This window comes from Myxocyprinus asiaticus, chromosome 3 (assembly GCF_019703515.2).
Source record: "Myxocyprinus asiaticus isolate MX2 ecotype Aquarium Trade chromosome 3, UBuf_Myxa_2, whole genome shotgun sequence".
Lineage (NCBI taxonomy): Eukaryota > Metazoa > Chordata > Actinopteri > Cypriniformes > Catostomidae > Myxocyprinus > Myxocyprinus asiaticus.
The window spans coordinates 31,686,850-31,831,028 of NC_059346.1; the positions used below are offsets into that span (position 1 = coordinate 31,686,850).

The window sequence follows — 144,179 nt, forward strand, 5'->3', positions numbered from 1 at the left end:
AATATAATTGTGCCACCATATTAATTTATTTCATTATAAAACTAAAATCTAATTAAAAAAAAAAAGTTTTTGAAATTGATGATTGGACGAAATAATAAAGAAAAGCAGCCACTAAGTGCCCAACATAGATGGGAACTCCTTCAATACTGTTTAAAAAGCATCCCAGGGTGATACCTCAAGAAGTTGGTTGAGAAAATGTCAAGAACACATTTCTGCAAATTCTAAGCAAAGGGTGACTACTTTGAAGATGCTAAAATATAACACAGTTTTGATTTATTTTGGATTTTTAGTCACAACATAATTCCCATAGTTCCATTTATGATATTCCATAGTTTTGATGACTTTACTATTATTCTAAATGTGAAAAAAATTATAATAAAGAATGAGTAAGTGTTTCAAAACTTTTGACTTTTGAGTGTATATGAAATAATCATTAAAAAAAAAAAATCATTAATGGAAGTGCAAAAAAATAAATAATAATAAATATCCCTGACACTATTAAATACCTAGGGTCTCTAATGATCCTATACACTTTTGTTACTTAAACCATTCTAAAATTTAAATATATATATATATTATTTTTTGCAATTTTGTCTTTTTTATTTTATTTTTTTACACTATTTATAAGAGATATATTGAGGAATTATTGGTGTGAGCACAACTCCAAAAATTAAATGATGTACAGAGGATGAAATGAGGTCCCGGGTCTCTAAAGACCAAAGGTATGCATTTAAGGGTTAAAGAAAAGGAGGGGCAAATCAAAATACATTTTTGTGGTAATCAATATTATTCCACAAATGCTGTCGATTGAGCTTAACTTGTATTAAATATTACTTTAACAGAATAGAAAACAGAAACCTGCTATATCAGAGGAGAAGGCAGACCTTTTTGTGACCGTTTCGTATATAAGCAGCTAGCATGCTAAAAGGCATTTGTTTCAGTCCACATCATGTGCACTGTAGTAGCCAACCGTGTAAAATCCTAAGTACAATATGTCCTATTTACATTAGCAAAATAACAGAGTCTTCTCTCTGACAAACTCAAAGGGCGACACCTCAGTCCAAACATCATTATTAGGCCATAAAAGAGCACGTCATGACAGAAAAAGGCCTTATTATGAACCAGCATCAATTCAGCACCTAGAAACAGCCATAATCTTTCCGTTTTTATTAAACTGAGAGAAAATGAATAACTATGCCCTAAATATTATTATTTTTTAATTATTATTATTATTATTATTATTATTATTATTATTATTATTATTATTATTATAAATATATTACTATTTTAGTTCTTGCATTAAAATTTCGAATCTACTTGGCTACAATAGTTTGGTTGGGGGGAAAAATACCCTTAAAGGCATAATTCACCCAAAAATGAAAATGTTATCATCATTTACTCACCCTCATGTTGAAGAAATGTAAGGCTGAATGACACCATTTAATATAACTGAAATTGTGTGACTGAGACTAACTTGCTGTCTAACATCTCCTTTTGTTTTCCACTGGAGAAAGAAAGTCATTTGGGTTTGGAACAACATAATGGTGAGTAAATAAAAACAGAATTTTCATTTTTGGAATGGAAACTATTTTTTAAGCTACATTGCTTAGCCCTAGTAGGAAGGGAAGGTAATGTCAGGTGCTAGTACCCTCTTAAACAGTTTATTTCTGAAACACGGATAATGCCACACCTTAAAACAAAACATATATGACTTACATGCTCTCTCTCTCCTCTCTCTTTCTGTTTCTGTTTCACTATTTTGCTCTTGTTTTCTCCAAATGGCAGTCCAAACATCAGCTAAAGCCCTCTGTGGTACTTATATAAAGAACCATTGGAAAATGTTCTCTTAGGATTTAATTATGTAATATAAGTGTCTGTTGTGATTAAAATAATAATAATAAGTCTGTTATGATTATATTAAGAAAATGATGATTTGTGTGATATGAATATTGTGAGTTAAGTTAAAATGCCATGTGCTGCCTTTAGCATCACTGTAGGACTGAACAGAGCTACAGCATGAGTACTCTGTTCTGTTTGAGGGCATGGTAAAGATTATACGTAAATGGTCAGATCAAAGTGGGAGAGCTGTGGTGGAGCATGTACAGAGTCTAAATGACATGAAACAAAAGGATAAAAGGATCAGTGGAGGATTTCTAAAGAGATGCTTGTAACATGTGAGCAGCATTAAGAGGCTGACAGCATCCTCATCTTTCTCATAAGCAGTGCTTGTTTTAAATTCTAGCGTTCAGAGCTCATGCACAAGAGCTGTCATGTCTCCTCACAACAGAGGGGAGGCACAGTCAACAGTTACAAACCCACTGTGAAAAAACTCACAATCTGAATGACGCAGAGCTGCCTCGGCAGACTGAATTCCCATTTAAACACATCCAGAACCTATCCACAATATTGAATGAGTGAAGTGAAAGATTAAAACTATCTTAAAACATTTCTGAGTAGAGGAACTTTTACTCACAGTATGCATTTGGTGTGATGGTACTTAAAATAATTTAGGAACATTTAAATGATAATTACTGTATATGTAAATGTTGAATAATTGTACATGATAGACTTTCCTTAAAGACACATTTTGAACAGCCCAATGATGTGGAGAGCTGAATAGATGTTGTCTTATCTGTGAGCAGGGTATAAAATTAGCACCCGCCACATGCAGGTACTTTTTGTGCAGAGGCGGGTAATTTTGGTCATCTGCTCAGAAGGTGCTCTGAGTTTATTTAGCTTTATTTCCATGGAGCAGTTTGTGTTTCACATGCATTGTGAATGCTACTTACTGTATTTTGACATTAAAATTCCTAATATTTGATGATGTATATGTTACCATACAAAGCAAAGGACAGCATTGGGACTTCAGGTGAAGTTTCATGTGTCGTCATAATAATTCAGTACAGCCTCAGAAATGGCGCTTGAACAAGAAATTTATCTTCTGTGCACTTCTGCTTTTTAGCCTCTGTGTGTTTCAAATTTACCATTATGAGAATATATACTGTATGCTCTATATATGTTCATTTATACTATATATAGTAAATATAGTAGAAATTACAGTCTATACAGGATATGAAAAATAAATGTGGCTTGTAAAATTGGGCATTCAACAGCCACTGTGGATGGTGGGCTAAAACAATTGTCTCTGAGACAACGTAACCTCAGGCAGGTTTAGGAAATAAAATACACAAGCCGAGAAGAGTCTGACTGTATTCTCTATTTGATCTGAACACTTGGTACAAAAAACAGTCAACAAAATGATATTTGAGTAGAAAAAGTCCAGACGTCACCAAACAAGATAATAAATGTGACAACAATAGCAACAGTGTAAATAAAATGGCAAACAGTGAAACTATAAATATTTTAACTATTAATACTATTTCGAAACATGCCGGGAACACCAGCATTGTAAAGTTAAGTACATTTTACTTAATCTTATACTTTATTGAAATTTACTTTCAAAGTTTTTCTAGATCCATATTTGAGGACTCATTGTAAATATAACAAACAATCCTGAGTAAAATTTACAGATAAGTAGAATTTCAAATATTTTCGTATTCAATGTGGAAAATATTTATTGAATAAATTCCCACTGTTTTACTTAAAATGATCCACAAAATAAAAAAAAATAATTCCCATCTTTTCACTAAAATATAACAAATATTTTACATATTAACATCTTGGAATGGAACAATGGAAGTAAAATAATAGTGTGATAGCATGATATAGGAATATATTACAGTATTACGGTAACAATAGTGGTATAAGTAAGCAAATAATAATAAAATCGCCTACCATTTCTTCTTATTCCACTTGTTTTTTGCTGCTAAAGCTATCATTTTATTGATTTATTGTTTCCTTGTCCTCAGGAATGAACAATATCTTCAGCTCAACCATCTTTTTAATTGCCAGTTTCAGACACATGACCCAAAAGCTAATATTTTATTGGTTGGTAAGTTTTTTTAGTCAAGCAAACAAGAACATTTGCATATCCTTTGAAAAACAAAAATTGGATCATTGAACGTTTTCAGACTCTGTGTGAAGGAATTCAAACTTGGACTTGATGTAAATAGTCTTTTACTCATCATAGTTTACAGTGGAGCAACAGAAAGTTGGGAACCTCATCTCATTTGTTCCTATAGCCGTATGTTAACAGGTGACAATATGAGGAACATAACATGTAACTCCTCACCCAATGTGGCCTGTTGGTGATACCTAAAAGTTACTGGCCAAAAAACCTTTAGAGTTACTGTCCTCACACCTTGACCTCTTATTACTGTTTCAAAGTTTATTAGCAGCCGTTGCATGCCACAACTTCTTAAGACCTCCCATAACATTCATGAGTGTTCAGGATGAATCTCCAACATCATCTGCAGGACAGATGATTTGCACCTGAATCAGACACGGCAGCATTGGTTTACAATTTTTGTTATCACACCAACCCCTTTCAACTTTTGAAACCCTCCCCACCATCCCCTCACAACCATATTCAGAACATCGACCAGTACTGATGCCGTAGTATTGATTTATGTTGATGCTTAATAATGTTTAAAAATTAAATAAAAAAATAAAAAACATTTCTCAAAAGCAACTTAAAAATTAGGAAAAAACAAAAAATTTAACATAAAGGAGCCAACAATAGTAGGTTTTTTATATTGCATTGCATTGTATTTCTTTCAGTTTGATGTCAGATTTTTCTGTTGAATAACTAAGCAGCTTTAGAACATGGAGACGAAGCAAATGCTCAAAAACTCCATTAATCCTTGAGTATCGTCAGTGCAACAGATGATTGCGAGGAAGAGCACGATAACTGAGATTGGAGAGGCATCCCACAATTTGAAAAATTCTTACCAGCTGCTAAACACCTTGCTGCCATTGGTCCACTTCATTAGTAGGTGTGACCTGAAGCTCCACCTACTTTGAGGCTGACTTTTCAGTCAGTCAAGATCAGTCAACATGAACACACCAGCATCCAGAGTTGTTAGCAAGCTGTTGTAAATTTACCTACATCTGTACGATCATACGCTTAGAGACATAATCCAAGACCATGTCATGCAATTTTTTGTTTTGTTTGTTTGTTTAATTAGTCTACAAAAGGAATCAAATCTACTCAAATACTCTCAAGTGCCCATTCACTCATGTGGCATCTGCAGCGAAAGCCATTCACACATCTGCCCAAAGTAAGCCTATCATCATTGTTTTGTCTTTATTCTGCACATCAAAACATTTATACACTCATCTTTGCAATAGTATCAGTGTCATCATAAATGCCTGTCAGGATTTAAATATTCTTCTACATAAACATGCACTGCTTTGACCATTATCATACATCTCGCCCCACTTTTAAAAGATGATGTCATGTTATAACTCTAAAAAAGATCCCCATTGTGTTTCATCCAGCTGTGCTGTCTTGCTGTTGTGCTGTTTTGAAGGACTGTTTTTTGAACCATCTGTGCTATTTTTAAGTGTTGATCTTTGTAATCATGGATGTCTTTGATCGTTTTGATGCATTTCAGACTATGTGCACCACGTTTTAAGAGCAGTATAAGCGCAATTTTTAAAACACGTCTCATTCTGCTGCTGCCACTGACTAGGAGAAACATGTGCAGTCCTGTGTGTAAACAAACACTAAAGATGTGAGACCAGTGTCTCTACTTTGGCCTGTTGAAGCACCCAACATCACTGTGTATTGTATTACCTTTGGTATTCAGAACATTTCAGCATGGATTCTTGCTTGTGAAACAGTCAAAATATGATTCAAGCTTTGCAAAGGAACTGTTATTAAAAGATGGTACAGTTAAAATTGGACAATTGGACGAAAAGCCGTCAGTTACCAATTTCATTCATGAATATTTCATATGTCATGACAGTTTGATAGTTTATGGTGCTGCTTGAGAGAAAAGGTGGATGCATTCAGATGAAATGTGTTGGAGTTATAGTGTTATAATGTTGTTTGAAGATAATTTTCTTCAGATTGCATTTCTAATATGGCTGTATTGGAAGGGCTGCACAATGTTAGCCAATCACAACAGCGGGCATTTACACTGAAGTCTTAAAGGGCCAGACAGAGACAGGCGTTTCAGACAGAGGGACAGAGACAGGGTGGAAAATTATTATATATGATTAAATTATGTCTGTTTGGTGCAACAACAACAACAAAAAAATGTTACTAACATTATAAGTGGACCTCAGGGAAGATAATACAATTATTTAAAAAGAGAGTATTAAATGTAGCGTCCTCGTATTTAAATGTACTTCTAAATGCCTCATACAGCGGTGTGGCGGAATGTTCATGAGCAGTATACCGTTACCCAGCTGTTTAGAACTTCTTTGAACCCCTGAACGAAGAATGAAAAAGAACTTCTCCATAAGTATATCAGGGCCTTTAGACTACTGAAACAATTAATTATAGGCATATGCAAATTAATTGACAACATCTCTTACAAGTACAGTGTTCTGATAGGTGAACAGTACAGATAATTCTAGAAACGTCCAAACATGTTGTTCTGTTCAATTACGTTAATGTAATCATTCCAAGATTATATTTTTTAAGACACTAAGTTGGTCTGAAGATATGGGTCAGAGATGAGTCATAGTTCAAGAGGGCTCTTCTCCTTTTAGATACCCTCTGACTTAGTCAACTGACTCTCAAAACTCCAAACAATCCCTGTGATGACATCATTAGACAGACAAATCAGAGGGATATCTTTCCTTTAAGGTTAAGGCAGACCAGCTGGAACAAACATGAGAGAGAACAATACGTCCAAACGCAACAGAGCAAAGTTAGAAATATACTATTAGTTATGTATGTTAAGAATGCATTTGTGTCTGTAAATGCATATGGTACATTAGTGACCTAAAACTTAAACACAATTGTAAATCTATTGCATAATTTGATCAATAATCAATTAATTAATTACAACTGACATGGGTCAGACCCTCAGTCAACCCTCAGAGGTAAAATACACAAATGGCCTGCAACATCCATGATGATAACATAACCTGAATAAATGCACATGATTAGGAAGACGGTGATTACCTTTTGGTGATAACAATTGTTAGTGAATGTATTCAACTCATCAATAGGCCAAAGAGACTGGGGCAAACCTGCCCATTTAACCTTATCCTGCGGCACAACTTTAATATGCTTGGCGCATTCTAATGCCATTTATCTCCGCAGGTAGGGCTAGAACACATGCACCATTCATCATCTTAATTATGATTAATATTAGTGCTAAATGAGCTCTTTGGTGCAGAGATTCCTCTTTAAATAAATTTCACTAGTTTGCCAATTAATATAATGCATAGGAGGAGAATTGGGTAAGAGGAAATGAGTGTGGTTTATAGTCTGCAAGAAACTAAAGCCAGATCCTGGTTTTTTATTGCAAAGTGGGTGATTTTTGATATTAAGTGCCTGTGCTGTACATATCATGTACAGCAAACATTACCAAAGGCGAGAAGCTTTGGCAAAGGTTTTCTTTAATGCTTGTTTAAGTACTTTTTTGTGTGTATAGCTTCAGGCATATAAACAGGTTTGTGATGGTTTAAACATGTTAGCAGGTGACATGAGTTGTGTGCAAATGTGCGTGTGAACAATGTTCTCTTGTTCGTGTATTGTATACAGGGAAAACCATATTGACAGTGGTTGTTTGGCGGGGTCTAAAACAAATTAAATTTCATGTATCATAATCATATGCATACATCTTGGCAGATGCTTTCAAGAAAGGCCAAATGTTGTATTGTGATGATTTCATCAGACAGTAGAAAAATAAAAAAATTAAACCATGATAGGAACCAGATGATCTTTGTGCTAAGTGTCGGATTTTGCTTTGTCAACTCTTTGAATTGTCTTTTGTTGACCAAGAAATCTGTTTTTTCATCACTCGAGTGACTTGTGTGCCTACAGATGAACAGGAAAAGACTTTTATTTGCATTGTTTTTAAAATACAATCCAAATGGCTTCATTGATATCATTCCATATTAGTTTAGGTTGAACTTAATGATTATTTTTTTGTAATTCAAGAATATGCACATAATGATAGATGATTAAAGTAATATTTCGGGTTCATTATTTTGTTAAAAATAAAAAATAAAATAAAAATCTGGGTTACAGTGAGGCACTTACAATGGAAGTGAAAGGAGGCCAGTACATAAACATTAAAATACACAATGTTTTAAAAGTATAGCCACAAGACATAAACATTATACATGTTATACATTCAGTGGCGATTTTAGGGGGTGGCCAGTGGTGGCCTGGGCCACCCCTGAAATCTCATTGGCCACCCTGTGGCCACCCCAGAACTGATTGGTAGTTCATCGTGTTCATCAACACAAGAACGAAGAACCAATAGAAACACCTGTCAATCAAAGATGACATCTCAGGTCATTTGTTGATTTAGAGCCAGGGTCAGTTTTATATTTCTGAACATTATAGTAGTGGTGGGACTGAAGCTGTGTGAGCTGATCTTTGATCAGTGGGGGGAGGGGCAGGCCACGGGTGGCCAAGCAGGTGCCGCAGGTCGCGGGCAGTGGGCGCCAGGTCTGGAGTATAATGGTCGGTCAGAAGCATGAAGCTGACACGAGCTAGCATCTACCTCCAATTTCTAATGAGTTGACGACGTCGATTTGTGGTCAAAAAGAAAGCTGTTATTTGAGAGGTATGTTCATTTAATCTAACCTTTAATTTATCCCGAATTTCCATGTGAATGTGAAAATATTTTTTCATTGTTACAGTGGCTAGGTTAAAGAGTAAGCTAGACCCTACACCACATTCAACATGTTATCTTTATATTGACATGAAATATGAAATGCCATGTTTTCTGATTTAATGACGGAGGTGTGTAAAGCGTTTTACAGATGTATATGTTCAATAGCTAAAGTTATATATATGGCTAACCTGTGTGTGAAATGGAAGGGTTTGTGCTGTGACTGTACTTTAAATCTTTACATGAGTTATTTATGAGCTCTTTATGTGTATTATTGGTCAGTCAGACCAATAAAATCTTCAAAGTTTTTATACCTTATTTGACATTTTAAATATGCAGAGGCAGGGCAAATTGCACTTAAATGCTGCAAATGATTTGACTAACTATTTTATTTGGTAATATTCAAAGTAATTGAAGCTATCAGAACATGTGGAAAATAAAGCTGAGTAGACACTGTAAATAGAGTTTTGTTTTTTACTGTATTCAGAGCTCATTCTGCAATTTTGGGGTTTCCAGACAGACACCTATAAGCCCTCATAGCCAATTTCACACACTGATTTGTACCCAATTTAACAATATTTCTGCTGGACAGTGCAGTTATAGCTAATAAATGAATGAATAATTGATTGAATGATTGATTGAATTGCGCCTCAATCAGTTATCACCTGTACTTGTATCTTTTTATGATTATACACTATACCTGATGTTATACGCAGATTAATTATCTACAATGAGAATAGCTCTTAAAAATGTGTAACTGACTTTTCCTAAACAATAACTGATTTAAAAATGGATGTTATGTTAAAAAACCAAAGATTCCAAGAAACTGTAACAGGTTGAAATAGAACAGGAATAGAAAACTGTCAAATGTCAAAACAACAGTCTGATATTGAATACAAACAATTCAGTGAATGCTGAATTCATTTATTCTACATGTGTAGATGTTGAAGCAAAGCAATGCGATATTTACACATTTTGATCATGTGCCATTCATAAAGGTTCTCCCGGTATCGCCACCCCACACTAGGTCTGTGCCACATCTTGGCCACCCCAGTAAAAATGTCCTGGATACGCCACTGTATACATTGTACATGTTAACATGATTTTAGTGTGATATAATCGCTTATTAATCTTTTCTGTGTAAAGTTATTTCCTATATAACAACTTATAACAATATAACATCTTGTCTTATGGCTAAACTGTACTTTTGAAACTCTGTGTATTTTAAGGACCAGTCCTATTCACTTCCATCGTAAGTGCCTTGCTGTAACTGCAATTTTTTTTGTTTTGTTTTTTTAAATAAATGAGGGACGAGTCCAAATAAGTTTATTTTTTATTTTTTGTAATGTTATTTTTTGGTAATCAACAATATGCCACAAATGCTGTTGCTTGAGCTTACCTGGAACATTAATTTAAGCCTAAGTGTCTTATACTTACCCTATGGTCAGAAAAGCTATTTTTTGAGTTCACCTACAAAGGAATGGTGTAACTGATTGTAAATTTGTTATTTAAGCTACTGAATAAATAATCAAATATTTATTTATTTTATTTTTTTCTGTTTCGTGTTATCTTTTGATGGGTGCAATGAGAGAGAGAGAGAGAGAGAGAGCGAGAGAGAGAGAGAGAGAGAGAGAGAGAGAGAGAAAATACAGCAGTTTAGTCACATTAGATTTGTGTGACAGTTTTAAACTATTCCAGGAAAACCAAGAAATGTGATCATGTACACACACACACACACACACACACATACTCAAACACACAAAAATCAGAGAATGGCACATGACGCATATTTTAAGAATATAATATCAGGTTTTTATAAACATGATCACCCATTGTCCAAATAAAGTCCAAATAAAGACCCCAGTCTGCTGAAACAGTGGTTCCACAGTGCTGCGTTCAGTTTGACACGCCTAGTTTGGCAGTCTGTCTTGGTGTCCACAGAGAATGTGTGTGTGTGTGTGTGTGTGTGTGTGTCTGTGTGACACATGGACATAACTGTGGGTTGGTTTATACAGCCATATAAATGATCTTATCTAACTTCATACACACACCTCATCAAAACTCTAAACACACACAGTCTCCCAAGATGACCTTATAAGCTATACCATGATGAGCTTATAAGTCTGTCTGTCAGCAGTGCCGCCGAGTCTCCAGAAACCCTGGTTTCAAAGTAGCAGCATTAACATAAATTGGCTGATGATTGGTGAATTTCAGGGTGTGTTTTGCTTAGAATTTGGGCCTTTGGTGCAGCTTTGTCAAAAGGTTTTCCCAGAAAACGGGATGCTTTCACAGTTCATGAACTCATCTGTTTAAGGGCACTATTTCAGAAATGAAATAGAAATGACATCAGTTCATTGGCTTTTACAAATTTGAAGAAGTTCACTTTACAACATGGCAATCACAATAAAAACCTGACCCTTAAAGCACTTCTCTGGGAGAGAGAGTGAAGAAAAAAGATTCATATGGGTTGAGATTCATTTGGAACAGGATTTGGTTGCATTTTACATTCTGAGGGTTTGGCAGATGCTCTGGTTTTCCCAATAAGTTGCACAAATCATGTTGATTTATAAGAAATGTTCTTATATCAGGACATTTCAAACCCATATGACTTTCTTTCTTATGTTTATTGTGTTGTTTTTAGCACTTAAACACGTGGACCACTGTGAACAAATTTCTCTCAAAGCATTTATGGACACTACATTTTTTTCCTGAAAAATGTATTACATTTTTGGTGATTTTTGTCACCAAAACCTTTTGCATGCCTTCCAAACTTGGAATATGATGCATGAGTTGCATGGACTACTTTTAGCTCCTTTTTTTAAGCTTTAATGTGAGTCACTATCAACTGCTGAAATATTGAATAGACAGACCAGAATATTTAATACAAAATATATATTTTGTGTTCCGCCTAAGAAAGAAAGTCATGCAGGTTGGAACAACATGATTATAAATTATGACAGAATTGTAATTTTTGGATTGAACTATTTCTTTAAGGCCTCTTACACCATCAGAGCATACGTTTTTATCATAGGTCAACAGTTGTAACTTTGAAACCTAAAAAATACAGAGTAACTAAATCTTTAGTCCAAATAAAGGCCTAAATTATATTTTTAATGTGATGTAAAATCCTGATTTAGAGTTTTAGTGGGTAATTCCTGAATTACAGTTTCAGGTTTGTTTGCCGCCATTATAAAATGCAGTCAGCAGACCGTCAATGCCAAGACTTTAGCCAGCCAGACTCCAAGTAAATTATAAGTCATGCCGTTTTGGTCTTTTATTTTTGGATTAGAATTGACAATATTTATGTATACTTATGTGTATGTGCATTTAAAGTTGATAACAAGGATAAACACTCCGATTATCAGGCCAGAAAGAATCTGCAGGCACACCTTTTTTTTTCAATTTCACGAAAAAAAAAATAAACTTTTGGAAGATACGCAAAAAATGCAAATGATTGATGTATATAAACATTACAACTTCAACGGCATCAATTTGAGGAACCCTGCAACAAATAAATACACAAACAGACACAAACCCCGCTCATCAAAGAGATGTACAGAATGTGTTTGCTGAGGGAAGAGCAGGCAATACGTACACACTGTGGGACTGTGTGTGTGTGACTGTGTGAGCATGTGGTGTGGTATTTAGGTCACATTTCCAGCAAGCTGGTTTTCCAACGTCAGACAGAATTTAAGAGCGCGGTTCTGCGAGTTCTGGACGAGTGTTTCAGTCTCAAGCAGGTCTTTGCTATCACATCCACGCGGCTTCATCATAAATACATTAACATTTAATGGGCAGAAGAACTGGCAGAAGAACTGGCTACAGTCCCACTTTTCTAAAACTCTGAGAATATGGTTCACACAAACGTACACAGAGTCACACAAAAATTTGAGAAAAAAAAAAATATTTTTTGTGCATAATGTTTGTCTTTCACACACACACACACACACACACACACACAGATGTTGGTGCGGCTATCCTCATGAGGACTCTCCATAGACATAATGATTTTTATACTGTATGAACTAAAGATTCTATCCCCTAACCCTAAACCTAACCCTCACAAAAAACTTTCTGCATTTTTACATTTTCAAAATAATAAAGTTTAGTATGATTTTTTTAAGTGATTTGAATTATGGGGACACTAGAAATGTCCTCATAAACCACATTTATAGCATAATACCCTTGTAATAACCAGTTTGTAACCTAAAAAAATGTCCTCATATAACACCCAAACCCCCCCCCCCCACCACACACACACACACACACACACACTCACACACTTACTCCCTTTAGGCAATTACAGGGATTTGCAATTTGGGAATTCAATTTGGCAAGATACCAATAAAAATCTATGAGTGACATAGTTATGCATTTTTGTTTATGTGAGAAAGAGAGAGGATTATTCTTTAAGATAGAGTTTTCTGTAGCTTGGTACTAAAGTGGAAAAAATGCCACATTTTACATCACACATAAATGTTCCAAAATTCCACAACTCTTTTTTTTTTTTTTAGTTTTTCTAAATCATTCCTGCATCTATAAACTTACACACAACATACAGAGCAAACCCTGTCAAAAAGATCAACTAAAATTTTCATGCTCATTCTCCTATTTAATCTCTTTTCAATCTTTTTTCACACAAGCAGAATACTAACTTTATTCAAATTATAAATTATACCTAAAATACAGATTTGGTTATGCAGTAGAGTTACAAGTGCAGTCCACAAAAAATTACATTATAAACCCTCGAAAAAGCCATTTTCAGACGTTCAGGTAAAAAAAAAAAAAAATATATATATATATATATATAGTGACAGCCAGTGAAAGCTGCCGCTGTACTGACATAGACAAATGAGAGGACATGAATGAAACCACCCAGAAACTCCCCCCCTACATATCACAGGGAATTAGAGTGAGTTAAGGGGCAGAAAGAGCAGAGAGACGGAGAGAAAGAGAGTTCTCCTGCTGGGTTCAGTGTTAAAAGTGTCCTACACAGAGAAAGAAGAGAGAGTAAATGAAACAGTGATTTAGAGGGGGAAAGAGATGTTTCCACAGAACCAATTAAAAAACAATTAACAATTAAACAGAAAAAAAGAGCAAAAGCAAATAAAGGAAGAGAATGGAATAACTGTGTAATCCGTGCACCTCCATCTTTGTCTCTCTCTCACTCTCTGTGCACCCGTCTCGCCTTATGTCCTTTACAAGGTAGCAAATGTTATAGTTTAATATTTATGAAGTGTTATTCCCCGACTGCAGCTCTCTTAGCTCTTACACTGACACATATGAACCTTTTTCTGGGTCCTGGATCTACACAAATTCACTGAGAGAGACCAACACCATGTTAAAAAAATACAATTTGGCTAATTCTTTATATGTAAATATAGTAAATATTAGTAAATATAAAGTAGTATATATATATATATATATACTACCGGTCAAAAGTGTTGAAACACTTGACTGAAATGTTTCTCATGATCTTAAAAGTCTTTTGATCTGAAGGCGTATGCTTAAATGTTTGAAATTAGTTTTGTAGACAAAAATATAATTGTGCCACCATATAAATTTATTTCATTATAAAACTAAAATCATATAAAAAAAAATTAAATAAAATAAAAAAAAAAGTTTTTGAAATTGAAGACTTGGATCAAATAATAAAGAAAAGCAGCCACTAAGTGCCCAACATAGATGGGAACTCCTTCAATACTGTTTAAAAAGCATCCCAGGGTGATACCTCAAGAAGTTGGTTGAGAAAATGTCAAGAGTACATGTCTGCAAAAGGGTGACTACTTTGAAGATGCTAAAATATAACACAGTTTTGATTTATTTTGGATTTTGTTTAGTCACAACATAATTCCCATAGTTCCATTTATGTTATTCTGTAGTTTTGATGACTTTACTATTATTCTAAATGTGAAAAAAATTATAATAAAGAATGAGTAAGTGTTTCAAAACTTTTGACCGGTAGAGTGTGTATATGTGTGTGTGTGTGTGTGCGTGTGTGTATAGATAGATAGATAGATAGATAGATAGATTGATTTAATATAATATATTTTATCATAAAAATATATATATCTATATATATATATTTTTTTTTACTTTTGGAATTTTCCTAAACATAACTTGACCCCACCCATTAGTCAGTATAGCCATATGGATCATTTTGTATTGCAGTTATTAGCTCAGAGTAGCATAATTACATATTACACATACCCGTCTGCACATTTAAACTCCTTTTAAACATTTTCAACCAACCAAAGCAACCTTTTTAGAAAAGTCATTGAACATTTTAACCCTGGTCACTAATGACCCAGCAACTTTTTTTTTTAGATGTAATTTTCACAAGAAGTGGTCATCTGACACTCCAGGGCTTCCTTAATTAAGGTATCTTTGATCATGTGAATTTTTTTACATTTAGTTGAATAGGTTTCTATATTATAAGAGAGTTTGCATCACTACCTGTATAATGAATATGTGTGTCGTATATGACCCAAATTTGTTTACTATGGTATTCAATGCATTTAACACTGGTAGTAGACTTGAAACATATTGGTTATAAATATATGTCACATACCATGTTCATGTTTATATTTATGTGTTTTATACAAGTATACAAAGTTGTTATTCAGACAATTTTTTTATCCAAAGTGCATTACATTATTCATACAGTCATCATGGAGCAACCTGAGGTTAGATGCCTAGTTCACGGCAAGGGCACCATGGTTTTAGCACCTGGACCACTTAGAGTAAAAAGCAATATAGAGTAAGTTTTATACATTTTTATAAAATATAAAGTTTTTGTAAAAAAATAAAATAAAATAAAGAAATAAACATTTTATCCTAGTCCATTATACTTACACAGTATGTGTTTGTGTGGGTAGAGTTATTAAAACATTTAATATTTTATCACCAAACATGAAAATTTGCCATATTACTGTTATTAAACAGCCTTTTTTTCACCTAAAACTCCTACTCAATTTTTAGTGTGTGTGAAACTCTTCAGAATTAAAAAAATATATACCTAGGAATTAAAAATGTAAATTATTAATAAAATTATCATAAGTTAATTAAAGTAGTTTTACAAAGAATAAGCATCTAGATTTCACCTGGGTGTTTTTTGACCCACATATACATTTTAGGGGGTGAAGTTGCATATGCATTCTAGGGTTAAAATGTGAAAATATAAGGATAGAGAACTTTCCTTTTGTGGAAATAGTAGGACACCATTTCTTGTGATAATAATCAAGTGTGATCTGATGGCAGCTGCTGGGAGCAGTTCAGTATTTGAGTCTGATTGGATTAGTGATGAGAGGAGATGAGGAGAGATTTCAGTGCCCTCAGTCGGATCTTTCCAGCTAACACTGAATCATCAAATACACACTAAAATAAAATCAATCTTTCACACATTTGCGTATCTTCACTTTTCTTTCCATCGCTGTTTTCAGGTATTTCAACTTATCTCTAACTTTACCCATTTAACCCCCTCCTTTGGTTCTCTCTGTAGATTCTCTCTATCTCCCTCTGGGCTCTGTAATAGTAGCAGATAGAAGCTTGCAGAGCCCACGGCATTTACCCAGAATGCACTAGGGGTGAGTGGGCAGTAAATCTAATATCAGTCCTGTGCAGATTGATCACCCGTCACATGACTTGCTTAATACTCTCTAAGTCTTTCCTATTTTCTCTTTCACACACACATACACACACACAAGTTTACGCATTCTTAAGTAATAGTGAATATAGTAAATTGTGTGTCATTCCTAAATACAATTATACCTCTGTTGTTGACCCAATTTGTCATAATCATCATTATATCTGTAAGACTTGAACACTACTCAACCCCACCCCAGTGGTCAAAATAGTTGTATGGAGCATTTGTATTGCAGTCATTAGCATAGGGCTTAAATTTTTTGATGATATCATAAACATAAATATACATCCAATTGCTATTTTCCAATACATTACAGCCTAAATAATAAAACTCTTTAAAATAATATTTTTATTTTCTATTTTTCAGCTTGTAAATCTCATGAATGCAAAAGATAATAAACCAGCTTCACCAAAAAATGCTGACATGTTACTTTTAGATAAAGATTCTGAATAGATGCCAGTTTTTATGCCAAGTCACCTGACATGAGTATTTGCAAGGACCCCCTTTTTAATCATTTTCTCAGAAATTTGGCCCACTCACTCACTGCTCCTTGCACATTCAAATGTTTGAATCCCCCAGGAGAACATTTGTATTTTTGGGTCAACCATACTATACACATCAGAAATATGGTTAAACATATTTTTCACAGCAAAATGCTGGTCACAACAAGATTGCAGTAAAAGACGACATATCTTCCACATACTTCATGGAAGTATGGATTTTTTTTTCTTCTCCGCATTCCAGCCACCATCTGACTGCAGACTCACTAAAACTTTAATGTGCGGGCACAAACAAAGTGTTTGTGTGCGAGTGTTGAATGGCCAGGGACAAATACCCTGTGGCATAATGAAATATTTTTGACAGAGAGAGTCACTTGCCGAGGCAGCTTGTTGTGTTTGAAATGTGTGTGCTGTGTATTTGTGTGTATTCAAGATAGAAAATATGACATCGGACAGAAACCAACTGCTGCAATCATCTGTCTACACACACACATCTTAAGTTCTCATTCTCTCACACAGACAGCAGGCAGGAAGGAAAGAGAACAGCATCTTCCATAGGAAAAAACTTTATTTATCCTTTTAAAATGCTTTCTGAGGGCTGAGACTTGGCTTTAGTGTCATATATCAGGGAACTCTGAGGACACTGAATTCTACAAAAAAAAAACGCTGTTGCCAGGGGCGGCATCAGTTCTGCCAACACATACATCAAAAATGAACTCAATTATACTGAAATCTGCAACAGAATTTTAGTAAAAGAAAATTATAACAATAATAATGTAGTTGCACTGAATAATGATAATAATTAAAAAACAAAAAACAGCAACGGCAGGAGGAAACAATGTGCTGCAAAACCTTTTTCTGTGAAAATGTTTTGTGGAAGTTGCGGTTGCCCTTAGGCCTCCACTGCACTGACCCCCTCTAAGAACAAGTACATTTTGCTAAAGAGCGGATGAACTGTATGTGATGTGGATGGATCTAGGCCAGGGAAAGGTTTTCTCATTAGATTTGTCTCTCTCATAATATTATGATAATCCTTAGAGGGTCAGAAGTCGCCACCAATCTGCCACTATGCCTGAGGGGGGGAGAATGTGTGTGTTTGTGTGAAAGCTTGGGTTTTAAATACATTCTCCTCAAATAAGTCACCCTTAGTGAAACTCACCAGGAAAAATGTAATTAACAGATGTCAAAAAGCTCAATTTTCTCAGTTCTGCTGTCGAATGGCTGCAAGAACTGTGCACACAACATCACAGGTGTCTAAACACAGAATTAGACTGGAATAGAGAGGACTTACTACCTTACAGCTGTTAAGTGTGCTACAAAGCACTGCTGCCTCCAACTTGAGTTAGTTACTGAATAAGATCCCACTACTGCGGCGCCGTGCAGTAAAACTACAGGAACAGCAATTCACAGATGATGCTGTTAATTAGGTTTTGAGGAAAACTGCTGTTTATGTCAGAACTGGGGTAAACATTGTAGCTATATTGTATTTTGGTTACATAGTATTCCAAATGGTACATTAACGGATAAGGGCTAATTTGTGAGGCCATTCCTACTTTGCATTTCTATGGGTAAAAACAAAGGCATGAATTTCTGCCAAGTGCTCCTTCAATTTAATTAAATAAAGAGCCAATCTACTGTGAGAACCTGCTCAGGCGAACACACAACATGAAATATTCAGTTTAGATACACTAGCTGTTGCTGGTTTAGTTATGTTCATGTAGGCTGGTGCTTGTATTGTATATGATTGTGTTTTTTGTGTAGGTATGTTGTGTGGCTGCTCAGTCTGTGTGTGTGTGTGTGTGTGTGTGTGTGTGTGTGTGTGTGTGTGTGTGTGTGTGTGTGCGCGTGTTCAGGCATCTCTTGAGTAATAACTCTTCTCTTTACCTTCTCCATGAACCATGGCATAAAATAGTTGACCTGGTTGACCTCTATTGCAGCATTTGTAAAAATAAAACAAAACAAAAAGACCAGTATCTCCTTGTGTAATTGTGAGGATAAAGTGTGTGTGTACATGTGTGTATATGAAGGGACTTGAATGCTCTTTTTGCTGCTTTAGGCTGACCTTTTAAAACCTGTTCTACAGGGACTTCTGTCTCCTTAATCAAAATCCAACAAAAGGGGGGAAAAAAGGAGAAAAGCATGAAACGGGAAACATTTTACATACAAAATGTCTTTTTCCAAAAAAGACTCCTATTTACAAAAGTTTTTGCATTTTCAAAAATCCTAATTATATTTCCATAAACAGGGACTCTAATAAAATGGAACTTTATATTCAAAAAAAATTTCCCAACATACATTATATTTACAGAATCTCGGGCCTTAGAAACTAAAATAAGAAAGGAAACAAAAACAACAGCACCAAACCCTAAACGGAATAATAATGTTAAAAAAATCTATTACACCAGAAAGAAACATTGGCTTTCTCTGATTGGCTGCGCTGGAGGACAGATGCAAATGCTGCTAATTTTAGATTAGCAAAGGCGTAAAAACACCTGCCACCACTCTTTCTTGTTTACTGTTTCACGTGCCGTCCATATAAAAATAGATTTAGCACTAGCTTTTCTATGACGATATGGTGGACTTGTTTTCACTCGCTGATTCGTGGAATATATATGAAAAATATATGAATAAGTGTGTTTATATGCTAAAAGGGATAACTTATGTGCATATCTGAGAGCAACAGGAAGGAGAGGTAAAGGCATAATATCATGTTTTGTATGTTTATGGATTTTTGGCTTTTGTGTGGTACTCTACATACACACAATCATACAATCCATGTCTACATGCAGACCGTGGGGCATGAATTATAAAAAAAATAATAAAAAAAATGTTAGTGGACTAAATTATGCAAAGATATGCATTACAATGTTCTGTGACTGAAAAGAGGTCATAGGCTTGTGGTGTAGAGGCAAATAAAATAAAAAAAAATAAAAAATTGACATTTACAAAACACAAAAAAAAGGAAAAAATAATGACAAAATACAAATATTATTCCGCACTTCACACGCATCACTGACTACGGACAGCAAATATCTACTTGTATTCTGCTGCTAGAATTGCAACTGAAATAATTCTTAAATGAACAAAATCCATCTACTAAAGCAGAACCTATGTTGGAAGGTCTCATGTAGATTTGTCACTGTTTTGGGTTTTAAATTCTCCATTTCAATCACACTTTTTTCCACTGAGAGGCTGCTCGTACTGACCCGTGAACACCGATGTGTGTGCGCGTATGTGTTTTATTCAACTGCTTCTGCGGTTGTGTAAATGGCTGGGTATCTGGAGAGACTTAAGGAAACGAGATGAGAGGATATATTGAGTGCGTGAAGAGAAGAGCGGAGGTTATAGCAGTGTTTAAGACATAATTGTTTTGAGAGAGACACTGTGTGAAAGCTGCTAGGATTGGGTTGATACAGAAAAACACTGTGAACAAGAGGCAAAAAATAAGAGTTATTAGGTAGAAAACAACACACAAATGAGACAAATGAGAGCATCCTGCTTTGTGATGTCAATCTAGCATCCCTCTGTGATTGGTTAAAGGCTGTTCTTCTGCAGTGAAGTCCGTGCCTGAGTGCCACACACACTGTGGGGGGTTTTCTTTGCCATTTCATACAAACAGAGAGAGACCAGCACAGACACATACACACAGTGTAGTGTTCAGAAAGGGACAGAGGGAAGGAAATTTGAGAGGCTTATCATCCACAGTCTTTTTCCATTCCTCTTTTCCACTTTTCCTTCTCCATCCTCTCTCTAACATGGGGTTAGGTAGTGAAATAAAAGATTTAGGATACCTTACAAAAACATGTTCTTATTGCGGTTGCTTCTCTCTCTTTCTCTCAGACTTTGTAGTAGATATTGGCAGGGCTCTGGGGGGGCATTTCCTGCACTATGTAGACTGGATGTCCGTAGTCTCCGCTCACTTTTTCATAGTGTGGACAGTAGTTATTCTCTGTTGTCCTCAGGGGGATGATGATGTCACTCGGTTCAGAGCCAGCCTGGGTGGCTCCCTTGGGCGTGGCCAGAGTGCTGAGAGACAGGGCAGGCCCGGCCCTGGGCTGCGAGTGCTTGCGGGTTCTTTTGCGAAGCTTGAGGAGTAAGACGATGAGGATGATGATGATGAGGAGGAAGATGACGCAGCCTGCTCCGATGGCAGCGAAGAGAGCAGGTTTAGAGCCAAAAATCCCTTCCACTGAACCTGCATTGTTATCCTGGTTCCTCGTATCTGTGAGAGAGAGAATGAAAAAGGCATATTGTGAAAATCATAATTCCGAATCCCATTCCTTGTCACATATCAGAAAGAACAAAATGTTAGTGACACACTTAAAGGTATAGTTCACCCAAAAATGAAAATTCTGTCACCATTTGCTCTCTCTCATTTTGTTCTAAACCTGTATGACTTTCTTTTTCCCGTGGAAGATAAAAGGAGACATAACAGTCAAAATTTACTTTCATTGTAAGGAAAAAAGAGCAGAGTAAAAAAAGTTACTCATCTTCTGTTCCATGGAAGAAAGACAGACATAGGCTTGGAACAACATGAGGGTGAATAAATGATGATATAATTTTTAATTAGAGTCACTCTCTGTTGCTTGAGGCAAAGATAACTGACAATCGCCAACTGGATAGGAACAAACCTCTGTTTGTTACCATTGGCACTGAGCTAGTATTGAAGTAAATAAAACTGCTACTATTGGTAAAATAAGTTTATTGTTGCGCTGCCAGCTGAAACGGCTACCGAAGATTCTGTTTTAGTCCTGCAGCTAAATACACATTAAAAAATAGACAGGAACATTTGTCCTTGACAATAAAATCCATGTTGTCAAAGTATATTTAACAGTGGTACGATGCTAAACAACATACACCCACATTTGAATTATCCTGCCAAACTTTAGTCCAGCAATGAACGCTCCTTTATGGAGAACTTTAGCATGCTCTGCGCTGCTGGCATTGCACAATAGCCAAACGAGTAACCAACGGTAAAAAAAAAAACAACAACAAAAAAAAAAAGTTGGTTTAAAGGAATAGTTTACTCTAAAATGAAAGTTTTGTCATTATTTACTCACCCACTGTGAACACAAAAGTTTCTTAATGCTCCTCTTTTTCATAAAACAACAGTACATAGTGAACACATCTGTCAAGTTTAAAAAAAGACAACAAAACGCCATAAAAGTTGTCCATGTGACTCGTGCGATATATTTCAAGTCTTCTGAAGCTAAATGATAACTCTGTGAGGAACAAGTCATTATTCGCTGATAATCTTCCCCTCCAGTGAGCTGTTAACTCAACAACTGGATCATTGAATCAGTGAGTTGAACTTGAAAACCAAATTTGTCTGATTTTTAAAAAAAAATTTTTTTAGACTGTTCACCAATCAAACTTAACAATTCGCTCACAAAACTGACTGACTTTTTTTTTTTTTTGAGCTTGAGAGACATGGTCACTATGAACTGTCATTAAATGGAAAAGAGATGCGTTCTGATTCTTCAAAATACCTCAATTTGGGGCAGATTCCCTAAACAGTTGCGCCACTTTTGCACCTGGTATTATAGCACAAAAAACCTGCATCTTATTCACCAACTATCTGCAATCTCTTTTTGCAGCTGCAATCAGCACTGAAATTGTGCTTTGTTTTGAGTATTTAAATGAGGTCATTGTCATTCCATTCCATGCAAACATGCCTCCATTCCATGAAAATTAGGCTCACTGTAGATTGCGCTTCATTCACAAAAATTACATTTACATCGTGCAGTTACCGCCAAGTGAAACCAGTCTGTAAAGCAAATTTAGTTTAAAAGAGATTTTTGTGTACATATTCTATCAATTGTATAAGCAGTAATTAATCAAATAATGATCAAATGATGGAGAAGAACGATATAATCCGTCATATATCCAGATATGCAATGTAGTCAAGCGTACTTTCGGCGAAGAGATGATTCAGGTGTCTGGATCAGTAGTGCAAGTGATGGTGTACAGTCCCAGCAAGATGTGTCAAATAACGGTGGTCTGTGGCATCCTCCGCTATATAGCACTTACAATCAGCTTGCAATATCAGAACTGCGTGCGCAAATTGCGTTCAGCAGCGATTTTGTGGCTGTATTCGCGCCGTTACCTGATCTGCATTATTCCTTGCGCATGCAAAACAAATTCGCTTTTAATGGCCGCAATTCATTCCTGGTGAATTCCCCCCTTTCTGTTCTACAGAAAAAGAGCATACAGTTTGGAACGACATGAGGGTAAATAAACAATGACAGAATTTTCATTTTTGAGGTGAGCTATTCCTTCAACAGTAGTCAATGGCTGGGTCTAATGTTTCATTCTCAGAGCAGAACTATCTGACCTCCAGTACTAGAGTGATCATCGGCGAGACGCAGCGTGTCTCTCTGTTTTCCCTAAAGATTGGAGAAAGCATCTCTTTTTTGGTTTCTCTCTCTTGCTCTATTCCCTAATGAAGTTAGACCTCCCGTAGGTTAATGGCTGCTAGGACGTGATAAAGATATGCTACATTAACTCCTGTCTCTCTTTCTCTCTCTTGCACACACGCAGCTGCCTGAGGGAGGCAGTAGCTCTGCATTGCTGTATTTCGTCTGATGAGTTTCTAGGTGAAATGCAGTAGTTTCATGCTGTGGTAAATCTTCTCTGATCCACTGCTGAACTTAGTGGATCAGACTGTCCTCGGCCCTCAATATAGATATAGTCTGCAAAGCATTATATACTGGGGCCAAGTTTTAGCGTAGGGGGAAAACAAATCCTGATTACCATAGTTATCTATTTATTTGTCTGGGGGAAATAAAGAGACACATCATAAGTTAATTAAAATAAAGAGAAAAAGGATTTTGCCTTTATTTTTTTTTAAGGAAAAAAGTGTGTGTTGTTTTTTTGCACTTCAAATAAAGCAAAAAAAAATACAATAAAAAAAAAAAAAAACGTATTTATTTTTTGCCACCCTGCCGCAGACTTTACTTTGCATTTTCTATTACATAAAATATATTTCCTTTCCTTCCATGTTTTCTTCAGTTACCAAACTGAAGGAAAAATTGAATATAATCAGTTTTAGCAGATCATTTTTGTCTCCTTACCTCTGCCGGGCATTATGGATCCGTTTCCCTCTGTGTCTCTGTCTCGCTCTCTGTCTCTGTCTCTTTTGCGGGAAGGGCTTGTCGTGGGGTCCTTGATCTCATTGTCCTGGTCCCGCTCTGGGAGGTCCGTTAAATCTGGATCTGGCGCATTTGGATCTGCAACATGTAAATTACTGGCACTCACAAATTAAGAACAAAAAACTTCTAGAAAATCAATTACAGTGATTTCTAAAAACTTGAAGAGAAACAGCACATGCTTGCTGTATTAATTGGGTTTTGGTGTTGGGATATTTTTTCCTTTCATGTCTTTTACAGATTACTCTTTCTTGATGAAAAGCTTTAGGGGCCATTCACACAGGACACAATCTTGCGTTTCTAAACAGCTAGACGGAGTGCAATGGAATGGAACAGAATGCAGGTATCTCAAGACACTTTTTAAAAAGTTTAACTGCAAGATGTTGAAAAAATCAAAACAGAGAGTTTATTGTCAAAGACGTCTGCCTAGTGCATGTTTACTATAAAAACAATAAAAAAATAGCGTAGATGAACACAAGAATGTGTCCTGTGTGAACGGCCCCTTAAAGTCACACACTTAGAGTTACACACAAATAAGGTGTGTGTATTCTTGTATGTATATGTGTTCTGTGTATACATTGAAAAGAAAGAGAATGTACATACAAGTGTGTGGGCGAGATGAGGTCAGGCTAACTTGGATAATGTTTAACTGCAATGTAATTTGCTGTTAATGAGTCAGCTGATTTAATCATCTACCAAATTGGGCTTAAATGACTTTACCTTTGGACATGCTGGAGATAAAGAATGGTTTTTGTGTGTGTGTGACTCACCTTGGCCCACTTTCATGATGATCTTCATGGATCTCGTGCTACAAACCCCACCTTCTCTGTTTTCCAAGCCTTCCTGTGTTCCATTAGAAGTCGCTGGAAAGAGAAGGAGAGAAAAAGAGAGAGGGGTTTTGTGATTGTCAGGGTGAATTAGGTTTAGATTTATAGGACTTTTGATTGGAGTTCTTGCTGCACAACCAAAGCAGGAAAAGGAAACCCTAATTTACTTCAATAAATCACACACAAAAGCACAAAAACACACACAAAAACAAAAGCTTATGCATGTACACACACACAGTTATTGGAAATACTGATGTTGCCCCTAAATCAGGTGTACTTATATTGCAACCTAATATTACCTTAGCAACGTCCAAAAACAAACCCCTTTGCATCAGTGTGTGTGAGTCTCAGGATATGGACAAGATGAAAAAAGCTCCAGTGTATTCTCCTGTTACTAGTCCCTATGATAGTAATCTGATCCCATGGGAATGCATACACACACACACACACACACACACACACACCTATGCGGTAAGACAAGCCATGTGTATGCATTTTCTCTTCTACTTGTGTAAACCCTGAAGCCTGGACTTTTCCAACAGAATGATTCCCAGTGTGAGTTAGTGGTTTTGGGCCCAGTACAGGCCTAAAATACAGCACACTATACTAAGAGCCATGTCATTTCTCTGCTGTGTCTCTAAGAAAGAGATAAGTGTGAGAAAGTGAACTTGCTCTGAATAGGACACACACTCACACTACACACCACTCCCATTATCTAGTTAAATAAACCGATATTGTCACAGCGGGTGATCCACCTTCATTTAATTTAACCCCCAATTACACTCACACAAGTTCCCTCTCTCTCTCTCCCTCACATACACTCACATTATAAGTTCCCTTCTGTTTTGTGATCATTAAGAAGTATGAGTGAGAAGTGCTGAGAATGCACAAGTGTGTGTGTAATACACAACAAATTAGGTCTTCTTTATGAGTAGAGAAAAAGGTATTAGGGGTGCACCGATCGATCTGACCGATATTCATCTTAAATCCGTGATCAGCGATCGGCCGATCATGCCTAGAATCAGGGCCAATTTTTTTTGCAGCACGCGGGGATTCACACATTCACTGCTCCTCTAATGATTGAGCGCTTTCTCAGCCCTTGAAGCATGACAGAGTTGTTGGCAATTCTAAGCATTCACGATTTTAAACTTTCATACATGATGTAATTCACATGAATCTGCAGTTGTTGTTTTTTTTATGTGTAAGAATTACACGTGTATGAATATTAGGTTTCCCATTTTCTAGTGTCATTACAGTAGTAATTCTGACTCATTGCACAGTGAGCAGGAAGAGGATAAAGAGGCTGCAAATGGGTATAAAAACAAATTAAACAACAAATAAACATGCAAATACAATTCTGAATACACGTGATGTAACGCGAGTCATGACAATCGGACGTCGTGTGGAGCGATAGAGACTGTTTGAGCTTCTCCCTTCAACATGAGCGCTGTCCAGGTGCTCTAAATAGCTCATCATCAGTCACTTATCCCAGCGCTATTCTGTGAGGATCCCAATTTAAATCAGATTAATGTTGGTCACAAAACCACTAATAAAAGATGTAACTGTTTAACCTTCAATAACGGCACCGCATCTTCAAGCATTTGCTTTATAATTAATGATTTGTGTTACAACAAGATGCCAAAGACAGTAAACAAATCATAGATATTAATGATTTCACACTGGAGCAGTTTTAGCGCTTGTAATGGATATGTCTTTCTTATTTTTGAAAGTATCTCTTCTGTGTGTGATGTTCTTATGGTTTTTGGTTGCTAGTATGTCACAATGACCTTTTGATATTGACAAAAGAACAATTCATCCTGTTTTCAATACAAATAAATGTTAGCAATTCACAATTAATGTAATTTTAATGTAGTTTTGGTAATACTTTATAAAAAAGTTTCATTTCTTTACCATTAGTTAATGCTAGTGCCCGACCGATATATCGGTCGATATTAGCCTTTCACCAATATATCGGTATCTGCGTATATTTTACCGATATGCGCCAATATGAAAACTTTTTTTCAGAAAATATAATGCAGAAAACAATGCTTTAGAATTGGTGTCATTACATAGTTTGTCCAGCAGTGCACGCTCCAACTCCACTATTTACAGAGCTGAACTGACGGTGGCTCTGCAGACAGGGTGGAGTAAGTTGTTAACTAGTTTGTGAAATACATACTGGAAACTTAATAAACAATGACCCCATCATTTTCCCTTTTCAATATAACTAATATAACATTAACCCTGTCCCTGACAACCATGTCACTCATGTTTATCACATCTGTTTGCTATGTTAGCCAGCTATATTTTGTCAGTGCAGTCAGTAATGTAGCAGATTGAAAGGTAAACATCAGAGCATCTTTTTGCAGCTCAGCAGACAACGGTGCGGTGGTGGATTGTGTCTGTTGAGTGTTGATTTCACGCTATGTTGTTACCTAGTTGGTGAGACGCAATGCTGGAAAGTAAAATAAACAACGTCCGTCTTTTACTCTCCGGGACAACGAGCTTATAGCTAACTAGCTAATCACGTAGCTACTTTCATTGTTGTCAGCTGAGTGGAAGCTAATGTGTAAACATGTATTCACCAAACTGTTTTGTACCCCCTTCAACCGAACAATTCCAGTTGTTGCATTTATAAAATGTAATATTTAGGTTTTCCACCACTGAAAGTTTCCCCTGAACTTGTACAGCAGAATACGGTGTAACATGGCTGCCGCTATTTATCTCTTTATTTGGCAGTATTAATATAGTCAGCATTTGACTGATACTAAACCATACTGATGTTTATTTAGCTATTTATTTTATTTTTTATTTATTCTTTATTTAAATGGCCAGCATTTGACTGATTCTAAATAGTACTGATGTTTATTTAGCTATTTATTTTATTTCTATTTATTCTTTATTTTAATGGTCAGCAATTTACTTATACTAAACATACAGTACTGATGTTTATTAAGCTATTTATTGTATTTTTATTTATTCTTTATTTTCTCAGTGTTCATTTCTAGAATTTGTTGACAATGTATAATAATAATGTCAAATATTCTTTGATAAAAATATTTGTTTAAGAAAGCAGCATTCTGAGTACCTTTGCATAGTCATATCGGTGCAAAATCGGTGAAAAATTAAATATATTGGCCACCATATCGGTAATCTGTGAATTTTCCCTCTCCAAAATCTGTATCGGTCTCAGAAATCACATATCGGTCGGGCTCTAGTTGATGCATTAGGTATCATGAACAAACAATGAACAATATATTTTTACAGCCTTTATTAATCATAATGTTAGTTAATAAAAATACAATGGTTCATTGTTAGTTCATGTTAGTTCATAGTGCATTAACTAATGTTAACTAATACAACTTTTGATTTTAAAAATGTATTAGTATATGTTGTAACTAACATTAAGTTCATTAGTTCATGTTAACTAAAGTAATGTTGTTAAATAATGTTAACAAATGGAACCTTTTTGTAAAGTGTTACCATAATTTTATTGTGTGGGGCATAAACATGTAACTGCAGCATTTAACTTGCAAAAGTGTGGCAAAGGACACTTTAAGAAAAAAAAATCGGTAATGATATCAGCCGATCTTAGTGTTAAAAATTCGGAGATCAGTATCAGCTTCAAATTTCCTGATCGGTGCACCACTAAAATGTATGGAAAGAAAATGTGCTTATTCACAGCCATCACACACGAGTCCTCACTGAGTTTGACATTTCGGAGTGCAGAAGCATTTATTTCTCTTAACTGATTTCCTGAATAAACGTAAAAAAAGAAATTAAAAAAAGAAAGTTAATGTCTTGTTAAAGATTTATTCTATTCTGTTTATTTTAGCATGTTTTTTATTGTATTTCATTATTCAGTGTTTTCCCAAGGATTTTTTTCAGCAGCGGTGCTGTTGTGTGCACACCCACAAACCTGCAACGCCGGACCCATATTAACACGTATTTGTCGAGGAATAGCTTAAAACAGGGGTGTCAAACTCAATTTCAGCCTGGGCCACATTAGGGTTTATTTGTGCCCTCAAAGGGCCCGCTGAAAATGTGGCACCAGCACCTGCTTTGGTAGAACCCATTCAATTACCAATAATATTAAGTTATGTACATTAAAATGTTTTCTTTATCAGTGTCATTTAGAATGTGGGGGCTGTTTGTTTTAGACTAGTTTCTTCACCGGGGAAGGCTCATTAATATTCACAAGGAAAGCACTAACTGATTGTTCACTGAAACGTTGCGATCCCCTGCCATCCTACATTTCAGAAATGAGCTTGCGGGCCACTTGAAATGAAGCGAGTTTGACGTGTGTTATGGGACTCTTTCGCAGTGTAGAAGGTGCACAGCTGACTGGGGCTGGCAAGCGTCAAGAATATTAAATTAACCTTGTGAAATGTAATAGCGCTGCTGCAAAATGCATATAGGGGAAACAATGATTATTATTTTTTCATATGTGCAGTTAAAATCAAGCTACTCTACAGTCTTCATCTGTGTCCAGGTATTCATGACTCATTGCGTAATAAAATATTTGAGGGAAGAACAACAAATACGGCAGGTTAAATACACGTCACACATCACCTCTGTCTTTTGGAGTACATGAGCACTAAACACAAATCAACGCAGAGGCCAACTGTGGTTCAGATTATACATGCTGGACAAAACTGAACTACAAGCACATTATCTAGGTCTGTAAGTCTGACTTCGTAAATATTATAGCTACAATTTTTAGACAGACAAAAGCGCAGTTTACGTGACATTTTAAGAAGACGATAAACTGTTGTAGTCTAACTGAAATCAAACTTTCACAGTGCAGGTAAACGTACTGACCTCTTATCATGTGTAAAGTACTGTACTTGAAGTTGACATAAAAGTTGAAAAAACAACGAAAATGTTCTTTCCAAATGCAGAACTTTCAGCAAGAGGAAATTTCTTTGAATATTTTTATTTCAACTTTACCATCACTTAAAGAGTAGAGTCTTTCCTTTCTCCCTTCTTGGTAATCATTGCTTTGCCTTTCAGCAGTATTGGTTTTATGGAAGTTTAGAGGAAGTATGGATCTGTGTACTGTGGACCTCTCTCCAGTGAGAGAGAAAGGCCAGGGCAGAGTGCTTGTGAATGTCCCTTTGTGGGTGTGTATGGGGGATGGGTGATGTGTATGGTTGCTAGGAGCTACAATGATGTCATGCGGATTGAGATGTATGGCAGCAGGTATGGTGCCAGACTCCTTACGCCAGCGCCATGCCAACCTGTCACCGTGCCAACCACGGAATAGCATCACACAGTGCAGCTCTAAAGAGACACACACCCTCCGGACTCCTGTGCACAGGAAACAATATAAAATACAGCACACACATTCCAAACAGGCAGGGTACTGTAAGCAATGGGATGAATTTGCTAAAAAGCATTTTTGCGGCCACATTCTGTTGTTGCTACATCATGGCTGGATTTTAACTGGTCAGAACATTTCAGTCTTAATACAGTCCTGCCGCTGTACACATACACTATATAAAAAAAAAAGCGATACTCTAAACTTTATGAAAATCCCACTGTTCACAAACAGAATCAGACTCTTTAATTTTTAGTCCTACTCTTGTCGAACACAAATTCCAAGAAGAGCAAAAATCATTACTGTAAACAAAACAATTATTTCTAATGAGAATATCCAGTAAACACACACAAATCCCCAATGGTGCAGGGAGATATAGTTGATTTAGATTTAAAACAAGGTGTAAACACAAATGAAAAAAGAGGATTTACCATCTGGGAAAGTCTCTCTGTGTGTGTGTGTGTGTGTGTGTGTGTGTGTGTGTGTGTGTGTGCACGGAATGAGAGACAAAGAACCAAATACTCTATCATATCACAATAAATACAGTGTTGCCCCAGTTAGCATCTCTTATTGACTGACAAATAGAGTGTGGGAGTGTCTTTTATTTGTGTGCGTTTGTGCCAGTGTTTGTTTGTAGCTGTACACAATCATTCTTTTACCACCATAGATCCATTTCATGCTTTTTGACTTGCACATCTTTTATCAAACACACACACATGTACACAATCACTGTACTAGAAAAACACACATAACAGCACTGCTACATTAAAGGTGCAATATGTAAAAATTCACCTTTTGTTTTTTGCCAATGTGTGAACGGCTTGTAACGCAACTTAATAAATGAGCCTTCCCAGACTTCCTAGGTTGCCTATTAAAGCCTGTAGACTGATTTTCATGCGAAGGGAGCGGGTCGCTTTTGCCAGGAAAATCCAAAGGATGTGATGTTTATGCGCGCTACCGAGAGCCTTGCCTCAGACAGTAGCTATTCAACAGCGACGACAACTGCAACACTGGGTAACGTTATCTTAGAGATGGAATCCTGCAAACGTCCGTCTCCCAGCACAACACCGACTCCTACACAAACTCTGAGTAAGCCAAAAAAAAAAAAAAAAACATTTATCTACTGGCTAAGCGGGAATGTGATCGTGGTTGAGCGAACATCAGCAGAGCATTTGATTTCTGGATAGACCTTCGTTCGGTTTTGGGGATCAAAACCGACCCTGAATTGGCATTCTTCTTATTGGACAAGTAAGCTTACATAACTGCAAAGCATGTGAAATATAGTGCCATAAGGATTGATCTGTGTCATTTTAGCTAACTTGATCTTGCCTGCTAATGCTGACGAATTGCAAGCTACCTTGCTTCGTAACTTTCAAATAATTTCAACGATCTTCTCTTTATACTAAAAGTCAGGTTAATGTCAGTGTTAATCTGTAATTATTCAGCAAGGTAAACTACAATAACACATGAAATGAATGCTAGACAATGTTCAAGATAATGCAAAAAGCTCCATTCATTAGTGTAACACAACTTGGTTATACAGAAAATATATTCATTCTATTGTTATAAAACAATAGCGCATCGATATATCAAAATGACAGTTGGGATGGAATCACATCAATACTGAATTGTGTCAACATATTTATAATGTATAGTCTATTTTATAAACAGCTACTGTCATCATCCACCAAATTTAGCTAACAGCTATTGATAAAGCTGGCTAGCTAGCTAATGCTGACATAGGCTATCGTATAAAAGCAGTCAATGTATCATGCAAAGAAAAGTGATTACTTCAAACTACAGTCTCGCATAGTCAGAACTATATACACACTTTGTTTTAGCCCTGTTCCAGCACTGGAGAGTCAAAAATAATATGCAGTCTCAAAGTTTGTAGTAAAACAATCATAACTGTGTAATTTTAATTATGCTACCTCATCTGTCATCATGATGTCGGTGAATCATGTTCAGCCTCTTTGTACGTTACGTCACTGTTTTGGTCGATGCTTGCTCGCGTCCCTATGGAGTGTGTGTGTGCGATCACGAGCAACAGGTAGCTGGCTGCAGTTCACTTAATGGCCACAGGTGTCATTAATAACAAGGGTTTCTGAATCTTACATACTGCACCTTTAAGACATGATAAAGCCTGCAATAAACTAAATTTGGCCAACATTTCTGTAGTATTAATAGTTTTGGATTGAGATTCAAGTTGCAAATCGTAATAGCAAATCTGTCAATTAATTAAAAAAAAATTATCAAATGAATAACATGATATGCTAATTAATTAATCGCAATAAAATGCATAAATCAATATTTGCTGAAAGAGGCCTCCAAATAAAGATAATTTAATATATAATAATCAAAATAATTATACATTTTATATATATAATAAATGTAATATTCAGATAAATCAAAGACATTATTTTGGTAAACGAGTAAAGCATTGATTAGACAATACAAAAATTAGCTTTCGAAGTCAATACTGTTTCATTTATTTCCATACCATTGGGAATAAGCTATCACTGGCCTACAGTCTGTCAATCCATGTTGTAACTGAGTTCGTCAATCTGAAGACTTAATCTATTCTCGCAGGATGTGTTCTTGAATTCCATCTGTACACGTGTCAGACGAGACTGAGGTTGCATCACGTTTCACTGGTTTTCAGCATCTTTAGCCATAAACACAGCGTTTTTATGATGGTGCATCAAGTTAAATGTAGTTTGAAACTTTAAAAAAAAAAAAATCTTGAGATGCAGGCACTCTGCTCTGTCCAGCTGTCTTTGAACAGCTGTAAGCTACGCATTGCCTGTAAAACTGGAATTGCGCTGACTGCCCCCTGCTGACTGCGAGTCGAAAAAACTTGAAGGCGGTACTTCAAGCTTGAATTGCTCTGCTGGTAGGTAAATTCCTTATTAAGGAATTTACGTATGCTTAGAGGACATGGTTTATAGAGTTTATTTTTTTAACGTTATTTTTTGTATAATTAATTGCACTGAATTAGCATATTAAATCGACAGTCTTACAGTAAATATTGTGTAAACCTTTATTCATTTTGGCAATTTTGAGTACATCTCACCTTGCTGTCATTGAATTATATTTTTTGGCATCAGTCATTTTAAAAACCCATGCAGGTCAACCAATAGTTGCAACCACTGTTTTTGAATTACGTCTCGTCTGCTATGGAAAATCATAGTCAAAATACAAAAACACTTGAAAAATAACAAACATTTTACATGTGAAGACTGAATAATAGTTTAGTTTTGAATTTAGTCAAGTCAAGTCAACCTTTATTTATAGAGCACATTTAAAAACAACAGAAGTTGACCCAAAGTGCTTTACAGATCAGACAAATAAATATACAATATAATAATAAAAAATAAATAAATACCTTTAATACAGCATCATGTATTTACCTATTTCAACCTATTCAAGGACCTATTCAAAAGCTACAGAATAAAAGTTATGTTATCAAAGTAGATTTAAAAATGGCTAATGAAGTTGTTGACCTCACATGGAAAGTGAGATTAGGACCTACCAATGAAAAGGCACGATCGCCCTTAGATCTATAGCAACAATGAGGAACCCTCAAAAGAAGTTGATCTGAAGACCTGAGCATTCTGGTGGGGGAGTAAGGGAGAAGGTCACTGATATTTTGGGGCACGAGACCAGATAGTGCCTTGTAGACATTAAGCAGAATTTTAAAATCGACCCTGAATTTCAAGGGAAGCCAGTGTAGAGAAGCTAAAACAGGGTTCTCGACCCTGTTAAAAGCCTAGCTGCCATGTTCTGAACCAGCTGTAGGCGGGATAACGTAGTTTGAGGGAGAACAATGCACAATGAGTTACAATAGTCTAACCTTGATGAAATTAGTGAGTGGATCACAATTTCCAGGTGTTTATTGGAAAGAAAATATTTTACTTTAGCAATAGGTGGAAAAAGCTACCTTTGACAACAGCACTGATCAGCTTATTGAAAAGTAATGATTCTAAAATCACTCCTTACATGATGTTGTACATTCGACGACAGAGGACCTAACTGGGCAACCAGGCCAGGAAATGAGGACATGGAGGAACCTAAAATCAGAACTTCAGTTTTTCTTTCATTTAATTGTAAAAAAATTTAATATCTTTGAAGCAATTTAGGGCGTTCTCAAATGAACACTTCTTGTCTAAGCACACCGGGAAATAAAACTGAGAATCATCAGCATAACAGTGATAAGATATGCTGTACTTCTGGAAAATAGAGCTCAGAGGAATCATATTCAGGGAAAATAGTAGGGATGCACCGATCCGATACCTGGATCGGTATCAGCTCCGATACTGAAGCTTTTAGACGAATCGGTTATTGGTCCGACGAGCCCGATCCAAATTCGATACTGTGTGTCAGTCATGTTCGTTACTGTAAAGCTCCAAAAATGACATAAATTAACCATAAAAACACCATTAAAGCAGTTCATATGACTCGTGCATTTTATTCAAAGCCACTTGAAGACGTGTGATAGCTCTGTGAATCACAAAAGGCTGTGTTTAATAAGTAAATATATAGTATCTGCTCTTGACACAAACTCACACACAGACTGGTGATGCACTCACGGTTGTTTTTAGCCTTCACAGCGGTGCACAATATTTGAGCGCTACTCAAGAACAGCATCTCAGTTGTAGATGCTTAATAGTTCGGTTCACTTATAATATGCATTTAGAATGGCACTGGAGGTGCATTTTACCAGAATTTGAATAAGAAGCAAATTAAACTGTGAACTTGCCTAAAAACAGACACATACAGGACTTTCTGGAGAGTTTAGAATGTCAAAATAAAAGCATGAGGGTTTAAAAAGTGCACAATTTAAATATGACTGTTGTATTTAAAATTAAAAGTCAATAATAATAATATTAATAACAATGTATTATTATTATTATTATTATTATTATTATTGTCATCATTAGTATTTGTTTACAATTTATAACAATATTTAAGTTGAATGGGTTCCAAAAAATAACTGTGTGAATGAAAAGTGGACTGATGTCTTACAACTAAATTGAACAAAAAAAGAGATCTGAATCCTTTAAAGTCCAGATGCAAGTTGAAACATTTATAAAAAAAAATAAATAAAAAAATAAAAAATAAAAAGGGGGCAAAAATAAAACACTGGTTTCTTTTCTACTGAAGACTTGAAGTCTGGAATTCCTGTTAATTTTGCTGCTACATTATCCAGTATACTAGTTAATAATAAAGTGTTTCTTAATAAGCTATACATTTATATTGAAATAATGTGTAGTTAGAGGTTTGTGTTTCTTTACATATTAAAGTTTACCCAGTTAGTTCCACACAATAATGTAAAGATATTCTAAACTGATTATGCAAAAAAACAACACTGGTATCGGCTTGGGATCGGTATCGGCCGATACTGAGATTTACGATACTGGAATCGGATCGGAAGAGAAAAAGTGGTATCGGTGCATCCCTAGAAAATAGTAAGGGTCCTAAAATCGACCCTTGAGGGACACTACATGATAATTGAGCCAACGTAGAAGAAACATTCCCTAAATTAACAGAAAATGTCCTCTCTTTTAGATAGGAGGCAAACCACTGGAGGACCATACCCTGGATGCCAACCATACACTTAAGATGATTGAGAAGAATATTATGGTCGATAGTGTCAAACGCGGCACTGAGGGCTAATAAAACTAATACAACAGGTGAACCTGAATCCATGGAGAGAAAAATATCATTAGTGACCTTCAGCAATGCAGATTCGGTGCTGTGCAATGGTCTGAAGCCAGACTGAAATGTATCTAAAATGTTAAATGTATTTAGATAGGAGTAGAGCTGTGAATAAACAACTCTCTCCAAAATCTTGTAAATAAAAAGCAGTTTGGAGATTGGTCTATAATTGTTGTGTATTGCCGGATCCAAAATATTTTGTTTTTTTTAGAATTTAACTAAGTAAATAGTCTGAATTTTGTACCATTTTTCCAAATATGGTAAAGCAACACAACAAACTCTGATGGGGCTAAAGTTCTCCCTACACGACAATCCAAACCTCAATGAAACAGACTTGGAATGTTCATGAGCACAGTTGAGTCAGGCTTTCAAAACGCAAATTATTTTCATCTGTATGTAACATTTTACTTTACAGTCAGCAGACCCCAGTGCTGTTTCCTCTCAGGCTCTGACTGATGAGCTACTGAAACAAAGAGCAGAAGGAAAAACAGCTCCACTGAGCGAGTTAGCCCCAGTAGTCAACAGCCCAGTTCTGAACCTCAGGAATAAGAGCACTGTACTGCAGAAAGATGTGAAAAAACAGCTTTGTGTTAGACAAAGGATGTATAATGTGCCTCCTGTAGCTGCTAAAGGTTTTCAATCTTTTGGTGGGTGTGCATGTGTTTGTCTGTGAGATTTGGGTCAGTGTTCATTCTAAATGCAGTCGACATAAGACATAGCCATTGACAGGTCACTCCAGCGCACACACACACACACACACACACACACACACACACACAACCAACTCATCAGATCAGACACAGCTAGATTAGATCTTCTTTTGCTTCCAAAAGCTCATCCAATCAGATCACTGCACTGGTCCAGCAGTCACGTAACGGCCGGCCTTTAAATCCGCTGGACTAGCAGCTCAATGGGATGTGAATGTGTGTGTGTCAGTGTTGTGGAAGAAAATTTAAATGTAATAACTATCCAATCACACCAGCTTCCCATCTCTTTGACATCCATGTACAGACAGAAGCACTCAACATGAATACAGAATATTATATATGTCATCTCTGCATCTCTGCCAACAGGTTCAGAGCAATAAGCTGTGGCTACATAATAATGGTGTGTGTGTGTGTGTGTGTGTGTGTGCGCGCGCGTGTGTGTGCGTGCGTGTTTTAGGGGCCATTGTTTGTTATTTTAAACAAAGGTTTTATTGTTCCTGTAGAAAATCCTTCAAAAATGAACCAACATACTCATGAGGTTTTACGAAGGGAGGAATGAAACATGAGACTTTGCCTGCTATTTCACTCTACCTCTCTCTCTCTCTCTCTGCATGGATCACTGGACTGATGGAATTCCACACTTCTATCATGTAACCACCACTCACTCTTTCTTTCTTTCTTTCTTTCTCTTTCTTTCGTTCTTTCTTTCTTCCTTCCGTCCTTTCTTCCTTCCTTCCTTATTCCTTTCTATCTTCCTTCCTTTCTACTTCCTACTGACCTTTCTTTCTTCCTCCCTCTCTTCTTCCTTTCCTTCTTTCTTTCTTCTTCCTACCATCCTTTCTTCTTTCTTCTTCCTTCCTTCTTAATTTCTATCTTTATTCCTTCTTTTAATTCCTTCTTCCTTTCGATCTCTCTTCCTTCTTTTTTCTGTCTTTCTTCTTCCTACCATCCTTTCTTTCTTCCTCCCTTGTTTCTTTCTTTCTCTCTCCCTCCCTCCCTCCCTCTCCTCTTTCTTTCTTTCTCTTTCTTCTTCCTACTGTCCTTTCTTCTTCCTTTCTTTCTTCCTTCCCTCATTTCTTTCTCCCTCCCTCCTTTCTTTCTTTCTTACTCCCTCCCTCCCTCCATTCTTTCATTCTTTCTTCCTTCCTTCTTTCTTGCTTGTTTTCTTTCTTTCCTTCTTTCTTTCTTTCATCTCTGCAGCATAAACACTGCCACCCATTCAGTCAAATTACCTGTACGTGCACAAAATGACCAGCACATACTGTTTGTATTTGCAGATGGCTATCTGTATTTCTAGCAAATTGAAGCATTTTAAAAACAACAGCACAAACCATTATGTTTATTACATGCGGAGCATATTAAAAGCATTTCTGGATAAAGTGTTCTGCGATTAATGAGGCAGAGGGGAGAGTTCAGATGGATTTGGTGTGTGTATTGGTGTGCAGCAGTGTGTGTGTTCTCAACGGCAGTAATCCAGATTGCCCAGAATTCAATGTTAACAGGAGCCCGTTTCATTCGGATTCAACAGACACTGACCTTAAAGGCCTAGTTGACCGTGTCATATATTTGAAGGTTTTTGATGTTTAAATACAGTTTAATGTGTAAAGAAACACTGTGACTCTGTGGTACTATCAAAGCATTGCTCTGTTTGTTTGAGTGTCCCGACCGATTCCGTTTGGTGCCACTAATGGCCCAGAAATTACACACTTCACCTTTAACCTGTGAGTGTTAGCAAGGGAAACACAGAAAGAGAATGTGCACAATGGGAAGTAATTAAACTTCAATTAGTCTGTGTTCTGATGTAGCTTACACATTCACTCTCTGTCTCTTACACATACAGACAAACACTCATTACGTGCATTAGCTCCATGGGTAGTGTGACCCATCATGCATCACTGACCTTCATCGCCTACTGGGACATCCACATGGGCATCACTACAGCAACAGTGACCATTACTACAGCAACCGCATACACACACATTGCAGAAATATTGCTCGGTTTGTTGCACCTGGTGCTCCATGTCCCAATAGACAAAGAAAGATGAACTCTCCCGGTCTTATATTGCTTTATTCCTCTCTCTCTTTCCTTTTTTCCTCACACACACATGCTTCTGCCTCAAAGGGCTTAAAAAGTAGTTTAGCTGACAGTGTCTTTTTAGGTGTAGTACTTGCCAAAGAGTTGAGATATACCACAAACAAAAACCAAAAATACAGCCAAAGTTTGACTGCAGTTCTCAACAGATTTACAGTGTGTGTTTGTGTGATGCACTTGTGTGCAGTATCCATATTTTTAATAGGTGTGTTCACTATTATCAATTTAAAAAGTAATTTATAATACACTTCACTAATTCTGTTATCAGTATTAACCTGAAAACTTCAAATATGAATTTTTTGCATGCATTATTAAAGACATAAAAAAAATTGACATCAACATCATCCACATTTAGGCATTAGCAACGATAGTAAAGAAGATGTAGCATAAATAATATGGGAACAATTTACAATAAAGTTGTTAACATTAGAAAATGCATTAGGTGTCATGGATTAATAATGAACAATATTTTTACAGCATTTATTAATATGTTCATTTAAATCTATAAAAATAAAATTGTTTATTGTTAGTTTATGTTAGTTCATAATGCATTTACTAATGTTAACATATACAACATTTAGTTTTAAAAATGTACAATATATTGAAATTAACATTAAGGTTCCTGAAACTTTTTGTCTCAACAGCACTAAACAATTTCAGCAACACATTTTGTCATGGATTGTTTTGTGAACTTGTCTTAATATAATACAGGCTTTGAAAAAAACAACATTTAAATATTTAACTAGCAGTTAAAACTATAAAAAACAAAATGTTGCACGCACGCGCACACACACACACACACACACACACACAAAACGTTACTAATATTATAAGTAGATTTCAGAAAGAAACATTATTAAACAATAATAAAAGATTTATAATATGACCCTTTAAACAATTTGTAGTGAAATTATGGCTATACAATTCATTGATTCCAGAAAAAAATAAAATAAGTAAAAACGGCAAAGAACAATGCTAATAAACTATTTTATTACGCTAAACATTGGTGTAAACGATTTTACACTGACTGCCACGTGACAGTATCTAATAAAACTGGCCCTAGCTTAATTTTATATTTACAAAGGACTTTATAACTTATTTAACCCTTAATTGCAAGTATAACATATAGTAAGTACTATATATTTATTCTTGCAATGAAGGTGAAGGTCAAGCTGAAGATGTCTAGATGGATATTGGACTGGTATTCAAAGAGCCTTTGGCAAATCACAGCCAAATTCCTCGTGTTAAAAAGCATCTAAAAATCAACCGTTTGCTCTTAATTTTTTTGCGTGTCAAAGGGGATGTTAAAATCAGGCATCTAAAACACACATACACACACAACTCAATGTGATATTTGACCTCTCTCACCCCAGAGCGACCACAGCGAAATGAAGCCACTCATTTTCATACTTCAGCTGTGGCCTGAGAGACAGTTATGGTGAGAGGTTACACACACACACACACAGACACACACACACACAAACACACACACACTTATCATTCTGGTGCAGCGGTTTGGTCAGAATTACTTCAAAGCTGGACGGTCTGAAATCAGAATCATATGTTGCTGACACAGCCTTACACAAAAATACCCACAGAACCGAACACAGTCACACGGAAGACAAGCTGACCCTAAACAACCTTTAATTTAGTCCTTTTTAACTCCCTTAATCCTGAAAACATCACATAAACCATTAGAGCCTTTCAAGCAGTCACACACTCCTCCTCATCTGGTCATTAGGTGCATTTCATGCAGCGATAATCACAAAATCTTCTGACTGCTTGCCATATTTTCACTTTCCATCCCTCGCCTTTTCTCTTTCCATCATTTTTAGCGCTCCCTTGACTGTATGACGGTATTCTTTCCACTGTTATGCTTTTCAAATCAACTCCTCTCACACACGTACATACGTACACATCTTTTCTGACAATTTGATATCTTTCAGCAAAATTCTTTTGCAGAGGTAAACCTTGATGAATGAGTTACTGGATGTCAAACATTATTAATCGTTTTCATCCATGGTTTCTAAATCAGTGAAAAATAAAGAAAAATGTGCAGGGTAAGATTGATTTAGAAAACGGATAGTTCTGACTCTAAATTCTGATTGGATGAGCCAAGTTGTAATATGAATATAAATGCACACCTGTGACCCTAAAGTCTATAATAATGCACAAGTTTCAACTGCAGAAGAATTGTTTATAGTATACCAATCAGGGCTTGACATGAACTTTTTGGCTCACTGGCCACTGTGGCTAGTGGTATTCCAAAATCACCATCCACTCAGCATTTGTACTAGCCAAAATCCCCCGCCCCACAAAAAGTGCTAAAAGTAACTTGAAACTTTAACTGCATGCATTTGTTTTGACATTTTATTTTAACAAGAATGATGAGTTCAGCAGGACACAAGCCTAATGATTTAAGTCAACTTTAGAATATCTGAGGCAAACATGACTAGTTAGAAGAGGAGTAGGATAGAACAGGAGAAAAACTTTGTCAATAATCTGTCCATTTATCCACTGAACTGCAGATTTTATCCCCTTTAACCATTCTAAATTGTACTTGCCTTCATGAAAATGTACTATTGTTCTTCCATTGTTTAACAGTGGCATTTGTAATAATCAGGTTATAACCACAAGTCAGACAATGGATGGCTCCACATTACTGTGATTAGGCTAATGTAGATAGTCTTTCTAAAAATTAATCTATAGTATTTTTTATGGAAGAAAAAAAAAACAAAAACTAATAGCTTAAACAGGGCTCCATACTGTGACTAAAAATGCGACCAAAACTAATTTATTGTGACTATAATTTAAAATCTATTCGCCATTGGCGACAGTCAGGTTGTGTGCGTTCATAAACGGTTTCATCAGATATCATCTTGTGAGTTATTGAATACATCTTTAGTGCGCGCACCAGTCTCGCGCCACTTTTCACCAGTTCCGTTTCTGACGAGCTCGCTGCACCGCACACAACAACAAACCCAGCGCGAGAGAGTCATGACCAAATGACTCTTTTGAACCGGATCTTTTTCATGAATCACCCGAAAAGAACTGAGGGAGCTCAGGTTAGCAGTTTGAATCAGATTCACTTTCTCAGCGAATCAGCCGTCAGTGAGCTCACAACTCGGAGTGCAGACACTTCAAAATAAGAGTCCCATGTGTATTTCGGGCTTCTTTATAATTAAAAGTCCCGTATTGTGTACCACTTTTTTTATTTATTGATTGGGATTGGAGTAGCACAATAAACTGCATCTGGGATTTCATTAAATTTGCACTCTTGTAGTCTCTGTGTCTGGACCATCTGATAACAGTAAAAGACTGAGGCAACAAACCTTATTCACGCTAGCGCCATCTTTGATTTTTAATGGGAATGACAATGAGGTTGTGAGGGATAGACTTACAGTCTCTTCAATGGCATGAACGGTGTAAAACTGTATAAAGCTCCTAGCTCACATCTGATTTTCCACAACTCATGTTGTTTGGAGTTCTTTGTATACAGAATGTTCTTGGACAGATATTTTTTTCAATATTTTGTCCGTGGAATGATCCAAAGACACTTTAAACTGCAGTACAACCCATTGAAGAGATGGTAAGTCTATCCCTCACAGCCTCGTTGTCATTCCCATTAAAAAAAGATGCCGCTAGAGTGAATACGGTCTTGGTCTTGTTGTAAAACTATATATATATATATATATATATATATGCAAATGTTTTAGGCACTTGTGAAAAATGTTGCATAGTGAGGATGTCTTCAAAAATAATGCCATAAATAGTTTTCATTTATCACTTAACATCATACAAAGTCCAGTAAACATAAAAAAGCTAAATCAATATTTGGTGTGGCCACCTTTGCCTTTAAAACAGCACAAATTCTCCTAAGTACACCTGGACACATGTTTTCTTGGTTGTTGGCAGATAGGATGTTTCAAGCTTCTTGGAGAATTCACCACAGTTCTTTTATTTATTTAAGCTGTCTCATTTGCTTCTGTCTCTTCATGTAATCCCAGAATGTGGGGGCAATGCCATCTCTTGCAGAGTGCCCTGTTCTTCTATTCTAATCTTTTCTATTTGCAAAAGTAATGTTTGGGAGTCTAAAATGTATTTTTCCTATTGACACACTAAAGTAGCAGATATAAATAACCATCTTAAGACAAATGCTTTTGTGAAACATCTTAAGTGCCTAAAACTTTTGCACAGTACTGTATGTGTATACATATATGTATGTGTGTGTGTGTGTGTGTGTGTGTGTGTGTGTGTGTGTGTGTGTGTGTGTGTATATATATATATATATATATATATATATATATATATACACACGTATATACATACAGTACTGTGCAAAAGTTTTAGGCACTTAAGATGTTTCACAAAAGCATTTGTCTTAAGATGGTTATTGTATACTGTTTATTAAACCTCTGATTAATAGGTTATCAGCTGTCTTCCTTCAGCTTTCTATCTTGTTTCTGAACAGCAATCTAAATCGAGCAATTCTGTGATTTGGCAACTAAAAACAGCCATTTGGTTGCTTAATGTTTCAGTTTAGAAGCCAACGGCTCCTAAGTAATTTTTGTTTAGTCTGGAGCCCTGCTAAACATGTTTAGAAACTTTAACTACAACTTTTACTGTTAATAATTCCATGGAGTACAAAAGAAGATGTTAGGTAAATTAAACTCAGTCACCATTCACTTTCATTGAAAATACATGAATCGTTATTACCATTTATGTAAGAAATAAAGTTGTACGGGTTTGGAGAAGATAAAGATGAGTGAATAATGACAGAATAATTTTTTTTTTATTAATAAAAAACAAGCCTTCTACATTTGCCCTAATTGATTTAATATGCATCTATATCAGTTACTAATGTTACTGCAGTAAAACTTTTTAAAGAAGAAGATTCTCAGTAGAATTCAAATGGATCACATAATTTCTGTGTTCTCCGCCGGCCGTTGCGATATCAACTGAATCTTGGCTGAATCACGCAAGTTTTGCCATGCGCTGTTCTGCGCTTATTTCTGGAGCATGCTGATGTGCGCTGCGGCACGCGGAAGCACGCTTTTATATACTTCTTATAAAGCTCTGAACGCAAGATGAATACAATTATATTTGCTCCAGCTGCAGCCACCCACCAAAGTAGCTAGTAAGAGTGACGCAGCTACCCGCCACTGCAGATTTGTATCAACATTTGTCAGGTGAGTGGGTGTTAATGTCAAGCCCTGATACTAATTATTATTAATAATAAACTAACTGTTTATTGAAGATTAATGTCTTATCATATTGCTGTTGCTGGTATTTTATAAAAGTATTAAGCAACTCAAGTTTGTGAGGGTAAAATCTAGGAATGTGTGAGACTAGTCGACTAAACGGTACTGATGCTGCAGGTCGACACTGGAATTACTAGTCAGTCAGTATTTTTCCCCATTAAACTGTTAATTTTTTTTTTACACACTTATGTTTGGCTTAATATTTTTACAAAGGCTGCACTTGAATTACTGTTAATACACTTGAATAAACTGTTAAAGATTACAATTTCTTTTATATTTTTTATCCCCTTTTCTCCCCAATTTGGAATGCCCAATTCCCACTACTTAGTAGGTCCTCGTGGTGGCGTGGTTACCTCAATCCAGGTGGTGGAGGACAAGTCTCAGTTGCCTCCGCTTTTGAGACAGTCAATCTGCGCATCTTATCATGTGGCTCGCTGTGCATGACACCGCGGAGACTCCGCACGTGGAGGCTCATGCTACTCTCTGCGATCCACACACAACTTACGATGTGCCCCATTGAGAGCGAGAACCAATAATCGTGACCACGAGGAGGTTACCCCATGTGACTCTACCCTCCCTAGCAACCGGGCCAATTTGGTTGCTTAGAAGACCTAGCTGGAGTCTCTCAGCACACCCTGGATTCGAACTGCGACTCCAGGGGTGGTAGTCAGCGTCAATAATCGCTGAGCTACCCTCATGGTCGCTATAATGTGGTTCTCGCTCTCGGCGGGGCACGTGGTGAGTTGTGTGTGGATGCCGCGGTGAATGGCGTGAAGCCTCCACAAGCGTTATGTCTCCGCGGTAACATGCTCAACAAGCCACATGATAAGATGCACGGATTGACGGTCTCAGACATGGAGGCAACTGAGATTCGTCCTCTGCCACCCGGAATGAGGCAAGTCACTACGCCACCACAAGGACTAAGAGTGCATTTGGAATTGGGCATTCCAAACTGGGGAGAAAAAAAAAAAAAAAAAAAGAAAGATGATGATGTGCCAACTGCATAAGCCCTAGGTATACTTCCAATTTGACGCAAACGCTCAGCGTCTGCATACAGTCAAACGCGAGCCTGTCAAAGTGTACTCAATATAACTCTGTATGCGCATGCGCGCTACGTCTGCTATGAGGCAGGTATCTCCAGACCTCCTCACACACACGCTCTTGACTTGCACACATCCACTGTTGTTGTTTTTACCTTCAGCTCCTGATGTTTAACAGTGATTACATCTTCTTCTAGCGCTTCTTTGTGACAGCAACGGCTCAAAATGTAAGTGTTGCCACCTTGTGGCTTATTAGTGCAAATAACTCCAGGGGCATGCGCATTCTGCACGTTCAAAGACGAGCGGTTAGAAAAATCGGGATCGTTCAGTGCTCGTGCACTCTGCAAATGACGAGATTTGCGTCACGCATCCTATACATCTGACCGAAGTATACTTTGGGCTTTAAGCTTAAACTATCCTTTATTCTGTGTGCACATCATGTTTAGAACAAAACATAAGGTGTTTTGTACATTTCTCACAGGCCTATTTTTTTAAATCCTAGCTATTTTTTTTTTATTTTGTTTTTTACATCCTAACTGTTATTGGGTAACATTCTTAATCGAACAGCTGTTATATTAGATCGTAGGCTAATGCACGTCGTGAAATACACTCAACATTTCAGCCTGTTTTTTTCTCATAGATTTGGCTTACCTGTTAATTATTTTCAACAATGTCCTGACTATTTTAATATGTTAAGTAACTTTTGATGAATTCCGTTTAGAACAAAAGAGGGTTGCTCTATTGGTCCTGCACTATTCATTCAATTGTTTTCAATAAATATGCCTGTATACGCTAACCTTGGTTCAGTGAATGCGTGTCATGTTCTACAATGATCATAATGCAAGGCAAACACGTTGCAGATAAATGCCCCTTTTCAGCTAAATTTAGTGTCGAATTTGGCTGTTGGAATAGATTAAGTATTTTAAATGGGCCGCATAAACACACAAGGTTTTTTTACTTTTTTTTTTTTTTTTTTTGAGGATTTCTTAATTTTTAGACTAGTCGACTCCAAAATTTACATTTAAATGTCAGTGAAATTAGTTGTTCTGCACATCTCTAGTAAAATCACTGTAATGCGCGGCCTCTCGTGGCTTTGTGCTTTAGTTTGTCATGGTAACTGTCTAGATCAGGTCTCTAAATTTCAAAATGCTTCTGAAGTTGACATCACAAAGTATTGTACATTTTGAAGCTCTCAATATCATGAGAGCTCAAATCACTCTCTGGTCTACAGGCTGTCCACCCTCAAACAACTAACAGGATCCATTTCAGACCAGTACCGCTTAATAAATTCACACAAAAGTGAAACAGATGATCAGACAAGGCCAGTGTCTTTCTGGAACACATACTGGTGGAATTAAACCAGGCCATAAAAAGAGAATTCTCAGAATCTCTCTTGAAAATTAGAAACAGAGACAGAATCTGACTAAGCCCAGACTTTGTGACCCCAGTCCAGTCAAAGTGTAATACCCCGACAATAAAAACAGCTCATACAGAGACAAATGTGAGAATGCCAGCAATGTAAATGTGAAAATGGAGGAGAAAATAAGAGGGGGAAATCGTTCCGGACACAATGTAGCCCTGACTCGAACCAACAACATCCGTACCAACACCACAGCTCAATGTGTATGGAGCACTTGCGCTAAAACTGCGCCATGCCTTGACAGGAGAATGTTAACATATTATTTTGAAGCTGAAACTGATGGACGTGAGCATGGACCCGGTGGTTCAAAGAACCTCTGCAGACAGACTGGAGGTGATTTGACAAATATTTACATGGATAAAGGATAAGAAAGAGGGGATTTCAGTAGCTGGGTTGGCCTCTTGAGCCAGTGCTCTGAACCTCTGTAGGGAAAAATCTACATATTGACATGTGTAGCCTTCTGGATAAACCGATAATTTGGATGAATTAGAGTTTGGAGTTTAGATTTAAATTATAACCTGTCCCGAGAGGTAGTGTAATTTTGATGTTAATTGAAATTGCAGATGAAGTGGAGGGTAAAGCAGAATCTTGTGAACTAAAAGGAGAGAAATCAAAGAGCTGGACAGTTCTTCCTGTGAAATGAGGAGTCATGTTTGGATACAACTATGGTGGCATAATGATATGATGTGTGGTGAGCTCCGCAGGAAAAGGAAACATAAGCTCTGTTCCAAAACTTAGAGAGCCCATATAGGCAGCTGCCTTCTAAGACAGCATACTATCTGTTATGGAATCTCATAAGTGACTGATTTGGAACAGACTACATAGCAGCAACTTAATAAAGTTTGTCGTTAACATGTTAAACTAACTGCACAATACTCTGACAAGCATGGAAATGCATAGCACATGCAATTATTGGGTAAAAGAATAATATTAACATGATTTTAGTGTGATAAAATCAGGGATTTACCAATGTTATGGCATTAAGTGGTGTTGCTTTATCATGATGGAAAGTTGGATGTTAACACTGAATATGACTTCACACAGATGAGGTTAGTAAGCGATTTTATCAAATTAAAATCATGTTAATACATATAATGTTTATGTCTTATGGCTATACTTTTGAAACTGTATGTATTGTAGTGTTTATGCAATGGCCCCATTCACTTCCATTAAAATTCCTTTACAGAATTTTTTTTTTTTCAGAAACAACACAAGACAACATAATTTTTTGTGGTGATCAACATTATGCCACAAATGCTTCGATTGAGCTTAATTTGTATTAAACTGGGAATGTTCCTTTAATTAATAATACTTCTTAATATTAATAATGATACTAATAGTGGCCTGGGTAGTTCAGTGGTAAAGATGCTGGCTACCACCCCTGGAGTTCACTAGTTCACTAGTTCAAATCCCAAGGTGTGCTGAGTGACTCTGGCCAGGTCTCCTAAGCAACCAAACTGGACTGATTGCTAGGGAGGGTAGAGTCATCTTCCTCATGGTCGCTATAATGTTGTTCTTGGTGGGGTGCGTGGTGAGTTGAGCGTGGATGCCGCGGTGGATGACGTGAAGTCTCCACACACGCTATGTCTCTGTGGTGATGCGCTCAACAAGCCACATGATAAGACAGGTTGACAGTCTCAGATGCGGAGGCAGCTGAGATTCATCCTCCGCCACCCAGATTGAGGCAAATCACTACATTCCAAATTGGGAAAAAAAATAAAAAATAATAATGATACTAATATAACTATTTTTATCATTACTTTTCATTGAATGAAATATAACTTTTCAATAAAAATATAAAGTATCTATAATTAAAATGTTTCTTGCACCGTCTCCCATCTTAAGTTCTCCACAAAAGATACATGTGATTCTGCCTTAGGACCATAATTAAGCCAACCTTTCTGACAGCATTCATGTCGGAAGCATGCCTATGATGCCTCAAAATGCTGCCTTCGCAGGCAGCTCACTAGGTTTTGGAACAAAGAAATAGTCAGTGTCACAGAAAGCAACACAGCCATATAACAGAGGATACAGAAAAGGCAAAGAAGTAAAGAGACACTTGACACCACACAGAAAGAGGCAAAAATAGTGACAGGAGGAACAGCAGATTCTCATGGATGGATAAAAAGCATCTGGAGGTGTAGCAGCTGAAAAAGCATTGTCAAGCCTGAAAGGCAGACTCAAAGCAGGTGGGCATGTGACACATAATGATTTGTCAAGATTAGTGATGTCAGCAGCTGCATGTAACTGCTCTGAAATCAACAGAAACAACCAGAACAAGCTCACTGCTAAATGATCATAAACAAATTCATCATCTATATTAAAGAGGTTAACTACACAATTGCCCCGATTTACTAAGATCTCAAATAATAGGCGCTAATTTGCTTGTGCAATCTATGAAATTGCATGTACATGTCATGGGCGTTTTGTGGGTGATTTTCTAAGAAAAATCGTGCAAATAACTACATGTGCAAATATGTTGGACACAGCCTCCAAAAGGTGGCTTTTGTGTGTGGTACTTGCACCAAGTGCAATTACAGTACAGCTCTCACTAAATACCATTTTATTTTTATTCAATATGTCATTTATATGTTTATTTATAGAATTGTATGATATATATCATAAAATCACTGCTATTTAACAAGTGTAAGAGTAGTTGATGAGAATGCACATGACACTTTTTACTTGAAATGTTCATAATTCACAAAGAAAATACAATATTATGTAGCTTACACATTAACGTGTATCGGCATGCTTCGAGTACTGGAAAGAACCGGCACTTAAAAAATTCGGCAGTTAAAAACAATGTTTAAAACATTAAATTATGACATAATTTTGGCATAAATTGTTAGCAAGCTAATGATGTTATCAGTTATGATACGGAGTTTTAAAATAATTGAATAAAACTGTTTTTCATGAGTATTATTTTTATTTCACATTATTGTGTGTCAATAAAGGGTGTTCTATGTATTATCTGTTCTCAAAGTCTCTTTTTTGTCACAATGACAGCATGATGCACAGTGCAAATCAGATTAATACCTGCCTTTCATTCATATTAATTTGCTCTCGTAGTTTCCGATTCTGAAATGACATTCAGGCTTGAAAAATCACTTTGCGGGTGTAAAGATTGCATGCAAACATTTAGTAAATTGGGGCCAATGACTCAACTGTAATGCTAACTAAAATATAAATGTTAGAATTAAAACATCATAAACGTATCCCACAAGAAATGCAAGTGCACCAAGAAAGACCAAAAAACTAGGGTAGAAATCTACCCAGAAAAATGTTGTTTTGCTTGTTTTTTAATTTGGGGATTTTGAGGGTAATTAGCTCAATATGCTTTTGTTGAAACCTCTGTGTTTTTGTGTAAGTGTTTGTGTGCATTTTAAAAGGATTCTAGTTAGTGGTCAGTTTAGATGACTGCAGACATCTTGCTTACATTTAACACACATAAGGGGAGGTTTATATTAAACTGCATCTAAGCTGATGCCAAACTACAATCAGTTCAGGAACTCACTGCATGTAAACAATGTAAATGTGCAACAATGTGACATACCAAACATGCAGACTGACAGGGTTGTAAAAACATTGTTCGAGAGGCTTTTGACGAGGAATGTATGGACGTGTGCAAAACTGTCACGCTTGAAAGTCTCTTGCTGAGTTATTAACTCAATGGATGACCAGTTGAAACAAGATGACAAGACAGCAAAAATCATTGAACTCGAATCACACACACACACATGCACACACGCACACACACATGCACACATGCACACGGACACACGGACACACGCACACACTTCAGCAAAATTATTTTAACCAGACTCATCCTGTTCACCAGAGCAAGATAAAGGAACTGTTAGTCTGGGAGTCTATGTGTGTGTATTTGTGTTAATGGATCTAATAGCAGCCCCACTGGTTGCTGGGGGTGTAGTTGTTGTGATGGGTCACTAGAGGTGAAGTGGGTTATGGGACATGTCTGGGCGTCATAGCCAAGAGACCATGAACTCAGTGATGCAAGACAACCAATGAGACATGCCTGACTGAAAGTGTCCTCTTTCCTTCTCTCCCCCTCCATCCTTGGGGAAAGAGTAAAAAAAAAAAAAAGAGTGCAAGAGATAAAAGGAGTGCACACTGACCATACGAAAAGAAAGAGTGTCTCATTTATCCTGCGCTCCACTGCTTTCTTCATCTCATATTCTGAGAGTTTAGTCTGCATTTATGCTACACTATGAACTTGTTGAGAAATGTTTAAGACTCTGAATTAATGATTAATCAGTGGCATCAGTAATACTTTTTTATTCTTTCGATGTAATTAGGGGTGTGTGAGATAGACAAGAAAAGAAGATTAAAGATACTTTGCGAAAGAGAGTTTGTCAGTAAAGTACATGTTTGTGTGCAAGTCTTCAGGTGTAAAATGTTATGTGGCAAAGAGAAGAAATCATTTGAGAATCTATAATCAAATAAAGAATCCAACTGTTACTGTTTTTTGTGGCTGGAATATCATTCTCACTCACTGAAAACTTCTTTTACAAAAAGAGGTGAGAGAAGATGTGATTTTTATGACTTTTTGTTCTGTTAATGGTTCTTGAACAAAACATACAGCTGGACCAGTGTTGTCTGATTGCCGAATGAATGACTCTGATGATTAGCCGGTTCTTTTAAATCTACAGCCCGAGACATGCAGTGCAACTAGTGTAGTCTGATTTCTGAATGAATGACTCTGATGATGAGCCAGTTCTTTTAAATCCACAGCATGAGACATGCAGTGCAACAAGTGTAGTCTGATTTCTGAATGAATGACTCTGATGATGAGCCAGTTCTTTTAAATCTACAGCCCGAGACATGCAGTGCAACTAGTGTAGTCTGAGTCCCGAATGAATGACTCAAAACATACAGTGTGACCAGTGTAGTACAGTTCCTGAACGAATGACCCTTTGTTAAAGATAGGCCTACACGTTATTAGTTTTGTTGTAATCAGTAGAATTTTATTTTTAAAATGGTCCTAACTATATATTTAATAAGTCTTTGAAAAGACCCCTTTTGCAAGAATTGTCCTAAATATATTTCTGATTTGTTATATCTCCTCTGTTGAAATCTCAAATGATTTCTTCATTTGGCAAACAGGCTTCTGAAAGCAGTAAATGCAATAAAAATGCATTTCTTATTTCCAAATATTTGTTCCTCAAAAGTATTAAAAGAATCGTTAATGGAACCCATAAATAATCGGAATCACTAAGAGGAATCAAAAACCGGCATCTTTAAAATTCCTTGCTATTCTAATCCTAGAGTACCTACCACTTAAAGAAGAGTTTGTATTTTAAAACAAATATTTATGAATCGATTTTCCAATTGAGGATGTCCCTGAATTTATGTCAGATTTAGCTAACTTCCGGGGACACATTTATCCCTAAACTACAGCTAAGTAAACATACCCACACACACATATTTTTTGTGAGCTAAATGGGGGCTTCCTACTGACTTCTACTGTTCTTAAATGAAAGCCCATTATAATTACTATAGACTAAACTAACCTTACAATACAAGTTTTGGCATTTTCTGAAGTGATTATTTCTTCTTATCTCTTCATGAACCATCTTGTTCCCAAAAGTGCAGCCAAGTTAGAAAGAGTTACTTACAAGTGATGTAATAGTTTGTGAAGCGTTTGAACTCAAGCCCCATGTAGTTTGGACTGAACTCCTGGAACTTGATGGTGAATTTTATGTCTTTCTCTGGTTTGTTGCAATTGACCAGTATATTGGGGTCCAGTATGGTGCTGCAAGACTCCGCCTGTTCTTTCTTTACCAAGTAGAGTTTATAAAACTCATACGGCCGCCCCATGTCCCCTTTGGGGCAGATAATGTCCAGTTTGTCCCCGATCTCCGGGTAGATCACCAAGCCTTTCCCTGACACAAACCTGCAACAGAAAACACATACACTGTCAAAATAAAACACACACACATTCATTTCTGAGACAGGCTCTCAGCAGAATCTGCATCTCTTTGCACCCCACAACCATGAGCGGAAAAACTTGGGTTCATATACCTTCCTAGACTGCCAAAATCCTCCACAAACCAGTCCAGAGGAAGCATCGATGTTCCTTTTTACTCTTAATAACACATTTCAAAATAAAAAACAATTCCAAATATTACAGAAAGAGAGGAAAGTAAGAGAAAAGACAGGAGTGAAGCAGATCTGTTGACTATGATTTATTGGACAGGGAAAGAGAAGCATCTCACTTCATTTATAACAGTTTATAACTTATTGTTCATGTGATGATCAGCACTGGTCGGACATTTAGGGAATATCTACTCCATTCTCGGTAACACTGACTCGTGTGTGTGTGTGTGTGTGCACGCATCAGTGTTTGTCTGTAAGGGGAGATGATTGCAACATAGTCCTTGCTTACCGCACACACACAAGAACAAATGCGAAAACACACACAGACAAAAAGCCTAAAACTAAAAACATACACAGAGACGAAAACAAAAACACACACACAATGCACTACAAGTACAAATAATATATGCACAGACACTAAACAAACACCCTGTAATTAAAGACACATGCACACATACAGAATAATGGCAAGCAAACAGATACACAAATCCTTTAAATAAAAAACAAAAGATAAACGGAGATTATTAAAGCTTGTGTTTTCCTGATATATTATGATGAAACCCAAATATTCAGTATAATGTAATTCTTGTGCTTATTTCTGCTGTGATGTTCATTCTTCTCACCACAGGCTGTTTACTGCTTTAATGCACACATAATATAAAAAACAACCATTTACAGCATCAAGGACTTCCATCCGTATGTGTAGTCATACTTTTGTGTGAGGTTTTTGACAGTACTGAGAGCTCCAATAATGACTCAGTGATTATGGCCATTTAGAAGAGCAATTATGTTCTCAATAAGAAGAACAAGAAAAACAATGAGCACTGATACATTCACTTTAACAGGACTTCCATCTGTATGTGTGGTCATACTTTTGTGTGAGGTTTTTACAGTATTGAGAGCTCCAATAATGACTCCGTAATTATGGCCATTGAGAAGCGCAATTATGTTCTCAATAAGAGGAAAAAGAAAAAAAATGAGAATGGATACACTCACTTTAACAAGGACAAACAGACTGCAATTACATATGACAAAACAAAGCTACACACAGTCATATATAAGAGGAGTTTGTAAGTTGGTAAAAAAACAATTAAAATTAAAACAAAATCCAGAAGAAACAGTAACTTCATTGTTAAGGTAAAGTGTGTAATTTCTGCGCCACTAGCGTGACCATAAGGAATTGCAAAATAGGGCTGGTAATAGTGGGGTCATGACATGAGGAATCAAATTTTCCTTGATATCTTGACATATTAGAGGTCATTCTACTATAAAAACATACTGTAAGACACTAGGGGTCGCTCTTGGGAGCCCCAAACACCTCTGATCTTTGAGAAAAGGCCAATGGGAACTGGCGAGTGGAATATGCATGCCACTCCCCCAGACATATGGGTATATCGAATTTCCCAGCCAAATTCGCCTGCCACAGGGATAAGGAGGAAGGACATCCAGGGTCCACGGTCTCGTGAACTCGGCTGGGGGGAAAAAAGCGCATGTCTTCCCCTCCAGGAAGGGAAAGGTGCTGGACGCAAGCGGTACACCCGGCCAGTTGCCCCGCATACTTACCTGTTCGTACCTCACAACACACGGGACGAAACCGGCTCAACCCGGAGACTGTAGAATCTCACGAAGGTATTGGGTGTTGCCCAGCCTGCTGCTCTACAGATGTCTGCTAAAGAGGCGCCATTGGTCAGGGCCCAGGAGGCCGCCACACTCCTAGTGGAGTGTGCTCAAAGCCCCAAGGGGGGCAGCATGTCCTGGGTGTGGTATGCCAAAGCGATGGCGTCAATGACCCAGTGGGCGATCCTCTGTTGGGAGACAGCCCTCCTTTTCCGCTGTCCTCCAAAGCAGACAAAGATCTGCTCAGAGCGTCTAAAGCTCTGCGTGCGATCCAAGTAGATGCTCAAAGCACGCACCGGACGCAGCAATGCCAAGGCTGGGTCTGCCTCTTTCTGGGGCAGCGCTTGCAGGTTCACCACCTGATCCCTAAATGGGGTCATGGGAACCCTGGGCACATAGCCCGGTCGAGGTCTCAGGATCACGTGAGAGTACGCCGGACTGAACTCCAGGCAGGTGTCGCTGACAGAGAACGCAGGTCCCCAACCCTCTTGATGGACATGAGCACCTTTAGCTCAACTGACTCGAGGGGCTCAAACAGGGCTCTCTGCAGGCCCCGCAGGACCACAGAGAGATCCCATGAGGGAATGAGGCGCGGCCTGGGAGGATTCAGCCTCCTCGTCCCTTTAAGGAAACTGATGATCAGGTTGTGCTTCCCGAGGGACTTACCGTCTACTGCATCATGGTGCGCCGCTGTAGCGGCCACATATACCTTCAAGGTGGAGGGGGACAGCCACCCATCCAGCCTCTCCTGCAGGAAGGAAAGCGCCGACCCAACTGCACATCTCTGGGGGTCTTCACGTTGGGAAGAACACCACTTAGCAAACAAACGCCACTTCAATGCATACAGGCGCCTCGTAGAGGGAGCCCTGGATCAACGGCCGAAGCCTCTGCAGGGCGAGCAATACTGCCAGCAACTCGAGGCAGTTGATATGCCAACGCAGTTGCGGCCCTGTCAGGAGCCAGCGGCTGCATGCCCATTGCACATGGCGCCCCAGCCTTGCTTGGAGGCATCTGTCGTAACCACGACATGCCTGGACACTTGCACTTAGGGCCTGTGCCGAGGTAAAAACAAGACGTGGAAGTACACGTCCTTCAGGTCAACTGCCGTGAACCAATCTTGATGCCGGATGCACGACAAAATGCATTTCTGCGTCAGCATTTTGAACAGGAGTCTGTGCAAGGCCCGGTTTAGTAATCACAGGTCCAAGATTGGCTGCAACCCACCGCCTTTCTTTGGCATGAAGTAGGGGCTGTAGAACCCTTTCTTCATCTCGGCTGGAGGGACAGGCTCTAACGCGTCCTTCTGCAGAAGGGTTGCAATCTCTGCATGCAGGGCAGCGGCGTTCTCGCCCTTCACCGAGGGAATACCCAACAAAGGACTGGTCAGCAATGGGGAGGAGGGAGACCGTACTCGTGACTCGTCACAACCTCCTGGCCGTGGCCGTGTGTGTGCCACAGCTGGGTGCGCAGGGGTGGGAGGCCCGCCTCCACAGCAGCATGCCTGCCGAGAATGTGCGGTGTCCGGCAACAACCCTCATGCAGTTCTCTCAGCACCTTGGCCTGGTGCACTTGCAGGAGAGCCATGGCGTGCAGGGTGGAGGCGGCCTGCCAACGGCACTGTAAGCCTTGGTCACCATGGACAACGTGAGCTTACAGGCCCTGGACGGGAGTCTCAGACGATTCCACCAAGTGGCCGCGTTTTGCGGGCACAGTGCACCGCAACTGCCTTATCGCCGTGTACCCCCTGGCCGTCCCACCATCGAGGGTAGTGAGAGCGGAGGAGCTCAGAGATTGGGACCAGGCAGTAAAAGGTGCCTGCCACGATTTCATGAGCTCCTCGTGCACCTCCGGGAAGAATGGGACCGGGGTGGGGCGCAGCCATGAGCGGCGCTCTGAGGCCAGGAACCAATCGTCAAGCCGTGAGGGTTCAGGGCAGGGTGGAAGGTTCCACTCCAGCCCGACGCTCGCAGTCGCCCGGGCAAGCATGGCCGCCAGCTCCACGTCAGCCTCAGACTGGGTGACCGCACCAGAAGGTGGGAGCCCAGTCAAGTCCTCTGCGTCCGACTGGATCAGCCTGCTCTCCGATGCTGCAATCGAGAGCCCCGAATGAGACATCAAACTCGCCGTGGGGCGAGTCACCTGTCTCATCCCAGAACTCGACCGGGGCAATCGAGCATACTGGGGAATGGGAGGTCCGTGGGGGATTATCCGGTGGAACCACTCCCATTGGGGCCCCCAAATCGCCCCCAGTGCTAACCGACGTGGCCTCATACCCGTAGGTAGAGGGACCGGGGCGGAGAGCAGCTGGAGTGGCTTTCCCTCTGAAGAAGGAAAACCATGACAGCGATGAGACAGCGATCATGGCCATCAGAGACGGAGAGGTAGCGACCGCAACCAGGAACTAAACACAGACAGAAAGGCATCTTTAAAAAGACGCTCTCTGTCAGTGCCACTCTTTTAGAGAAAATATACTCTTATTTTGCAAGAATATATAGTCTTTTAGGCTGTCGAAGCACCCAGGGGCGTTCTCTGCACTCAATCCGTGCACGAGGGGGAGAAACCGCTGTAATGCACCGTAAATCCAACAGCATGCAGAGGTGAATGGACCGGCAGTGGAATCCGCTCGGCTCCGAAGAAAAAATCTGAATGAGTGGTTGCGAGCCAGCTCCTTTTATACCCGTATGTCAGGGGGAGTGGCATGCAAATTCCACTCGCCAATTCCCATTGGCCTTTTCTCAAAGATCAGAGGTGTTTGGGGCTCCCAAGAGCAACCCCTCGTGTCACTACATCGACACAATTTTGAGTGAGTGCCAGATAGGGAACTCAAAATTTCCTCCTCAATTGAAAAAGAGCATTTATTTAAACCAAGCTGCAAAAACCGCTCGCTTGAAAATTGTGGATTTTGTGATGTCACAAGAACCAATACGTCAGCAAAAAACTGCCTCTACAGCAAGACATCAATGCCCACTTTTACAATAGGGCTGCAACTAACGGTTATTTTGATAACTGATTAATCTAACGATTATTAGAACGATTATTCAACTATTTGGCGATTATTGCAACGATTAATCATTAGCTCTTAACCGGTTATTCAGCTTGTGCCCCGACTTAAAAGGTTGTTTTAAACATACTTACTAACAATAAAGAGGACAAAATCATCTTCTAAAAATACCTCTAAATGACATTCACTGAATTAATTTTTTTAATTCAGTAAAGAAATTAATTGCAAAAAAAGTAATATTGTTATCAAGTGTTTTGTCTTGTTTTCCATTTAAAATCATTTAAAATCCTTAAAACAAGATACATCTACTTGAGAAGCAACATATAAGATATTTAGACTTTAAGAGAATGTATCTTAAATATAAGTGTATTTTGTATATAAGTGTATTTTTTCACTTGGTTATACTTCTGTGAGTGCAGTAAAAACAAAATGTACTTATATTCAAGATCTAAATATCTTAAATGCTGCTTCTCAGGTGAATGCATTTTTTTTAAAGGATTTTTAGATATTTTAAAATATCTGTATTTTTAATATTACATTCAACATTCTCAGATAACAATTTTTTTATTCTGCAGTATAGCTGCTAAAGAAAATGTGCGTTGTTTTAAAGGAGTTTTAGATATTTTTATTGGAAAACAAGCCAAAACAAAAAACAAATATAAAACATATTTTATTTCGGTGTGTAATGGGGCGAAGACTATCCTCTTTCACCTTTCTGTTCACTTCAATCCATCTTTAACTCACAAAAAAACAAACTCTCTCTTATTAATATAGCTGCGTATTGCCAATTTTCTTCACAATAAGAAATGCACAGTGACACATACATTATGATTCAATAAGTCGCAAGCCATCACATTATAATCAAGCAGCAGCAAGCGCGCGCTCGAGGGATGAGCATCCCCGCGACAGAGAGTGCCTCAGCCGAGTGCAGTTTCAATCTCTCCCCCTTAGATCAGGACATATAATTCCCTCATACTTTGCGATCTGTATCACCTGAAGCTGTTTGGAAAGTTTAGAGTGCATCTGGATTGTGAGCTGTGTAATTCTTCCTCTCCTCATTCAGGCGTGAGCTACAGTGCTGCTCTCGAGCGTCATCATTAGTTTAATGTGATCTCGTGTTACGTTAAATGAGATCAAATGACTATTCAACAACGAAAATTATTGTCAACAATTTTTTATTGTCGACATTGTCGATAATGTCGACTAATCGTTTCAGCCCTGTTTTACAATGTCACACCCTTGGCCCCGCCCACTGGCACAACAGTCAGACAGCACCTCATCTGTCATGGGAGATTTATTTACACAAAAGGGGACTTATACAGGACACCTTCCTAAATGTTTTTCTACATAAACATGCACTAGACAAACTGCTTTGACCATTATCATGCATCTCGCACTGCTTTTAAAAGATGTGATGTCAAGTTATAACTTTTGGAGACCCCCATGCTGAGTTTTGCTGTTTTGTGTATAAACCATCTGTACTATTTTCAATTGTTGGTCTATGTAAACATGCACTAAATGGACGTCTTTGATCATTTTGATACATTTCTGGCAATGTGTGCTGCATTTTAAGAGCAGAACAAGCACAAATTTTAAAAACGCATAAGTTCTGGTCCATTCCACTTCTTTCGGCTCATATCAACGTGCATTGCTTGTGAACCAGTCACAATATGATTCAAGCTTTGCAAAGGAACTGTTATTGAAGGATGGGGCAATTAAAAATACTATTGGAACTGACAGCAAAACTGTTAGTCATGACTGTTTAATAGTTTATTGTGCTACTGTGCTTGAGTGAACAGTTTAATATATTCGGATGCAATGTGTTGGATGTGCGTTACGTGCAAACCCTGAAATTTAGTTTTATAATGTTGTGGAGCTTATTCAAATATGGCTGTATTTGAGGGACGGCACGATGTTAGCCAATCAACAGTGGGCGTTTACATTGAACAGAATGCGAGGATCTCTCTTCCTAACAAAGCAATTTAAAACCCATTGCTAAATCTGAGAAATGCTGATAAGAGAACGACGCAACAGCCTCCACCTAAGGGGCTGTTCACATGAACGTTTTTGCAACCATCCAGTTTACCATTTGTTGTCTTTGTAAACGTGCTAAATGAACAGCTTTGATCATTTCACCATGTATCGTTGTTTATTCAAGCGTCTCGTGCAGGAGCGTAAGCGTTCTTAAAAATAACTTCAACCTTTAAAAATGCGTCTCGAAACACCTGCTTTGTGTTAAACTCTATTTGTTGCACTGAATCAAGCCTTTTTTAGCACAAGAATGCAATCGATCATCGTCAGTGCTTGGCACACATAAAAAATCCAAGTACACAGTTTTAGCATTCGAATGTGCATTGTTGTCTTTAATTCAAAGGAAATTAAAATTTCTAAAATGTCTTAATTTGACAGACTTACTGCAAAAATAGTGACTAGGTGTGTTCCAATCGACCGATTGACTTCACATGGTATTCAGCCATCTAAGGTGAGATTCCAAATTGAAGGGAGTGTAAACATTCAGTTTGAAGGGCACTTTACCAACCATTCATTGCCAACCATCAGAGTACTGATGTTGTTTGGCAAAAATAAATGCTAAAATAAAATAAACGATAAGAATTTGAGACGCTGCCGTTTTTATTTAGCTTATTTCACCAAAGGTGTGCTTTCTTTGCAGTTGTGCACAAGTGTAAAGCACATAAGATGACACCATAACATCCATTATCATGATATTTGGTCATGTAATTGTAAAGACACATTTATTATAAAACAACCAAATAACATTTATTTTTATATTAAACAGCACCAATCATTTAACTTGCGGGTTACAAGTTTGGAGAAATATATTTATTTAAAAAAAAAAAAAAAAATATATATATATATATATATATATATATATATATATATATATATATATATATATATATATATGTATGTATGTATATATATATATATATATATATGTATGTATATATATATATATATATATATATATATATATATATATATATATTTATATATTAGGGATGTGCTGAACAACTAATTTCACTGACGTTTAATGGGAAATTTTAAAGTCGACTTGTCGACTTGTCTAAAAAAAAAAAAAAATAAAAAAAAAAAAACCTTTAGAAAACAGTCAATAAAAAATTGTTTATGCGACCCATTTAAAATACTTAACCCTCTGGGATCTGAGGGTGTTTTGGGCCCTGGCGAAGTTTTGACATGCCTTGACATTTGTGCTTTTTTTCAGTTGCTTAAAAACATATGAATGGCTAAAGTCTGATAACACTGTATTCAGCACAAACTGGGCTACAATAATATGTGAGCAACATGTATGTTACAAATTGTATGTACGTTTGTATTTTTGAGTAAATAACGTTTATGCATGGTTTTTGAAAAAAACAAAAATTGTAAGTCACTGAAATAAGGCCACATAACACATACTTAACATTTGTTCACAAGACCTTTGAGAACTGGATCTTGTAACCTAGAGTTTTTGCTACAAAATGATGTCAAAACCATCCTGATCACTCATTCATACAAAACAATATAGTCATTTAACTTTTTTAATACACTTTTAGTATGAGAAAGGCGTGAATGATCATGAATATTGATGTGACTAACACCTGAGGAGACAAAGACCCCTCCCCTGGGAACAGAATAAAATGTAATATCTGATATAGGGCATATACACAATACATTAAAAAAAAAAGTCAGGATTCTTTGATGAATAGAAAGTTCAAAATAACAGCATTGAACTGAAATAGAAAGCTTTTGTAACATTATAAATGTCTTTACTGTCACTTTTGATCAATATAATGCATCCTTGCTGAATAAAAGTATTAATTTCTTTCCAAAAAAAAAAAACTCTTACTGACCCCAAACTTTTGAACGGTAGTGTATAATGTTACAAAAGCTTTCTATTTCAGATAAATGCAGTTATTTTGAACTTCTATTCATCAAAGAATCCTGAAAAAAATTGTACACAACTGTTTTCAACATTGATTATAATAATAAATGTTTCTTGAGTGGCAAATCAGCATATTAGAATGATTTCTGAAGGATCATGTGACACTGAAGACTGGAGTAATGATGCTGAAAATTCAGCTTTGATCACAGGAATAAATTGCATTTATATATATATATATATATATATATATATAGTAAAGGATATATAAAAATTGCCTCGGGGCTTTTTTTATTTGCATTGATCACCTCAGCACATTACCGTATGAATAGCGCGCTCTGCTGGTGTGTGTGATCACATTAGGGATAATTAGCTGAGCCAGGAGAAACTGTACATCACTTTGTTTCAAACAGATTACATTGCAGGAGAATATTTGTTTTAAATTTGAATTGTTTTATTTAAAAGTTGACATTTTAAGCTTTCTTTAGACATATGTTTCATGTTTGTGTGATAAGTATTCGCGGAGTTTCAGTTCATTTTTTGAAGTGTTTCAGAAAGATGCTCGCGGAGAGAGAGACAGCTGAAAGCGCACCCTGATTATTTTCTTTATCTTACAAAAGCACAAGGTTTTGTTGTTATTGTGAGTGTACACAAATAAAAGTAGACCCTTTATAGTTTCTAATGATGTCTTACACTTATCTGTATGCCCAAAAATGACGGAGTATTTTAAGTTGTTTCCGCTGTTATAAGGAAAAAATCCAGCAGGAAGCGTCGGCGCGTCCGTCGACCCCTGAGGGTTAATCTATTCCAAATCCGAAGCTAAATTCCACTGAAAAGGGGCATTTACCTGCGACATGCTGGCCATGCATTATAATCATTGTATATTAAATACAGAACATGACACGCATTCACTGAATCAATGTTAGCGAATATTTAACAGGCATATTTATTGAAAACAATTGAATGAATAGTGCAGGACCAATAGATCAACCCAGAATGTTCTAAATGAAATTTACCAAGTAAAAGTGACTTAACATATTAAAACAGTCAGGACATTGTTGAAAATAATTAACAGGAAGGCTAAGCCAAATCTATGAGAGAAAACAAATGCACTGAAAAGTTGCACATATTTCACGATATGCAGTCGTGCATTAGCCATTGATCTAATATGACAGCTGTTCGGTGAAGAACGTTAACCAATAACAGTTACGATGTAAAAAAAAAAAGTATCTATAGGATAGAAAAATAGGTCTGTGATGTCGCCAACAACAAACCTAATGTATTCTAAACATGACATGCACACAATAAAAGATAGTTTAACCTCGTTGAAAATAAACAGTTATTTTCTAGGCTACTTAAAAGCATAAATTTTTTGATGAGCAAAATAAACACGTCGACATGGTCTGGTGAAAGACGGGACTTGACTTACATGAGGCTGCTATCCTGCACTTGAAAAAGTCTGCACAGTGGAAAAATAACGTACAAGCATGCACAGATGTAAAGAAGACTCAAATGTGAAAACATCCATAGGGACTTTCAAACATTTGGAAAGCCGATTCCCGCACCACCGAAGTGATTTCATAACTACTTTGCTGAGTTTGCTTGTCTAGCGAGAGGACGTTTTCCTACGCGTGCCGCAAGTGAGGGAAGAAGCATGAGCAGCCTGAGGTGAAATTAAACTTTGTATCTGCTCCAGATATCCTGTTTTTAAAATAATATTTTTATTATTAATTCTAATTAAAATATGTAACATTAATATTACAGTACTTTAAGCGCAGCCTCTGTAAAATCATAAAGCCAAACGTAAATGTGTAAAAATTATGATCAGTTTAATGGGGGAAATATTAACCGACTAGTAATTCCAGTGTCAACTAGCAGCATCAGAACCATTTAGTCGACTAGTCTCGCACATCCCTAGTATATATACACACACACACTCACTGAGCACTTTATTAGGAACACCTGTACCCCTACTTATTCTTGCGATTATCTAATCAGCCAATCATGTGGCAGCAGTGCAGTGCATAGAATAATACAGATACGAGTTTGAAGATTCAGTTAATGTTCACATCAACCATTAGAATGGGGAAAAATTGTGATCTCAGTGATTTCAACCGTGGCATGATTGCTGATGCCAGATGGGCTGGTTTGAGTATTTCTGTAACTGGTGATCTCCTGGGATTTTCACACACAACAGTCTCTAGAGTTCATTTAGAATGGTGCCAAAAACAAAAAACACCCAGTGAGCAGCAGTTCTGCAGACAGAAATGCCTTGTTGATGAGAGAGGTCAACGGAGAATGGCCAGACTGGTTCGAGCTAACAAAAAGGCTACGGTAACTCAGATAACCACTCTGTACAATTGTAGTGAGCAGAATAGCATTTCAGAATACACAACATGCCGAACCTTGAGGCGGATGGACTATAACAGCAGAAGACCACATCAGGCACTTTATTAGGCAGCCTAGTCTCATGAAATTTCTGTGAGCATTGCAATGTATTTTCAAAAATGAAATACATGCTTCAAAACACATTTGGCTGCATTTTTCAAGTGAAATGTCCAGCAGCGGGTGCCAATATAGAGCAAAATGAGGTAGTTATCAGAGTCAGACGAGGTTGAATTTTAGATGGAGGTTTTAATAAAACAAACGTCCCTAACCTAAAACTTTACCCTAAACTTAACCAGTAGTGTCCGAAGAAAGAAATGAGAGTTTAACAAAAAGTCCTGGTTACTTGCGTAACCTCCGTTCCCTGATGGAGGGAACGAGAAGTTGTGTCGATGTAGTGACACTAGGGGTCACTCTTGGGAGCCCGAGACACCTCTGGTCTTTGATAAAAGTATAAATAAAAGGGTATAAAAGGAGCTGGTTTGCAACCACTCATTCAGATTTTCTCTTCGGAGCCGAACGATCATGCTTACTGAGCTGAATTCTCAGAACTGTTCATTCACCTCTGCTGGATCTGACACCGCATTTCAGCAGCTTCTCCCTCCTCTGCACTGGTGCACTGCAGAGAACGCCCCTGGGCGCTTCGGCAGAAAAAGAGAGTATATTTTCCTGAAAGAGTATATTTCTCTAAAAGAGCGGCACACACGGAACGTCTTTTTAAAGACGCGTCTTTTTAAAGATGACTTTCCGATTGTGTGTTATTCCTGGTTGCGGTCGTTACATTTTATACTCCCAAACATTCCTTTTGCAAATAGAATAGAATACAAGAACAGGGAACCCTGCAACAGATGGCATGGCCCTCACAGAAATGAGATGGCATGCCCCCCACCCCGAACATCGGGTCAGTCTGGGATTACACGAAGAGACAGAAGTAATTGAGACAGCCTAAATAAATAAAAAGAACTGTGGTGAATTCTCCAAGAAGCTTGGAACATCCTATCTGCCAACAAGCAAGAAAAACTGTGTCCAGGTTTAAGTAGGAGAATTGGTGCTGTTTTGAAGGCAGAAGTGTTCACACCAAATATTGATTTAGCTCTTTTTCTGTTTACTGGACTTTGTATGATGTTAATTGATTAATGAAAACAATTTTTATAATTTTTTTAAGAAATCCTCACTTTGAAAGTTTTTCACAAGTGCCTAAAACTTTTGCACAGTACTGTATGTAGGCGGGTCTGTAATACAAGCGTTAAAATGTATAATTTTTCAAAAGATGCGTTAGATTAAAAGTGTCTCTATCATAACATAGTAGGGGCTGAGTAATAGAGAGAAAAAAATAAGTGTATAAAGTCAGAATCAGCCACTGAAGTCATGATTTGAGTGAAAAGTCAATAAAACACAGTTGTTGTAGCGCCTCTAGTGTTCATTTCACCTAGAAACTGCAGGGAATTGCCCCTGGAGACACGTATAACAACTTTTGCAAAAATCTATATAGAGTCACATTTTCACTATGAGACCAGGTTGTTATTAGGACCATAGTATTCTTAATAAAGTGCTAAGTGAGTTTATATACAGCTGAGGTCAGAAGTTTACATACACCATAGCCAAATACATTTTAACTCAGTTTTTCAAAATTCCTGTCATTTAATCATAGAAAACATTCCCCGTCTTAGGTCAGTTAGGATCACTACTTCATTTTAAGAATGTGAAATGTCAGAATAATAGTAGAGAGAATGATATATTTCAGCTTTTATTTCTTTCATCACATTTCCAGTGGGTCAGAAGTTTACATACAATTTGTTAGTATTTGGTAGCATTGTCTTTAAATCTTTCGGGTAGCCTTCCACAATCTTCTCACAATAAATTGCAGGAATTTTGGCCCATTCCTCCAGACAGAACTGGTGTAACTGAGTCTGGTTTGTAGGTCTCCTTGCTCGCACATGCTTTTTCAGTTCTGCCCACAAATTTTCTATCGGATTGAGGTCGCTTTGTGATGGCCACTCCAATACCTTGACTTTGTTGTCCTTAAGCCATTTTGCCACAACTTTGGAGGTATGCTTGGGGTCATTGTCCATTTGGAAGACCCATTTGCGAATGAGCTTTAACTTCCTGGCTGTAGTCTTGAGATGTTGCTTCAATATTTCCACATCATTTTCCTTCCTCATGATGCCATCTATTTTGTGAAGTGCACCAGTCCCTCCTGCAGCAAAGCACCCCCACAACATGATGCTGCCACCCCCATGCTTCACGGTTGGGATGGTGTTCTTCGGCTTGCAAGCCTCACCCTTTTTCCTCCAAACATAACGATGGTCATTATGGCCAAAAAGTTAAATTTTGGTTTCATCAGACCAGAGGAAATTTCTCCAAAAAGTTTCTTTGCCCCCATGTGCACTTGCAAACTGTAGTTCCCTATCTGTCACTCACTCGACGTTGGTGTCGATGTAGTGACACTAGGGGTCACTCTTGGGAGCCCGAGACACCTCTGGTCTTTGATAAAAGGCCAATGAAAATTGGCGAGTGGTATTTGCATGCCACTCCCCCGAACATACGGGTATAAAAGGAGCTGGTATGCAACCACTCATTCAGATTTTCTCTTCGGAGCCGAACGGTCATGCTCACTGAGCGGAATACTACTGTTCATTCACCTCTGCTGGATCTGACGGCGCATTTCAGTGGCTTGTCCCTCCTCTGCACTGGTGCACTGCAGAGAACGCTTCGGCAGAAAAACTAGAGAGTATATTTTCTGAAAGAGCATTTTTCCCCTCTAAAAGAGTATATATTTCTCTAAAAGAGCGCACACACGGAACGTCTTTTTAAAGACGCGTCTTTTTAAAGATGCTTTTCCGATTGTGCGTTATTCCTGGTTGTGCTCGTTATCTCTCGCCTTCTAACGGTCACGATCACTGTCTTTCGTGTCTGGGCAATGCTCACGCGGAGACAGCGTTCGTGGATGGTCATGTTCTCATTGCGAGAAAATGTCCATGGCAACGTTGCACTCGCGGCTCGCCTTCGTAAGAAAGCGAGCCACCCCAAAGGCTACCGCCTCGGTCCTTTTACCCACGGGTTTGAGGCCAGCGCGGCTAGCACTGGGGGCGATTTGGGGACCCCAATGGGACCACTGCTCTGGAGCTGGTAAGCAGATCTTCATCTTTTTGTTACCTTTTGCATTTAATTGCGCTGCATGCCCAAGTGGCTGCAGTACTCAAGAGCTCAGCAAGAGTGGTTTCCTTGTTCCCTGGGTCACGTATCCGGTGTGTATGGCTGGCATCACAACCACCGTCTACCACTCCATTTGGCAGGTTGGCGCTCCAGCGGCGGTCTCCCGCCCTGAGCACCCAGCTGTGGCACAAATCCACCCCCGATGTGACAGGCCTCTTCCTCCCCCGTACCAGGCTGTTCTGGGGGTGGTCACAAGGAGCCAGGTAAGTGCTTTGATGTCCTCGGACTCAGCACGGCAACGACGTGGTGTGGCACCTCGAGCTCCACCCCGCAGCGAGGCCCCACCTGCCGGTACATCCGATGACGTTGTCCCTTTGGTCCCCCTTGCGCAGAACTTGGACGCATGGCTTGCGCCTTCCAGTCCGTCACGAGGGCTGGTCCGGACCGTCCGACTCGGCTGCACGATTCACTTCACCGGGCATCCGCCCAGGTTCAGCGGTGTGAAAGACGAAAACGCTGCTACCTTGTGCGGAGATCGCTACCCTTCTACGGAAGGATGCGATAGAACCTGTCCCTCCAGCCGAGATGAAGAAAGGGTTTTACAGCCCCTACTTCATTGTACCGAAAAAAGGCGGTGGGTTGTGGCCAATCTTGGACCTGTGAGTATTGAACCGGGCTTTACACAGACTCCCGTTCAAGATGCTGACGCAAAGACGCATTCTAGCGAGCGTCCGGCATCAAGATTGGTTCGTGGCGGTAGACCCGAAGGATGCGTACTTTCACGTCTCGATCCTTCCTCAACACAGACCCTTCCTGCGGTTCGCGTTCGAGGGTCAGGCGTATCAGTACAAGTCCTCCCTTTCGGCCTGTCCCTGTCTCCTCGCGTCTTTACAAAGATCGCAGAGGCTGCCCTTGCCCCGTTAAGGGAGGTGGGCATTCGCATTCTCAACTATCTCGACGACTGGCTAATCTTAGCTCACTCTCGAGACGTGTTATGCGCACACAGGGACCTGGTGCTCTCACACCTCAGCCAACTAGGGCTTATGAGCATATGAGGCCGCTTCAGCACTGGCTCCAGACTCAAGTCCCGAGACGGGCATGGCGCCACGGGACACACTGCGCGGCCATTACGTTGGTCTGTCACAGTCTTTTCAGCCCTTGGACCGACCTCTCGTTTCTACGAGCAGGTGTTCCCCTAGAACTGGTCTCCAGGCGCGTCGTGGTCACGACAGACGCCTCCAAAACGGGCTGGGGCGCTGTTGGCAACTGGCACGCAGCCGCCGGCCTCTGGACGGGTCCGCGGCTGCGTTGGCACATCAACTGCCTCGAGTTACTGGCAATTCTGCTCGCCCTGCAGAGGTTCCGGCCGTTGATCCAGGGCAAGCAGGTGCTAGTTCGGACAGACAGCACGGCAGCGGTAGCATATGTCAACCGCCAAGGCGGTCTGCGCTCCCGCTGTATGTCAAAACTCGCCCGCCGTCTCCTCCAACGGAGTCAGCAGCACATCAAGTCGCTGCAAGCCACTCACATCCCGGGCAACCTCAACACTTCGGCGGATGCGCCATCACAACAGGTTACCCTCAAGGGAGAGTGGAGACTCCACCTTCAGGTGGTCCAGCTGATTTGGAGTCGATTCGACAGGCACAGGTGCACCTGTTCGCCTCCCAAGAATCCTCCCCACTGCCTGCTCTGGTACGCCCTGACTGAGGCCTTCCTCGGCATAGATGCGCTGGCACACAGCTGGTCCCCTGGCATTCGCAAATATGCGTTTTTCCCCAGTGAGCCTGCTTGCACAGACCCTGTGCAAGGTCAGGGAGGACGAGGAGAAGGTCGTCCTGGTAAGCACCCTACTGGCCCGCCCAGACGTGGTGCTCGGACCTCACGCTCCTCGCGACAGCTCCCCCCGTGCAAATTCCCCTGAGGAAGGACCTTCTTTCTCAGGGAAGGCGCACCATCCGGCACCCACGCCCAGACCTCTGGAATCTCCATGTCTGGCCCCTGGACGGGACGCGGAAGACCTAAGCTGTCTCCCACCTGCGATGGTAGACACGTTCACTCAGGCTAGGGCTCCCCCTACGAGGCGCCTGTATGCCTTTAAGTGGCGTCTGTTGGCTAAGTGGTGTTCTTCCCGTCGGGAAGACCCCCAGAGATGCGCAGTCAGATCAGTTCTTTCCTTCCTGCAAGAGAGGTTGGAAGGGAGGCTGTCCCCTTCCACCTTGAAGGTGTACGTTGCTGCCATAGCAGCACACCACGACGCAGTCGACGGTAAGTCCTACACCTTTGCAAGGTTCTACAACCTCCGGGTGGAACCGGTTTTGTCCCAGGTAGTGGCACGCAACACAAGCGAATAAGCCCGGGATAGCTGGCCGGATGTATCGCTTGCACATAGCGCCTTCCACCTCCTTTTGAGCTGAAGACGTGCGCTGTTAATTCCCAGTAGTGTTCACAAAAGTTGTTCCCTGGTTGACTTCCTCCGAGCCCTGTGGCAGTCGAGTTTTCGGAGAGACTCGCTGCCGGCCCAGTACATGTGCTAACTAAGAGCCCGGTTCTGGGGTTGGTGCTCCGCATGTGGCGGTTCCCTGTAAGGCTAACCCCATGCGATCTATATCTTCCGCTAATTCATTTCCCTGCTGGCAAACTCTGTCTTCCTTGGGCAGAGCCCCTCTGCCCCAGTCTCCATGTTGTAGTAACTCCTCCCCCATTGGGCAGGATCTACCTTGAAGGCTCTCCACATGGTTGGAAAGACCATGTGATGTATTCTTCCACTTAAATATCCCCCCCTCTCTTGGGGCGAGGTGTGGTCTCTGCGGTGTCCTCCCCTTGGGAGGGACACCCCCCGACTAGACCTGGCGGCCCAGTCGGATAATCCCCTTTCTTTTTTAGGGAGTGGAAAAAGAGAAGGGGAAAGAGGCCACGACTGGGTTAAGCCTGTCTCTATCTCTGGGTAGTCGACTTGTCCCCAAAAAGGGCCATTCGACACTCATAACTGTGTTGGGGGAGGTTACGTGTCGACCTGGTGTGCTGGCTATGAGGCACACAGCAAGTCTGCCCACCACACACCGCCAGTTCATGTAACACAGTTCAGCCTTGTGGCGTTTTGTATAGGGACCCCTAGTGTCACTACATCGACACCAACGTCGAGTGAGTGACAGATAGGGAACGTCATGGTTACTGGTGTAACCTCCGTTCCCTGATGGAGGGAACGAGACGTTGGTCCCTCCTGCCACAACGCTGAACTACCCGCTGAAATGGCCGGACCTTATATCGGCTCCTCAGTGTAAAACCTGAATGAGTGGTTGCATACCAGCTCCTTTTATACCCGTATGTTCGGGGGAGTGGCATGCAAATACCACTCGCCAATTTTCATTGGCCTTTTATCAAAGACCAGAGGTGTCTCGGGCTCCCAAGAGTGACCCCTAGTGTCACTACATCGACACCAACGTCTCGTTCCCTCCAGCAGGGAACGGAGGTTACACCAGTAACCATGACGTTTGGCTTTTTATGGCGGTTTTGGAGCAGTGCCTCCTTCATTGCTGAGCAGCCTTCCAGGTTATGTCGATATAGGACTTGTTTTACTGTGGATATAGATACGTGTCTACCTGTTTCTTCCAGCATCTTTACAAGGTCCTTTGCTGTTGTTCTAGGATTGATTTGCACTTTTCACACCAAACTACGTTCATCTATAGGAGACAGAATGCATCTCCTTCCTGAGCGGTATGATGGCTGCGTGGTCCCATGGTGTTTATATTTGCATACTATTGTTTGTACACAGACCATTAGTCTCAAAAAACTTTTCTGAGACTAATATAGTGCCTTACATCTACTTTTGTGTTCTATGGGGAAAAAAAGAAAGTCATACAGGTTTAGGGCAACATGAGGGTGCAACATTTATGACAGAATTTCCATTTTAGGGCAAACTATCCCTTTAAGCTGGGATAGGAGAAAGTGTTTTAACACCAAAAAATAAATAAATAAATAAAATTTCTCAGTGTCACAGACAGTGAGTAAATATTATAGCTTCACAACTTCTGTCAAATCTCCCAGCCTTTGATGAAAGCAAATTCACATGCATCACCAGAGAATATGTATGTGTGTGTGTGTGTGTGTGTGTGTGTGTGTGTGTGTGTGTGTGTGTGTGTGTGTGTGTGAGAGAGAGAGAGAGAATGAGAGATTTGTATAACTGAAGAAGTTTTGCAGGGTTAAACTCTTTTTGTGACATTTGCCTCCTCTGTCTCTGGCCTCTTCTCTGTTCCTGTCTATCCCTCTCTTTCATCCCTATGTTTCTAGATCTTTCTTCTCATCCATCTTTTTTTATCCTCATCAATGAAGATGTCAAACTTGTGCCCTTCCTCTGATGGCTGGCTATGACTGAACAAATCAAAAACAGAGAGAGAAAGAGAGCAAGGAGGAAGAGGAATCTGACCTCCTCAACTCAGAAGAAAAGACTTCATCACTTCCTGTCAAATCAGCAGCTGCTGCAAACGGAGAATTTCTGTAGCAGGACCATAGAGGAATTGTTTGCCAATGTGTGTGTGTGTGTATTTTAGAGTTGCTCCGATACCAAAATTTTGGCTTTGGTATGATACCAGCCCTGGTACCCCGGTATCGATACTAACTTGATACTTAAGCAACGAATTTAAAAAAAAGAAAAAAAACAAATGATTTTTGATTAAATTACACAGAAAATTACTTGACTAAAAGAACTTCATAAAGTCTTATAGATACAAATTATGCCTTTTCTTTTTTAATTTTTCTAATCATGCCATGTTAAATGTTTTAATTAAAGTTATGATCAAATTGTTTTTAATCAAATTCAAACATGCATACATACATACATACATACATACATACATACATATATATATATAATTATTGGTAAAAAAAAAAAAAAAAAAAGATGCACAACAGAGCTTTACAGTTTCAATGAGAACATTAAATGAAAACAATCTGATTACCTGAGGCAAAAGGCTGCCATGGTTGAATCACAACATGCTGATAGTCATTACACATAATATTAATAATATAACCATTTAATATTATATTATTGCTATTATGAATATAATTGTGACTACTTTGAAATGTACACTTTTATACAGCAGTAATATTTTTCTGTCATAATGTCTTCAATTTCATGCATCCAGATGAATAGAGCTCTTATTTCAGCAGGACTTTTATTTTAAAAGACCTTTGAAGTTCTTCCTGTTTGTGAAGGGTTCGTTATATCAAGCTTCCCGCAACTCGAGATCTGAAATCTCTGAGCTGCAAAGATGAAAACAGTCATTTGACAGTTCATAGCCAATTATACATTAAACACACTGCTCTGCATCTCTGCAGATGGATATTATTGGACACACTGATAAAAATCAAGCATTAGTAGTGTGTATTGTGTTTATGTGTGTGTTTTGGGAGTCAATAACTCCATTTGTCGTGCACTTTGATTTTTGAAACTTTGCAGACTTGTTTACGTTCACAAACAGCTATATAACACACTACATGAAAGGTAATATTTGAAAAACCAAAATAGGTGCTCTTTAAATGACATCCTTCTGCTGTTTAATGATCACACTTAGCCATATCGAGATTTTTTTTATTATTATTTTCAAATGGTCCTTGATTTCATCTCAAAACTCTCACATACTTTAAAATGGTACTGAAATGAACAAAAAGATGATATTGTACCGTTTAAAAAATTTTGGTATCACAATATTTAGTTAGTACCGGTATACCGCACAACCCTTGTGTATGTGTGTGTTGGCAGCCTAAAAAGGTTCAATAATAATAGCCCACTCCCTAAAACACATAGACACACACACACTGCTGATTTTGAAAAAATCTCACTCACCCACCATCAAATTTATAATCAAATTAGATAAGATTCCTGTTCCTAGAGGAAGGTAAGGGGTTTGGGTCTGTGTGTGTATTTGTGTGTGTGAATGCATAGTTCCTCATTCATGAAAATTTTGTAAATATACAAAAGAATTGGGAGTCATTTCTGCGTAAAATGGAGATCCCCGAAAATTTCCACCGGATTCACGAATGCTTCGTATTCCCCAGATTTGTTAGTACAACTTGTGTATGTTAGTGAATTCCAGACATTCGTAAACAGAGCGCATGTTCACGTTCGTTCACAATTATCATAATTCACAGAAAAGCTTCAGACTGGCTAGTAAATGAGAATAGGAAGCTTTTAACATATATGCGAACAGTAATATAATTTTATTTTTTTTTATTTTTTTTTTATGGAGTGCATTCACAATGTAAAATGTTGATTTAGCAAACACTCGCATCATAAAAGAAAGTGTGGAACTTACAATAATTTGCTCTCATCAGAGGTTCTGTTGTGAATTAGTCCAAGAGGTCAATAAAATGGTTTGACATGAAGCTTTAGTGTAAAACATTTTCAGTTTATGCCGACAGGAGGATGTCCACCACCATTAACCTTCTCTGGTTCAGTTGAGCGCAGCGGTCGAGACTTTGGAGAAACTTCGAGTAAATCCAAGACTGTAACAGTGATACACAGTACTTTCCCTGCAACAGTGACAATCTTTATAGAAATTGATAGAATGACTGAAGAAGGTCTTTGACCGAAACACTGTAAGAAATTACAGATTTAAAAGCTATACGACAGTGAGCGGGCTTTTTGTTTCCATTGTATTGTTTATGCACCTGCCCGTGACATGTTCATTTAAGGTTTTACCACTGACCATATGTCAAATTAACACAATTTACCGATGCCTATACTAAATTATGAAATCTAAATAAAACAGCTTATATTAAACAAAACATAAAAACAGTCCATCCATTCACGTTAGAGGGCATTATTTAGTATTTTGTTCTTGAGAAAATCAAACGCAAACCCATATCAAGAACTTCTGCTGAAAATAAGCAGAGTTGTGAAAAAAATATATATACTTTGTAATAATAAATGCAAGCAGCAAAGACGTTTCTAAATAAAAGCTTTGTAACTTTTTTTATTATTTTTTTAAGGTTAATTTCACTCAATAATTAATTATTTTTTTCATTACTTATTTAATTTTACTTCTATCAAAATGTTGTCATGGCAGTTTGTCTGAAAGAACACAACACGTTCAGATATCTTACGCACAATTTACACATGGTCGGGAGTAGGTGTAAATTTTGTTCGTACCGAATAACGTTTTGAAAATCAGAAAACTTTAATGAATCTGAAAATTTGCGTCAGGCAGGCTTTACGTACGATTTACACAATAATTTGTTCTGCTCGTGTTTCATTAATGAGGTCCATTGTGTGTATATATGTGTGTCAGATAGGCCAGAGAATCAGTGGTAAACTCTACGAAGTCTTTTATATAGCTTTTGCAGTTAATTTGTGTGATTTACTTTGGATAATAACTTTTTATTTAAAAGTTATTATTTAAAAGTTTTAATAACTTTTAAATAATTCACTTTATAATAACTTATAAGTAATTAACAACTATAATATAATCAGTAATGCACACTCATTTTTATATGAATATATATGAAAATATATTAATAATTGAAATTTTTACTAGAATGATTTGAGCATAATACAATGTAATAATGCTTTTTAAAGTTATTAAAGAACACTACTAAACAGTGATATGTTACTTGTCTAATTAGACATAAATAATTAGGGAATAAAATCAGAATGACAGTCTTCTAAAAAAAACACAAAAAAAAAAACAGATATGAGCTAATATGAAATTCTGACATAATTTCCTGCTCAAAAACTAAATTCATTTAGTAGCTCATTAGAGTGTGGAAGAGATCTTAATTCAAAGTGTAAATGTAATTATTCATACACAGACACCCGGTTTTCAGTTTCTGTTAACCGTGCGGTGCAAAAACACACACACACACACACACACACACACACACACACACACACACACTCAATAAGGGGCCTCCTTGCTTTTTTAAACAAGTGAACACGGGATTAGACCAGGACTGAATGGCACCAATTAAATACTGAATACAGCAGCCATGCAAATCAGCCTCATTCAAAAGTGAGAGGGGGGGAGTGAGAGAGAGAGAGAGAGAGAGAGAGAGACATAGACACAGACACCTCTTCACACATCAGCTACATTCTGAGAAGGGTCTGTAATCACATGTCTTGGCATTATGTATACATCTACAATGGACCAACAACTGCAATTCTTATATACTACACAAACATGTGTCCAAAGCACACACACCTAATTTTAAATTTAAAGACTGGAAACTTGTTTTATTTTTGGTTTGAAACATGTCCTTCCGAAACCAAGTGGAAAATGCAGTCACCTATCTCTCTTTAAACACACACACACACACACACACACACACACACACACACACACATTCTTAACCTGGAGACGCCGGGTGTATGTATAGAGTGTGTTGGTCATGTGATTGTCCACTCTCAAGACAGAGCTCAGACAAGTGGCTCTTTGTCTGAGAGAGAGAGAGAGAGAGAGAGAGAGAGCGCAACTGCTTACACATATCCCACTCACAATAACAACTGCACACAAACTCACACACTCAAAAAGAGCCTTGGGCATCTTGTTGAAAATGAGAGAAATGAGTGAATGGACTCTAAGAGAGATGAGGAATCTCTATAGAAGAACCCCCACCATCACAAATTCTCTCTCATACACACACACAAATACACGTATGCATTTACCTAGATACTCAAATGGGGATTTATTTGTAATGAAAAATTATTACAGACTAACCCAAGTTTACTTACCGGTACTTTAAATTAGAGTCCGACTGATATGGGATTTTTGAGACCAATACCGATTTTAGAGGGAGAATTTTCACCGATTACCGATATGGTGGCCGATATAGTTCATTATTGAGATGGAATGAAAACAGATCTTTTCTATGTGGATTGTACACCGATTTTGTATAGATATGACTATGCAAAGGTACTCAGAAGGCTGCTTTCTTAAATATTTTTATCAAAGAATATTTGACATTATTATTATAATACATTTTCAACTAATTCTAGAAATGAACACTGAGAAAATAAAGAATAAATAAAAATAAAATAAATAGCTAAATAAACATCAGTAGTACTGTTTAATATCAGTCAAATGCTTACTATTTTAATACTGCCAGTCAATTAGGGGCAGGTTGTAAAACAAGAAGCATTTACACCTGCCGAGACAAGAGATAAACAGCGGCAGTGGTGTTACACCGTATTCTGATATACAAGTTCAGGGGAAACTTTCAACGGTGTAAAACCAGACTTTTAAATATTACATTTTGTAAATGTATTTGTTCGGTTGAAGGGGGTACCAAACTGCGAATCCTGAACAAAACAGTTTGGTGAATACATGTTTACACATTAGCTTCCACTCAGGTGACAAGCTATGAAAGTAACTACGTGGTTAGCTAGTTAGCAATAAGCTCGCTGTCACGGAGAGTAAAAGATGGACTTTATTTACTTTCCAGCATTGCGTCTCACCAACTAGGTTGGACTCAATCCACCACCGCACTGTTGTCTACACTTGATGTTTACCTTTCAATCTGCTACATTATTTACTGCACTGACAAAATATAGCTGGCTAACATAGCGAACAGATGTGATAAACATGAGTGACATGGTCGTCAGGGACAATGTTAACGTTATATTAGTTAAATGATGGGGTCATTGTTTTTTTTGGGGGGGGGGGGAATTTCCCCTTTTCTCCCTAATTTGGAATGCCCAATTCCCAATGTGCTTTTTTTTTAAGTCCTCGTGGTCGTGTAGTGATTCGCCTCAATCCGGATGGCGGAGGACGAATCCCAGTTGCCTCCACGTCTGAGACTGCCAACCCGCGCATCTTATCACGTGGCTTGTTGAGTGCATTGCCACGGAGACATAGCGCATGTGGAGGCTTCACGCCATCCACCGAGGCATCCACGTTCAATTCACCACGCGCCTCACCGCGGCATCCACGTTCAATTCACCACGCGCCCCACCTAGAACAAACCACATTATAGCGACCACGAGGAGGTTACCCCATGTGACTCTACCCTCCCTAGCAACCGGGTCAATTTGGTTGCTTAAGAAGCCTGGCTGGAGTCACTCAGCACGCCCTGGGATTCGAACTAGCGAACTAGTGAACTCCAGGGGTGGTAGCCAGCTTATTTTCCAATGAGCTACCCAGGCCCCCCGGGGTCAGCAGAACCATCGTCAGCTCTGTAAACAATGGAGTCAGAGCATGCTCTGCTGGACAAACTACGTTATGACACCGATTCTAAATCACCCCAAGCATCGTTTTCTGCATTATATGTTCTGAAAAAAAGTTTTAATATCTGCGCATATCGGAAAACATATACGCCGATAATGATATATCTGTAAAAGGCTAAAATCGGTCGGGCACTACTTTAAATTAACTAGTTTTTCCTGTAGGAATGCACCCTGAACAAGGTTGTGAAGGCTGATTAAAAACCTACAATGATTAAATGCTTATAATTTAGTTTTTTAGACAAATATAAATTGTGCCTGCATATGAATTTCTTTTCAAATTGGATGAGTTGAACCAGTTAGTGAGGAAAAGCAGCCAACAAGTGCCCAGCACACATTGGAACTTGAGTGCTGTTTAGAAAGCATCCTAGGTGGACGCCTCATGAAGCCCAGAGTGTGCTAAGCTGAAATCTAGGCAAAGGGTGACTACATCGAAGAAGCTAAAATATAAGCTAATTTTTTTTCATAGTTTTGATGACTTTATTCTGATTCAAAAAAATATCAAATGAGCAGGTGTGTACAAACATTTGACTAGTAATGTATATCTCCACCCTGTCCACATTAACACAGGTAAAAGTTCTGTCTATGGTTCATATCTTCCATACAATTTTAATCTGAAACCCTCCATATCCCATCTGATAGGAACACAGACAAAGAGAAATAATGGAAAAGGTATTCTGGGATTTTAAGTCTTTTGCAATTGTGCACCAGGGTTTTTACCAGACGGCCTTGGTAAGATATGAGCTCTCTATCTCTCTCTCGCACAAACAGACAAAAGTACATTCTTTCACTTTATTTGTTTCCTGCTCTCCTCCTCGATCTATTTAGCTGCTCTTTTTCAATTATATTAATTTCACCAGTTCAAAGAGAGGCTGAAGTTCAACTAGCCAGAACTTCAGTGTCATAACATTTTCATTTGTCCTGATCTAGGACTGATGCTGGTAGCAAGGGTGGGAAACACCGGAGATCCCGCAACAGAATAACATCACAATGTTTGGTTCACAAAACAATACATCCTACAATTCTTTTTTGTTGGCGAAAGCGATACACATAAAATATTGTGATTGTTTTTTTTTTCTTTTTTAATTGGATTGCATTACGAGGTTTGACATGTTCACTTCTGGATTTATGTGGGGGAAGAAAAAACAATAATTTTACAATTTAACCAACTTTGGAATTGTTACTCCATTTTATTAATTCAACATTGTGACTAACTATTATTGTAATACACTAATTGGGCACTAACTAACTAAAAGAAGAGAGACACTACTAACTTCAACTACAATTTCGAATAAATATTTAGAAAAAAAACTGCTGTTTATCAATCTGTTCTTGATTCAGTAAAAAAAAAAAAAACAGGATGTTTAAGTTTTCTTCGATGTATTTAGTGTCAATTTATAATGTCAAGTTTTATGTTGTCACCGTAGTTGTCATGCTCGCCCCTTTTGTGCCAGATAAATACTGCTGTTTTTGTAAATAATTAATATCATCTAAATATATTATAATTATCTAATAAACTCTCCTTAAATTGCTTTAAAATTGTAATATAGTAATTTGTGTATTGTAGCAAACTACTTTTTTTTTTCTTTTTCTTTTTTTTAAAGGGAAGCTAGAATGAAGCACTTCAATGTAGCTTTACCAACACTGTCATTGCTTTTTCTCACATTTTTCTATTAGGTGTATACATTTTTTTATATTTTTAAATGTGGGTGCAAATGTTTTTTAACCAATTCATGTATTTCTCAATATTAACTGAACACTAATAGCATCATTATTTTATTTATAATAGTATAAGAACCTCACCTTAGTTAATAATAGTATTGATGACAACCACTAGTCAACCCCTGTGCTCTGAAGTTTAATGACAGTTGCTATGGAGGGCTGTATAAATTTAGGGTGTAAAAGGAAAAACAGACACCTAGAAATTTTCATATTTACTCTCTTTCTCTGTCTCTCTCTCTGTCAAGTCTGACTCTCTCTCGTCTTCTCACCACACACACACACACACACACATTTGCTCTTCCAATCACTGTTGGGAGTGTGAGATGAAAGGTATGAATTCCACCAGAGCTCCTCCAGGATACCACCGTTAAACACACACACACATGCATGTTGGTGCAGCTATCATTATGAGGACTCTCCATAGACATAATGATTTTTATACTGTAAGAACTATAGATTCTATCCCTAAACCTAACCCTCACAAAAAACTTTCTGCATTTTTACATTTTCAATAAAACATCGTTAAGTATGATTGTTTTAAGTGATTTGAATTATGGGGACACTAGAAATGTCCTCATAAACCACATTTATAGCATAATTCCCTTGTAATGACCAGTTTGTAACCTAAAGAAAAGTCCTCGTAAACCACTTAAACCTGCCCACACACACACACACACACACACACACACACACACACACACACACACACAGAGCATAATTTCAATATCTTGAATTCAAGTGCACGTGTGTGTAAGTCAAGGGTCACAGTGATGCAGAAACAGTTTCAGTGTATATGCTGCATGTGTGTTTTCTTCCTTACAGAATCTCCCATTACAGAGCAATTAAAGCAACTGCAAACACACACACATACATGCACACACAAACAGGTTATGACAAATCAGTATGAAATGCCTGGGAGCAAAGAAAGAGCAGAAGAAATCAAACACATACATTGAAAGACAGACAGGGAAGAAAAAGTATTGCCATTAATACCAACATCAAGACATATCTAGTTATCTATTTCTGCATCACTGATTGATGATTACACCAACAAGAAATATAATATGAGACAAGAAAAGGGGAAATAAAGTCAAAAAGAGTTAAAAGAGACTCTTGGGAATCAAAACAAACAAGAGAACAATGACAAATTGTCATTAGACAACTCTATCATCACACTTGTATGTGTGTTTGAGTATGTCTGTCATGGTTGTGAACTTGAATGAGTGTACATACAGTACATCTTACATATAAGAATACACACACACACACAAACAGTGGTTTTGGGACTTTCCATTGACTTACACTGCCTGGCCAAAAAAAAAAAAAAAGTCACCGTTTGGATTTAAATAAGCAGATACTTCAGAGCCTATGATTGGATCATTATTGCAGTGATTAATATGTTTCAGCTGGCAACAATTATTTGAACCCTAACTGATGTAGTGTGTAGTTTCTCATTTCTTAACAATTTCGGAAGACGTATCCTGTGGTCGTGGAAAAGATGTTACTGTGTTTCAGAAGGGGAAAATTATTGGCCAGCATCAAGCAAAGAAAACAACTAAGGAGATTGCTGAAATCACTGGAATTGGGTTAAGAACTGTCCAACGCATTATTGAAACATGGAAGGATAGTGGTGAACCATCAGATTCGCGGAAGAAATGTGGTCGGAAAAAAATCTTAAATGATCGTGATCGGAGATCACTAAAACACTTGCTAAAGTCAAATTGTAAATAATCGACAGTAAAACTCATGGCTATGTTTAATAGTGAAAGTAAGAACATTTCCACATGCACAATGCGAAGAGAACTTACAGGAGTTTGACTAAACAGCTGTGTGGCCACAAGAAAGCCACTTGTTAGTGAGGCTAATTGGAAAAAACAACTTCAATTTGCTAGGAAGCATAAAGATTGGACTGTGGAGCAATGGAAAAAGGTCATGTGGTCTGATGAGTCCAGATTTACCCTATTCCAAAGCGATGGGCGCGTCAGGGTAAGAAGGGAAGCACATGAAGAAATGCACCTGTCATGCCAAGTGCCCACTGTACAAGCCTCTGGAGGCAGTGTCTGAGGTTGCTTCAATTGTTCAGGTCTAGGCTCAGCAACGTTATGCGGCAATAAAATGAAGTCAGCTGACTACCTGAATGTACTGAATGACCACGTTATCCCATCAATGGATTTTTTCTTCCCTGACGGCACAGGCATTTTCCAGGACAACAATGCCAAGATTCGTCTGGCTCAAATTGTGAAAGAATGGTTCAGGGAGCTTAAGGAATAATTTTCACACATGAATTGGCCACCACTGAGTCCTGACCTAACCCCTTTGAAAGTCTTTGGGATGTGCTGGAGAAGACTTTGCAGAGTGGTTCGACTCTCCCATCATCATTACAAGATCTCGGCCAAAAATGTATACAACTCTGGATGGAAATAAATGTTGTGACGTTGCATAAAGTTGTCGAAACAATGCTACGACAAATGGGCAATCCAACAAAATATTAGTGCAACTTTTTTTTATATTAGTGCAACCAGGCAGTGTATATTGTTTTTATACTGAGCTAATGATATTATCTGTCCCCTAAACCTAACGCTCATGGAAATCTTTTTGCATTTTTACAAGAGATGTGCCAGGGTGTTCGACTAATGGACTACTTGTTCAATAATTGACTATTCGATAAGTGGGGTCAACTACTAACAATAATATTTTTAGTAGTGGTGGTTTTAATGACAAACGCATTTCTGAAATTAATTAAGAGATGCAACTTCTTGGAGAGCATTTTTGTGTGATGATAACTTGCTGTGCTCAACAGTAAATAACAGTCAGCAAAGTAAAACCCTCTGTTTGAAGTTTCGTCTCTTTAATGCTTTAGGTTTAGTCATTTTATGAGCTGCTGTTACAGCAATCAAAGCACCAAATGAACAATATATTTCAAGAAGATCACTGTCAGATGTTAAATCCTCTGCTGTAAGTAATGGTACCGTATTTGTGAGGTGTTGTGGAGAGATTAAAGTCTTTTGCTAATTCTGTCTGACACTTCTTAAATAAATAGTTGGAGTAAAAATTGTTTAAACTGCTTGATGTCGTGAAATAAATGTGTTCCTGCAATATTATGTTGTAGCTCTGCCCTTTGAATGTGCAGCAAAACACACTAAAATATAAGCAATCCGGTTGCGTTGAAGCGTGTCATTCTGCGTTCAGGATGCGCATAATAGGTTTCTTGCAGCCTTTGTTATTTCTTTCTTTGATAGTTTTGTGCAATATGATGATATAAGTATTTAGCATGTTATTTGTTATAGCTATTTATTTGTTGAATATCCGTTCATTATCATGTTAAAGTGCTGCACTTAACATCCGTATATCCCTCTGAAACGTGTCTGATTGGGGTCACATGAACATAATGGAGCCTAATTTTACATTATCCTTAATTTATTCAAAAAAACAGACAGACTAGTCGATTATGAAAAACCCTCATTTTTACATTTTCATAATTTAGGCAAGTATGTTTATTAAGCCATTTCCTTCATGATAACCATTGTTTAAACCCCACAATGTAAGTGGTGTCAAGTTTTACTATCCTTGCAGGGTGATTTGGTCCCCACAAAGCCTGACCCCCACACACACACATAAACACAGTCTCTATGTGTAGACACACAGTAAAAATCAGCAACACAAAAATACACCCATACAAATTTCCTCTCAAACTCTCACTATCCCATGTTTTGTGAACCGTGTTTGTGTTAGTATTTAAGTGTGTTTTCAGCATTGTTTTATAATTAGATTTTCCATTTGTTCGGTCCAGCTGTATAATGGCTCTAAACTATTTCTTCCCTCCATTTTAAATAATAATGAGAGTTTAAAATGGCTGATGCAGACCTCAGTATCCTCACCAGCAGCTTTCCACAGCTCTCAGATCAGCAAACAGCTTTCTCCTTATCTATCTGTGGGCATCCTTAGCCTGATATTGTGGTGTTTTCAAGCAAACCTAAGATCAGTGAAGAGAGCTTGATCCCCCAGTGTGTGTTCAGGAGAAAGTCTTCTAATGGCAGGTACCCTAAGCAGCTTAAAACCGCTGCATGATAGATCAGTTCGCAGGCCAGCTGGAGTGAATAAAGGTTAGTGTGATTTGGTACTACATGCAGAGAGGACTGAGCTGAGATCAGCTGCAGTTGAAAGCAGACTGGAGGCTTCAGCTTCTCTGATGCTTTATGGCAGCATTAAGCTTACTGAAAGCGTGACCATTTCTCCGGACACACATGCATACACATACGAGGGCAAGGAATGATGGGTTTAGTGAGTGTGATGGTCTGAGCTGTCGACTGGAAAGTGGATAAAAAGGATGGAGCAGCTTTGAACTCTTAAAAGGGTGTGACTGATGGCCCGCTGTGTGTGTGTGTGTGTGTGTGTGTGTGTGTGTGTGTGTGTGTGTGTGTGTGTGTGCTGTGTGTGTGTACGGGTTTGGCTATACTTTTGAGGGCCACATTTTCACAAATATAGTAAAACCTGTACATTTGAATTGGTTTTACTATTTGAAAGGCATAGAAATCATGTTTTGCTTTAAATCTACTTGTATCAACAGGTTTCTGTGAGGGTTGAGAGCTGAGGGCTTAGCAAATACCATCACTTCCGTATAAACTGTGTTTAAGTGAAGCCCTTACTAATTAAGTGAAACCAACTTGTATGTTATACTGAGCAGTACTGTTTCACAGTCAAAGGAGAGCGCAAACATGAGAGTGTGAGTGTGCACAGAGCCATGTGAAGGGAAGAAGTTCGCAAACCACTCCTTACAGCGAACACTAACAGCTTCCTGCCTCAACCGCCTGCGTTTGTTTGTGATAGGCCCCAATATCCAAAGTCACTTTGCAGGGAAGGTTGCAGCTCTTGTACAAAGGGAATTGTGAATTTTTGTGTGTTTTGCTTAGCTATACTTTGGGGACAAAATTATTCCCAGAAGTTAATAAAATCTGACAAAAACTCCATTAGGGGACATAGAGGGTCTTCAAATGTAACATTTATCAATAAAGAAAATAATGTGTTTTAAATTCTAAAAATACTAAACGTTTTATAGGTTAGGGTTAATCTACAGTAGGGTTGTGTGGTTTACCAGTACTAACGAAGTATCACGATACCAAAAAAATGTAAATGGTACAATATCATCTTGTTGCTAATTTCGGTACCATATTACAGTATGCTGTCATAAGCAAAATGATATGAGATGTTACAGTTTTGAGATGAAATCAATGTCAATTTGGAAATAAAAAACCTCTGGATATGGCCAAAGTGTGATCATTAAACAGCAGAAGGATGTAATTTAAATAATATACAGTCACATGCGCTGCACGCTACAGAATGAACAAGAGGTGCCGCTCTGCTCTGTCATCTGCTTCACACACACAAACGTGCACGTGCGTACTCACACAAACGCAACACACACTACTGATGCTTAATTTTCATGCAGTGTGTTTAGAATATAAACAGCTGTTATGTGTTTTTTTTTGGTTTTTTTGATTTTTCCCCTTTTTCACCCAATTTGGAATGCCCAATTCCCAGTGCGTTTTTAAGTCCTCGTGGTCGCATAGTATTTCGCCTCAATCCGGGTGGCGGAGGATGAATCCCAGTTGTCTCCGCGTCTGAGACAGTTAACCTGCGCATCTTATCACGTGGCATGTTGAGCATGTTGCCATGGAGACATAGCATGTGTGGAGGCTTCACGCCATCCACCGCGGCATCCGTGCTCAACTCACCACGCGCCCCACCGAGAACGAACCACATTATAGTGACCACGAGGAGGTTACCCCATGTGACTCTACCCTCCCTAGCAACCGGGCCAATTTGGTTGCTTAGGAGACCTGGCTGGAGTCACTCAGCACATCCTGGGATTTGAACTAGCGAACTCCAGGGGTGGTAACCAGCGTCTTTTACCACTGAACTACACAGGCCCCCAACGGCTGTTACTCTTAAATGAACTCCTCCGGTGCAGCTCGGAGATTTCAGCTCGGGAGTCGTGACGGGATTATCTCAGCATTAATGGGAAGCTTGTTATAACTAACCCGTCAAAAACAGGAAGAACTCAAAGGTCTGTCAAAATAAAAATCAAGCTAAAATAAAAGCTATATTCAACTGGATGCACAAAATTGAAGACAGAAAATATAACTAATGTATAAAAATTTAATATTCAAAAATTTGTAATAATACTCATAATAACAATTATATAATATTAAATGATAGTATTCTAATAATAATAATAATAATAATTATTATTATTATTATTATCATTATTATCTGTAAGAAATATCACAAATGCAAGTGTTTTATCAGCATGTTGTGATTCAGCCATAACAGCCTTGTGCAACAGGTAATCAGATTTTTTTTCATTAATGTTTTCATTAATACTGTGAAGCTCTGTTGTGCAGAATTTTATTTTGCCAAAAATAAAATTGCAATTATTTGTTAGAAAATAATAATTATATTATTATTTGATTAAAGCTGTATGTATCAATTTGATTAAACACCATTTGATCATAACAAAAAAAACTGAAAACGCATAATTTGTATCTGTGAGACTTTATGCAGTTCTTTTAATCAAGTCATTTTCTGTGTAATTTCATCCAAAAAACTGAGGCTTTTTATTTGTTGATTATAGTATCGCTTTAGTATCGATACCGAGGTACCAGTGCTGGTATCGTACCGAATCCAAAATTTGGTATCAGACAGAGGTGCCCCGATCGATCTGTCTGATATTCATCTTAAATCCGTGATCGGCGATTGGCCGATCGTGCCTAGAATCAGGGTCAATCTGCAACGCATTTGCATTAATTAGTGGTATCAGAAAATGGTTTGAGTTCCAGGGCTGAGAAACAATGTTATAAGTAACACTTCTAACACTGTTCTACATTACAGAGAAATACTAAACCGTAATAATGAGCCTTTAAAATATACATTTTAAAAACGCACGCACAAAGCGAGCCGCAGCGACACCGGCAAAAGCGGTAATGATCCTGAATGTGTCGGAAAAACCAGCAAGGAGACTGTCTGAACATTTTGTTAATTTATAGAGAGAAATGCACATTAGGGTTGTGCTGACAGACGATGATCTCGGGGATCGCCAATAGCTGATGCCTTTGACGAAGGCAAGACGATATTAGGCTCATTTTCCCATGTATTAAATTATTATTATTATTATTATTATTATTATTATTATTATTACAAATAATTTGCCCGTAGACACAGACACGCGCTTGAAGAAACACTTTATTATATTATTAAGAACAGATGACAGAAAAGCCGTCTGTGCGCATGTATGACATGCTGTTTGTACGGAGGCGTGCAGTCTCGTGGAACACGTGCATCTAAAAGGTTCTCACTCTTTGTTTCTGTCTTCCGATGTTTTTTTTTGTTTTTTGTTTTTTTTTGCAAGAACAGTATCTTCTATGAGTGCTGCAAATGACCTCAGACATCTCAGCTCAGGAGGTGTTTTGAGTTCAGTTCACTTTATTTCCACAGAGCAGTTCATTGCGACCACAACTCTGCATCTGTGATTAAAACATAAAATAATACAAAAACACGTTCACCTCGAACCATGGTTTATATTTCAGTGATTATTATCATCATTATAATTAATATTTTTACATTTATAATTGTTTTTATGTCTTCATTTGTGTAAGTAATGATGTTAAGACGGATTCTTGCCTGACGGTAAATGGAAAGGTGTATATATATTATTATTTTATCACTTCATTATTTTAATTGCTTTTTCATTTCGTTTGGAGTGCAATTTGAATTTAGAAATGTATTTGATTTATGTTTTTCATTTTTTAAATAAATTAATTTAATTTTCAATGCAAAATCACTAAAGCAAGAATATTCACCGATCCCTCAGCCTGGTAATTGGATGTTGCAAATATATATATATATATATATATATATATATATATATATATATATATATATATATATATATATATATATATATATATATATATATATATATATATATATATAATCTCGTGAAGGAGGGAACAAAACTAATTTATTCACACCCATTATGTATTTTCCCGGACAATGAAATACCCAACCGGTAGAGAATGCACAGATGAAGCAGGTTCTTTGCCAGAGAGATGCTGACAACTGTTGTAAAACCATCTTTCAAAAAGTTGAACACCACACATTTTAATTGCACTTATTTTTTTTCTAGTTTCATTTGAATTTTTTGTTAAAATAAATAAAAAAATAAAGTTCTAAGTTTGAAATCAAGGTGTCTTGCTTTATTGTGTAGGCTTAACCCTAACCCTGCTTAATGAAAATTACCCCATTGTACCACCTAACGTCCAACCAGCGCTAATACCGGTGTTCGTCGTTTTTATGTGGAGTTTTCTCTGCGACCAACCGACCAATCAAAATTTGGTCGACCAAGACTCTTCTCATCGACTAACCTTTGGTCAGCTATCGGGGGGCAGTCCTACGTTAATGGATATTATTTAATAAAATGTTTATTAAATAATAATGTTTATTACTGACTGTAAACCTCCCTGCCCTAAGTAACATAACACACACCTGCTTCTCGATGAAATGGGAGTTAAAGATTCCTGCACCAGCAGTTTCCAAGTTAGAAGTCCGACATAAAGTGTCATTCCGTTGCACTTTTCCCCAGTTGAAAGGTGGAAATTCAGACTCTCCGTTGAATGCTTCATGAATTATCACAACAACAATAACGGACCATTGCGGCTTTCCCACAAGAGCGAACACTTGGACACACATACCCACCAGGCGCGTGTGGCAGTGGACTCAATGCATATACAGCAGGCGAGTGTTTCAAACAGCTAGACAGAGTGCAGCTAAATGGAACAAAATGCAGCGTCTTCAAAACTGAAAGCGATTTGAAAATAGACGGTTCAGACAGTCACTAAAAAAACTGGTGTGCACTTACTAAGATTACTACGGTAACCTGAAGGAAGAACAGACAGACGTGCATTGTGCCCATTCTTTCACTGAGTTGGGCAGCAAACCTTCACATAATGACAAAATATGATGCATTATATCTTGATTATGCAAACTTTTGTACATTTTGTAACAGATTATTTTATAACAGCCTATAATAATGAATAGACGATACACTGGAACAACAAGACGCAATGTAGCAGCCAAAGACGTTTGTCAGACACGTTATTATATATAGTTATGTACATGTCATTGCCCCTCGAGTACTCGACTCGACAATTTCTTAAATTTGAGCTCATATTTTGAAACATGCTTTTATGATGTGTATTTTTTGCCTGAATCTTCCCTTTCCGGATAAACAGTTTGCGACACAAAGACTTTTAAGTCACGTCTGAAATCTCATCTCTTTACACTGGCCTTTGACTCTGACAAATGAAATGTAAGACAAAGTTGAGTTGAGATTAAAGCGCAAATGCTGTGATTTAATTATGTACATTTACATTTACACGTTTACATGTGGTTCACAGTAGATTAGTGCTCTGCTTTGTTATCTGATACAACGTGTCGTGAATGATTCTCAATGTTTCCAGTATACGAGCGGTCAGATTTATACATTCATTCAAATATGCAGCTCTTCCACACTAAGATTGCAGCCTTTAGCGGTTTAATAAATCACACTAGGACATGTCACGATTTTTATTTGATTAATTGTCTATTTCAGTGTAAGGAGTAATAGAGCACGTGCTCAACATGAGCATTTTAAAGCAGTCATGTGTCAGTCATATTGCGCGCTGGCACCGGATTGAGTCGGTGCTCGGTACTACCGGTAGTGCAGAAACACTGGTATCGTTACATCTTTTTTATATTAGTATCGACTTGGTACCGAATTACCGGTAATTTTGACAACACTATAACACTTAATAAAAAGGTTTCATTTCTTTAACATTAGTTAATGCATTAGGTATCATGAACAAACAATGAACAATATCTTTTTACAGCCTTTATTAATCATAATGTCAGTTCATAAAAATACAATGGTTCATTGTTAGTTCATAGTGCATTAACTAATACAAATTTTGAATGTTGTAACTAACATTATGTTCATTAGTTCATGTTAACTAAAGTAATGTTGTTAAATAATGTTAACAAATGGAACCTTTTTGTAAAGTGTTACCATAATTTTACTGTGTTGGGTATAAACATATAACTGCGTCATATGACTTGCAAAAGTGTGGCAAAGGGCACTTAAAGAAAATAATCTGTATTGGTATCGGGCGATTTTAGTGTTAAAAAAAATCATAGATCAGTATCGGCCTCAAATTTCCTGATTGGTGCACCACTAGTATCGGAGCAACCCTAATCTACAGTTATTATAATCAGCTTTAAAATCAAAAGAAGTCTACAATATTTCACCATTTAGATGTTTAGTTTAGCTAAATAAATGTGTGTTTGTGTGTGTACATACTTAGCTATAGCTAGTTTAGAGAGATGTTTTCCTGGAAGTTAGCTAAATCTGACAAAAACTTTATTCTAAATATGCAAAACATTTTCTTTTAGGGGTAGGGTTATGGTTTGGGTATAGTAATTTTATTTAGCTTTATAGAAAATCAACACAGGTCTATGGTATGTCCCTTTTTAACGTGTGTGTTGTTAGGGAGAGACAGATTATGGTCAGCTCTTTCATGAGATTCTTTAATTGTGATGATGCAGTGGCACTTTCCTACTTAACAATGACAGAGGATGAGACTCACATTTAAGGTCTCTGGTCTATGTGACGTTCATGAGGGTATTTGCATAATAAGTGATCAGAAGAATGAGAGAGGAAACCGTCTGCTACAGAGAAGCAATGAGAAGGGGCCCGGCCCGACAGTAAAGACATACCAGCACCCTCTTCAAACATAAATAACTGAGGAGAGGTGGGGAATGGGACAGAGGAATAGCAAAAGAAAAAGTGGGACTTGGTATCAAATGTTAATATGAAGGTGCTTTGAGATAAACCACAGTACTGAATGATTAGCATATTCACATACCATGGTATTTGACACTAAACTACAAAGTACTTCAAAGTAGAGTTGGGAACCGATAACCGTTTTTTTTTTTTTTCTTTTTTCAAAAGCGGTTCCATTTAAAAACATAGTTTAAGTCAGAAGATTGCATACACCTTAGCCAAATTCATTTAAACTCAGTTTTTCACAATTCCTGACATTTAATCATAGAACACATTCCCTGTCTTAGACAGTTAGGATCACTACTTTATTTTAAGAATGTGAAATGTCAGAATAATAATAGAGAGAATTTTATATTTCAGCTTTTATTTCTTTCATCACATTTCCAGTGGGTCATAAGTTTGCATTCACTTTGTTAGTATTTGGTAGCATTGCCTTTAAATTGTTTAACTTGGGTCAAACATTTTGGGTAGCCTTCCACAATCTTCTCCGAATAAATTGCTGGAATTTTGGCCCATTCCTCCAGACAGAACTGGTGAAACTGAGTCAGGTTTGTAGGCCTCCTTGCTCGCACATGCTTTTTCAGTTCTGCCCACAAATTTTCTATCGGATTGAGGTCAGGGCTTTGTGATGGCCACTCCAATACCTTGACTTTGTTGTCCTTAAGCCATTTTGCCACAACTTTGAAGGTATGCTTGGGGTCATTGTCCATTTGGAAGACCCATTTGCGACCCAGCTTTCTTCATGGCCGATGTCTCGAGATGTTGCCTCAATATATACACATCATTTTCCTTCCTCATGATGCCATCTATTTTGTGAAGCGCATCAGTCCCTCCTGCAGCAAAGCACCCCCACAACATGATGCTACCACCCCCATGCTTCACAGTTGGGATGGTGTTCTTCGGCTTGCAAGCCTCACCCTTTTTTCCTCCAAACATAACGATGGCCAATAAGGCCAAAAAGTTCCATTTTTGTTTCATCAGACCAGAGGACATTTTTCCAAAAAGTTTATTTGTCCCCATGTGCACTTGCACACTGTAGTCTGGCTTTCTTATGGCAGTTTTAGAGCAGTGGCTTCTTCCTTGCTGAGCAGCCTTTTATGTTATGTCAACATAGGACTCGTTTTACTGTGGATATAGATACTCGTCTACCTGTTTCCTCTAGCATCTTCAAAAGGTCCTTTGCTGTTGTTCTGGGATTGATTTGCACTTTTAACACCAAACTACATTCATCTCTAAAAGACAAAATGCATCTCCTTCCTGAGCGGTATGATGGCTGCATGGTCCCATGGTGTTTATACTTGCGTACTATTGTTTGTACAGATGAACGTTGTACGTTTGGGCATTTGGAAATTGCTCCCAAGGATGAACCAGACTTGTGGAGGTCCTCAATTTTTGTTCTGAGGTCTTGGCTGATTTCTTTTGATTTTCCCATGATGTCAAGCAAACAGGCACTGAGTTTGAAGGTAGGCCTTAAAATACATCCAAAGGTACACCTCCAATTCAGTACATCTCCTATCAGAAGCTAATTGGCTAATTGTCTAAAGGCTTGAAATCATTTTCTGGAATTTCCCAAGCTGCTTAAAGGCACAGTTAACTTAGTGTATGTAAACTTCTGACCCACTGGAATTGTAATTTAGTCCATTAAAAGGGAAACAACCTGTTTGTAAACAATTGTTGGAAAAATTACTCATGTCTTGCACAAAGTAAATGTCCTAAATGATTTGCCAAAACTATAGTTTGCTAATATTAAATCTGTGGAGTGGTTAAAAAATTAGTTTTAATGACTTCAACCTCTAATATATTATTTACGTAGAATCCATAAATTATGGCCCAGTAACGAGTCATTGTAAAGGAGAAATGTGAGGTGCTGAGTGTATGACTTGTGTGTGACAATGAACAAGACAGACATTATTTTGAATTTGAACAGAAAAGTGTTTTAGAAAGTAACTTAAAATTTAAGTAATTATTAATGTGATTATTTTTTCAATGAAATAATTAGTAATTTGTAGTGGATTACTATTTTAAATAACTTACCCAACACTGCTCCAGAGTAACTGAAATCCTACCGCTAAAAGACAACTTTGCATTTAGAATCATTTTGACCTTTGAGGATTTCCCCAGATGTCCCCAAAGTAAGGTTTTGTCAGATTGTCACAGTTTTGTCCCCAAAGTACAACTAAGTACCACCCCCCCACCACACAGCAGCTGCCATTGCTCCTCTTCCGTCGTTTGCTCCGACAGACCCTACAACTACAAACATTACAGTCCTTAAAACAACACGAGCACTGGCCTCTGAGCGCGTCTGTGTGTGTGAGAGTCATTTAAGGAGGCTGTGAGAGTCCAGCGGTCATGCTTGGTCAGGGACAGACAATGTGCACTTGTTGCTTAAGCACTGTTGTTAATGAAGCACTCCCCATGCACACACACAGATGTACAATAAAAATTAGGTTTCATGCCAACCCTTCTCACTTTCTCTGTTATAGGGTGTGATTTTGTGAGCATGTGAATGTCTTTTGTGTAACGTCTGTGGAGATAAGGTTTTAAGTTGCAAACTAAAATCCCTGTTAAATTTTACATATTTTATAGCCATCTTAACATACACGGCTGTAATTGGACATATAACAGCATATAACATAAACAGAGCAACCAGCACACATACATGCACACTGACAAACATCCACAACACCGTGAAATGCTATCAACGACAGAACAAAAGCCACTTCACACACACTTCAGAAAGGAACAGGTCTGTTGTGAAAATGCCGGCTGAGACAGAGGGCGATGTATGTGTGTGTGTCTGCATGAGTCCTCTCTTGCTGTTCAACATATTGAAACTCTGACAGAGTTAATCTCTTCACTGTCAACTATTATAACACCACTGATCATGACATACACACTAACTCGTGCATAACTCAAACACACAAACACAGCGCACTCATAAATGCAGACAGTCACACGAATGAAAATAACACAACTCAAAGAATAATTAATATTGCTTTGGATAACTAGACATACATACGAGCACATCCTAAATGCCCTCAAACTCAGTAACAGTCACACAAGCATCCATTATGAAAAAGTGCAACTCTGATCACCAATTGAGACCGACATGATCTCTTAACAGGTCAAAGGTCATTTGCATGTTTTTATTTCAGCATCATCAGAACAGCTGCATTCCTGTTTGAAGACCCAAACAACTGCTAGACAACTACGGGTGTAGCAACAACTAAAATACTTTTGAAAATTTCTAAAATTGTTGGAGTCGTGCTGAAGTGGTTTGTGCATGCTGGAGCTGTGATGCTCACGGGCAGGGTTGGGGAGTAACGGAATTCATGTAACGAGATTACTTATTTAAAATACATTACACTACAGTTACAATTTAAATTGTTGGTAATCAGAATACAGTTACATTTAAAAAGTATTTTGATTACTGAAGGAATTACTTAGCATTTTATAGTCCTTTGTTCCATTTAATATTTAGTCTATTCAGTTGGAAAACATTTATACATATATATGATGTGTTCCAAAGAGCATTTAAACAGTGGTGAAACACTTTCTTATGATGCGTTACATTCATACAAGCAGACAGATAAGTATGTTCGGAGCAGCAGAAATAGAAATAAACCTTGTGTTAATTGTCATGTGAACATTTAGCTTTATTATAAGCTAAAATGTTATTTTTGCCATATTACCTGCACCTGTTACCAGGCACGATCATATTTTTTGTCTTTCAAGAAAACCCACGTTAGATCATAATCTTTCTCTAGTAAGACCTTTGCCAAAAAACAATCCAAAAATTCTCATCAAGAATAAGATTTTTCCCTAAGATGTAAACATATCTAAAAATCTTTAAAACATAATCAATTTGCTTTAGCAAGATATTTAGGCTTTTTTCAGAGAATGTATTTTTAATATGTTTATTTTGTCTTCCTGTACTGGCAATTTTTTTTTCATTTGTTATTAAATTGTTATTTATAGTCAAAACGAGTTAGAAAATCTACCAGTGCTGAAGTAATCCAAAGTATTTAGATTATGTTACTGACCTTGAGTAATATAACGTTATGACGTTAATATAACGTTATGTTACAAATTACATTTTACAGCATGTATTTTGTAATCTGTAGTGAAATACATTTTAAAAGTAACCCTCCCAATCATGCTCACAGGGGATGTTGGTTCGATCATGGCTTGCGTCCCAATCTTATTCCCCTTCTCTCCATTTTCCTGTCATTCTCTATGATCTTGTTTAATAAACAAAAATGTCCATAGTATTAAATAAAAAAAATGTCTATATTCATCCCCCCAAATTTTTCAGGAGGTACAGTAATTATTTTCAGACTTCTCAAAAACCCAAGCCTTACACCCCGTAAAGAACAAGTTTCAACTCACAAACCCACTACAGAAGTACAAGAACTATTTAGAAGCTTGAAAATTACTTTGTATTTATGAGGGTTCTAAACAAGCAGTTTGCTTTGGATTTTTACATTCTAAAGAGTGTTCATGAGCTGCCCAGAATGTTTAACTGCTGCTTGCAGACGGTTATGTGTGCAAAGAAGTTGCTGATTAAGACCAATTGTGCACCACAGATTGTTGGGTAAATGAACAAACATGTACGCTTAAATATGCAAGCAAGCACGCACGCACACACACACACAAGCAAGGTACTTCAGTAGCATATTTGAGCTAATGAGAGACAGATTTCCAATTAGCCCCTCATCTCTTCCCTAAGCACTGGAATATGGCCAAAACACACATACATATACATACATTATGGACTCTCTCTAACTTTGTTCTTAAAGATTCCAAAAGCCAAAATAAATGTACATAATTTGCACTCATTCATCACAAAATATTTTCTAAATAACTATACTGTATGCTTAATAAGCAGGCTTCTGCAAAGATCTTAAATATAAATGTAGAATAATTATACCTGACAAAATCATTTGAAAAGACAAATTTGATGACATAACTGGAAAGTGAAGTAAGTCCTAATTTGTTTTTTTATGTGTGCGTTTCAGTTTGATTGGGTGTTTAGTCTGACACATGAAGGGAATGAGATATAACCTGAAATCTCTGCTTCAATGTGATAATTGTCCCAGCGATTAGCTACTTTATTCTTCTCTCTGTCTGTCTCTTGTAGTTGCTCGCTCTCTCTCTCTCTGTTCCCAGCAGACTACACTTCTCTTTTCTTCCCTTAAGGCAGAGGAAGGGAGGGCTGTGAATTATAGCTGTGAACCATGCAGATTTATACATCCAAAAGCAGCCGTAAGTCTGTGCGTGAGCGCGTATGTATAGTTGTGTCTAGAGGTAATTAAATTTACATAATTATGTCAACAAAATAAATCAGTGAAGCTCTCATTCCAACAAATGCTCTTTCCAAAGATAATGCAGCAGTTGCTTCAGCATTCAGTAAACTTTGCATTTCGCTGATATAAATATCAGAGTGCTGAGGGGTGGAGAACACAGCCAGAGTTTTTCTCATTTTACAGACCTTCAATTATATTTTGCATTCAGTCTGAGAAATGTCCATCCTTAAACACAAATGGCACATTATTACGGGTAAGAGAGCTGTGTGTTTTTGTGAGTGTGTTTGTGATGGCCTTACTGCTGAGAGTCTGGTAAGAGTTTTAAATGGTAACTTAGTGGCGGACGCTCCCATATGTCCGTTGCAGAGACAGAGTACAAAGTGTGTTTGCCCGAGGCCCATATGTCTTCATGAGAGTACTTAGGATAAGCTTTACGTTCACGTTCAATTACCAATTCAGCCTCAAAACTAAGTATTCAGTTAGTACACTGTGTGTTTTAACGAGATGAAGTGCAATGAGATCAAGTGTGAGAGATATGAGTCTGTGTCTCTCTAAAACACACTCACACACAATTCTGACACTCTTTTTGTCTCTACTTCACAAATTCTTTCAAACTCTCATCCTCTCAGTGAACTGTGAGGGTCTCTGAGGACTGAGAACCACACACACATGCTCGCGCACAGGTGCATACACAGACTCTATAGGATAAGCAAATAAACATTAAGTACTAAAAAAATATATATATGTATATGTAAAAAAAAAAAAACATGCCGCAACTGTGGCAAAGCAGACCAGGCCAGTTTGAGCATTTGCTGCGCCGTGGAGTTTAGATCTACTTGAATGAGTACAATGATCCAAACACAATTTGACAATTCAGAACGGCTCCAGTTTCAAATCTCACATTTTTATCTAAAGTAAGAAAGCCAAAGTCCCACAAAATCTCTCACAGGACTCTAAGGTCATATGCTGATGATTTTTTAAGTTTTCTGAAAGGGTTCAGCTGCAATAGACAATGAATTTCACACACACAAGACAAAATAAATCCTACAGAACTCTTTAATGTTTCTATACTGTGTCCCTTGAAGGTCAAATTACTGTGCATGTATCAAAATGTTTCTAGAGTTATAAAATACCTAAAACAGATAGTTTTAAAAGAAATACATCAATTGATTAAAATGAATAAAATAATATGCACTAAATAATTCAATAACACTTAATATTAATTTAAAAAAGTAATAAAAACATAATTATTAACAGATATAAATATACTTGGAAACACAGTACATTAATTCAAGTTTCATGACCATTTGACATTTTGAATGTACATGCAATCTGTTAAGCATTTATGCAAAGAGTTTCATTTAAAAAATTAAAGTAATTATATAATGTTTTCCAATTTATAAACATGTACTTATGTTTACAATAGGTCTTTGTTTTTAATGTCTCTTATCTTACTAATGTTTTTAGTTTATGCATGTAAAAATATTTAAAAATAATTCTACTAAAATAAAATAATTCTACTTTACGGTGCGGTTATAATTTTTTTTACTCCTCTTTTACGAGCCCAACTGAGAGACTCCTTAATTAAAATATTTCCCCTGACTTTAACCAAGATGAAAAACACATGTGCACTATTCCTGTCCCTCTGTTTACGCTCATCATAACTCAGTGGATGTAAATCTATTGAGCTGCCAACCTAGACAAAATTGTTGTTGCATTAATCTATGATGCCCAAAAGGCAGTCTAGTTGTCCAAAAGCTGTCAAGGTAAGTAGTTCACTACGTTTTGAGATACAGCCAATTTTCTGGCACTACACACACACACACACACTCAAACAGTCAAAAACTGTGCCAAACAAGGCAAACCATCATGTCTGTCAAATTACATATTAAAATAAAACTAAAAGAAGATGCAACATATTGATTTAGATGTCTGTTCAAGTTAAAGGCCAGTATCAAACTTTCCTTATTGTTCTGTTGAGCCTAGCTCCAGCGGCGTCTTGAGCCATTATTCAAGTTAAGTAAACATGCTGGATGCTCCCTGGAACGTTTTATGAGCAGCAATCAGGAAGAAACCCTGCTTAAAAACCTATTAACTCTCTCTCTCTCTCTCTCTCTCTCTCGCCACTGACGCGCTACGACACAACTCGGATTTGATCAACATGACAGACGTAAAGAGCCACAAGGCCGCCCGGATTTGCAGGCCAGTAGCGGGAAATCAGCTCGCCTCTCCTGGGAGAAGTAGAAAGGATGTGTACGCCGCAGAGGGCGAGTTGCGTGCAAACATTAAGAAAAACACGAGGAGGATCATATCTCTGACTATTTTTACGTTTGAAAGTCTGTTTCGGAGGAATAAAGCCCAGTGTGAATTAAACTATTTATCCGAACTAGTTAAGAACGGCAAGCAGTTCTTAAATTACGCTATTACGTATGAACATTTAACGAAGTTGTGCTAGCGTGAAATTGTTCGACTCGCAGCACACCAGCGGATTTTGTGTTAATATCCCCTGGAGAGCCCGTTTTTTCGGCTCGAGTTAAAGCCCAGTATCGACACGAGGTTCATGTCATCATGACACGAGTAAAGGAGCTTTTCAGCCCTGTTACACTGCGCTTGTGTTTTCAGAACTACGTGTTTGTTGTTTTATGAACAAGATAACCTGAGCTAGCGATATTAATAGTCTGCAACTGCCCATTTCGTGCTCTCTCTAACGGATATTTGGGAAATTTCCACACGCGCACTTACTTGGGATTTTGTGAATTCCACACGACAGACTCCAGTGATTTGGCTGCGGGTAACGTGTATCTGCACATGACTGTCAGAATCCAGAGGTAATATTTCCACGAGCCGTCGCTTCCAGCCATCTTCTACGGTACTCGGGGAGACCCAAACCTACTGACCCGCGAGAAGATAAGATCCTTTCGGTCGACTGTACTCCGGGTTTCCGTTCCACATTCAATATAGTGGCGTGTGGGTAAGGCGTCCTAGCGGAGGGGCTCCATGGCTCAACGTAAACTTCTAAATCCAATTTTTCTAGCGTTGCCTGGAGGAAAAATGTGTCGCGCAATGTTGCACAGACGGCTTCTGGGCCAACGTGTGTCTGTGTGTTACCAAAATCGTTGCTACCTTGCACTTAGGTAGACGTTAGCGCGAGCCTGTTTTATTGTATTCATCTATTGGTAGAGTTTCTAACGCTGACCTTACAAAAGGTCAAATCACGCCTGATAGAGGATGAGTGACACACACAAGTATAACGAGGGTCTGTCCGTGTTTAGGGCCGTCAATCCCGCGTTGGGGTTCGGGCTGTGGAACAAATCCGGTCGTGATCATGTGTCAAATATAAAATTAAAGACTCCACACAATTCACAGAGACGTGCTTGAATCCAGATTGTTTGGGGTGCCCTAACAGTTTTTGTCCGAAATTTACCGACCTATATCCATGTTCACAAGTGTCCAGGAACAACGCTGAACTTTCAGTCGTGGGACAGCCCGAAATATCTGTCCAATGCCATTTGCGTGTCTTCCCGAAAAGAGAAATAAAAAGTTAAATCCGAGTTTTGCAGCTCCTTAGATTGTTTGAGTTGGCTGGAGTGATTTGCTCAGTCGTTTCAGTGCATGCTTCGCCTTGACAGACGGGTGATCAGCTACTGTCCGCTCCTGGTTCTCGTGCCAAAAGGTGCACACACACTTTCATCCCAAGTATATAAACATATGGTAAACTCCAGCAGTTCGGTGCTTATTCAGGGAGTTAATGAAGCGTCTTCAAGCCTTTGATCTAGTCTGAAGTTGTTCGGCGCTCGACTATGGATCCGGTGAGACCACAGTCAGTCCCTCACACCGTACACGGCGCAATGACTCGCGATCCATCACCTCCACTCCCACCGAGCTGCTAAACCCCGCCCAGTTTCGAAACAGACCAATCACGGCGCGCATTTAGGGTGACGTCTCAACATGGTGTCCCTCTTTGTACAGACATGGCAAGTTTCGAAGTCAGAGAGTCCTTACACTAATGAACTTACACAAAATGTAGCCTATAGCGCTTTTAGTTATTCTCCTAAACATAAAACGTTTTAAACTTGTTTGCAGCTTGTTTTGCAGACTAATCTAGCGAACCTGACTACTGTTGTTACGTTCGTGTATTTATATTTTCTCGTATTAACTTTGTAAATTTTCAAACTAACTAAATAAATAAATTATTTTGACAGAGAACTTCATCTGAAAACCATAATTTTAAAAGTTTTTTTTTAATGAGTTTGAATTCATAACGCATCACGGCTAACGGCAGAAAACACGGGTTCTCACAGTATAAACGTTTAATAACAGATTTAGGATCATTATCCCAAAGACATCAAAGAGTGTGACACTAATGATATTTGATGGTCAAACAAAGATAAAGATGCTTTGGCGATATTGCATGTACTTCGGTCATGCCAACAGAGCTCACTGAATTGAATTGATAACGGTAATCCTTTCAGTAGTGAACGCCGCCCCCTATAGGCTATTCAATTCAGTCTGAAAAAGAGTCAATTTTTTTATCTTTTTATTTTATTAGAACGCTACAGTTCAAATAAACTGTAGGACAAACGGTGACACACGTTAGAATATACTCACAAAAATACATTTTGAGTCAGTATGACGCTGGGTTTGTTTATTGATTATTAAAGTGCCCCATATCTTATCAATCTGTAAATACGGTCAATTATTCATTTTTATTTAGGCCTACTACTCCTCCCTGACTGATGTTTTGCTGAGTGATATGTGTGTGTGTGTGTGTGTGTGTGTGTGTGTGTGTGTGTGTGTGTGTGTGTGTGGTTCTTCAGAGGGCCATATGGCTTCAGGAGGGTTAGTCCTCCAACGTGTGTTTTGATGACATGAGTGTGGTTCAGCTTTTACTCTTTTGAGGTCTTGTGTGTGAAATGCCAGCTTATTTATTACCCACATTTAAAGGAATATTCCGGGTTCAATACAAGTTAAGCTCAATAGACAGCATTTGTGGCATAATGTTGATTATAACAAAAAATAATTTAATACAATAATTTAAATCCTTTTCTTTAAAAAAAGAAAATGTCAAGGTACAGTGAAACACTTACAATGGAAGTGAATGGGGCCAATTTTTGAAGAGTTTAAAGGCAGAAATGTGAAGCTAATAATTTTATTAAAGCACTTACATTCATTCGTTTGTTAAAACTTGTGTATCATTTGAGCAATAAAGTTGTTTAAATTGACATTTTTACAGTCATCTTAGGGTTTATTGAGATTACATCATCATTGCAACAAAGCTGTAAAATTGGCTATAACTTTACACAGAAAAGTTTAGTAAGTGATTTGATCACATTAAAATCATCAACACGCATATTGTTTATGTCTTGTGGCAATACTTTTGAAACAGTGAGTATTTTAAAGTTTACAGATTGGCCTCATTCACTTGCATTGTAAGTGCCTCACTGGAACCCAGATTTTGTCTGGAGGGCCAACCACACATTATGGAGACATGTGATCTGTTTAAGCTGAATATCGTCGGCTCTGGCAGAAGGAGTAGTGTCTGTTGTGAAACAGATGACGTTACGTTAGTCTTCTTAGTGTGTAAAGTGTGCTATCAGAGGCACGTTTTTGTATCTGTCTCCGGTTTTGTGTTTAATGTTTTAAGGTCCCCTTGCACGTGCACAAATACCTGACCTTTTCTTATTACACCAGTACTCAGTGCTAAATATAGCCTTTTACCTCAAATTAAGTATTACTGAGACCTTTCAGCTAGTTTTTTTTTTTCTTCTTCTTCTTCTTCTTCTTGTGAATTATTATGTACTGCATGTCTACATAAAAGCAATCTTAAGTTTAGTAGAGTTAGACTGAAATGAAAGGATTTGTTGTAACAAGCACAAAGAGACCAAAACCACATGCACACATCCCCAAGTTGTAATTATGAGTGCATTTGTCAACAGCTATTCACTAATATGTCCACACCGAGGCTTGCACACAGCTACTAATAAACCCCCAAAGCACACACAGACACACACGCCCACACATATGCACTCCACTGTGAGCACTTTGAACTTGTGTACCAATGGTAGAGAGCAGAATGGTAATATGTTTTAATACTTGTTTATTTTTCAATGTATTGAATATTCAGTGTTCTTTAGATTGAGATGTGTGTCAGTTTTTTATTTTTTATTTTTTATTTTTTTATTTTTTTTGTAGTCAAATAACTTTGTCTTTAAAAGCATTGATTTTCATTGTCATTTACAGTTGAAGCAATCTTCTGAAGCGATCCAATCGGTTTTGGGTAAGAACAGACCAAAATGTAACTCCATTTTCACTATTAATCTTGACCTCAGCAGTCTCTTTGGCGATCACGATTTCAAGCTCGATTACACTTCCTAGTGCCATCTAGCGCTCTGCACATGTGTCAGTCACAAGGAAGTGAAATCGAGCTAGAAATCATGATCTCACCCAGAGACTGCATTGGCAAGATGTACAGTCAAAAAGGAGTTATATTTTGGTCTGTTCTCACTCACATGCAATTGGATCGCTTCAGAAGACATGGATTAAACCACTGGAGTTTTATGGATTACTTTTATGCTGCCTTTATGTGCTTTTTGTAGCTTCAGAGTTTTGGTCAACATTCACTTGATGATCATTCACAGAATGATTTATGGACCTACAGAGCTGAGATTTCCTTCTAAAAAACTTTGTGTTCTGCAGAAGAAAGAAAGTCATACACATCTGGGATGGCATTAGGGTGAATAAATGATGAGAGAATTTTAAATTAAGTTGGCATCTGTGTATATGTCTGTTTGTGCTTGAAAGTGCATGTGTTGGTGCATGTGTAAGTGGGCAAGGGCCGTATATTATGTAATGTTGAATTTGGTTTTGGTCCAAAATACAGTAGATAAAATAAGCAATATTCTGGAATAGTTTCACTAAAGTAGGTGAATGTGTATGTGTCATGGGGAGGTGGAATGAAAGTAATGGAGGAACTCAGGAGGGTTTCGATGGAATATTCAAGCAGATAATAGACCAATTTCACACACACCCCCACCACAGCACACTTACTTCTCTCTCTTATTCTCTCTCTCCCACACTCAGTCAGTAGGGAATCATGAATGACAATCCAGCACTGCCCTGCCCAGAAAGCCCCCAAAAGGCCCAGCTCAAAACACACTCATCAGAGTTACAAAATCAGAATCGGAATCACTTTTTTGCCACTGCAGGGGTGCAGCAGAATTTGCTTGGTTTATCAGCACAGAACAATGCAACAACAATACAGTGCAAACAGCAGGAACAGTACAGTCCGACAAAAAACAGTAAGAACTGGAAATGTTATAAATAAAATGTAGAAGTAAAAAAGAAAACTATATTTTATATGTTTATATATAATAATGTAAATAATAAAAATATATTTACGAACTATACATTTTTACTGTATTTTATAAGATTATAATGTATAAATCTATAGTTATTAATAGTCATAATATATATATATATATTGTAATTATATACAGTATCATATAAAATATAGTTTTCTTTTTTTATTTCTCCAAATATACATACATAAATATGTACAAATGAGAACACAGATAAAAACGTTTGCTTTTGGCATAAATAAATACACACCTACACTCTTGCATACGCACAGTAGTTTAAAAAGCACTTTTAAACAGTGTGCAAAAAGCAACATACCTACACACACTTCAACCAGTCACTTCATGAGTATGCGTATCTGGGAACGCCACCATAGGCAGATGATCTGGTTGTCACGGTGAGCAATGGGCTATGAAAGCTTGTGTGTGTCTCAGTGTGTATGAATAAGTGTGTGTGTGAGTATGTGCCTGCGTGTCTGAACCGGTAAACTCGGCATGAAATTGTGGTGGCGACTGTGACGGATCTTCACTTCCACTCTGACACACACACATTACTGCCTTTGTTCTTATACACCAGGTTGGAGAGAGAGAGAGAGAGAGAGAGAGAGAGAGTGTGTGTGTGTGTGTGTGTGTGTGTCTGCTTTTATGTATCAAATACTAAATAAAATCCATGTTAAGTGTCCTTAATGATTATTTAAGCAACCCATTTTGTTAGGCAAATGGATCTAGTAATGATTTAATGTCATTGTACAAGTGCCCATGTCTCAGGTTTGATCATCCTTCCTGACTCTTAAATAATGTATTTCTAATGGACTCCACTTACATACTCCACTTAACATGACAGGATTACGATCAATCACTGATCAATAACCTTTAACCTCTTGCATGCAGGTTACTCTTAACCACAGATCTGCATACAGTTTAGACTCAGAGCTGGCTTCTGATGAGATGTTTTTCATCTGAACAGGAAGATTTTTGGTGAATTGTGTCATGGCTAAACTCACACGCTGGCCTTCCAGTCATTTTCTCCAGTCTCTATTTTCTCTAGTATAATTAGCTTTATTTATGATTTCCTTTTAAATGCTCTCAGTAAAGAAATCTCTCAAGAGAAAACATCAGGTTTTGGTGCACTGTAAACCAATACAAGTTACAGAACTAAAAAAAAAAATGAGGCAATCAGTTACATCAAATTAATAAAGTTAATAAACTCACAAGTTAATGATACACTGTAAAAAATAGATGTATTTTTACAGAGAAAATACAGTTTAATTTAACATTCATTCCCCATTTTTCAATAAAAGTGTGAAATTCCCCTAAAATACATTTATTCACACTAAATTTACATGTTCCCTGTTATTTAACTGATAATAAGTGTTACTGACAAAAACAGGCATTCTCCTTTAAATGAAGGGAAACGTCATGTTTTTTACACGTGAAAATGAAATTTTAACCTGAGATGTCTCTAAAAATATGTCCGTAAAAAAAGATTTCTTCCAGTGTAATAAAAATGTATTTTTACAGTGAAAATACAGTATAATTGAACATTAATGTAATTTTTTTTAATAAAAGTGTTAAATTCCCATAAAAATACATTTATTCACAACAAATTGACATTTTCAGCAAATATTGCTCATTGAAAGAAAAATATTTTACTTATAAAGTTATGTTTTGTACTTTATTTGTCACTACATTTGCAACACAAGATATTAAGTTTAAGCTGTATTCATAATAATAAAGAAACTCAACAAATAATTTAAAGTGTCAAAATTAATCTGTAAACTCCAAAGTAAAATACATTTTTGCTGCTTGTTTAGTTAACTTCATTAAAATGAAAGCAAACAAAATTTCACTTAGTGAAAAAGACTTACTGTAGAAATGTTTACAAGTTTACTTAATCCATTTATGTTGGGATTTCTATAACTGTAAAAAAAAAAAAATATGTCTGTAATTTAACAGAAAAAGAATCCAAAAATGCTACTGTACATTTTTTTTAATTGGTTAACAGGTAGTAACCTTAACCTATACAGTAAAAAATTATAATATATTTAATAAGACAACACGTCATTTTACAGTAAATTATTGTAAAAAAAAAAAAAAAAAAAACATGTCTAACAAGAGATTACATGTACTTTTACGGTAAACTTTTGTTAAAATCATGGTGAAAAACAATAATTGGGCATTCCCAGAATTCCCTGCATGAGCCATCACATTTCATTGTATTTTATGGAAAAAGATATGTTTCTTCTTATTTTTTATATCAGTTACATACAATGGTGTGTTCTATGCTATATTTTATGCAGTTTAGTTAATGTTAATTACAGAATTTTAGTGTCACATGTGTTACTGGGACGGTGTTTTGTGTTTGTGTGAGTAACATGGTGCACTGTCTATGAATGCGTATTAATTTTATTATTGTTCCTGTAGAGGTCACTCATGATGAACTTTAAGTCATCATGTGGCCTTTAGTAGTTACAGTGTTTAACATTACAGACTAAAAATAAATTAATTAATTAAAAAGCAGATAAAGTGAAAAACAGATATTTGTAGTTCCAGAAGGCTCATATTTGAAGTTTTTAACATTAAATAATATAAACGGTAGTGAACTGTAAATTTACGGTATTTTACTGTGGATTTTTCTCCCAGCATGCTTTGCATGAGACTTGATGGGGAGATTAAATGTTAAAATTAAGAGCAATTTTATGTGTTTTGGTGCAAGATGAATAAAGGGGGAGATTTGCAAGTATTTCATGTTCTGTTATGTTGAGATTTAGAAGAGTTTCTGTAATGTTGGAGTTTTGGGGGTTACCACTGTGGTGTAGAGTCAAGCTTGAGCTTAAATGGTCCTGAAATGAAAAGTTTTTAAGTCTACATCTAAATTAGTTTAAAATGCATGGTTGAGTAAACCTACTTTAACTCTTAGGGTTAAAAAACTGAAAAAAGTTTGTTGGTGAGGCACAATAATTACAGTGAAAATATGATGTTGTTGTTTTTTAATCAGTGGTCTAACAATGTTATTTCTATTTACAGTCAAAACATGTTTTTTTAATTAATGGTCTGCAAATGTTTATTTTTCTAAATGAACAGTCAAAACAAATAATTTCATTTTATACTTGAAACATGTTCTTTCATATTACATTTTAAACATGTCGTTTTAGTTTATGGTTGAAAAACCTATTTCATTTTGCAGTCTAAACATTTTAATTCACTTCACGGTCTAAAAATGTTATTTCAGTTTATGGTAAACATTTGGCAGCCGTTGCTGCCATGCATTTACTGTTATTTTACGTCTGTTTCTTTTTTTTTTTTTTTTTTTCAGTGTAGTAGTACTTCCAGATTTTAATTTTGTACTACACATGCATGTTAATTACTCTAAACTTGAAATATTGAGTAAGCTAACTCATACATTTTGATTGACTTAAATGTAACTATTTGGCTGAACTGTAAATTAACAAGTACTCCCAACTTAAATTCTTCAAGTAGATGATTAGCATAGCAATTACTCAATGAATAAAGCAATAAAGAGCATTCATAACTTACATATCTTACCAGTCCTCAACCTATAAGCTCAAGCACCACTATTCACCATAATGGTAACCCCCAAAACTCCAAAATAACAGAAATTCTTCTAAATAACACAACAAAACATTAAACACTCTCCCTTTACATTCATCTTGCACAAAGACACACTATATAACAATTTTAACATTCACTCTCCCTGTCGAGTACCATGAAAAGCATGCTGGGAAATAAAAATCCCCTACCCAGTTTCAGTTAAATTTAAGTTCCTGTAAATTTAAAGAGACAAGTTCATTAAACTGAAAACATTAAACAATTCAGGTTACTTAAAATGCGTCAGTTTTGTGAACTCAGAAGAAAGAGAAAGTTCTAAGTACTCATCAAGGTTAATTTATTTGAACTAATTTGTGATAAAATTTTTCCCTACTTAATTAATTATTTTGTGCGTTAGGGTTTACAGTGTGAATGAGAGGATATTTTACGTTATATTAATGTAACAAAAAAGGTATTTATTCAGAGAGGAAAATTAACATAAGTTAAATAAGAGAAATTATAAAAGAGATTAAATCAAAAGGTTTTAACAACTGTTACATTTAACATTTAACAAAATCTGTATAATTTCAGTAGCAATGGCATAAAAACAGCATCAATTTAGTATGTTAATGTAAAAAAATGTACAACAAAAATACTCATAGGCAGCTCTTAATTCTAACATGGTTTCATGACAAACTCGTAATTATTTGCACAAGTTAACCAGAAGACAAAATCGTAAAATATTGTACAAGTTAGCTTGTACAAAGACTTTTACTCACATGGAGACAAAACAATACAGGTATCAAATTTTAGATAGCTTCCTATCCAAGACTTTATCTTAAAAAAGGCAACATCAGTGAACAAATTTGGTTAATCATTCAATATTTTCTTATTCAATACAAATGACAGATAGAAGTCAATAACCTGAAGGTAATACAGTTCCCTCGTGTCGTTCCAGACCTGTTTTTACTTTCTTTCGTTTAAGTGATTTTGGTATTACTTTAATATACTCTGCAAATTTCATATACCATGCATGCCGATCCCTATATTCCAAGTCAACTGTCTGAAGCCACATGCCATAGCTTAAAAAAAAAAAAGAAAGAAAGAAAGAAAGAAAGAAAGAAAAAGCACAATTTTTAACATTCAAATTGACCACGTTGGCCATACAGACAAGAAGCAATGAAGTTTGAGTGTATCATAAGTGTGAAGGGGCAGGTTTGAATACACCAGATTTGAAAGCTATCCAATGGCAACAATATTACAGTGCACGAATCGTATGGATTACTTTTATGGTACATTATGGGAGCATGACAGCCCCAGTTCTTATATGCAGAAATGCAGTGGCCTCTTCTTGACAGATTCCAAATTAAAATCTTGGTTAAGTTTAGGGTTGGGGTAAGGGGATAGGCTTATGAATTTAATGATTTGAAATTGTGTTGGTTGATTGGTTGTGTTTTCTATATGGAAATAAAAGTTGTGCATTTTTGTACGAGCCAACTCATATGATTTCTTAATTTTTTTTCCATCTGGTGAAATTCAACAGGTTGCTTAATTCTCTAGCTTAAATATAATTTTTTTAATATTCAATATTTAATATTTTTATTACAAATTTAATATTAAAATTGACAGCTTAATAAAGGTCTCTAAACTCAAAGTCAAATATTTGTTTTTCTTTTGTTTTTATACTGAAAGTATTATATATAAATACATAAACGGTTCATACTTGAGTGTAATGTCTCAAGTCAACCAGATCTAGTACAGAGCTAAAAAGTTTTATGGACCTAACAATGTTCCAGATGGATTTTTGAATGTAACCGATCAAGAAAAGGAATGCATATCTTGAAAGACAGTAGTGTGTTGAGAAAGCGACAGGAGAATACCTTTTTAAAATGTATGTTTGTCATGCAGATTCTGTAGATCTACTGTACTTAAGCTGGATCCACAGATATCTGTTGTCCTGTTTAGGGACAAAAAAGAATAAGAATGAACATGGAAGTTTCACACTTAATGAGAGTGCTTGATGAAATGGTCTTCATTGATCATTATAGATCAATCATTATACACACACACACATGAACACACACGACAGAGAACGGAACTGCTCTCAACACACAATTATCAAGAACTGCTTTGTAATTTGATATATTGCTCTCTCTCCATCTCTCTCTCTCTCTCTCTCTCTCTCTCTCTCTCTCTTTCTCTCTCTCTCTCTCTCTCTCTCTCTCTCTCTCTCTCTCTCTCTCTACCCATTTCTAAGGAGAAAAAAATAGTCAAACAATTAATCAAGTAAAATGCAAGACATTCTGTACATACACTACTGGTCAAAAGTTTTGAAACACTTATTCATTCTTTATTTTATATATATATATATATATATATATATATATATATATATATATATATATATATATATAATACATTTTTTTTTTCACATTTTAGAATAATAGTAAAGTTATCAAAACTATGGAATAACATAAAAGGAACTATGGGAATTATGTTGTGACTAAACAAAATCCAAAATAAATCAAAACTGTGTTATATTTTAGCATCTTCAAAGTAGTCACCCTTTTGCAGACATGTACTCTTGACATTTTCTCAACCAACTTCTTGAGGTATCACCCTGGGATGCTTTTTAAACAGTATTGAAGGAGTTCCTATCTATGTTGGGCACTTAGTGGCTGCTTTTCTTTATTATTTGGTCCAAGTCATCAATTTAAAAAAAAATTTTTTTTTTGTTTTTTATTAAATTTTCATTTTATAATGAATAAATTAATATGGTGGCACAATTATATTTTTGTCTACAAAACTCTTTTCAAACATTTAAGCATAGGCCTTCAGATCAAAAAAACATTTAAGATCATAAGAAACATTTCAGTTAAGTGTTACAAAACGTTTTACCAGTAGTATACATGTGTTTTTGTCATTTTGTACCCGTTTTTAAGATGGTCACAGAATTGTCTCCTCATTTCTCTCTCTCTTTCTCTCTGTGTCTGTTTCTATATTTCTGTGGTGTTGCCTGCAGCTATAGTCTGTGATAGATAAGATATTATCATGAAAGAATTTGATGTTATTGTGAATGGGTGTGTGTGTGTGTGTGTATCTGAGGAGTTCTGCAAGAGCCATGTGAATTACATCATCCTCTCTTTTCACATAATAGATAACTGTGATGTTTTATGTGTGCTTTGCAATGGTTTCAAGCTAACTACTTGAGGGTATTTAACAGTATGAAGGAATATTTTCAATGTGTATGTGCGTGTTTGTGTATAATTTTTAATGAGTATGTCTGTGAGTGCGCGTATGATCTTTGTGCGTGTGTGTCTGTGCAAAAGAGTATGTGTGTGAATGTGCGTGTGTCTTTTCTGTAACTTGAGCAGTAACGACTGTCCTGTTTCTTTAGCACCTGTCATTCACTGCTGACCTCACCATACCGGCCGTGAACTCTTCAAATGGTTTTTTTGTATGTGTGTGTATGTGCACATTCTGGTGAAACAAGATGACAGCGAACAAAATTCCCATATCCATAAAAAAGACATAACATTACTCAATCAGCATTTATACACAACACACATACAGTCATGTTTGGAAAGTTCACCACTCGCCGAAAGATTTGGTAAAGTAAAAAAAAAAAACCTGCATCTCTCTTTCAGCAAAACTTTGTTTTCAAAAGTCTGTAAAAATATTGAGAATTTTCGACATTTGAGTACAAAAATAGTTTATACCACATTTAGAAATGTCTGGGAGACATAGGTTCCATAAATTATGAAAGCAGTCTAGAACTCAACTGAATCCCATTAAATGTAATTTATGTAAAATATTACTCTTAATAATTTTTTTTTTTTTTTTATGCTCTAAAATGGTATTGTGTCTGAGATTTCTGTTGTAACGAGACTGAAATACAATACAAGACAATTATGTTCACGAGCTTAAAGGTGCCAAGCAAGCAAAGGACCCTGTCATTCATTAACCCCACTCTGTTCATAATGTATGTGTGAGTGTGTGTGTGTGTGTTCATTAGTGTGTGCAGTTAAGCGTGTCTAAGTGGCAGAGTGAGAAAGTAAATGGAGCTGAACAGCCTCTCAGCTGTGTATTTAGACGTGTGTGTGTGTGCGTGTGTGTGTGAGTGAGAGAGAGAGAACATATATGTTTTTTGTGAGCAAGGGTGGAAAAAGTAGTTTGCTTTTATCTGCCGTTTTCAGAGTGAGTTGCTTTGTCGTATGAGATATGCATGTACCCGGCAAAGTGTGGCTGCACAAGCCCTATATATTATGTACATTTTTTAAGCTACAACAGATTTTCTTTGGAGAGGATGCAGAAAATAAAAAGGGTTTTTAGAAGTGAGGGGACAGATGTCACTGATTGAGGCTGCCCCCCTCCCACTGCCCCGCCTCTTCCCCTCCCTATCAAAGGCCTGGGAGTGCCAGAATACACATCAATCATTCTGAGTGACAGGAAGGAGTGTGTGTGACATTGTGGGAACATGTATAGTGTGTGTTAGTGTGTGTTCAAACACAAGAATTCCTCTGTCCAGATAAAGACACTTTATCTACTGCTGTCTGCCTGGTCAGACATTATTTACTACTGCCCATCCCCACACACACTCCCTCTACTTTAAGAGGACAAAACTGCCCCTCTTGCTTTCTCATTCTTTTTTTTTTTTTTTTTTTTTTTTTTAAGAACTGTCCATTTTTCTTTCCTTCTCTCTTGTGTGTCTTGATTTTTTTTCCCTCTGGAGTCTACATTCAGATTTAAGTTAATTTGCTTGTCAAACGCTGTCTTATCATAGCACCATGAATGCATGTATATTACTTTTTTATGACTTCATCAATATGTCCTCAAGTAGTGTTATACACAGTAAAGCTAATCACACACAGACTCATATTTGTAATTTTATAACCACACACTAAATATTTAAAAAAGTGGCATCTCATAATTGTTAGTTTAAAGATCTATTTCTACTTAGCCTAACCCTTAAAAATTACTTATGTTGCCGTAACCTAAATAACCTAAATTCAGGTTGATGCAGCCAAATTAAATAATATTTTAGACTAGAATAAAACAAGTTATTTTAGATGTTAGAGGTTACCTGACAAAACTTTTTTTGTTTGTTTTTAATGCAGTACAAATATCTACACTGGGGGGAAAATGTTCACCTAAAAAAAATGGTTTATGGTAACTTAACTAAAAATTAATTGGCTTGACTCAAGTAAAACAGTTTATATGTTACATGTTATTATTAAATATGTCTGAATCAACCTGATTACATTAGGTTACACCAACAAAACAAGGGATTTTAAGGGTTGTGTCAGGTATAAATAGCTCCTTAAGGTAACAATTGCAGGTTATCACTTTTTTACACATACTTTCATATGAAAGCTAAAGCTAAAATTGTCATACCACTTGCTTAACTAAAAAAAAAAAATGAAGCAATTTTAACAATGTTACAATCTTTTTAGTGTGTACAGATTATACCGATTAAATAAATGCATTGCAGGTAATTACATAGTTATGAATGTCATATATGCATGTTATAAGCGAGAGTCACTTTAAAGTTGCATGAGTCTTTGAATAAAGTGCTCATGAGTGCTGGGTGAAGTTAACCCTCATGTTGTCTTCCGGTCATTTTGACACAAAGAGGATTTTCTTTTGCCTAAAAATGCCAGTTAATGTTATCCTATTGGACTAAATCTTTCTGACTTTGTTCACACAGGGTATCAATATTGAAGCAATATAGAATTTTTTTTTTTTTTTTTTTTTTCATTTTCCTTTTCTTCACTTTTTGTTCCATTTTCCTTTTCTTCACTTTGTTACACTTGTGGTCTTCCCTGTCAAAAATGACCAGCCTATTAAAAATAGCTTATAAATCTCTCATTATGCTGTATGTGACTCAAGATGGCGCCGAGTATGGCTGCTGCGTTGTGAGCTCCGACACAACATTGCAATGTTTTGTTTGTTTTGTTTACAATTCTTATGTTTTTTTGTCTTGGATGTTGTCTGCCTTATTGTCTACGACAGACAAACACTTTTGGACATTGGTTCAGCGATCTCACACCGAAAACCGGACTTCACATTCCTCAACGCCGCTGTTTACAAACACGCAAGCAGAGCCCTTTGTCTGGGCAGCACGGCCACGGAAATGCAGGAGGAAAAGGGGAAACAGAGCCGGTGTTCACATCAGAGTAAGACGCTGCGCAAATCGACCCCCGCTACCCACTATTCTACTGGCAAATGTTCAGTCTCTGGATAACAAGCTCTGCGAGCTGAAAGCGCGGATCTCTTTCCAACGAGAGACGAGGGACTGCTGCATTATCTGCCTCACAGAAACTTGGATGTCTGCGGAGATTCCAGACTCAGCCATTGAACCCGCGGGGTTCTCCATGCACCGAGCGGACAGAGCGAAAGACCTCTCAGGTAAAACTAGAGGAGGTGGTGTATGTTTTATGATCAACAAATCCTGGTGTGATCAGAGGAACGTACATTCCATCAAGTCTTTCTGTTCTCCTGATCTGGAATTTCTTATGCTTCTGTGTCGACCATTCTGGCTACCGAGGGAATTCACAGCGGTCATTATCACTGCTGTGTACATTCCCCCACAAGCCGACACAGACCGGGCACTCAAGGAACTGTTTGGGAGTATAAGTGAGCAGGAAACCGCGCACCCTGAGGCCGCGTTCATTGTGACCGGGGACTTTAATAAAGCCAGTTTAAAATCAGTCGCACCAAAATATCACCAGCACATTAGTTTCAACACACGAGGGGACCGGGTTTTGGATCATTGCTACTCTCCGTTCCGGGATGGCTACAAATCCCTCCCCCGCCCACCATTTGGCAAATCGGACCACTCTTCCATTTTGCTTCTGCCCACTTACAGGCAGAAATTGAAACAGGAAGCACCCACCCTCAGAACGATCCAGTGCTGGTCGGACCAATCAGATTCTATGCTACAAGACTGTTTTGATCACACGGACTGGGAGATGTTCCGGTCAGCCTCTGATGACGACATCGAGCTTTAGCTGATAGCGTAATGTGTTTCATCAGAACGTGCGTAGAGGAAGTGATTCCGACCAGAACTGTACGAATCTATCCGAATCAGAAGCCGTGGATCAATAGCGATGTTCGCACGGCACTTAATGTGCGGTCCTCCGCTTTTAATACCGGGAACGCGGAGGAGCATAAACAAGCCAGTTATGCCCTCCGAAAAACTATCAAAACAGCAAAACGCCAGTACAGGGACAAGATTGAAGGACAGTTTAACACCACCAACTCTAGAAGCATGTGGCAGGGAATTAACATCATCACGGACTTTAAAGGGAATAAAAACTCCGCCATGAACACCGCTGCCTCTCTACCGGATGAGCTAAATACTTTTTATGCTCGTTTCGAGGGAAATAACACCGCCCTCGCGGAGAGAGCTCTCGCGGCTGAAGCTACAGAGGTTAGTTCACTCTCCATCTCTGTAGCGGATGTAACCCGATCCTTCCGACGGGTGAATATCCGCAAAGCCGCGGGCCCAGACAGCATTCCGGGCCGCGTCATCAGAGCGTGCGCGAACCAGCTGGCTGGTGTTTTTACGGACATTTTCAACCTTTCCCTCTCTTTGTCTGTAGTCCCCACATGCTTTAAAACATCCACCATTGTGCCTGTTCCAAAACAATCAAAAATAACTTGTTTAAATGACTGGCATCCTGTTGCTCTGACCCCCATCATCAGCAAATGCTTTGAGAGACTAATCAGAGATTACATCTGCTCTGTCTTGCAACTCAATCTTGACCCGCTGCAGTTTGCTTACCGCAACAACCGCTCCACTGATGATGCCATTGCATCTACAATACACACTGCTCTCTCCCACCTGGAAAAAAGAACACTTATGTGAGAATGTTGTTTGTAGACTACAGCTCAGCATTCAACACCATAGTGCCCTCCAAGCTAGATGAGAAACTCTGGGCTCTGGGCTTAAACAGCTCGCTGTGCAGCTGGATACTGGACTTCCTGTCAAGCAGACGCCAGGTGGTTAGAATAGGCAGCAACATCTCCTCATCACTGATCCTCAACACTGGAGCCCCACAGGGCTGTGTTCTCAGCCCACTACTGTATTCCTTGTACACACATGACTGTGTGGCAACACATAGCTCCAATGCCATCAAGTTTGCTGATGACACGACGGTGGTAGGTCTGATCACTGACAATGATGAAACAGCCTACAGAGAGGAGGTGCACACTCTGACACACTGGTGTCAGGAGCACAACCTCTCCCTCAACGTCAGTAAGACAAAGGAGCTTGTGGTGGACTTCAGAAGAAAAGACAGAGAACACAGTCCCATCACCATCAATGGAGCACCAGTGGAAAGAGTCAGCAGCTTCAAGGTCCTGGGTGTCCACATCACTGAGGAACTCACATGGTCCATCCACACTGAAGTCGTTGTGAAGAAGGCTCATCAGCGCCTCTTCTTCCTGAGACGGCTGAGGAAGTTTGGAATGAACCGCCACATCCTCACACGGTTCTACACCTGCACTGTGGAGAGCATCCTGACTGGCTGTATCTCCGCCTGGTACGGCAATAGCACCGCCCACAACCGCAAAGCACTGCAAAGGGTGGTGCGAACTGCCAAACACAGCATCGGAGGTGAGCTTCCCTCCCTCCAGGAAATATATACAAGGCGGTGTGTGAAAAAAGCTCGGAGGATCATCAGAGACTCCAGCCACCCGAGCCATGGGCTGTTTTCACTGCTACCATCAGGTAGGCGGTATCGCAGCATCAGGACCCGCACCAGCCGACTCCATGATAGCTTCTTCCCCCAAGCAATCAGACTTTTGAACTTTTGATCTCCCACGATCAAATACATCAGCCCTGCACTTTATTACTCTTTTATCTCACACCGGACTGTCATAAATTATATTATTATTATTATATTATGTCTCTCTTAACAACTGACTATCAACCGACAGCCTGAATGTCAATACAGTACAATACTGTACATTCTATATATATATATACTTTTTTTTATATATATTTTAATTTTTAATTTTTATTGAATAATGTGTATCTATATAGTAAAAAAAAAAAACAAAAAAAAAAACAGCGTATTGTATACTGTACAGTGTATGTTATTATTTGTATATTGTTGAGTGTAATTATGTGTATAACAGATGTTTAAATTGTGTTGTGTTAATTTGATGTTATTGTAAATTGGTATATGTCTCATCACTGTCACGACTGCTATGTTGATTGGAACTGCACCCAAGAATTTCACACACCATTGCACTTGTGTATATGGCTGTGTGACAATAAAGTGATTTGATTTGATTTGATTTGATTTTGATTATTATTAAATATTGGATTAGACCTTTTTGTCAACTTGTCTTCTTTGAATTATCACAGGTTATGTATTTCTATTTGGAGCTTTCTGATCATTGGCCTCACTGACCTGAGCACATGCACCTAATTTTTGAGTGAATAAAAGCATTATTTGTGGATAATTTTGGCAATATTAAATAAAATATTAAAACATTATATACTATTTATCACACTAGTGTGCTTTAGTGTTTAACCAGGAAGTTTGTTTTAAAATGCTTTTATTTTGTACAAAATGGCACAAAGTCACACTTGTGGTGTTCCCGGACAAAAATGACCGGCCATTGAAAATGAAAGGGGAGATCAAAAAAATGTAGTGTTCAGGAGCATGTTCATCCATTAAATGAGCACATTTGTGCATGTGTGCTTGCAAACATAAAGGCCTCAGAACTGTGCACACGAACATAAACTCACACATGCGCGCATACACGAACACACACACGCACATGTACATACACAAACTCTGAGTATTACATGCTTTCTTTTCCACAGAGATGAAGTTTATCCTACCCTGAACTGTATCCAACATCCATCCAACATTATCACACACACACACACATGTTGGTGCAGCTATGATTATGAGGACTCTCCATAGACAATGATTTTTATACTGTACGAACTATAGATTCTATCCCCTAAACCTAACCCTCACAAAAAACTTTCTGCATTTTTACATTTTCAATAAAACATCGTTTAGTATGTTTTTTTAAGCTATTTGAATTATGGGGACACTAGAAATGTCCTCATAAACCACATTTATAGCATTATACCAGTTTGTAACTTAAAAAAAAGTCCTCGTAAACCACCCAAACCCACCCACACACACACACACACACACACACACACACACACCTGAACTTTCTTTGCCCCATAGTGACCCCTCTCCAGTAGAATCTTTCTTTCATGATCTTTCTTTCGTCACACCTTTCAGACAAACTATTATAACAATGTGTTTTGAAATTTTCCTGCTCTCACAAAGAAGCAGATCAATAGCTGCTTTTCCACTAACAGGCCAGTGCGAGCCAGGGCTATCAACTATCAATAGCTGGTGCCAACATCACACACCTCGCCCATTTCACAAGCAAAAGGGGAGCTCAAGCTGAGGTATCATGTTACTCTATCTAGTTATCTAGAATATAGAGTTTATATCAAATGTAAACATTAGCTAGCTAGCAAGATAAATTAGCAATAACAACTCATCAACTGTAACTGCTCTGATGTCCCGAGTGGTCTCTCCACTAACAGTGGGATGATGTCCCAGCACACCGTCTATGAAAGTTCACCGAACCATGGAAAGTCATTTCTTTGGGCACCGCTTTGTCCATTGTGCATTTCAACAGATTTGTATGGTACCCGCATTTTATTATTTATTTTTTCCCGAACCTGTACTGTTGTGCGCTGGATACATATCCTGACAAGTTCGTGAAACTCCGGCTTTGACATTGTACCTGCCTCAATCCCCGGTTGGCCTTGTTTGGCACAAGGGTAATTGGGCGGCCAAAGGTCATTGGCCTACGGTCAGTAAATTCCAAAAAGAAATACAAAACCTGTGCTAATTGAAAAAAAACAAGTTGACAAAAAGATCTAATCCAATTTTTGGTGATAATATAGCATAATGAGAGATTTATGTGCAATTTTTTAATAGGTCGGTCATTTTTGACCGGGAAGACCAAATTAGGTAATAAAATTTAAAGACAGCACAAGGGCTAACAAACTTGTTACTAGGCAAAGTTGCATGTTAACATTCAACTTAAAAGAAATATTTTGGGTGAAGCTTAATCAACAGCATTTGTGGCATAATTACCACAAAAATAATTTTTGAATTTCCCCTATTTTCTTTAAAAATAATAATCTGGGTTACAATGAGGCACTTACAATTGAAGTGAATGGGGCAAATCCGTAATTGTTAAAATACTCACTGTTTAAAAAGTATAGCCACAAGACGTAAACAATATGCGTGTTAACATGATTTTAGTGTGATAAAATCGCTTAATAACCTTTTCTGTGTAAAGTTATAGCCAATTTTACAACTTCGTTTCCATGACGATACAATGTCAACAAACCCTAAAACCCTAAAATGACTGTAAAAGGATGATTTAAACAACTTTACAGCTCAAATAATACATGAGTTTTAACAGAAGAATTAATGTAAGTGCTTTTATAAAATTATAAGCTTCACATTTCTGCTTTTAAACCCTCCAAAAATTGTCCCCATTCACTTCCATTGTAAGTGCCTCACTGGAACCCAGATTTTTGCCTTTAATTAAAGAAAAGGACAGACGAGTCGAAATACTTTTTTATGGTAATCAAAATTATGCCACAAATGCTGTCGACTGTGCTTAACTTGTATTGAACCTGAAATAATTCTTTAAGAAATGTCAGCTAGCGAAGTGATTGTATGAAAATGTAATTTCTTATTGATGACTTAGAGTTCTTTGTTGTCGATTTTCCGGACTTCTAGCTTTCATCTCCCCACTTATGATATACTGGATTCTGTGCTTGACCCGCACAGGGCGAATCTAAGGTCATAAGGTGGGTATTTATATCCATCCAATCAATGGTAGCAGAAGGTAAAAGGAAAGCAGCGATCTGATTTGTTTCCTTCCTGTGAAAGAGCAATCATAAGCCAAATTTCTTTTAGAAGGAGTCATTATTATGTTGTCAGCTCAGAATGAAGAGTTACAAGTGTGATAGTTTAATATTTAATTTGAATTATAAAAGACATTCTTTTAGTAAAGTAGACATATTTGTTGCTCAGGGGTTACATATGTAGAGATACTTTACATATAGTTTTATCTGAAGTGTAACGTTACTATGGATTTTTAATGTAGAGTCATGTTGTTCCTTTAATGGTTAAAGTAGACTGAATTTTATACTAATATAGAGTGGTCAGCTTTCTGGACAGCTGAGTTTCATTCTCTTCCTCCCTCTTAAGTACAGCGAGTTTATCATCATTTTCTCTTAGATTTTGTAATGTAATTATTAAATCAGAATAATGAATGTCGGGCGGTGCATGTAATAGGATGGATTGAAGTTTGAATTATTAAACTTGGAATATACTTCCGTTGAGGTCAAACACACAGTGTCATGCCTCACCAATCAACATGGACAAAGACGGAGGGAGGGAGGAGGATGTGGAAAGGTGGATCGCTGAAAGAGGAGGAGGACACCAGAGTAAAGGGAGTGAAGGGGTTTGGAATGGACCCAGTCATGACCTGTGATATCTCACTGAACATCACTATGACAACTACAGTTTAATTAATCACAATCTTTCTCTTACTGTCTGGACAGATGAATTCCTGATGTGGACAGTAATTCATATTAAAGGCATTTGCTTTTGGCCATCTGCAATGCGGTAGATGTTGTAGTGGTAGTGGTAGTTATCTTAAGAATCAATTTCTACCTCATCTAACCCTTAAAAAATATATTTTGTCAGTGTAATCTTATGTAGCCAGGTTAATTCAGTCATATTAAATCATATTTTTTACTTGAATAAAACCAGTTAATTTAGATGTTACCACATGAAGCACATTTTTAGGTTACCTGACAATTATTATTATTTTTATTTAATTTTTACACTTCAGACACTTTGGTTTTGTTACTCTTAAACATGCTGTAAGCAATTTTAGCCGTCTCTGGAACTTCCACACACTTAGTCGCTGAATTTGCCATGCCCCTCTTGCCAGAACCCCGCAATCTGAAGGCACGCGCACACTTGGGGACCATTGTATCAGAGATGGAGCAGACTTAGAGGGAAATGATTGACAGGCAGGAAGTCTTCTGATTGGCTAAACAAAGGATCAGACCACGGCCCGTAGACATTTATTTCCCCGCTATTTACCAAGTTTAGGACTGTTACAAAGAAAGGTGTGATATTTCATGGCGTCTTTTTCAGTGATATCTGACAGGACATTTTCTGCATGTCATTTAATAAAAAAATTACTTAAAGTAAATGTTGACTGATTCCCAGTTTGAGTACTATCCTATACAGTAAGTAAGATTAGGATAAGTGTGTCCCAGGTCAAAAAAACAACAACTGCATAATCTGTGAACATCTAAATTAACTGTCAAAAATTTTATTTAATCTAACTAGATCAACCTGTAAAAATTAGGTTAAAAAATTAAAGTGTTTTTTATGGGTTAGGAGTAGCAATAGATCCTTTAAGTAACAATTGCAGGTTACCACTTGTGCATGAATCTATTCGTTCATGCTTTTAAGGCTAATATTGCCCCAAACTGCTTGTGCGACACAAGAAGAGTTTGTAACGGTTCTTTTTCGCATTTCTGGTGAGGAATAAGAGGCAGCTTTTAAATGCATGCTACATGCGACCACAAACAGCATGCGACAAAGAGGTCTGTGCTATCAAGACTCAATTTTATAATGTGGTGGAATATCACAATACTGGCCTTCTGTTTAACTCTTTACTCGAAATTGAGGTATGTACTCTTAGTGTAAAGTAGAAGTATGTAAAATGGAATTTAGCTGCTGACGTACTCCTCTACAGTAGTGTGGAGTGAAGTGAATGGAGATAGTAAGCTTAATGATGTCGCAGTACTAAGCTGTTTCTCTCATTACTCTGACTGACATTTGAATGCTAATCCTGAATTTGCTGGTAAACTATCTAAGTGTTTTAGTGATGACTTCATCAAAACTTCACTCCATCTGTGTGTGCCTGACAGAGATAAATAGAAAAGCATTGTTGGCTTTTCTTAATTGCGGAAACATCTGTTTTTCTTGCTGTTGTCAGTGGGGTTGGTGTTTTTTCATCTTATTTTAAAATGGTATTTCTTTTCTGTTTAAATTTCAAATCATAGTTGTATAAATATATTTTATTCACAAGGCTTGGAAAATCTGAGAAATCTGAAGATAATGTGTGTTTTTTGTGAAAATGGACAACATGCTAACACAAAAGTGTAGTATAACTAATGTCAAGCAGCCAAAACATAGGAAATAATAAAACATCCTGAGTTCAGTATCCTGCCTTCTTAAGTTTGTTGTGTGTGTGTGTGTTTACAGGTTTAACCTCCATTTTGGGGACCAAATATCCCCACAAGGAAGTAAAACCTGAGATCACCTACATTGTGGGGATCAGCCAGCGGTCCCCACGAGGGAAATGGCTTATTAAACATACTAAACGATGTTTTTTTTGAAAATATTAAAATGCAAAAAGGTTTCTGTGAGGGTTAGGTTTAGGGGTAGGGTTAGGGGATAGAAATTATCCTTAGATCTGTATAAAATTCATAGAAGTTTATGGAAAGTCCCCAAGATGATATAAAACAAAACGTGTGTTTGTGTGTTTGTGTGTGTGTGTGTGTGTGTGTGTGTGTGTGTGTGTGTTTATAATTGTGTCTGCGTAGGTGTGTGTGTACAAGGGCCATTAGGGTTTGTGTTATAAAGAGGAAGGACAATGTCCAGACATCCAAATATAGCCTTGAAGGTCAGGGAAAAGGTTAGCATGCCTGAAAAACAAACAAAAAATTCTTGTGTGGGGTGGGGAGGGGGATGGATTGCAGGTGTGGATATTTGTGTGTATGTTTGTCCATGTGTGGGCGTGTATGTGAGGATGAGTGTGGATGTATTTGAGGAGAGTTACAGTAATCTTAAATCTCAATTGATACAGTTTAATCATTCTTACTCTTAAGTGTTTACCACAAATTGATTGCAGCAGGTTCTGGCTTGTCAGATTCTCTGCTGTGCTGAGTTGTCACTTGGCTGTTCAGTGGAAACGTATGAACCCTATTATGCCATTATGTCATTAAAAACATTAGAAAATCAGAGCACAAATGCAGATTGAAAAAAAAAAACACACACACACACCAAGGTCACCTCGCAGCTGAACCTCAAAATATCTTGTAGCTTCAAGGCTGGTCTGGAGTGTGTATTTGCCTGTGTTGTAAGGGATGTGGGAATAATTAAGTTAATACCAAGCTTCTGAAAATATATCTAAACTCAACATGTTATTTTAGTTTTCTTTCTTCTGTAATATACATGGTTAACTTCAAACATTCCAGATTTGTGTGTGTGTGTGTGTGTGTGTGTGTGTGTGTGTGTGGACGGGTTTGGGTGGTTTACGAGGACGATTTTTAGATTACAAACTGGTAATTACAAGGGTATTATGCTATAAATGTGGTTTATGAGGACATGTCTAGTGTCCCCATAATTCAAATCACTTAAAAAAACATACTAAATGATGTTTTATTGAAAATGTAAAAATGCAGAAAGTTTTTTGTGAGGGTTAGGTTTAGGGTTAGGGTTAGGGGATAGAATCTATAGTTCATACAGTATAAAAATCATTATGTCTATGGAGAGTCCTCATAATGATAGCTGCACCAATATGTGTGTGTGTGTGTATATTCAGACAAGTGACAGGTTTTCTTTATTTACAGCTATCTTTATCAAAATACATTCCTCTTTTTCATGCACACACACACATACACACACACACACACACACACACACACACACACACATACACATACACCCGTAGAGTGTCAAAGACAACAGCTCTGTACAAACTGCACCTGTTTGACTCATCTTACTCAGAGTAGGGTCTCACCTGTCCATGACCTGACCACTAAATCACAAATACATGCACACACATTCAGTGCACTAAATCAACCCAGTTTCATAAAAAATGCAGACATTATACACGCACAGCATCATGTATACGCAAACACATAGTGAATCTGACCCGTATTGTTAGTGTAAACACTTCTAACCTTCTCACCTCACTTCAAGGTCCACGCATTGGCTGGCATGCCACACAGAAGTTTGGACAGGTGTCCATAAACAATTACTATTTGTGACTTTGTAGCATGACAGACATGTCTCTTCCCTGCTCTCATGAAGTTTTGCCTTGCCATTGTCGCCTGCATTAGGGGTGTAGGTCTCTGTGAGCACATTTGAGCCTATTGCTGTTGTTAAAAATGCCAAACAAATAAATCAGAATTGAGCTGAAGCAGTCAACAATCAATTGATTGACATAATTATTTTTAGCCCTTACGTGCTGTAATGATGATTCAGTATAGCTGTTCTGGATCAGATTGACCCTACATGACAAATCACCACTCAAGAGTCACAATTTTACGGTTTGTGATCTTATTTAATATCCCCACAAAGTGTAAGCACCTTTAACAGTTTTATATATATATATAAGAGAAAGCAAAAATGTATCCTGAAATCAGCCCCATTCAGCCAAATTTCTGACAAGTGCCATACATTTTTTTGAATCAGTTCAAGTATAAATACATTTCCCTCTAGCGCTACTGATAGTGTGTTGTGCAAGCAGCCTCCAAGATGGGTTCTAGTCCTGTAGCAAACAGAAAGTAATAATCATGTTTAAATAAAAAAATGGTGAGTGCAATTCTGATGTTGTGTTATCACTCAAAAATGTCATTTTTACTCCACTGATGGTTAGGTTTAGAGTTTGGGTTAGGTGAAGAGTTTATAAAATATGTATTCCTGTTGACTGTATTACATAGTTTACAACTAAAAATACAACTCACTTTTGGTGTCACATTGTGGACATTTCATCCGGAAACTGGAACCAAAGTCCCTTTCAAGGAAAGTCCACTAGGCGGCCATCTTGGGTATGCTTCTGGGCAGCTGTATTTTCTATGTATACAAGCGGCATAAAAGTACAGCTCCTATCTACTTGAATACAAAGGGGAAATAACGAAATCTCTAAAGAAAATTGTCAAGATCACGATCAAATAACGTATTTGAAATCAGCAGGAAATTCTGACAACAAATGGAGTTTTATAAACTAGGTTTGTGAGAAGAAAGGTCATTTAATCTGACCGATCACATCATCAGAGTAAGTGTATATAAACAGCCGCTTACCTCTATATGGCATCAAGTCTTCCAGCATTCGGCCCCGCCCATTGCCCATGAACAGACCCAGGCATGACTCGGATCATCAGATGCAACTACACTGCAGAGCATTCGCCTTCATCAGAACAGCTCTTCCATCCAAACAACCTTGCTATCCAACAGAAGCTGCGATAGCAGCCCATTTGTTTTGCAGTATTGACTGCTAACACATTAAGTGTTATATTTTTACTGTCTTTCTTTCTATGCTACATTCGCCGAAGCAGTTTATAGCATGAAGTTGCTTCCACAAACTGGCTGCTTCAGCTCTGTATACATGCCATACAGCTCTCTACGACTGCTCATATGATCTCTTATCTAAACTCATGCCACTCGAGTTCCATTCCAGCTTCGTTCGAACGTGAGGGAAACAAAGATTAAGTATTTTATTCAATCATCATTCCAACGCTCCCCAGCATTTCAATCTGGTTCTCCCGTACAGGTGAATCCTGTCAGACTCATTACCTTGCCGCGCAGCTCATTTAGGGCATGATCCATTCAGCGATTCTGTTCGTCATCTTCTAACATGAATATCACGATTGTTCTCCCTTCAAAGTGCCCTTCGAAGTGTGATTTATTTCATTCGGAACATGGGGGTAATCATGCAACAGCGAACTCCTTCCAATCAACCGATACTCTAATTGCAACTTCTTTTCAAACCAATGCAGAGATTTTAGCACAAGTTCGCTGCCGCGCAGCACTCGCTCGGACCATTACACAGCACACTGCAGTTATACACAGCCTCTGTCCGAACAGACACGAGACGAATTAGGCTCCGCAAGAGGCAGATCACGTGCCGCGTCCTAACTCATTCATAATCATTCCGTAAACTCGTCACGCCTCTCAACATTCGAGCTCACCTCGCAGCGCAGCCCCAATAACATGAAGCAAGTGCTGCTACAAACTTTTCTACACTATAACATCACTTTCCCTCCTCCCATCAGGACAAATGCTTCACGCAGGTAAAATCAATCTATTATTTTATTTTTACAGACAGTCTTCTCTACTTTTGCCCAAATCATTGGATTACAAACTTTTTATTCACAAGCTTGAACATACAACTTAATTGCTGCATGATTTTTAAAAGCGTTCAACAATCTGACATAATTTTAAGCTCCACACGTTTAAAGTAACCGGTTTAAATCGACACCGAACAATTCAGCTTGGCACCTTGCTTTATACTCCAATATTTCAGTTTTCTGTAGAATTTATTACAAGTCATCATTATATACAATTCTTTTTATTTCACCACACTATTCACAAACGGTGCTCTTATAGTATCTATTAAATCCAACTCTCAGGCACAAACTCCTACGATTTCATATGTCCTCATCAAATGTCTTTCGGGCTATGCGACCAAACCTCCTATCGCCCTGAAACAGTGCTAATACGCTGTTCAAGCACTGCAACCGTGGTATCTTTAGGGCCATACAACAAACTCCCACTACACGGCAAACAGTGCTAACATGCCGTCCAGGTGCCGCAACCGTTCATGTGCCACAACCGCGGCACATCTTTCAGACCATGCGTCTCAGCCTCAATGGCTCCGTAACCCATATTAAACCAGTCATATCAAACAAACCATCACCCACCTAGCAACTGACAATAATCGGGCTGTTTCAGGTCTTCACTAAACAGTTCACCATAAGCCTGCATCTCCGCATCAATCAATTTCATTCGAACATAGCCTACCTTACGCCCTCACGTCGAATGCCGTGCTCAACCCATTCATACAGCAGAGTGAGTTCTTGCTTATTTGCAGTGTAAACTTTTCACACGAAAACATGGGCTCTTCCTGTTAAATGCTGTGTGAGTCCGCGCTCAAGGATTCATCCTGTTCATCCTACCATCGAATGCCATGCAGGCCCACGCCTGCGGATCCAGCCGCTCGCAGCTTCGAGCGAGCTCAGTAAAATTCAGCATAAACATTCTCACAGGAATCGTATGCTCTCCCATTGAGCGCTTTGCAGTCCCACGCCCGAGGATTCAGCCCGTTCACATCACAAATGCCACACAAGCATGTATCTTGACATTGCCTCACATATGTTCCAGATTCCTTAGTTTTTCCATGCAACCTATTCTCTCTGCCAATATCCATCCCTCTACCCCTTCCTATCCATGGGCCACTAGATTCCCACGTGCGGCTGCCTTCACCGGAGAACCCCACTCCAGACCCATTCCCCTCTTCACTTTATCCCCCTTCCTTCTACCATTTTAATCTTTCCTGCTCCGGAACCATTCCCGCGCAAGGCTGTCTCCGCAAGCGAACTTCATTCTAAATCCCTCCTCAGCTAACCATAATTAAAGCAGAGCATATTCCAGACTCAAAAAACCACATTGCTGACTCTTCTAATTTTTTCTTTCAGAGATCCAGAGCCTCGGCCCTTGAAGTGAACCCAACACCAACCCCAGTTCCTCCCTGAACAGAACTGAAATTCCTAGAAATCACTCTCTCATACTCCTCCACACCCCCAGGACTCCATTCTTCAAGCCATTTTCCCCCGAACCCAACAAACATATCGGACAGCTTGGAAATGCTTCAAAGATTTCCATCTAAATTACAATCTGCCATTTCTTGATTTTTCTCTCTTCTTTGTATCCTCCTTCACCTCACAACTCAATCTCCACAAATTAATTTTTGGGAATAAAATAAATAAATAAATAATAAAATAAAATTCCCCCACAATAAGCCATCCCCAGATCTCATTCCTCATCAAGGGCATTCACAATCCCAACCCACCAGAACCGATACTAGGCTACCTCTCACCATCGACCTGCTCATCCGATGTCCAAATACCCCTCGCCAGGGCTACATATCTTCAAACACCTCAAAAACACTAGACGCAATATTCATCCCCGCCTTCTTCGGCTTCCTCCGATGGTTAGAACTCGGCAAAAATTGACTCAAGAATACATCCCACCATTTCGGACCCCCATAACATAGACCACGAGACAATCAGATACCTTATCAAACAGAGTAAAACAGATTAGACCAAAAAAGGGCATCCAATTTTCATCATCAACCTGCCCAATCCCATCCAGCCCTTTTTTCAATCGCTAGCACTTTACCTCCACTACAGAGGTACACAATCCAAAAACCCTCTCGACCCACTCTTCGTAGATGACAAAAACCAAGCAGTTTCTTGATTCTGGTTCCAAAAACATCTAAAATCCATTCTGATTAAATCCGGCATCTCAAAACTATATTCAAGCCATTCCTTCCACATCGGCACTGCAATCACCGCAGTCCAAAATGGCCTGCCCGAGCTTCAAGATTGTTTACTAGCCCGACGGTCATCCGATGCTGAAAATGCTCAACAAGCCCTCATTAGCTAACCACAATTCATTCATGATCAAGGTCAGGGGGACGCATGCCTTATCCTTGTCAGACCACCAGGCCGGCCCCACCATTTAGGTGCTGTGGGGGCCTCTCTGGCCAGCCTGGGAGCCCCTTCCCCCCATCTTATATTGCTGGAAGGGCCTGCCTAAAAACTCAAAGGCTCTCACTTCAAAGTGAGCAGGGGGTTCTCCCGTTTCGAATGCGTGCAAGCTAACTCATATTTATTAGTATCATGGGCTCCCCCTTCGAAGCGCAGCGAGGACTCCCCAGTTTCGGATGCAGTGAGGACCACCACATTGCGTCTGGAGGGAGGGCCAGGTCACCTCCATTCGAAGAGATCCTGCCATATGTAGATATTGCAGACCCCTCCAACACAATCATGCCAAGGGCTCTCCCCATTCAATCTGCGTTAAGTGATTCCCTGTCCAAATGCAGCGTGAACCTTTCATGTTCATTTGTATCATGGGCTTCCTCGTTCATGGCTCAGAATGACCCCTCCCCCATTAAACGCAGTAAGGGCCCTTCCCGTTCGGCCGCGGCTCGGTTTGCCTGCTCGAGCGGCTGCCGAGTCTTCTCCTAAGGGGCTCGCACTGTTCGCCGCACGAGCCCACACGTCGAACAACCTGAAGGGAGACTTAAGATCAATATGGGTAGTTAGGATTCACGCCTCCATCCGGGGCGACCCTGCCCTTCCACAGGGATGTCCCCCGCGTTAGGGTGTAATGATCCCTCCTGCACATTTCTCCTGCACATTTCCCTGCAGCCGATACCGCCTCGCTCCCCTAAGGAATTTTATGATTAAATCATGTTTGCCTATAGAGGTGCCGGCTTCAGGTGCGTGATACGCAGATATAGTCACCACATAAACTTTGAGCATTGACGGAGTGAGCCCTGCGTCCAATCGCTCTTGAAGAAATGTGAGAATTTCAGGTATGGGGCAGTTCACTGGGTCATTGCTGCGTGAAAAGCACCAATTAGTGAAAACATTCCATTTCAGTGTGTAAAGGCATCTCGTAGACAGCACTCTAGCCTGTAAAATGGTGTTTATAACCGACTAAGTTCTGGCACATTTAGTACGTTCCATTCAGGGGCCACACATGCAGGTTCCATAGCTTGGGCTGGGGATGCCTGATTGTGCAGGAAGGAGATCCCTCCTCAGCAGTATTTCCAATGGAGGGCCACCCAGAATCTCTATCATTTCTGGAAACCAGGACTGATTGGGCCACTTCGGCGCAACCAATAGAATCATTTCTTTGTCCTCTCGGACTTTGCATATGACAGAGTGAAGGAGGCACACCGGGGGTAATGTGTATTTGCGCTTCTAGTGGAGCATGTCATGACACACCTTGCTTGAACCGGTACTGAAGAGGTCTCATGTGTAAAAGACCTAATGGAATGATGCCGGATGCCACCACCATAAGCCCCAATGTTTTTGAAACAGCTTCAGTGGAAGTGCTCTCCCCAGTTTGAAGTGAGACAGGCACTGGAGAATGGCCTGAACGCGTTCACTCATGAGGTGCGCACGCTCGCTCATGGAGTCGAGATGGAAAAAGAGATTTGTTGGCTTGGGGAGAGCATTCTCTTCACCCAGTTGACATTGAGGCCCTGGCTGTTCAGATGTTGGAGCAATAAGTCCTTGTGCTGGCATAACAGAGCCTCTGCTTGGGCCAGTAACAGCCAATCATCGAGGTAGTTCAAAATGCACATGCCGCTCTGTTTCAGAGGGGTGAGTACCATATCAATGCACTTTGTGAGTGAGGATCCAGGGACAGTCCGAAGGGCAGGACTTTGAATTGATATGCAGTTCCCTTGAACACGAATCTCAAAAACATCCTGTAATGTGGTAAAATTTTTACATGAATGTGCACATCTTTCAGATCTATCGACACAAACCAATCACGTGGGCGGACGTGCAGTAAGATCCATTAATCATTTTGAACGGGCAATTTGCAAGTGTTTGATTCAAATGTCTCAGATCTAAAATTGGTCGAAGCCCTCCGTCTTTCTTTGGAACAAGAAAATAGCAGCTGTAAAACCCTTTGTGGGCTTGACAATTTGGAACAACCTCTATCACGTTCTTTGCTAGAAGATTGTATATTTCGGCTCATAACATGGCACGTCTTCAGACGGAACCATGGAAGACAGAACACCATTGAAACGGGGGCAGCCGACATGCAAATTATGTCGTATAACCATGTTCGATCATTTTTAGCACCCAGTCGGAAATGCCCGTAAGGGTTCGCCATGCGTCCGCGTAACGGGACAGAGGGCAATTTGGTTTGTTCATTGTATGATATAATGCACCGCTCACCACTGGGAAGTGGTTGTGCATAATGTGTGGGTTTTGAAGTGGAAAAGAGCTCTTTTTTAAAAAGTGTGCATCTTGTGCATGTGCAACAAGTGCTGTACTCTTTTTTGCATTTTTATTTGAATGTGAGACACAGAAGCAATATTTTGAACTATATTTTGAACAACAATACAGCGTTGTGTGTCTCCAATCGAGCCTTCTTTGGGACAGGTCCGGAAGGAACGGCGAGCTCTGCATTCCGCTTCATAGGGCTGTTCCTGTGGGGGGAGGGGGGCTCATGCTGAGGTGGCTGCCTTCGTTTGGGCCATGGCTTGCGTGGCTTTACTGGCAACGACTTTTGGCGGCACTGAGGCAACAGGCATGGAGTCTTTAGCCGGGCAATTGCCTGAGACATTGCTCAATTTCTGCTCAATTTCTGCATAAAATGTCTCATAGCCTGTGAGTGCTGCTGAGTTGAGATGTAGTGTTCAGCAAACCTATCAACAGTGCTGCTGAATAGGCCAGCTGGAGACACCAGAGCATCAAAGAGAGCTGCTTTCTCCGTGTCACGCATTTCCATAAGGGGCAGCTAGATATGACCAACCAAGACCACCAGGTTGCCCATTGACTTGCCAATGGCCTGCACAGTGATTTAGTGGCTCGTAGCGCTAAGTCCGTAGTGGTGCGAAGCTCTTTGAACATCTCTGGATCAAAGCCTTACTCGTCCATTTGCTTGAGGAGCTTGGCTTGGAAAACTTGGAGCATTGCCATCGCGTGGAGTGCTGAACCAGCTTGGCCTGATGCTGAGTACACTTTTCCAGCCAGTGCGGACATTAGTCGGCATGGCTTGGAAGGATGAACAGGGCACTACCACCTCCTCCACAGGGGGTAGTTGAGCATAACCTTTGTCTTCCTCATGGTCTACTTTAATGAGGAGAGTGAAATCGCTGCGTGAGCGAGCTGAATTGAGGGCATGCCAGGATTTTGTCAGTTTGTTATAAAATTCTGGGAAGAACGGGGCAGATCTGCGGAACATGGTCGCTTGACGATGTCAGGACTGCTAGAACCACTCATCAATGCAAGATTTTACCAGTTCCTCTGGAGGAGGCCACTCGAGACCAAGCTCTTTGACCACCCTTGAAAGGACGCTAAGCACCTCCTTGTCAGTGGCGCGTGCACACTCCTTGTCCTTGCTGGGGGAAGGAGCGACGACGTCCTCCATTGACCACCCACCAGATTCAGCGAGAGACATAACATCATCCCCAGTGTCAGAACCGCTGAACGTGGTGAGGTAGTGCACACATACTGTATCAGTATAGTACGCAGTACATGGAGATTGAGGGGCTCGCAGGGCTTGTGCCGGCACGAGGTCCACCTCAAATTCATCCTGCTTGATCTCGCGGTCCCACCATGCCTCCTCATGTGATCCCTCTGGAGTCACAGAAGGGGTGGGTGGGAGGGCGCGGGAGGCTGAACCGTCCCTCAGAACAAGGGCGATTTGCGAGCGAAGTGTCTTGAGACTCATGCCCTCACAGTGAGGGCAGTCTGTCTCCATTAGAGCTGTCTCTGCGTGGACGTGGCCCAGACAGCAAATACAGCTCTCATGTTGATCTCAAGGTGGGATGTGCCCCTTGCATAAGGAGCACTAACGGAATGACATCTTTAAAAATATGCTAACACGTAAGCGATTCTTTTATATACACTACCGGTCAAAAGTTTTGAAACACTTACTCATTCTTTATTATAATTGTTTTTTTTTTTTTCACATTTTATAATAATAGTAAATTCATCAAAACTATGGTATAACACAAGTGGAACTATGGGAATTATGTTGTGACTAAACAAAATCCAAAAAAAAATCAAAACTGTGATATAGTTTAGTATTTTCAAAGTAGTCACCCTTTGCCTAGAATTTGCAGACATGTACTCTTGACATTTTCTTTTTAATTTTTTTAATTAAATTTTAGTTTTATAATGAAATAAATTAATATGGTGGCAAAATTATATTTTTGTCTACAAAACTAATTTCAAACATTTAAGCATACGCCTTCAGATCAAAAGATTTTTAAGATCATGAGAAACATTTCAGTCAAGTGTTTCAAAACTTTTGACCAGTAGTGTATATACTGTATATATATATATATATATATATATATATATATATATATATATATATATATATATATACATATATATATATATATACACACACTGGTGGCCAAAATTTGGAATAATGTACAGATTTTGCTCTTATGGAAAGAAATTTTTACTTTTATTTACCAAAGTGGCATTCAACTGATCACAGTGTATAGTCAGGAAATTAATAATGTGTAAAATTACTATTACAATTTGAAAAAAAATAATTCAGAACTTCTTAAACTACTTCGAAGAGTTCTCATAAAAAAATCCTCCATGTGCAGCAATGACAGCTTTGCAGATCCTTGGCATTCTAGCTGGCAGTTTGTCCAGATACTCAGGTGACATTTCACCCCACGCTTCCTATAGCACTTGCCATAGATGTGGCTGTCTTGTCAGGCACTTCTCACACACCTTACAGTCTAGCTGATCCCACAAAAGCTCAGTGGGTTTAAGATCCATAACACTCTTTTCCAATTATCTGTTGTCCAATGTCTGTGTTGCTTTGCCCAATCTAACCTTTTCTTTTTGTTTTTCTGTTTCAAAAGTGGCTTTTTCTTTGCAATTCTTCCCATAAGTCCTGCACCCCTGAATATTCTCTTTACTGTTGTACATGAAACTGGTGTTGAACATGTAGAATTCAATGAAGCTGTCAGCTGAGGACATGTGAGGCATCTATTTCTCAAACTAGAGACTCTGATGTACTCATCCTCTTGTTTAGTTGTACATCTTGATCTTCTACATCTCTTTCTGTCCTTGTTAGAGCCAGTTGTCCTTTGTCTTTGAAGACTGTAGTGTACACCTTTGAATGAAATCTTCAGTTTATTTTGGCAATTTCAAGCATTGTATAGCCTTCAGTCCTCAAAACAATGATTGACTAACAAGTTTCTAGAGAAAGCTGTTTCTTTTTTGCCATTTTGTACCTAATATTGACCTTAAGAAATGTCAGTCTATTGCATACTGTAGCAACTCAAAAATAAACACAAAGACAATGTTAAGCTTCATTTAACAAACCAAATAGCTTTCAACTGTGTTTGATATAATGGCAAGTGATTTTCTAGTACAAAATTAGCAATTTAGCATGATTACTCAAGGATAAGGTGTTGGAGTGATGGAAAAATGACTTTTTTCAAAAAGTGATGGTGCTGTTTTTTACATCAGTAATGTCCTGACTATAGTTTGTGATCAGTTGAATGTAACTTAAAGTGACAACTTCCTTCCAAAACAGCAATATCTGTACATTATTCCAAACTTTTGGCTGCCAGTGTGTGTGTGTGTGTATGTGTGTGTGTGTGTATATATATATATATATATATATACACACACACACACAATATAGCAATAGCAATAAAGGATACTCAGGCCGAAGTGCTGCGTGGGGTAGGTGTGTCACTGAAACGAGGACCCGTTCACCAACGAAGCATCAATGGCAAGGTGTAGAATGTCTGCCGGAACACTGCAGGGGAGCGGAGAGTCTTCTAAGCTTGCAAAGATTCCGTCTGCTGGCTCGTGTATTTCGACGGCGACAAATGTAGAGGGCTTCTAAGATGAGAGATGAATCGCTGTCTTGAAAGAAGAAAATTCTGAGAAATGGTGTTTGCATGCCCGCTTTTATACCGAACAGCTTCACGCCTAAAAGTGTGGGGCTTAAACACCATAGCCAATTAGAATTGCCGTTATTGTAGAAGGGTTTCAACTAGGTCGTGTAGAAGGACACTCTCCATAGCGTCAGCTTAGTGACGCAATGTCAAGTGAACTGAATCTTAAGGGAAATCTGTGTTTCATATTTTATGAGAGGTTTTAGATTCAGCATAGAAAGTTTAATCCCAGTGGGCCCACTCATGCCGTTTTCAGTTTATTAAGACGTTATGGAGGCAGTGACAGTGATTAGAATTTGTGTCCTAGACAGTGACTCTATAATAGGGCAGTTTTCATAACCCCCACACTGAAAAGAGACAGTTTGTTTCTCGTTTCCTGCACCAGGCAGTTCTCAAGACCAATTTCAGCTGTCATTTGGAAGTGGTACTTACATATGTATTTGCATCATCAGTCTGTCATAAGACATTCTACTCCATCATAGCAATGTCAGATTAATTGTATGATTTATACAGGCTTTATTTCATTATGCTTTAAAAGTTCCTCTCTTGAAACTGTAATGATCTTATCTTAGTCTTGTTTCTCTGGAGAGTTAATTTGATGTTGCAAAGCCACAAGTGACTACACACTTACACACACACACACAAATGAACACACACAGACTCTCTTCCAAAAATCTGAATAGCAGGATTATAACGAAAACCTGGCGGGAGAAGAGAGAAGAACCTGGCTCTGTGTGTGTGTGTGTGTGTGTGTGTGTGTGTGTGTGTGTGTGGGAAAGAATGTTGATTTTTTAAGACATGATTAAAGACAAGAAGGATTTGGCAGTAAACGTGATCTTTTAGCACGTCTTATACAGTATAAGGGATATTATGACTGGAAACTTGGTTAGCTATACAGTATGTCACATTGGATTCTCCTCAGTACTTCTTAGTGCACATAAATCTGCACTTTTGTGAAGTACAATTGAGTACAAAAGAATTACCAAAAATTACCAGGCTCCAAGTTTACCAGAGGCAACAATAATCACCCTCCTGGTGACTTCCCACAAATTAACCAGCTACAACAAAACAACGACAATAGTCATAAGAATTGAAACTATATACATTTTGAAATAACAATTATTATTTTTTATAATAATAAAAATACAAAGTTCCCTTGTTTTTACCAAATATACATAATTTATTCAAGCGTGAGTGCTTATGGGTATTTCACACAGCTACAGTTTTGTACTTGATAATTTTGAATTAGTTGTACTCAAAGCCAAAGTTGAAAGAATGTATATATTTGAGTTATGATTCCAAAATGTGACATTTCAAGTTCTGTTTAATTAGGACCACTTAAATGTTTTTATTAATAACAACTTTAGGGTTTAAAGAGTAATGATAACTTAATTAATATGAGTAAGATTAGTAAAAAAAATCAAGCTTAAGTTTGTGATAACTTTTAGTATTTACAGTGTTCCCCCAACCCAAACCTAAACATCAGTGGAGTAAACATGTATTGTTGGGGGAAAGTGCTAGCCCTGAATCACACTTGTCACTGATTATGTGATTGTGTTCAATGCGGGATGTGAACCCGGGTCTATCACACTGCTGACACAATGCACTTCCTGTAATGCCACAAGAGAAGTTAAACATACTTGAGCTGATGCAAAAATGTCTGATTGGAGATGGCACTTGTCAGTGAGTCGGCATAATGTGGCCGATCCTAGGGTACTGGAACTTTTGGAAACAACATACCGACTTCCAGTGAGATCATGTTTGAATAACAGTATGTTGGCTTTGTCAAGCCATAATAATCACACACACAAAAACTCTTACCATTTACATTGTAATTCTAACAACTTACAGAGGCAAGAGATTGCTTGATTTCTGCTTGATTAATGCATAAAGAAGTTCTACATAACCAACAACATGTGTATTGTAAAGCAGTGTAATGTAATTTAATATGTGCTGTTAAATTTATTTCAACTGTTATCAGTTCAAATGATCTTTGATTTATAACTGACCATAAGAGAGAGCGATAAAGAAAAGAAGATAAAAAGATCACTTTTACTGCCAAATCCTTCTTGTCTTTAATCATGTCTTTAAAAGAAATCAACATTCTTTCTCATACAGACATAGTTACATTTGTGTTTGGACGAGTTCATGATGTAAAACAACAGTAAATACCACAAGTTTTGCTGCTCTCTCTCTCACACACACACACATGCACACACATCTTTCTGGCTATGTGTTGTTTAGGTTGGACGTTTTGTGCATTTTAGAATCCCTGACGTAATGTAAGTACTTAACACAGTGTGATGGCTAAGATCTGATGTAGAGAGAGAAAGAGAGAGAGATAGATTTATTGTGTTACTGTTCCCTCTGTGAAAGGTGCAAAAATAGTTTAATGTAGATCCCGAGACCGGAACTAACCTCACGTATACATCTAAACAAATGACTACAATACACAAATACAAATAAACACGCACATGAACAAACCTGCCTCACATTGCATTGCTCTGTTTCTGTCAGCTGTTATCCCTCTGTGATCTGGGGTGATGAGAGCATTTTATCTCTAAGACAAAAATAAATAAACATCTTAAAACAAGCAGTGGAATAAATGTCTCAGAACAGCAATACACCACTTATAAACTGGAACAGACCACCTGTCTTTTCCAAAAGCCCGGGACAAATCTGTGCTCTTCAAGCTTTCCATGACAGGACTTCAAGAGAAAATCTGAGCAAAATGTGTGTTTGTGTACATTTTTTAGTTTTTCCACTTTTAATGTAATTCTGTTACAATTACATTTTGTGTGTATAACAGCACAGGTTCTGTTCAGAGCCAAGGCATGGTAGCGCACTTGCTCACGGCACATTGGGGGCACGTGGTGCTCTCATGAGGACACATGTTCAAGTCTGGTCTGTGTAATTTCCTAATCCCATTTCCCCCTCTCTTTCCCACTTCTTTCTTGTCTCTTCTTCTGTCATTCTGTCCATTAAAGGCATCAAAAGGGCATAAATAAAAAGCACAAGTTTAGTTAGAGCACAGCAGCTGTACATCCCATCATGCATCAGTGATGTACCCCTGGATGGACAGTAGTAGTGGTAGAGCACAGTAACCTACAGTTGTTACCTTAAGGAGTCATTTTTATCATGATCCAACACTCAAAATTAGTTTTATTGGTGTAACCAAATGTATGCAGGTTGACTCTGTGATGTTAAATAATAGTTTTGACTAGAATTTGAATTGAATATAGCCAGTTAATTTAGATGTCACCACATGAAGCACATATTTAGATCCGCATACAGCATTACAGTGCATACACTGTAAAAAAAAAAGATATATGTCAGGTAACCTTAAAAATGTGCTTAATGTGGTGAAATCTAAATTAACTGGCTACATGTTATTTAATCTGATTAAAGTTACCTGACAAATTACATTACACCAACAAAAGTTATTTTTATGGGCTACATGAAATAGATCCTTCTGGTAACAATTGCATGTTACCTCTTTTTTCAGTCAGTGAGTTCTTGATCAGTTCTGCCTAAAAACTGAAGGGATAAAGAGACTAAAGGCATAGTTCACCCAATAATGAAAATTCTCTAATAATTTACTCACCCTCGTGCCATCCCAGATGTGTATGACTGTCTTTCATCTGCTGAACACAAATAAAGATTTTTAGAAGAATATCTCAGCTCTGTTGGTCCATACAAAGCAAGTTAATGGTGGACAGAAATTTGCAGGTCCAAAAAGCACTAAAAGGCAGCATAAAAGTAATCGACACAAATCCAGAGGTGTTCAGCAGAAGAAAGAAAGCCAATCACATCTAGAATGGCATGAAGGTGAGTAAATGATGAGAGAATTTACATTTTTGGGTGAACTATCCCTTTAAATACATTCTTTATATGCAGCACAGGGATATTGAGTGCATCATAATATCAATATGAGTTTTGTTTTTAAGATACAATAATTTTTATATCTTTCTAAATAATGTGTTGGTTAGTTTGTTTGCTTGACTTATCTCACACTATTTTAAGCTTAAAAGTGTGTCATTTCTGCACCATCAACAGGAATTACAAAAACAAACATTGTTTTCAGACAAGACTCGCCCGATCTGCATATTAAGATTGTTTAGAAGAAAATATTTTAACATAGAAAAAGTTACACACTTGAGCCGGTTGATTTTGATGTGTAACACTGGGTTCTTCAGCACTATCAAAACATTGCTCTGTTTTTTTAAGCATCCCAACCAGCACGACACATCAGCATTAGCTCTGTAGCGTGGGTTTGGGCCTGGGGCAAGACTTTTTTCTTTTCTTTTTTTGTCAGTGGCAGACAGGGTGTGTTCAGGAAACCTGTTTGAAAACAATAACTATTTTTGCAATTTTTTGGTAACGCTAGTGCCACAGAAATTACACACTCCACCTTTAAGGTAATAACTATATCATATCCACTTTTTACAGTGCCCTAGAGATGAAAGACCAAATATACAGTATTCAAATTCCACAACCACAAGCTGGATAGAGTTCACATACAGTATTTAACAATAATCCATTCTCTTTTTTCCTGAGTGTTTCTGTAATATATAAATTTTAATCGTACTCAATTCCAAGGGAAGCTCTCTAAATATGACAGTTAAAGACCAGATATCATAAGACAGCCTGATTAATCTGACACTAACTACTCTGAGAATTTCCCAATGAGCCAACAGGACACATTAGCATGTGAAGTGGAACTCACACACATCTGCAATCAAAATCCGTTTGAATCAAAATAGATCATATTCACGTAGCTGAAAAACAGAAATGTTACTCTGTCTGAAAGATGAATGTTGTTGGCACAATGATTCAATTCTCATGGAGTTCAGGTTCTTCTGCTGTTTGCTTTCAAAACACACACACACACACACACACTCACACACACACACACACACATATATACACTACCGGTCAAAAGTTTTGAAACACTTACTCATTCTTTATTATATAAATCCTTTATATATATATATATATATGTGTGTGTGTGTAATTCACTTTTGTGGTCTAATATTAATTGAGAGACAACATTAAATATTTGAATTTTTAAAAGTTCACATGACCATTTAAAATGAACTAGCAAAGGCAACTTGAAGTTCATAGCTTTTAATTCACTTTTCATAATCCTTTTCATTTCAGTCGAAGTGAAGTTCTTAGTCATCTAGCAAGAAGAAGGTTATTTAAAAGGATAAAGCAACACAAAACATTGCATTGTTTCTGTAAAACCATTTAAGGAATATAAGAAAATGTTTCAGCTTCTATAAAACAAACAGAAAATTCTTAGTTGCACAGTAAAGCTAAGCCAACTGAGACACCTGAAAAAACAGAGCTTGAACGCAGATAGGAATTATAGAATTCTCTATTATTTTTAAGTGTGTGTCCATGCATGCTGTTTCTTATTGCTAAATGCAGATGACCTATAAACTGCAACCCTGTTAAACACGTGTACAAATATGTTGCCTATATACCATAACTCATATACTGTATGATTTCATATATTAATTTGTTAGACATCTGCTCCATGTATCTCTGCCATGATTTGTTCAGGCAAATGAAAGGGAACGAAAGGCCAAGTCCAAACAGGCAGACAGAGGTTTGGATCTGCAGAGGAGAGGCAGTTAATTTCATTTCATGTGATAGTAAATTTCTGTTGTAGTCCTTCCCACCTCAAATTGGTTTTGACTTAACTGTCTTGAGACTAAACATACCCTAACGATCTTTCCCAGATAACATCTTCAAAGGAATATGCTGTATTACTATGTTGTCTATCACGTGTCTACTGTAATTTATTTAGACGAGTGACGAGACACACTGATAAGACACTGATGAGGTAATGGTTAGGCAGCTCTTGTATAACATTCGTACATTTTGTGTGCCTTTAAAGGGATAGTTTTACAATAGTGTTTTGCAATTAGCCTATTTTTTAAACATGAATTATTAATTAATCATGAAACCAATATATACCATTTGAAAGCTTTAAAGTCAACATGAAGTCAAAATTGACTCTATTTACTTGCATAATACACATGTCTGGTCTTTTTTAACATGATTACTCATTGCACATTATTCCAAAGAAAACACAGTGTTTATCTTCGTAAGCTTTCATCAAAATGTAATAACTTACTCTGCCTCCAAAACGATTTTCCTTTTCAGCTGCTGTCACTGGCAGTGCAGGCTATTGGTTAATGTTTACCAATAGCAAAAAGTCTATTTAGGCATTATTTTAGGCAACTTTAGGTAAAGCGACCTTTCTAAAGTCATGCCAACATCAAATGCAGAAACTTTATGCCTGGATAATGTTAATGTTAATAACATTTTTATTTACCACTGGGATACGTTGAGATGCTCTTGTGAACTTGCCTCCATGGCCCAGTCAAAATAATGGGTACTGGTATGTAACATTCACTTTTCTCACCACAGGTTTTTTTTTTTTTTCTCATTATATATCCTGTATCACATTATGTAGTAAAATGGTTTGTCAATGCAGTTTCATTTTGACTTTTTTATATGCAACATTCAATATCTGTTTTGCACTCAAATTGTTATAGGAATAGTATTATACTTAATTTGGGTATATAAGTCAGATGTTAAGAGCAAAGAATGTTTTACACATCTGTTATAAAGCAGCACTTGACCTGTTCAGTTGATTACTGATTACAACAACCAATTACTCTGTTCATATCTTTCAGTCTTTTTGAAAACCCCAATTTAGAGTGTGTGACCACATGTCTGTTTGTGTCTATTGTGTTTTATGTGGTATGTGTTTTATATTTCCTGTTGGCACTTCTAGGATTCGTCTAAGTACATTCAGTACGTCATGATCGGTATGTCATGCTCTCTTATGAATTGTTTAGTGAAGGTATCGTCTGCCAAGCAAATAAATGCAAATTTCTGATTGCACAAAAGATTGATTTCAGGGTTGTAGCAGAAGAAAGGAACGGATACATTTTCTTCTCCATTTTCAGACTTAAGTGGCTCTGAGACAAGAGTAGCGTGCACACTGAACATCTCATATAACCACACACATGGTCATTGCAATCCTTTCTAAATGCTCTCTCTTTACCGTGGCTCTCAGAGCCTGCTGATGAAATCATATTTCAGGCCTTCATTAGGAGAGCTGGGATGAAATAGATCATTTAGAAAGAAAACACATTGCAGTACATTTCCTTCATCTGGTAGTTTCAGTTGGTTCTTTCATCAAACGGGTAACATACACACTTTCATTCTTCATGTCTCTCATACTCACTGCCCTGCAAGCATTTATGTGTGTGAGGGAGAGCGAGTGTGTGTATCTTTTATTTCTCTGCTCAAATTAAGAGGATACAGCTGCTCCTTAAGATTTCCCAAACATCTCAAAACCAACCTTTTTATTTCTTCTTCTTCTTCTTCTCAAGAGTGTGAATTACAAACAGCTGCATGCAGTAGACCTTCAGTATTGTGTGTGTGTGTGTGTGTGTGTGTGTGTGTGTGTGTGTCAGAGCTTGTTAGTGTTGCCTGACCCCTTCATTTCCTGTGTCTGTGTAAACTGTGTACTTCCGGGAAAGACTCACACACCCTTCTCCTGTTCAGAAGAAAGAGAGAGAGGGACAAGAGATTGTTTGTTTGTGTGTGACTCTAGTTTGGACATTACTGAAAAAACAAGATGTCTTCTATTTATTTTAAAACATTTCACAGTTGAGTGAATAGAATATGCAGAGAAAAACACATAAAAAGGCCTTCAATCAGCTAACCACGTTATATACCAGGCTGTATTGTCTTTGTAGCCCGCAGATTGTTCTCCGTCTTTGTGTTTTGAGGATGTGTGGGTGTTGCCTTACTCTAACCATACTTGAACTTAATGAATGTTTGCTTTGGAAATTAAATATTGCGCACAGCATACACATTCTCACTTGCGTACATGTGCTGCTATCTTGCTGTCACCAGCCCTGTTTCTCTCTCAAACCTTCTCTGTCCAGCAGGGACTTGACAGCGCAGGGAATTGCAAGCCAGCTCTTTGAATGTCGGATGGTAACAGGGCTCAGCCCAACCTCGATTTGGCTCTCAACCTTGTTGGCTTTGGTTTGCTTGCTGATCCCTGTTAACAAGTCTGGCTGTACTCTCTGCTGAAATCTTTAGCCATTGCATTAGCACTGAATAAATGCAAGAAATCTTATGCTGGTCTATTCTGCAGTGCAAAGGCAAAACCTAGGAGCTACACATTTTGTCAAAATTGAGCTATGACAAAAACTGGGTTTAGAAGACTACACTGAAAATAAATGTTAACAAAAAATGTGCTTCATGTGGTAGCATCTAAATTAACTGGTTAAAAATGTTATTTAACATCACTGCATCAACCTGAATACATTAGGTCAACCTAATCAAATGTCAAATAAACATGCTGCTGTTCATGTTTATTTACCTTGAAATTGATCCCATTCTGCAGAATCACTGACAGCCTCCATCCCCATCAGATGTTTTTGCATCATTTAAAATGTGTTCTCCTTTCCCTGTGGCCCTATTGATAGCGCTTTGTGTTCTGGTCCCTTAGAAACCAGTAAGAAATTGCATTCACTCTGAAACACAGATTTTGAACCCGTGGAATCCAGGAAGTAATTAAGTTCACATAAACAATGGTGAGCATAATTCAGAGGTTGCCTTTTCGCTATAAAATTACATTTTTACTCCTCTGGTTAAGTTTAGGGTACAACTCGCTTTTGGCGCCACCTTGTGGACATTTCACCTCAACAACACTTCCAGCTGGGGGCAGTGGGTTGACTATCAGTAAGAACAGACTGATTTCAGTAGCAGAACTTTCAAACTACTGTCGTCGAATTAACAGTGTGATCAGTGTGATTAGGTTAAACCAACAAAACTTTTATTACCCCTTAATATTTTAAGGGTTAGATCAGGTAGAAAAAGGTCCTTAAGATAACAGTTACAGGTTACTACTTTTTAGGCCACGATCACATTTACCTTTGTACAGTGACACAAATTTGTATTGATGAAATCGCCTGTCAAAGTTCACCAAATTTGAACTCCACACAAAATCCACAAGGGGAAATTCTTTACCACCGGAAGTCCATCACGAGAAATTCTCAATCACCTGGATTCCCATTGAGATTACAGTATTTCGCCCATGGAATTTCTTAGTGCGAAGGTAAATGTGACTGCGCCTTCACAGTATAGGCCTATGATCTGTCCTGTGACAAATGGGTGCTAAACTGTCTTCAGTTTTATTTTTGGAAGAGGCTATTTGCACTAAGTGCAAATAGAGATAGATGCTATTTATAGCAGTGGCGAATTCTCAAGGCCAGCATAGCCTTCTCTGCTGGCCTAACATGCCAAATAAATGGGAATGGAATGCATTTATGGTCGGAGATATCAAGTATGAATATCCCACATCCAACTTGAATGGAACGCAGCATCACCGTGTACCTTGAAGAAACGAAATGTATTGCAAGCAACATTTAAATCGCAAATATTATTAGAAAGATTTTTCCTGGTATTATAGACCTCCTTGGTAGATTCATATGAAAAAATATTTTTGAATGTCTGTTAGGGAGACGTTCATTTCACAAAACAGTCATGCTGCAGTTAAAATTAGGATTGCTTGAGCATTAAATGTCATTTCAAGTTTTGGCTTTCGTGTGTGGACGTGTTTTTAAAATCAATTGGTATTATTAGTTAGCTGCGACATATGTATGATGCCCAAAGGCATAGGGTGTCTTATTCATTGTGAAACTGTGTTTTCTTAATGGCATGAATCACACTGAAGGCCTAGACTTTAAATTCACGGGCTGCCACTGATTTACAGTAAATGTTAATAGCAACCAAAAGCATCTTCTTTGCACTAAGTGCAAATAGTGGTAGATACTATTTAAACCATGTTGCAAACAGTGGTAGATACTATTTACACCCCTAATTAAATACTTACATACAGAATAGGGGCATCACTGCAGTGTGTTTATTGTTTTTATTTAGAATTCCACAGACAGTTACACCAACCCCTACCACTAAACCTAACCCTACCTTCCCTTACAACAATTAACTATGGTTTTACCATAGTATCTCCATGGTCTTTTGTAGTAAAATCATAACCACAAAAAAACATGGTTACCATATTAACACCATATTACTGTAGTAATACCATGGTGAATTGCATTAAAACTATGGCTTCTACCAAAAAACAGGGTGACCACAATATTACTGTAAAAACCATGTTAAATCTACCTGGATCAAACCTTTCTCTCAACTCCCCGACCATCACTGTGACCATATCACTGCGAGGAAATCAACCTTTATATTCATTTTTATTTATTATTATAAGTAGTATAAAAGGAAATATTAGTGGAGTGGAGACAGGAAACAGGATGGGAAAAAGTGGGACAAAAGGCGGAATTGATCCTGGATCTTCCACATGAAAAACACACAGCCATACCATTGTTACACCCCATGCCACTTCAGCAACACTAGTTAGTGCACACTGTAAAAAAAAGTTTAGGGTGATTTTACTGTAAATTCCTGGCTACTAGTTGCATGACTTTCACAGTATATTTTACAGTAGTATTTCTACAATTTATTTTAAATATAAGACAACTGTATACTGTGACTTCACAGTGAATAGGACCAAGAAATTACTGTAATGTAGCAGTGCTGTGTTGTGTTATAGAATCACAATGATCATCTGCATTGTTTTTATATACAGTGTTTGTTAATTGTCACCATCACTGAGATTTGTATGCTGAGTGTTGATATATTGCGTGCCTGATAACAACTCATGATAAAAAGTTAATGAGCAATAAAACCAACCAAATTATAGCCTAGCTTTGCAAACATCCCTTCCTCATTGTTCATTTAAAATGATACTATTTATGTACTTTCAAATGCATCATAAGGTATAGTTTATACATCATTGGCCGACATAAAGTCAACCACTAAATTGACTATTTTCTCCATTCATTACAATACTATAAATTGTGTTCTTAAACACAATTGTACAAACTGGAAGAAATTTAATTAGAAATAATTAGGATAAGTATGGAAGCCCAGAAGTGCCATTTACAAAAGAATGAAAAAATAAATTATCAATCTATTAATTTGAAAATAAAAGTGTGAATAAATAAACCAATTTATAAATGGACAAATAAATAGACACATTTAAATGTAAATAAATAAACCAATTTAAAAATGGACAAATAAATAGACACATTTAAATGTGTTTATTTAATTCATCCTTTAAAATGTACTTATATTTGGCAATAAAATAGCACATTAATAAGTAATTTTTAAATGCACCTTTTAAATGGCATTTTAAAAAGCATTTGGCAATTGCTTTTCTTCATCCATTTGCCAGCTGCTTTTCTTCATCCATTTTCCAGTTGCTTTTCTTCATCCATTTGCCAATTGCTTTTCTTTATTGTTTGACTTATCCTTTACTTTACCATTTGTCAATCCATACCAGCTGAAGCCCAGGAGTGCCAATTAAAAAAGAATGAAGGAATAAATTATCAATCGATAATTGTGAAAAGCAACCAATTGGCCCAGTTGCTAGGGTGGGTAGAGTCACGTTGGGTTAACCTTCTCGTGGTCGCTATAATGTTGTTCTCGCTCTCGGTGGGGCACGTGGTGAGTTATGCGTGGATGCCGCGGAGAATAGCATGAAGCCTTCACACGTGCTAGGTCTCCACAGTAACGCGCTTAACAAGCCACGTGATAAGATGCATGGATTGACAGTCTCAGACGCGGAGGCAACTGAGATTCATCCTCCGCCTCCTGGATTGAGGCGAGTCACTATGCCACCATGAGGACTTACAGCGCATTGGGAATTGGGCATTCCAAATTGGGGAGTAAAGGGGAGAAAATCCCCCCCCAAAAAAGAATGTCTGAAAACATGTCATCTGAGCATGTAAGTGCCATATCTTATGCTGTTATTTTGACTTATTGTAAACATTGATGTTTTGAAATAAATGACGTTACAAAAGTTAGGCAACATTCGTTAACATTAGACACAATGATTGC

At 38.1% G+C, this 144,179-nt stretch overlaps 1 protein-coding gene across 1 annotated transcript; it reads right to left on the minus strand.

Annotated features, from left to right (window-relative positions):
• Positions 1-19,476: 19,476 nt before the first annotated feature.
• On the minus strand, positions 19,477-98,504 carry efnb1 (ephrin-B1). Its single transcript, XM_051667006.1, has 5 exons — positions 97,420-98,504; positions 52,023-52,300; positions 24,769-24,861; positions 23,924-24,079; positions 19,477-21,072 (listed from the first exon to the last, which is right to left on the minus strand). The coding sequence occupies exons 1-5, from the start codon at positions 97,536-97,538 to the stop codon at positions 20,687-20,689; spliced, it is 1,032 nt and encodes a 343-aa protein (XP_051522966.1). The 5' UTR covers positions 97,539-98,504; the 3' UTR covers positions 19,477-20,686.
• Positions 98,505-144,179: the final 45,675 nt, after the last annotated feature.

What these genes read in the sequence shown, in the direction of transcription:
- efnb1 (XM_051667006.1), bottom strand. Translation starts at nt 97,538, where the DNA reads ATGGCTGGAAGCGACGGCTCGTGGAAATATTACCTCTGGATTCTGACA. An exon ending in CATCATGAAAGTGGGCCAAG is followed by an intron (nt 24,080 to 24,768) that starts GTGAGTCACACA and finishes TACATGTTGCAG; the next exon opens with ATCCAAATGCGCCAGATCCA. An exon ending in ATCCATAATGCCCGGCAGAG is followed by an intron (nt 21,073 to 23,923) that starts GTAAGGAGACAA and finishes TCTCTCTCACAG; the next exon opens with ATACGAGGAACCAGGATAAC.